Source organism: Oncorhynchus mykiss, unplaced genomic scaffold, assembly GCF_013265735.2.
Source record: "Oncorhynchus mykiss isolate Arlee unplaced genomic scaffold, USDA_OmykA_1.1 un_scaffold_279, whole genome shotgun sequence".
Taxonomy (NCBI): Eukaryota; Metazoa; Chordata; class Actinopteri; order Salmoniformes; family Salmonidae; genus Oncorhynchus; species Oncorhynchus mykiss.
This window is the reverse complement of record NW_023493733.1, coordinates 67,649-211,827: the sequence shown is the minus strand read 5'-3', so window position 1 is coordinate 211,827 and position 144,179 is coordinate 67,649. Positions and strand designations below refer to the sequence as shown.

General features: G+C 46.0%; 2 protein-coding genes across 7 annotated transcripts; both read right to left on the bottom strand.

The window, feature by feature from the left end:
* Positions 1–38,025: 38,025 nt before the first annotated feature.
* On the bottom strand, positions 38,026–91,181 carry LOC110531294 (ubiquitin-like modifier-activating enzyme 1). Of its 5 annotated transcripts, none has more exons than XM_036973635.1 (24): positions 91,137–91,181; positions 80,356–80,472; positions 80,192–80,250; positions 78,828–78,996; positions 77,241–77,375; positions 74,055–74,252; positions 73,664–73,796; positions 71,566–71,663; positions 71,049–71,195; positions 68,087–68,263; positions 64,952–65,062; positions 64,456–64,673; positions 63,986–64,167; positions 59,712–59,908; positions 59,038–59,102; positions 58,471–58,666; positions 57,654–57,728; positions 57,195–57,384; positions 53,895–53,983; positions 46,154–46,246; positions 44,965–45,156; positions 40,049–40,150; positions 38,715–38,815; positions 38,026–38,488 (listed from the first exon to the last, which is right to left on the bottom strand). In XM_036973635.1, the coding sequence occupies exons 1-24, from the start codon at positions 91,164–91,166 to the stop codon at positions 38,353–38,355; spliced, it is 3,210 nt and encodes a 1,069-aa protein (XP_036829530.1). In that variant the 5' UTR covers positions 91,167–91,181; the 3' UTR covers positions 38,026–38,352. The 5 variants fall into 5 exon arrangements, with proteins under 5 accessions (XP_036829530.1, XP_036829533.1, XP_036829534.1 ...); XM_036973638.1 differs by lacking the exon at positions 91,137–91,181 and adding an exon at positions 90,518–90,659; XM_036973639.1 differs by lacking the exon at positions 91,137–91,181 and adding an exon at positions 90,220–90,412.
* Positions 91,182–99,546: 8,365 nt separating this feature from the next.
* LOC110532859 (formin-like protein 8) lies at positions 99,547–125,867 on the bottom strand. Of its 2 annotated transcripts, XM_036973640.1 has the most exons (6): positions 125,531–125,867; positions 120,028–120,106; positions 119,432–119,519; positions 107,494–109,084; positions 100,280–100,362; positions 99,547–99,900 (listed from the first exon to the last, which is right to left on the bottom strand). In XM_036973640.1, the coding sequence occupies exons 2-4, from the start codon at positions 120,081–120,083 to the stop codon at positions 107,495–107,497; spliced, it is 1,734 nt and encodes a 577-aa protein (XP_036829535.1). In that variant the 5' UTR covers positions 120,084–120,106; positions 125,531–125,867; the 3' UTR covers positions 99,547–99,900; positions 100,280–100,362; position 107,494. The 2 variants fall into 2 exon arrangements, with proteins under 2 accessions (XP_036829535.1, XP_036829536.1); XM_036973641.1 differs by lacking the exon at positions 125,531–125,867 and having other exon boundaries at positions 120,028–120,435.
* Positions 125,868–144,179: the final 18,312 nt, after the last annotated feature.

Below are 144,179 nucleotides of genomic sequence, written 5' to 3'. Positions count from 1 at the left end.
GCCCTGGGTGAACAATTAAAACCCTACATCACTAGCCTTGGGTGGACCATTAAAACCCTACATCACTAGCCCTGGGTGAACAATTAAAACCCTACATCACTAGCCTTGGGTGGACCATTAATACCCTACATCACTAGCCCTGGGTGGACCATTAATACCCTACATCACTAGCCCTGGGTGGACCATTAAAACCCTACATCACTAGCCCTGGGTGGACCATTAAAACCCTACATCACTAGCCCTGGGTGGACCATTAAAACCCTACATCACTAGCCCTGGGTGAACAATTAAAACCCTACATCACTAGCCTTGGGTGGACCATTAATACCCTACATCACTAGCCCTGGGTGAACCATTAAAACCCTACATCACTAGCCCTGGGTGGACCATTAAAACCCTACATCACTAGCCCTGGGTGGACCATTAAAACCCTACATCACTAGCCCTGGGTGGACAACTAATACACATCACTAGCCCTGGGTGAACCATTAATACTCTACATCACTAGCCCTGGGTGAACCATTAATAATATACATCACTAGCCCTGGGTGGACCGTTAAAACCCTACATCACTAGCCCTGGGTGAACCATTAATACCCTACATCACTAGCCCTGGGTGAACCATTAAAACCCTACATCACTAGCCCTGGGTGGACCATTAAAACCCTACATCACTAGCCCTGGGTGGACCATTAATACAGATCACTAGCCCTGGGTGAACCATTAATACCCTACATCACTAGCTCTGGGTGGAACATTAATACAGATCACTAGCCCTGGGTGAACCATTAATACCCTACATCACTAGCCCTGGGTGGACCATTAATACAGATCACTAGCCCTGGGTGAACCATTAAAACCCTACATCACTAGCCCTGGGTGGACCATTAATACAGATCACTAGCCCTGGGTGAACCATTAATACCCTACATCACTAGCTCTGGGTGGAACATTAATACAGATCACTAGCCATTGGGTGAACCATTAATACCCTACATCACTAGCCCTGGGTGGACCATTAATACCCTACATCACTAGCCCTGGGTGAACCAATTAACCCCTACATAACTAGCCCTGGGTGGACCATTAATACTCTACATCACTAGCCCTGGGTGGACCATTAAAACCCTAAATCACTAGCCCTGGGTGGACCATTAATACCCTACATCACTAGCCCTGGGTGAACCAATTAACCCCTACATAACTAGCCCTGGGTGGACCATTAATACTCTACATCACTAGCCCTGGGTGGACCATTAAAACCCTAAATCACTAGCCCTGGGTGAACCATTAATACCCTACATCACTAGCCCTGGGTGAACCATTAATACCCTACATCACTAGCCCTGGGTGGACCATTAATACAGATCACTGGCCTTGGGTCGACCATTAATACCCTACATCACTAGCCCTGGGTGAACCATTAATACCCTAGGACACTAGCCCTGGGTGGACCATTAATACCCTACATCACTAGCCCTGGGTGAACCATTAATACCCTACATCACTAGCCCTGTGTGGACCACTAATACCCTACATCACTAGCCCTGGGTGAACCATTAAAACCCTACATCACTAGCCCTGTGTGGACCACTAATACCCTACATCACTAGCCCTGGGTAAACCATTAAAACCCTACATCACTAGCCCTGGGTGGACCATTAAAACCCTACATCACTAGACCTCGGTGAACCATTAATACAGAACACTAGCCATTGGGTGAACCATTAATACCCTACATCACTAGCCCTGGGTGAACCATTAATACCCTACATCACTAGCCCTGGGTGAACCATTAATAACCTACATCACTAGCCCTAGGTGAACCATTAATACCCTACATCACTAGCCCTGGGTGAACCATTAATACACATAACTAGCCATTGGGTGGACCATGAATACCCTACATCACTAGCCCTGGGTGAACCATTAATACACATAACTAGCCATTGGGTAAACAATTAATACCCTACATCACTAGCTCTGGGTGAATAATTAACACCCTTAATCACTAACCCTGGGTGGACCATTAATACCCTACATCACTAGCCCTTGGTAGACCATTAATACCCTACATCACTAGCCCTGGGTGGACCATTAAAACCCTACATCACGAGCCCAGGGTGAACCATTAATACCCTACATCACAAGCCCTCGGTGGACCATTAATACTCTACATCACAAGCCCTGGGTGGACCATTAATACAGATCACTAGCCCTGGGTGAACCATTAATACCCTACATCACAAGCCCTCGGTGGACCATTAATACCCTACATCACAAGCCCTCGGTGGACCATTAATACTCTACATCACTAGCCCTGGGTGGACCATTAATACAGATCACTAGCCCTGGGTGAACCATTAATACCCTACATCACTAGCCCTGGGTGGACCATTAATACACTACATCACTAGCCCTGGGTGGACCATTAATACAGATCACTGGCCCTGGGTGGACCATTAATACCCTACATCACTAGCCCTGGGTGGACCATTAATACTCTACATCACTAGCCCTGGGTGGACCATTAATACAGATCACTAGCCCTGGGTGGACCATTAAAACCCTACATCACTAGCCCTGGGTGGACCATTAAAACCCTACATCACTAGCCCTGGGTGGACCATTAAAACCCTACATCACTAGCCCTGGGTGGACCATTAAAACCCTACATCACTAGCCCTGGGTGGACCATTAATACCCTACATCACTAGCCCTGGGTGGACCATTAATACAGATCACTAGCCTTGGGTCGACCATTAATACCCTACATCACTAGCCCTGGGTGAACCATTAATACCCTAGGACACTAGCCCTGGGTGGACCATTTATACCCTATATCACTAGCCCTGGGTGAACCATTAATACCCTACATCACTAGCCCTGTGTTGACCACTAATACCCTACATCACTAGCCCTGGGTGAACCATTAAAACCCTACATCACTAGCCCTGTGTGGACCACTAATACCCTACATCACTAGCCCTGGGTGAACCATTAAAACCCTACATCACTAGCCCTGGGTGAACCATTAAAACCCTAGGACACTAGCCCTGGGTGGACCATTTATACCCTACATCACTAGCCCTGGGTGAACCATTAATACCCTACATCACTAGCCCTGTGTGGACCACTAATACCCTACATCACTAGCCCTGTGTGGACCACTAATACCCTACATCACTAGCCCTGGGTGAACCATTAAAACCCTACATCACTAGCCCTGGGTGAACCATTAAAACCCTACATCACTAGCCCTGGGTGAACCATTAATACCCTACATCACTAGCCCTCGGTGGACCGTTAATACCCTACATCACTAGCCCTGGGTGGACAATTAAAACCCTACATCACAAGCCCTGGGTGGACCATTAATACACATCACTAGTCCTGGGTGAACCATTAATACACATCACTAGCCCTGGGTGAACCATTAAAACCCTACATCACTAGCCTTGGGTGGACCATTAAAACCCTACATCACTAGCCCTGGGTGAACAATTAAAACCCTACATCACTAGCCTTGGGTGGACCATTAATACCCTACATCACTAGCCCTGGGTGGACCATTAAAACCCTACATCACTAGCCCTGGGTGGACCATTAAAACCCTACATCACTAGCCCTGGGTGGACCATTAAAACCCTACATCACTAGCCCTGGGTGGACAATTATTACACATCACTAGCCCTGGGTGAACCATTAATACTATACATCACTAGCCCTGGGTGGACCGTTAAAACCCTACATCACTAGCCCTGTGTGGACCACTAATACCCTACATCACTAGCCCTGGGTGAACCATTAAAACGCTACATCACTAGCCCTGGGTGGACCATTAAAACCCTACATCACTAGCCCTGGGTGGACCATTAATACAGATCACTAGCCCTGGGTGAACCATTAATACCCTACATCACTAGCTCTGGGTGGAACATTAATACAGATCACTAGCCCTGGGTGGACCATTAAAACCCTACATCACTAGCCCTGGGTGGACCATTAATACAGATCACTAGCCCTGGGTGAACCATTAATACCCTACATCACTAGCTCTGGGTGGAACATTAATACACATAACCAGCCATTGGGTAAACAATTAATACCCTACATCACTAGCTCTGGGTGAATAATTAACACCCTTAATCACTAACCCTGGGTGGACCATTAATACCCTACATCACTAGCCCTTGGTAGACCATTAATACCCTACATCACTAGCCCTGGGTGGACCATTAAAACCCTACATCACGAGCCCAGGGTGAACCATTAATACCCTACATCACAAGCCCTCGGTGGACCATTAATACTCTACATCACAAGCCCTGGGTGGACCATTAATACAGATCACTAGCCCTGGGTGAACCATTAATACCCTACATCACAAGCCCTCGGTGGACCATTAATACCCTACATCACAAGCCCTCGGTGGACCATTAATACTCTACATCACTAGCCCTGGGTGGACCATTAATACAGATCACTAGCCCTGGGTGAACCATTAATACCCTACATCACTAGCCCTGGGTGGACCATTAATACTCTACATCACTAGCCCTGGGTGGACCATTAATACAGATCACTGGCCCTGGGTGGACCATTAATACCCTACATCACTAGCCCTGGGTGGACCATTAATACTCTACATCACTAGCCCTGGGTGGACAATTAATACAGATCACTAGCCCTGGGTGGACCATTAAAACCCTACATCACTAGCCCTGGGTGGACCATTAAAACCCTACATCACTAGCCCTGGGTGGACCATTAAAACCCTACATCACTAGCCCTGGGTGGACCATTAAAACCCTACATCACTAGCCCTGGGTGGACCATTAATACCCTACATCACTAGCCCTGGGTGGACCATTAATACAGATCACTAGCCTTGGGTCGACCATTAATACCCTACATCACTAGCCCTGGGTGACCAATTAATACCCTAGGACACTAGCCCTGGGTGGACCATTTATACCCTATATCACTAGCCCTGGGTGAACCATTAATACCCTACATCACTAGCCCTGTGTTGACCACTAATACCCTACATCACTAGCCCTGGGTGAACCATTAAAACCCTACATCACTAGCCCTGTGTGGACCACTAATACCCTACATCACTAGCCCTGGGTGAACCATTAAAACCCTACATCACTAGCCCTGGGTGAACCATTAAAACCCTAGGACACTAGCCCTGGGTGGACCATTTATACCCTACATCACTAGCCCTGGGTGAACCATTAATACCCTACATCACTAGCCCTGTGTGGACCACTAATACCCTACATCACTAGCCCTGTGTGGACCACTAATACCCTACATCACTAGCCCTGGGTGAACCATTAAAACCCTACATCACTAGCCCTGGGTGAACCATTAAAACCCTACATCACTAGCCCTGGGTGAACCATTAATACCCTACATCACTAGCCCTCGGTGGACCGTTAATACCCTACATCACTAGCCCTGGGTGGACAATTAAAACCCTACATCACAAGCCCTGGGTGGACCATTAATACACATCACTAGTCCTGGGTGAACCATTAATACACATCACTAGCCCTGGGTGAACCATTAAAACCCTACATCACTAGCCTTGGGTGGACCATTAAAACCCTACATCACTAGCCCTGGGTGAACAATTAAAACCCTACATCACTAGCCTTGGGTGGACCATTAATACCCTACATCACTAGCCCTGGGTGGACCATTAAAACCCTACATCACTAGCCCTGGGTGGACCATTAAAACCCTACATCACTAGCCCTGGGTGGACCATTAAAACCCTACATCACTAGCCCTGGGTGGACAATTATTACACATCACTAGCCCTGGGTGAACCATTAATACTATACATCACTAGCCCTGGGTGGACCGTTAAAACCCTACATCACTAGCCCTGTGTGGACCACTAATACCCTACATCACTAGCCCTGGGTGAACCATTAAAACGCTACATCACTAGCCCTGGGTGGACCATTAAAACCCTACATCACTAGCCCTGGGTGGACCATTAATACAGATCACTAGCCCTGGGTGAACCATTAATACCCTACATCACTAGCTCTGGGTGGAACATTAATACACATAACTAGCCATTGGGTAAACAATTAATACCCTACATCACTAGCTCTGGGTGAATAATTAACACCCTTAATCACTAACCCTGGGTGGACCATTAATACCCTACATCACTAGCCCTTGGTAGACCATTAATACCCTACATCACTAGCCCTGGGTGGACCATTAAAACCCTACATCACGAGCCCAGGGTGAACCATTAATACCCTACATCACAAGCCCTCGGTGGACCATTAATACTCTACATCACAAGCCCTGGGTGGACCATTAATACAGATCACTAGCCCTGGGTGAACCATTAATACCCTACATCACAAGCCCTCGGTGGACCATTAATACCCTACATCACAAGCCCTCGGTGGACCATTAATACTCTACATCACTAGCCCTGGGTGGACCATTAATACAGATCACTAGCCCTGGGTGAACCATTAATACCCTACATCACTAGCCCTGGGTGGACCATTAATACTCTACATCACTAGCCCTGGGTGGACCATTAATACAGATCACTGGCCCTGGGTGGACCATTAATACCCTACATCACTAGCCCTGGGTGGACCATTAATACTCTACATCACTAGCCCTGGGTGGACAATTAATACAGATCACTAGCCCTGGGTGGACCATTAAAACCCTACATCACTAGCCCTGGGTGGACCATTAAAACCCTACATCACTAGCCCTGGGTGGACCATTAAAACCCTACATCACTAGCCCTGGGTGGACCATTAAAACCCTACATCACTAGCCCTGGGTGGACCATTAATACCCTACATCACTAGCCCTGGGTGGACCATTAATACAGATCACTAGCCTTGGGTCGACCATTAATACCCTACATCACTAGCCCTGGGTGACCAATTAATACCCTAGGACACTAGCCCTGGGTGGACCATTTATACCCTATATCACTAGCCCTGGGTGAACCATTAATACCCTACATCACTAGCCCTGTGTTGACCACTAATACCCTACATCACTAGCCCTGGGTGAACCATTAAAACCCTACATCACTAGCCCTGTGTGGACCACTAATACCCTACATCACTAGCCCTGGGTGAACCATTAAAACCCTACATCACTAGCCCTGGGTGAACCATTAAAACCCTAGGACACTAGCCCTGGGTGGACCATTTATACCCTACATCACTAGCCCTGGGTGAACCATTAATACCCTACATCACTAGCCCTGTGTGGACCACTAATACCCTACATCACTAGCCCTGTGTGGACCACTAATACCCTACATCACTAGCCCTGGGTGAACCATTAAAACCCTACATCACTAGCCCTGGGTGAACCATTAAAACCCTACATCACTAGCCCTGGGTGAACCATTAATACCCTACATCACTAGCCCTCGGTGGACCGTTAATACCCTACATCACTAGCCCTGGGTGGACAATTAAAACCCTACATCACAAGCCCTGGGTGGACCATTAATACACATCACTAGTCCTGGGTGAACCATTAATACACATCACTAGCCCTGGGTGAACCATTAAAACCCTACATCACTAGCCTTGGGTGGACCATTAAAACCCTACATCACTAGCCCTGGGTGAACAATTAAAACCCTACATCACTAGCCTTGGGTGGACCATTAATACCCTACATCACTAGCCCTGGGTGGACCATTAAAACCCTACATCACTAGCCCTGGGTGGACCATTAAAACCCTACATCACTAGCCCTGGGTGGACCATTAAAACCCTACATCACTAGCCCTGGGTGGACAATTATTACACATCACTAGCCCTGGGTGAACCATTAATACTATACATCACTAGCCCTGGGTGGACCGTTAAAACCCTACATCACTAGCCCTGTGTGGACCACTAATACCCTACATCACTAGCCCTGGGTGAACCATTAAAACGCTACATCACTAGCCCTGGGTGGACCATTAAAACCCTACATCACTAGCCCTGGGTGGACCATTAATACAGATCACTAGCCCTGGGTGAACCATTAATACCCTACATCACTAGCTCTGGGTGGAACATTAATACAGATCACTAGCCCTGGGTGGACCATTAAAACCCTACATCACTAGCCCTGGGTGGACCATTAAAACCCTACATCACTAGCCCTGGGTGGACCATTAATACCCTACATCACTAGCCCTGGGTGGACCATTAATACAGATCACTAGCCTTGGGTCGACCATTAATACCCTACATCACTAGCCCTGGGTGAACCATTAATACCCTAGGACACTAGCCCTGGATGGACCATTTATACCCTACATCACTAGCCCTGGGTGAACCATTAATACCCTACATCACTAGCCCTGTGTGGACCACTAATACCCTACATCACTAGCCCTTGGTGAACCATTAAAACCCTACATCACTAGCCCTGTGTGGACCACTAATACCCTACATCACTAGCCCTGGGTGAACCATTAAAACCCTACATCACTAGCCCTGGGTGAACCATTAAAACCCTAGGACACTAGCCCTGGGTGGACCATTTATACCCTACATCACTAGCCCTGGGTGAACCATTAATACCCTACATCACTAGCCCTGTGTGGACCACTAAAACCCTACATCACTAGCCCTGGGTGAACCATTAAAACCCTACATCACTAGCCCTGGGTGAACCATTAATACCCTACATCACTAGCCCTGGGTGGACCATTAATACAGATCACTAGCCCTGGGTGAACCATTAAAACCCTACATCACTAGCCCTGTGTGGACCACTAATACCCTACATCACTAGCCCTAGGTAAACCATTAAAACCCTACATCACTAGCCCTGGGTGGACCATTAAAACCCTACATCACTAGCCCTCGGTGGACCATTAATACAGATCACTAGCCATTGGGTGAACCATTAATACCCTACATCACTAGCCCAGGGTGGACCATTAATACCCTTCATAACTAGCCCTGGGTGAACCAATTAACCCCTACATCACTATCCCTGGGTGAACCATAAATACCCTACATCACTAGCCCTGGGTGAACCATTAATACCCTACATCACTAGCCCTGGGTGAACCATTAATACCCTACATCACTAGCCCTGGGTGAACCATTAATAACCTACATCACTAGCCCTAGGTGAACCATTAATACCCTACATCACTAGCCCTGGGTGAACCATTAATACACATAACTAGCCATTGGGTGGACCATGAATACCCTACATCACTAGCCCTGGGTGAACCATTAATACACATAACTAGCCATTGGGTAAACCATTAATACCCTACATCACTAGCCATTGGGTGAACCATGAAAACCCTAAATCACTAGCTCTGGGTGAATAATTAACACCCTTAATCACTAACCCTTGGTGGACCACTAATACCCTACATCACTAGCCCTTGGTGGACCATTAATACCCTACATCACTAGCCCTGGGTGGACCATTAAAACCCTACATCACTAGCCCTGGGTGGACCATTAAAACCCTACATCATTAGCCCTGGGTGGACCATTAATACCCTACATCACAAGCCCTCGGTGGACCATTAATACTCTACATCACTAGCCCTGGGTGGACCATTAATACAGATCACTAGCCCTGGGTGAACCATTAATACCCTACATCACTAGCCCTGGGTGGACCATTAATACTCTACATCACTAGCCCTGGGTGGACCATTAATACAGATCACTGGCCCTGGGTGGACCATTAATACCCTACATCACTAGCCCTGGGTGGACCATTAATACTCTACATCATTAGCCCTGGGTGGACCATTAATACAGATCACTAGCCCTGGGTGGACCATTAAAACCCTACATCACTAGCCCTGGGTGGACCATTAAAACCCTACATCACTAGCCCTGGGTGGACCATTAAAACCCTACATCACTAGCCCTGGGTGGACCATTAAAACCCTACATCACTAGCCCTGGGTGGACCATTAATACCCTACATCACTAGCCCTGGGTGGACCATTAATACAGATCACTAGCCTTGGGTCGACCATTAATACCCTACATCACTAGCCCTGGGTGAACCATTAATACCCTAGGACACTAGCCCTGGGTGGACCATTTATACCCTATATCACTAGCCCTGGGTGAACCATTAATACCCTACATCACTAGCCCTGTGTTGACCACTAATACCCTACATCACTAGCCCTGGGTGAACCATTAAAACCCTACATCACTAGCCCTGTGTGGACCACTAATACCCTACATCACTAGCCCTGGGTGAACCATTAAAACCCTACATCACTAGCCCTGGGTGAACCATTAAAACCCTAGGACACTAGCCCTGGGTGGACCATTTATACCCTACATCACTAGCCCTGGGTGAACCATTAATACCCTACATCACTAGCCCTGTGTGGACCACTAATACCCTACATCACTAGCCCTGTGTGGACCACTAATACCCTACATCACTAGCCCTGGGTGAACCATTAAAACCCTACATCACTAGCCCTGGGTGAACCATTAAAACCCTACATCACTAGCCCTGGGTGAACCATTAATACCCTACATCACTAGCCCTCGGTGGACCGTTAATACCCTACATCACTAGCCCTGGGTGGACAATTAAAACCCTACATCACAAGCCCTGGGTGGACCATTAATACACATCACTAGTCCTGGGTGAACCATTAATACACATCACTAGCCCTGGGTGAACCATTAAAACCCTACATCACTAGCCTTGGGTGGACCATTAAAACCCTACATCACTAGCCCTGGGTGAACAATTAAAACCCTACATCACTAGCCTTGGGTGGACCATTAATACCCTACATCACTAGCCCTGGGTGGACCATTAAAACCCTACATCACTAGCCCTGGGTGGACCATTAAAACCCTACATCACTAGCCCTGGGTGGACCATTAAAACCCTACATCACTAGCCCTGGGTGGACAATTATTACACATCACTAGCCCTGGGTGAACCATTAATACTATACATCACTAGCCCTGGGTGGACCGTTAAAACCCTACATCACTAGCCCTGTGTGGACCACTAATACCCTACATCACTAGCCCTGGGTGAACCATTAAAACGCTACATCACTAGCCCTGGGTGGACCATTAAAACCCTACATCACTAGCCCTGGGTGGACCATTAATACAGATCACTAGCCCTGGGTGAACCATTAATACCCTACATCACTAGCTCTGGGTGGAACATTAATACAGATCACTAGCCCTGGGTGGACCATTAAAACCCTACATCACTAGCCCTGGGTGGACCATTAAAACTCTACATCACTAGCCCTGGGTGGACCATTAAAACCCTACATCACTAGCCCTGGGTGGACCATTAAAACCCTACATCACTAGCCCTGGGTGGACCATTAATACCCTACATCACTAGCCCTGGGTGGACCATTAATACAGATCACTAGCCTTGGGTCGACCATTAATACCCTACATCACTAGCCCTGGGTGAACCATTAATACCCTAGGACACTAGCCCTGGATGGACCATTTATACCCTACATCACTAGCCCTGGGTGAACCATTAATACCCTACATCACTAGCCCTGTGTGGACCACTAATACCCTACATCACTAGCCCTTGGTGAACCATTAAAACCCTACATCACTAGCCCTGTGTGGACCACTAATACCCTACATCACTAGCCCTGGGTGAACCATTAAAACCCTACATCACTAGCCCTGGGTGAACCATTAAAACCCTAGGACACTAGCCCTGGGTGGACCATTTATACCCTACATCACTAGCCCTGGGTGAACCATTAATACCCTACATCACTAGCCCTGTGTGGACCACTAAAACCCTACATCACTAGCCCTGGGTGAACCATTAAAACCCTACATCACTAGCCCTGGGTGAACCATTAATACCCTACATCACTAGCCCTGGGTGGACCATTAATACAGATCACTAGCCCTGGGTGAACCATTAAAACCCTACATCACTAGCCCTGTGTGGACCACTAATACCCTACATCACTAGCCCTAGGTAAACCATTAAAACCCTACATCACTAGCCCTGGGTGGACCATTAAAACCCTACATCACTAGCCCTCGGTGGACCATTAATACAGATCACTAGCCATTGGGTGAACCATTAATACCCTACATCACTAGCCCAGGGTGGACCATTAATACCCTTCATAACTAGCCCTGGGTGAACCAATTAACCCCTACATCACTATCCCTGGGTGAACCATAAATACCCTACATCACTAGCCCTGGGTGAACCATTAATACCCTACATCACTAGCCCTGGGTGAACCATTAATACCCTACATCACTAGCCCTGGGTGAACCATTAATAACCTACATCACTAGCCCTAGGTGAACCATTAATACCCTACATCACTAGCCCTGGGTGAACCATTAATACACATAACTAGCCATTGGGTGGACCATGAATACCCTACATCACTAGCCCTGGGTGAACCATTAATACACATAACTAGCCATTGGGTAAACCATTAATACCCTACATCACTAGCCATTGGGTGAACCATGAAAACCCTAAATCACTAGCTCTGGGTGAATAATTAACACCCTTAATCACTAACCCTTGGTGGACCACTAATACCCTACATCACTAGCCCTTGGTGGACCATTAATACCCTACATCACTAGCCCTGGGTGGACCATTAAAACCCTACATCACTAGCCCTGGGTGGACCATTAAAACCCTACATCATTAGCCCTGGGTGGACCATTAATACCCTACATCACAAGCCCTCGGTGGACCATTAATACTCTACATCACAAGCCCTGGGTGGACCATTAATACAGATCACTAGCCCTGGGTGAACCATTAATACCCTACATCACAAGCCCTCGGTGGACCATTAATACCCTACATCACAAGCCCTCGGTGGACCATTAATACTCTACATCACTAGCCCTGGGTGGACCATTAATACAGATCACTAGCCCTGGGTGAACCATTAATACCCTACATCACTAGCCCTGGGTGGACCATTAATACTCTACATCACTAGCCCTGGGTGGACCATTAATACAGATCACTAGCCCTGGGTGGACCATTAATACCCTACATCACTAGCCCTGGGTGGACCATTAATACAGATCACTAGCCCTGGGTGGACCATTAAAACCCTACATCACTAGCCCTGGGTGGACCATTAAAACCCTACATCACTAGCCCTGGGTGGACCATTAAAACCCTACATCACTAGCCCTGGGTGGACCACTACTACCCTACATCACTAGCCCTGGGTGGACCATTAATACAGATCACTAGCCCTGGGTGGACCATTAAAACCCTACATCACTAGCCCTGGGTGGACCATTAAAACCCTACATCACTAGCCCTGGGTGGACAATTAAAACCCTACATCACTAGCCCTCGGTGGACCATTAATACAGATCACTAGCCATTGGGTGAACCATTAATACCCTACATCACTAGCCCAGGGTGGACCATTAATACCCTTCATAACTAGCCCTGGGTGAACCAATTAACCCCTACATCACTATCCCTGGGTGAACCATAAATACCCTACATCACTAGCCCTGGGTGAACCATTAATACCCTACATCACTAGCCCTGGGTGAACCATTAATAACCTACATCACTAGCCCTAGGTGAACCATTAATACCCTACATCACTAGCCCTGGGTGAACCATTAATACACATAACTAGCCATTGGGTGGACCATGAATACCCTACATCACTAGCCCTGGGTGAACCATTAATACATATAACTAGCCATTGGGTAAACCATTAATACCCTATATCACTAGCCATTGGGTGAACCATGAAAACCCTAAATCACTAGCTCTGGGTGAATAATTAACACCCTTAATCACTAACCCTGGGTGGACCATTAATACCCTACATCACTAGCCCTTGGTGGACCATTAATACCCTACATCACTAGCCCTGGGTGGACCATTAATACCCTACATCACTAGCCCTGGGTGGACCATTAAAACCCTACATCATTAGCCCTGGGTGGACCATTAAAAACCTACATCACGAGCCCTGGGTGAACCATTAATACCCTACATCACTAGCCCTGGGTGGACCATTAATACAGATCACTAGCCCTGGGTGGACCATTAAAACCCTACATCACTAGCCCTGGGTGGACCATTAAAACCCTACATCACTAGCCCTGGGTGGACCATTAAAACCCTACATCACTAGCCCTGGGTGGACCACTACTACCCTACATCACTAGCCCTGGGTGGACCATTAATACAGATCACTAGCCCTGGGTGGACCATTAAAACCCTACATCACTAGCCCTGGGTGGACCATTAAAACCCTACATCACTAGCCCTGGGTGGACAATTAAAACCCTACATCACTAGCCCTCGGTGGACCATTAATACAGATCACTAGCCATTGGGTGAACCATTAATACCCTACATCACTAGCCCAGGGTGGACCATTAATACCCTTCATAACTAGCCCTGGGTGAACCAATTAACCCCTACATCACTATCCCTGGGTGAACCATAAATACCCTACATCACTAGCCCTGGGTGAACCATTAATACCCTACATCACTAGCCCTGGGTGAACCATTAATAACCTACATCACTAGCCCTAGGTGAACCATTAATACCCTACATCACTAGCCCTGGGTGAACCATTAATACACATAACTAGCCATTGGGTGGACCATGAATACCCTACATCACTAGCCCTGGGTGAACCATTAATACACATAACTAGCCATTGGGTAAACCATTAATACCCTATATCACTAGCCATTGGGTGAACCATGAAAACCCTAAATCACTAGCTCTGGGTGAATAATTAACACCCTTAATCACTAACCCTGGGTGGACCATTAATACCCTACATCACTAGCCCTTGGTGGACCATTAATACCCTACATCACTAGCCCTGGGTGGACCATTAATACCCTACATCACTAGCCCTGGGTGGACCATTAAAACCCTACATCATTAGCCCTGGGTGGACCATTAAAAACCTACATCACGAGCCCTGGGTGAACCATTAATACCCTACATCACTAGCCCTGGGTGGACCATTAATACAGATCACTAGCCCTGGGTGGACCATTAAAACCCTACATCACTAGCCCTGGGTGGACCATTAAAACCCTACATCACTAGCCCTGGGTGGACCATTAAAACCCTACATCACTAGCCCTGGGTGGACCACTACTACCCTACATCACTAGCCCTGGGTGGACCATTAATACAGATCACTAGCCCTGGGTGGACCATTAAAACCCTACATCACTAGCCCTGGGTGGACCATTAAAACCCTACATCACTAGCCCTGGGTGGACAATTAAAACCCTACATCACTAGCCCTCGGTGGACCATTAATACAGATCACTAGCCATTGGGTGAACCATTAATACCCTACATCACTAGCCCAGGGTGGACCATTAATACCCTTCATAACTAGCCCTGGGTGAACCAATTAACCCCTACATCACTATCCCTGGGTGAACCATAAATACCCTACATCACTAGCCCTGGGTGAACCATTAATACCCTACATCACTAGCCCTGGGTGAACCATTAATAACCTACATCACTAGCCCTAGGTGAACCATTAATACCCTACATCACTAGCCCTGGGTGAACCATTAATACACATAACTAGCCATTGGGTGGACCATGAATACCCTACATCACTAGCCCTGGGTGAACCATTAATACACATAACTAGCCATTGGGTAAACCATTAATACCCTATATCACTAGCCATTGGGTGAACCATGAAAACCCTAAATCACTAGCTCTGGGTGAATAATTAACACCCTTAATCACTAACCCTGGGTGGACCATTAATACCCTACATCACTAGCCCTTGGTGGACCATTAATACCCTACATCACTAGCCCTGGGTGGACCATTAATACCCTACATCACTAGCCCTGGGTGGACCATTAAAACCCTACATCATTAGCCCTGGGTGGACCATTAAAAACCTACATCACGAGCCCTGGGTGAACCATTAATACCCTACATCACAAGCCCTGGGTGGACCATTAATACAGATCACTAGCCCTGGGTGAACCATTAATACCCTACATCACAAGCCCTCGGTGGACCATTAATACCCTACATCAGAAGCCCTCGGTGGACCATTAATACTCTACATCACTAGCCCTGGGTGGACCATTAATACAGATCACTAGCCCTGGGTGAACCATTAATACCCTACATCACTAGCCCTGGGTGGACCATTAATACTCTACATCACTAGCCCTGGGTGGACCATTAATACAGATCACTAGCCCTGGGTGGACCATTAATACCCTACATCACTAGCCCTGGGTGGACCATTAATACTCTACATCACTAGCCCTGGGTGGTCCATTAATACAGATCACTAGCCCTGGGTGGACCATTAAAACCCTACATCACTAGCCCTGGGTGGACCATTAAAACCCTACATCACTAGCCCTGGGTGGACCATTAAAACCCTACATCACTAGCCCTGGGTGAACCAATTAACCCCTACATAACTAGCCCTGGGTGGACCATTATAACCCTACATCACTAGCCCTCGGTGGACCATTAATACAGATCACTAGCCCTGGGTGAACCATTAATACCCTACATCACTAGCTCTGGGTGGAACATTAATACAGATCACTAGCCCTGGGTGGTCCATTAAAACCCTAAATCACTAGCTCTGGATGAACAATTAAAACCCTACATCACTAGCCCTGGGTGAACCATTAATACCCTACATCACTAGCCCTGGGTGGACCATTAATACAGATCACTAGCCTTGGGTCGACCATTAATACCCTACATCACTAGCCCTGGGTGAACCATTAATACCCTAGGACACTAGCCCTGGGTGGACCATTAATACCCTACATCACTAGCCCTGGGTGAACCATTAATACCCTACATCACTAGCCCTGTGTGGACCACTAATACCCTACAACACTAGCCCTGGGTGAACCATTAAAACCCTACATCACTAGCCCTGTGTGGACCACTAATACCCTATATCACTAGCCCTGGGTGAACCATTAAAACCCTACATCACTAGCCCTGGGTGAAACATTAAAACCCTACATCACTAGCCCTGGGTGAACCATTAATACCCTACATCACTAGCCCTCGGTGGACCGTTAATACCCTACATCACTAGCCCTGGGTGAACAATTAAAACCCTACATCACTAGCCTTGGGTGGACCATTAAAACTCTACATCACTAGCCCTGGGTGAACAATTAAAACCCTACATCACTAGCCTTGGGTGGACCATTAATACCCTACATCACTAGCCCTGGGTGGACCATTAATACCCTACATCACTAGCCCTGGGTGGACCATTAAAACCCTACATCACTAGCCCTGGGTGGACCATTAAAACCCTACATCACTAGCCCTGGGTGGACCATTAAAACCCTACATCACTAGCCCTGGGTGAACAATTAAAACCCTACATCACTAGCCTTGGGTGGACCATTAATACCCTACATCACTAGCCCTGGGTGAACCATTAAAACCCTACATCACTAGCCCTGGGTGGACCATTAAAACCCTACATCACTAGCCCTGGGTGGACCATTAAAACCCTACATCACTAGCCCTGGGTGGACAACTAATACACATCACTAGCCCTGGGTGAACCATTAATACTCTACATCACTAGCCCTGGGTGGACCATTAATACCCTACATCACTAGCCCTGGGTGAACCATTAATAATATACATCACTAGCCCTGGGTGGACCGTTAAAACCCTACATCACTAGCCCTGGGTGAACCATTAATACCCTACATCACTAGCCCTGGGTGAACCATTAAAACCCTACATCACTAGCCCTGGGTGGACCATTAAAACCCTACATCACTAGCCCTGGGTGGACCATTAATACAGATCACTAGCCCTGGGTGAACCATTAATACCCTACATCACTAGCTCTGGGTGGAACATTAATACAGATCACTAGCCCTGGGTGAACCATTAATACCCTACATCACTAGCCCTGGGTGGACCATTAATACAGATCACTAGCCCTGGGTGAACCATTAAAACCCTACATCACTAGCCCTGGGTGGACCATTAATACAGATCACTAGCCCTGGGTGAACCATTAATACCCTACATCACTAGCTCTGGGTGGAACATTAATACAGATCACTAGCCATTGGGTGAACCATTAATACCCTACATCACTAGCCCTGGGTGGACCATTAATACCCTACATCACTAGCCCTGGGTGAACCAATTAACCCCTACATAACTAGCCCTGGGTGGACCATTAATACTCTACATCACTAGCCCTGGGTGGACCATTAAAACCCTAAATCACTAGCCCTGGGTGGACCATTAATACCCTACATCACTAGCCCTGGGTGAACCAATTAACCCCTACATAACTAGCCCTGGGTGGACCATTAATACTCTACATCACTAGCCCTGGGTGGACCATTAAAACCCTAAATCACTAGCCCTGGGTGAACCATTAATACCCTACATCACTAGCCCTGGGTGAACCATTAATACCCTACATCACTAGCCCTGGGTGGACCATTAATACAGATCACTAGCCTTGGGTCGACCATTAATACCCTACATCACTAGCCCTGGGTGAACCATTAATACCCTAGGACACTAGCCCTGGGTGGACCATTAATACCCTACATCACTAGCCCTGGGTGAACCATTAATACCCTACATCACTAGCCCTGTGTGGACCACTAATACCCTACATCACTAGCCCTGGGTGAACCATTAAAACCCTACATCACTAGCCCTGTGTGGACCACTAATACCCTACATCACTAGCCCTGGGTAAACCATTAAAACCCTACATCACTAGCCCTGGGTGGACCATTAAAACCCTACATCACTAGACCTCGGTGAACCATTAATACAGAACACTAGCCATTGGGTGAACCATTAATACCCTACATCACTAGCCCTGGGTGAACCATTAATACCCTACATCACTAGCCCTGGGTGAACCATTAATAACCTACATCACTAGCCCTAGGTGAACCATTAATACCCTACATCACTAGCCCTGGGTGAACCATTAATACACATAACTAGCCATTGGGTGGACCATGAATACCCTACATCACTAGCCCTGGGTGAACCATTAATACACATAACTAGCCATTGGGTAAACAATTAATACCCTACATCACTAGCTCTGGGTGAATAATTAACACCCTTAATCACTAACCCTGGGTGGACCATTAATACCCTACATCACTAGCCCTTGGTAGACCATTAATACCCTACATCACTAGCCCTGGGTGGACCATTAAAACCCTACATCACGAGCCCAGGGTGAACCATTAATACCCTACATCACAAGCCCTCGGTGGACCATTAATACTCTACATCACAAGCCCTGGGTGGACCATTAATACAGATCACTAGCCCTGGGTGAACCATTAATACCCTACATCACAAGCCCTCGGTGGACCATTAATACCCTACATCACAAGCCCTCGGTGGACCATTAATACTCTACATCACTAGCCCTGGGTGGACCATTAATACAGATCACTAGCCCTGGGTGAACCATTAATACCCTACATCACTAGCCCTGGGTGGACCATTAATACTCTACATCACTAGCCCTGGGTGAACCATTAATACACATAACTAGACATTGGGTGGACCATGAATACCCTACATCACTAGCCCTGGGTGAACCATTAATACACATAACTAGCCATTGGGTAAACCATTAATACCCTATATCACTAGCCATTGGGTGAACCATGAAAACCCTAAATCACTAGCTCTGGGTGAATAATTAACACCCTTAATCACTAACCCTGGGTGGACCATTAATACCCTACATCACTAGCCCTGGGTGGACCATTAATACAGATCACTAGCCCTGGGTGGACCATTAAAACCCTACATCACTAGCCCTGGGTGGACCATTAAAATCCTACATCACTAGCCCTGGGTGGACCATTAAAACCCTACATCACTAGCCCTGGGTGGACCACTACTACCCTACATCACTAGCCCTGGGTGGACCATTAATACAGATCACTAGCCCTGGGTGGACCATTAAAACCCTACATCACTAGCCCTGGGTGGACCATTAAAACCCTACATCACTAGCCCTGGGTGGACAATTAAAACCCTACATCACTAGCCCTCGGTGGACCATTAATACAGATCACTAGCCATTGGGTGAACCATTAATACCCTACATCACTAGCCCAGGGTGGACCATTAATACCCTTCATAACTAGCCCTGGGTGAACCAATTAACCCCTACATCACTATCCCTGGGTGAACCATAAATACCCTACATCACTAGCCCTGGGTGAACCATTAATACCCTACATCACTAGCCCTGGGTGAACCATTAATAACCTACATCACTAGCCCTAGGTGAACCATTAATACCCTACATCACTAGCCCTGGGTGAACCATTAATACACATAACTAGCCATTGGGTAAACCATTAATACCCTATATCACTAGCCATTGGGTGAACCATGAAAACCCTAAATCACTAGCTCTGGGTGAATAATTAACACCCTTAATCACTAACCCTGGGTGGACCATTAATACCCTACATCACTAGCCCTTGGTGGACCATTAATACCCTACATCACTAGCCCTGGGTGGACCATTAATACCCTACATCACTAGCCCTGGGTGGACCATTAAAACTCTACATCATTAGCCCTGGGTGGACCATTAAAAACCTACATCACTAGCCCTGGGTGGACCATTAATACAGATCACTAGCCTTGGGTCGACCATTAATACCCTACATCACTAGCCCTGGGTGAACCATTAATACCCTAGGACACTAGCCCTGGGTGGACCATTAATACCCTACATCACTAGCCCTGGGTGAACCATTAATACCCTACATCACTAGCCCTGTGTGGACCACTAATACCCTACATCACTAGCCCTGGGTGAACCATTAAAACCCTACATCACTAGCCCTGTGTGGACCACTAATACCCTACATCACTAGCCCTGGGTAAACCATTAAAACCCTACATCACTAGCCCTGGGTGGACCATTAAAACCCTACATCACTAGACCTCGGTGAACCATTAATACAGAACACTAGCCATTGGGTGAACCATTAATACCCTACATCACTAGCCCTGGGTGAACCATTAATACCCTACATCACTAGCCCTGGGTGAACCATTAATAACCTACATCACTAGCCCTAGGTGAACCATTAATACCCTACATCACTAGCCCTGGGTGAACCATTAATACACATAACTAGCCATTGGGTGGACCATGAATACCCTACATCACTAGCCCTGGGTGAACCATTAATACACATAACTAGCCATTGGGTAAACAATTAATACCCTACATCACTAGCTCTGGGTGAATAATTAACACCCTTAATCACTAACCCTGGGTGGACCATTAATACCCTACATCACTAGCCCTTGGTAGACCATTAATACCCTACATCACTAGCCCTGGGTGGACCATTAAAACCCTACATCACGAGCCCAGGGTGAACCATTAATACCCTACATCACAAGCCCTCGGTGGACCATTAATACTCTACATCACAAGCCCTGGGTGGACCATTAATACAGATCACTAGCCCTGGGTGAACCATTAATACCCTACATCACAAGCCCTCGGTGGACCATTAATACCCTACATCACAAGCCCTCGGTGGACCATTAATACTCTACATCACTAGCCCTGGGTGGACCATTAATACAGATCACTAGCCCTGGGTGAACCATTAATACCCTACATCACTAGCCCTGGGTGGACCATTAATACTCTACATCACTAGCCCTGGGTGAACCATTAATACACATAACTAGCCATTGGGTGGACCATGAATACCCTACATCACTAGCCCTGGGTGAACCATTAATACACATAACTAGCCATTGGGTAAACCATTAATACCCTATATCACTAGCCATTGGGTGAACCATGAAAACCCTAAATCACTAGCTCTGGGTGAATAATTAACACCCTTAATCACTAACCCTGGGTGGACCATTAATACCCTACATCACTAGCCCTTGGTGGACCATTAATACCCTACATCACTAGCCCTGGGTGGACCATTAATACCCTACATCACTAGCCCTGGGTGGACCATTAAAACCCTACATCATTAGCCCTGGGTGGACCATTAAAAACCTACATCACGAGCCCTGGGTGAACCATTAATACCCTACATCACTAGCCCTGGGTGGACCATTAATACAGATCACTAGCCCTGGGTGGACCATTAAAACCCTACATCACTAGCCCTGGGTGGACCATTAAAATCCTACATCACTAGCCCTGGGTGGACCATTAAAACCCTACATCACTAGCCCTGGGTGGACCACTACTACCCTACATCACTAGCCCTGGGTGGACCATTAATACAGATCACTAGCCCTGGGTGGACCATTAAAACCCTACATCACTAGCCCTGGGTGGACCATTAAAACCCTACATCACTAGCCCTGGGTGGACAATTAAAACCCTACATCACTAGCCCTCGGTGGACCATTAATACAGATCACTAGCCATTGGGTGAACCATTAATACCCTACATCACTAGCCCAGGGTGGACCATTAATACCCTTCATAACTAGCCCTGGGTGAACCAATTAACCCCTACATCACTATCCCTGGGTGAACCATAAATACCCTACATCACTAGCCCTGGGTGAACCATTAATACCCTACATCACTAGCCCTGGGTGAACCATTAATAACCTACATCACTAGCCCTAGGTGAACCATTAATACCCTACATCACTAGCCCTGGGTGAACCATTAATACACATAACTAGCCATTGGGTAAACCATTAATACCCTATATCACTAGCCATTGGGTGAACCATGAAAACCCTAAATCACTAGCTCTGGGTGAATAATTAACACCCTTAATCACTAACCCTGGGTGGACCATTAATACCCTACATCACTAGCCCTTGGTGGACCATTAATACCCTACATCACTAGCCCTGGGTGGACCATTAATACCCTACATCACTAGCCCTGGGTGGACCATTAAAACCCTACATCATTAGCCCTGGGTGGACCATTAAAAACCTACATCACGAGCCCTGGGTGAACCATTAATACCCTACATCACAAGCCCTGGGTGGACCATTAATACAGATCACTAGCCCTGGGTGAACCATTAATACCCTACATCACAAGCCCTCGGTGGACCATTAATACCCTACATCAGAAGCCCTCGGTGGACCATTAATACTCTACATCACTAGCCCTGGGTGGACCATTAATACAGATCACTAGCCCTGGGTGAACCATTAATACCCTACATCACTAGCCCTGGGTGGACCATTAATACTCTACATCACTAGCCCTGGGTGGACCATTAATACAGATCACTAGCCCTGGGTGGACCATTAATACCCTACATCACTAGCCCTGGGTGGACCATTAATACTCTACATCACTAGCCCTGGGTGGACCATTAATACAGATCACTAGCCCTGGGTGGACCATTAAAACCCTACATCACTAGCCCTGGGTGGACCATTAAAACCCTACATCACTAGCCCTGGGTGGACCATTAAAACCCTACATCACTAGCCCTGGGTGGACCATTAATACCCTACATCACTAGACCTGGGTGGACCATTAATACAGATCACTAGCCTTGGGTCGACCATTAATACCCTACATCACTAGCCCTGGGTGAACCAATTAACCCCTACATAACTAGCCCTGGGTGGACCATTATAACCCTACATCACTAGCCCTCGGTGGACCATTAATACAGATCACTAGCCCTGGGTGAACCATTAATACCCTACATCACTAGCTCTGGGTGGAACATTAATACAGATCACTAGCCCTGGGTGGTCCATTAAAACCCTAAATCACTAGCTCTGGATGAACAATTAAAACCCTACATCACTAGCCCTGGGTGAACCATTAATACCCTACATCACTAGCCCTGGGTGGACCATTAATACAGATCACTAGCCTTGGGTCGACCATTAATACCCTACATCACTAGCCCTGGGTGAACCATTAATACCCTAGGACACTAGCCCTGGGTGGACCATTAATACCCTACATCACTAGCCCTGGGTGAACCATTAATACCCTACATCACTAGCCCTGTGTGGACCACTAATACCCTACAACACTAGCCCTGGGTGAACCATTAAAACCCTACATCACTAGCCCTGTGTGGACCACTAATACCCTATATCACTAGCCCTGGGTGAACCATTAAAACCCTACATCACTAGCCCTGGGTGAACCATTAAAACCCTACATCACTAGCCCTGGGTGAACCATTAATACCCTACATCACTAGCCCTCGGTGGACCGTTAATACCCTACATCACTAGCCCTGGGTGAACAATTAAAACCCTACATCACTAGCCTTGGGTGGACCATTAAAACCCTACATCACTAGCCCTGGGTGAACAATTAAAACCCTACATCACTAGCCTTGGGTGGACCATTAATACCCTACATCACTAGCCCTGGGTGGACCATTAATACCCTACATCACTAGCCCTGGGTGGACCATTAAAACCCTACATCACTAGCCCTGGGTGGACCATTAAAACCCTACATCACTAGCCCTGGGTGGACCATTAAAACCCTACATCACTAGCCCTGGGTGGACAACTAATACACATCACTAGCCCTGGGTGAACCATTAATACTCTACATCACTAGCCCTGGGTGAACCATTAATAATATACATCACTAGCCCTGGGTGGACCGTTAAAACCCTACATCACTAGCCCTGGGTGAACCATTAATACCCTACATCACTAGCCCTGGGTGAACCATTAAAACCCTACATCACTAGCCCTGGGTGGACCATTAAAACCCTACATCACTAGCCCTGGGTGGACCATTAATACAGATCACTAGCCCTGGGTGAACCATTAAAACCCTACATCACTAGCCCTGGGTGGACCATTAATACAGATCACTAGCCCTGGGTGAACCATTAATACCCTACATCACTAGCTCTGGGTGGAACATTAATACAGATCACTAGCCATTGGGTGAACCATTAATACCCTACATCACTAGCCCTGGGTGGACCATTAATACCCTACATCACTAGCCCTGGGTGAACCAATTAACCCCTACATAACTAGCCCTGGGTGGACCATTAATACTCTACATCACTAGCCCTGGGTGGACCATTAAAACCCTAAATCACTAGCCCTGGGTGGACCATTAATACCCTACATCACTAGCCCTGGGTGAACCAATTAACCCCTACATAACTAGCCCTGGGTGGACCATTAATACTCTACATCACTAGCCCTGGGTGGACCATTAAAACCCTAAATCACTAGCCCTGGGTGAACCATTAATACCCTACATCACTAGCCCTGGGTGAACCATTAATACCCTACATCACTAGCCCTGGGTGGACCATTAATACAGATCACTAGCCTTGGGTCGACCATTAATACCCTACATCACTAGCCCTGGGTGAACCATTAATACCCTAGGACACTAGCCCTGGGTGGACCATTAATACCCTACATCACTAGCCCTGGGTGAACCATTAATACCCTACATCACTAGCCCTGTGTGGACCACTAATACCCTACATCACTAGCCCTGGGTGAACCATTAAAACCCTACATCACTAGCCCTGTGTGGACCACTAATACCCTACATCACTAGCCCTGGGTAAACCATTAAAACCCTACATCACTAGCCCTGGGTGGACCATTAAAACCCTACATCACTAGACCTCGGTGAACCATTAATACAGAACACTAGCCATTGGGTGAACCATTAATACCCTACATCACTAGCCCTGGGTGAACCATTAATACCCTACATCACTAGCCCTGGGTGAACCATTAATAACCTACATCACTAGCCCTAGGTGAACCATTAATACCCTACATCACTAGCCCTGGGTGAACCATTAATACACATAACTAGCCATTGGGTGGACCATGAATACCCTACATCACTAGCCCTGGGTGAACCATTAATACACATAACTAGCCATTGGGTAAACAATTAATACCCTACATCACTAGCTCTGGGTGAATAATTAACACCCTTAATCACTAACCCTGGGTGGACCATTAATACCCTACATCACTAGCCCTTGGTAGACCATTAATACCCTACATCACTAGCCCTGGGTGGACCATTAAAACCCTACATCACGAGCCCAGGGTGAACCATTAATACCCTACATCACAAGCCCTCGGTGGACCATTAATACTCTACATCACAAGCCCTGGGTGGACCATTAATACAGATCACTAGCCCTGGGTGAACCATTAATACCCTACATCACAAGCCCTCGGTGGACCATTAATACCCTACATCACAAGCCCTCGGTGGACCATTAATACTCTACATCACTAGCCCTGGGTGGACCATTAATACAGATCACTAGCCCTGGGTGAACCATTAATACCCTACATCACTAGCCCTGGGTGGACCATTAATACTCTACATCACTAGCCCTGGGTGGACCATTAATACAGATCACTGGCCCTGGGTGGACCATCAATACCCTACATCACTAGCCCTGGGTGGACCATTAATACTCTACATCACTAGCCCTGGGTGGACCATTAATACAGATCACTAGCCCTGGGTGGACCATTAAAACCCTACATCACTAGCCCTGGGTGGACCATTAAAACCCTACATCACTAGCCCTGGGTGGACCATTAAAACCCTACATCACTAGCCCTGGGTGGACCATTAAAACCCTACATCACTAGCCCTGGGTGGACCATTAATACCCTACATCACTAGCCCTGGGTGGACCATTAATACAGATCACTAGCCTTGGGTCGACCATTAATACCCTACATCACTAGCCCTGGGTGAACCATTAATACCCTAGGACACTAGCCCTGGGTGGACCATTTATACCCTATATCACTAGCCCTGGGTGAACCATTAATACCCTACATCACTAGCCCTGTGTTGACAACTAATACCCTACATCACTAGCCCTGGGTGAACCATTAAAACCCTACATCACTAGCCCTGTGTGGACCACTAATACCCTACATCACTAGCCCTGGGTGAACCATTAAAACCCTACATCACTAGCCCTGGGTGAACCATTAAAACCCTAGGACACTAGCCCTGGGTGGACCATTTATACCCTACATCACTAGCCCTGGGTGAACCATTAATACCCTACATCACTAGCCCTGTGTGGACCACTAATACCCTACATCACTAGCCCTGTGTGGACCACTAATACCCTACATCACTAGCCCTGGGTGAACCATTAAAACTCTACATCACTAGCCCTGGGTGAACCATTAAAACCCTACATCACTAGCCCTGGGTGAACCATTAATACCCTACATCACTAGCCCTCGGTGGACCGTTAATACCCTACATCACTAGCCCTGGGTGGACAATTAAAACCCTACATCACAAGCCCTGGGTGGACCATTAATACTCTACATCACAAGCCCTGGGTGGACCATTAATACAGATCACTAGCCCTGGGTGAACCATTAATACCCTACATCACAAGCCCTCGGTGGACCATTAATACCCTACATCACAAGCCCTCGGTGGACCATTAATACTCTACATCACTAGCCCTGGGTGGACCATTAATACAGATCACTAGCCCTGGGTGAACCATTAATACCCTACATCACTAGCCCTGGGTGGACCATTAATACTCTACATCACTAGCCCTGGGTGGACCATTAATACAGATCACTGGCCCTGGGTGGACCATTAATACCCTACATCACTAGCCCTGGGTGGACCATTAATACTCTACATCACTAGCCCTGGGTGGACCATTAATACAGATCACTAGCCCTGGGTGGACCATTAAAACCCTACATCACTAGCCCTGGGTGGACCATTAAAACCCTACATCACTAGCCCTGGGTGGACCATTAAAACCCTACATCACTAGCCCTGGGTGGACCATTAAAACCCTACATCACTAGCCCTGGGTGGACCATTAATACCCTACATCACTAGCCCTGGGTGGACCATTAATACAGATCACTAGCCTTGGGTGGACCATTAATACCCTACATCACTAGCCCTGGGTGAACCATTAATACCCTACATCACTAGCCCTGTGTGGACCACTAATACCCTACATCACTAGCCCTGGGTGAACCATTAAAACCCTACATCACTAGCCCTGTGTGGACCACTAATACCCTACATCACTAGCCCTGGGTGAACCATTAAAACCCTACATCACTAGCCCTGGGTGAACCATTAAAACCCTAGGACACTAGCCCTGGGTGGACCATTTATACCCTACATCACTAGCCCTGGGTGAACCATTAATACCCTACATCACTAGCCCTGTGTGGACCACTAATACCCTACATCACTAGCCCTGTGTGGACCACTAATACCCTACATCACTAGCCCTGGGTGAACCATTAAAACCCTACATCACTAGCCCTGGGTGAACCATTAAAACCCTACATCACTAGCCCTGGGTGAACCATTAATACCCTACATCACTAGCCCTCGGTGGACCGTTAATACCCTACATCACTAGCCCTGGGTGGACAATTAAAACCCTACATCACAAGCCCTGGGTGGACCATTAATACACATCACTAGTCCTGGGTGAACCATTAATACACATCACTAGCCCTGGGTGAACCATTAAAACCCTACATCACTAGCCTTGGGTGGACCATTAAAACCCTACATCACTAGCCCTGGGTGAACAATTAAAACCCTACATCACTAGCCTTGGGTGGACCATTAAAACCCTACATCACTAGCCCTGGGTGAACAATTAAAACCCTACATCACTAGCCTTGGGTGGACCATTAATACCCTACATCACTAGCCCTGGGTGGACCATTAAAACCCTACATCACTAGCCCTGGGTGGACCATTAAAACCCTACATCACTAGCCCTGGGTGGACCATTAAAACCCTACATCACTAGCCCTGGGTGGACAATTATTACACATCACTAGCCCTGGGTGAACCATTAATACTATACATCACTAGCCCTGGGTGGACCGTTAAAACCCTACATCACTAGCCCTGTGTGGACCATTAAAACGCTACATCACTAGCCCTGGGTGGACCATTAAAACCCTACATCACTAGCCCTGGGTGGACCATTAATACAGATCACTAGCCCTGGGTGAACCATTAATACCCTACATCACTAGCTCTGGGTGGAACATTAATACAGATCACTAGCCCTGGGTGGACCATTAAAACCCTACATCACTAGCCCTGGGTGGACCATTAAAACTCTACATCACTAGCCCTGGGTGGACCATTAAAACCCTACATCACTAGCCCTGGGTGGACCATTAAAACCCTACATCACTAGCCCTGGGTGGACCATTAATACCCTACATCACTAGCCCTGGGTGGACCATTAATACAGATCACTAGCCTTGGGTCGACCATTAATACCCTACATCACTAGCCCTGGGTGAACCATTAATACCCTAGGACACTAGCCCTGGATGGACCATTTATACCCTACATCACTAGCCCTGGGTGAACCATTAATACCCTACATCACTAGCCCTGTGTGGACCACTAATACCCTACATCACTAGCCCTTGGTGAACCATTAAAACCCTACATCACTAGCCCTGTGTGGACCACTAATACCCTACATCACTAGCCCTGGGTGAACCATTAAAACCCTACATCACTAGCCCTGGGTGAACCATTAAAACCCTAGGACACTAGCCCTGGGTGGACCATTTATACCCTACATCACTAGCCCTGGGTGAACCATTAATACCCTACATCACTAGCCCTGTGTGGACCACTAAAACCCTACATCACTAGCCCTGGGTGAACCATTAAAACCCTACATCACTAGCCCTGGGTGAACCATTAATACCCTACATCACTAGCCCTGGGTGGACCATTAATACAGATCACTAGCCCTGGGTGAACCATTAATACCCTACATCACTAGCCCTGGGTGAACCATTAATACCCTAGGACACTAGCCCTGGGTGGACCATTTATACCCTATATCACTAGCCCTGGGTGAACCATTAATACCCTACATCACTAGCCCTGTGTTGACAACTAATACCCTACATCACTAGCCCTGGGTGAACCATTAAAACCCTACATCACTAGCCCTGTGTGGACCACTAATACCCTACATCACTAGCCCTGGGTGAACCATTAAAACCCTACATCACTAGCCCTGGGTGAACCATTAAAACCCTAGGACACTAGCCCTGGGTGGACCATTTATACCCTACATCACTAGCCCTGGGTGAACCATTAATACCCTACATCACTAGCCCTGTGTGGACCACTAATACCCTACATCACTAGCCCTGTGTGGACCACTAATACCCTACATCACTAGCCCTGGGTGAACCATTAAAACCCTACATCACTAGCCCTGGGTGAACCATTAAAACTCTACATCACTAGCCCTGGGTGAACCATTAATACCCTACATCACTAGCCCTCGGTGGACCGTTAATACCCTACATCACTAGCCCTGGGTGGACAATTAAAACCCTACATCACAAGCCCTGGGTGGACCATTAATACTCTACATCACAAGCCCTGGGTGGACCATTAATACAGATCACTAGCCCTGGGTGAACCATTAATACCCTACATCACTAGCCCTGGGTGGACCATTAATACTCTACATCACTAGCCCTGGGTGGACCATTAATACAGATCACTGGCCCTGGGTGGACCATTAATACCCTACATCACTAGCCCTGGGTGGACCATTAATACTCTACATCACTAGCCCTGGGTGGACCATTAATACAGATCACTAGCCCTGGGTGGACCATTAAAACCCTACATCACTAGCCCTGGGTGGACCATTAAAACTCTACATCACTAGCCCTGGGTGGACCATTAAAACCCTACATCACTAGCCCTGGGTGGACCATTAAAACCCTACATCACTAGCCCTGGGTGGACCATTAATACCCTACATCACTAGCCCTGGGTGGACCATTAATACAGATCACTAGCCTTGGGTGGACCATTAATACCCTACATCACTAGCCCTGGGTGAACCATTAATACCCTACATCACTAGCCCTGTGTGGACCACTAATACCCTACATCACTAGCCCTGGGTGAACCATTAAAACCCTACATCACTAGCCCTGTGTGGACCACTAATACCCTACATCACTAGCCCTGGGTGAACCATTAAAACCCTACATCACTAGCCCTGGGTGAACCATTAAAACCCTAGGACACTAGCCCTGGGTGGACCATTTATACCCTACATCACTAGCCCTGGGTGAACCATTAATACCCTACATCACTAGCCCTGTGTGGACCACTAATACCCTACATCACTAGCCCTGTGTGGACCACTAATACCCTACATCACTAGCCCTGGGTGAACCATTAAAACCCTACATCACTAGCCCTGGGTGAACCATTAAAACCCTACATCACTAGCCCTGGGTGAACCATTAATACCCTACATCACTAGCCCTCGGTGGACCGTTAATACCCTACATCACTAGCCCTGGGTGGACAATTAAAACTCTACATCACAAGCCCTGGGTGGACCATTAATACACATCACTAGTCCTGGGTGAACCATTAATACACATCACTAGCCCTGGGTGAACCATTAAAACCCTACATCACTAGCCTTGGGTGGACCATTAAAACCCTACATCACTAGCCCTGGGTGAACAATTAAAACCCTACATCACTAGCCTTGGGTGGACCATTAATACCCTACATCACTAGCCCTGGGTGGACCATTAAAACCCTACATCACTAGCCCTGGGTGGACCATTAAAACCCTACATCACTAGCCCTGGGTGGACCATTAAAACCCTACATCACTAGCCCTGGGTGGACAATTATTACACATCACTAGCCCTGGGTGAACCATTAATACTATACATCACTAGCCCTGGGTGGACCGTTAAAACCCTACATCACTAGCCCTGTGTGGACCATTAAAACGCTACATCACTAGCCCTGGGTGGACCATTAAAACCCTACATCACTAGCCCTGGGTGGACCATTAATACAGATCACTAGCCCTGGGTGAACCATTAATACCCTACATCACTAGCCCTGGGTGAACCATTAATACCCTACATCACTAGCTCTGGGTGGAACATTAATACAGATCACTAGCCCTGGGTGGACCATTAAAACCCTACATCACTAGCCCTGGGTGGACCATTAAAACTCTACATCACTAGCCCTGGGTGGACCATTAAAACCCTACATCACTAGCCCTGGGTGGACCATTAAAACCCTACATCACTAGCCCTGGGTGGACCATTAATACCCTACATCACTAGCCCTGGGTGGACCATTAATACAGATCACTAGCCTTGGGTCGACCATTAATACCCTACATCACTAGCCCTGGGTGAACCATTAATACCCTAGGACACTAGCCCTGGATGGACCATTTATACCCTACATCACTAGCCCTGGGTGAACCATTAATACCCTACATCACTAGCCCTGTGTGGACCACTAATACCCTACATCACTAGCCCTTGGTGAACCATTAAAACCCTACATCACTAGCCCTGTGTGGACCACTAATACCCTACATCACTAGCCCTGGGTGAACCATTAAAACCCTACATCACTAGCCCTGGGTGAACCATTAAAACCCTAGGACACTAGCCCTGGGTGGACCATTTATACCCTACATCACTAGCCCTGGGTGAACCATTAATACCCTACATCACTAGCCCTGTGTGGACCACTAAAACTCTACATCACTAGCCCTGGGTGAACCATTAAAACCCTACATCACTAGCCCTGGGTGAACCATTAATACCCTACATCACTAGCCCTGGGTGGACCATTAATACAGATCACTAGCCCTGGGTGAACCATTAATACCCTACATCACTAGCCCTGGGTGGACCATTAATACTCTACATCACTAGCCCTGGGTGGACCATTAATACCCTACATCACTAACCGTGGGTGGACCATTAAAACCCTATATCACAAGCTCTGGATGAACAATTAATACACTACATCACTAGCCCTGGGTGAACCATTAATACCCTACATCACTACAAGACAAACAGATCTGGGAACAGGCTAGAGGATGAAGACAGGACAAACAGATCTGGGACCAGGCTAGAGGATGGAGACAGGACAAACAGATCTGGGAACAGGCTAGAGGATGAAGACAGGACAAACAGATCTGGGACCAGGCTAGAGGATGAAGACAGGACAAACAGATCTGGGAACAGGCTAGAGGATGAAGACAGGACAGACAGATCTGGGACCAGGCTAGAGGATGAAGACAGGACAGACAGATCTGGGAACAGGCTAGAGGATGAAGACAGGACAGACAGATCTGGGACCAGGCTAGAGGATGAAGACAGGACAAACAGATCTGGGACCAGGCTAGAGGATGAAGACAGGACAGACAGATCTGGGAACAGGCTAGAGGATGAAGACAGGACAAACAGATCTAGGAAACAGGCTAGAGGATGAAGACAGGACAGACAGATCTGGGAACAGGCTAGAGGATGAAGACAGGACAAACAGATCTGGGAACAGGCTAGAGGATGAAGACAGGACAGACAGATCTGGGAACAGGCTAGAAGATGAAGACAGGACAAACAGATCTGGGAACAGGCTAGAGGATGAAGACAGGACAAACAGATCTGGGAACAGGCTAGAGGATGAAGACAGGACAGACAGATCTGGGAACAGGCTAGAGGATGAAGACAGGACAGACAGATCTGGGAACAGGCTAGAGGATGAAGACAGGACAGACAGATCTGGGAACAGGCTAGAGGATGAAGACAGGACAAACAGATCTGGGAACAGGCTAGAGGATGAAGACAGGACAAACAGATCTGGGAACAGGCTAGAGGATGAAGACAGGACAAACAGATCTGGGAACAGGCTAGAGGATGAAGACAGGACAGACAGATCTGGGAACAGGCTAGCGCTGCAATAGAAACCCAGGACAGGAAGTCCCATATTTGTAGAAGTTGTGTGTGTGTGTGTGTGTGTGTGTGTGTGTGTGTGTGTGTGTGTTAACGAACAGAACAGAGGAGACACACCATGTTTTACATCTTTATTCATCACTACTCATCACACAAAGTGCTCCCATGACAACTATACCAGAACTACTACACCTCCCACTCTGCCACCACTCGAATGGGTCAATGGAGTTCACAAACAAATCAGGAAACAGCGCTGATGATCCTAAAAAGATGCAGACTAGTCCGTCCCGAAAGGAAACAGGAAACAAATGGGAAAAAGAAGCTCAAGTGATGTGACCCCTTTCCCTTAAAGCCCGATAGAAGGCAGTAGAGTCACATAGACCTGTTACAGGACCAACCCTGGGGTGGGGGGGGGTCCATCTCAGGGGTCAGAGGCCAGGACTGGCAGGGGTTCATTCACCACAGATCTGTATTTACAGTCAAACTACAATGCAAGGCAGTGATTTTGATTTGGGAGAAAAATGGTGGTCTTTCTTGTTATACAAATTTGATCATGAAGACCCTGAAATACTTTTTTTTTGGCGTTACTGGGTCATGTCATGACTTGTGTTTTAAAATGCAAAAAGCAACAGGGGAGAAGAGAGAGAGCGGTAGGGTACAGGGAACCAGAGTGGTAGTGTACAGGGAACTAGAGCGGTAGGGTACAGGGAACCAGAGCGGTAGGGTACAGGGAACAAGAGCGGTAGGGTACAGGGAACAAGAGCGGTAGGGTACAGGGAACCAGAGCGGTAGGGTACAGGGAACAAGAGCGGTAGGGTACAGGGAACAAGAGCGGTAGGGTACAGGGAACAAGAGCGGTAGGGTACAGGGAACAAGAGCGGTAGGGTACAGGGAACAAGAGCGGCAGGGTACAGGGAACAAGAGCGGCAGGGTACAGGGAACTAGAGCGGTAGGGTACAGGGAACAAGAGCGGTAGGGTACAGGGAACTAGAGCGGTAGTGTACAGGGAACAAGAGCGGTAGGGTACAGGGAACCAGAGCGGTAGGGTACAGGGAACCAGAGTGGTAGTGTACAGGGAACTAGAGCGGTAGGGTACAGGGAACCAGAGCGGTAGGGTACAGGGAACAAGAGCGGTAGGGTACAGGGAACCAGAGTGGTAGGGTACAGGGAACAAGAGTGGTAGGGTACAGGGAACAAGAGCGGTAGGGTACAGGGAACCAGAGCGGTAGGGTACAGGGAACAAGAGCGGTAGGGTACAGGGAACAAGAGCGGTAGGGTACAGGGAACAAGAGCGGTAGGGTAAAGGGAACCAGAGCGGTAGGGTACAGGGAACAAGAGCGGTAGGGTACAGGGAACAAGAGCGGTAGGGTACAGGGAACCAGAGCGGTAGGGTACAGGGAACCAGAGCGGTAGGGTACAGGGAACAAGAGCGGCAGGGTACAGGGAACAAGAGCGGCAGGGTACAGGGAACAAGAGTGGTAGGGTACAGGGAACAAGAGCGGTAGGGTACAGGGAACAAGAGCGGTAGGGTACAGGGAACAAGAGTGGTAGGGTACAGGGAACAAGAGCGGTAGGGTACAGGGAACCAGAGTGGTAGGGTACAGGGAACAAGAGCGGTAGGGTACAGGGAACAAGAGCGGTAGGGTACAGGGAACCAGAGCGGTAGGGTACAGGTGGAGGGAACTAGAGCGGTAGGGTACAGGTGGAGGGAACTAGAGCGGTAGGGTACAGGGAACCAGAGCGGTAGGGTACAGGGAACCAGAGCGGTAGGGTACAGGGAAATAGAGCGGTAGGGTACAGGTGGAGGGAACTAGAGCGGTAGGGTACAGGTGGAGGGAACTAGAGTGGTAGGGTACAGGTGGAGGGAACCAGAGCGGTAGGGTAAAGGTGGAGGGAACTAGAGCGGTAGGGTACAGGGAACAAGAGCGGTAGGGTACAGGGAACAAGAGCAGTAGGGTACAGGGAGAGGGAACTAGAGCGGTAGGGTACGGGTACAGGAAACCAGAGCGGTAGGGTACAGGGAACAAGAGCGGTAGGGTACAGGAAACAAGAGTGGTAGGGTACAGGAAACCAGAGTGGTAGGGTACAGGAAACCAGAGTGGTAGGGTACAGGAAACCAGAGTGGTAGGGTACAGGAAACCAGAGCGGTAGGGTACAGGAAACCAGAGCGGTAGGGTACAGGGAACAAGAGCGGTAGGGTACAGGGAACAAGAGCGGTAGGGTACAGGGAACAAGAGCGGTAGGGTACAGGGAACAAGAGCGGTAGGGTACAGGGAACCAGAGCGGTAGGGTACAGGGAACAAGAGCGGTAGGGTACAGGGAACAAGAGCGGTAGGGTACAGGGAACCAGAGCGGTAGGGTACAGGGAACTAGAGCGGTAGGGTACAGGGAACCAGAGTGCTGGGTACAGGGAGAGGGAACTAGAGCGGTAGGGTACAGGAAACCAGAGCGGTAGGGTACAGGGAACCAGAGCGGTAGGGTACAGGGAACCAGAGCGACAGGGAACCAGAGTGGTAGGGTACAGGGAACCAGAGTGGTAGGGTACAGGGAACCAGAGCGGTAGGGTACAGGGAACTAGAGCGGTAGGGTACAGGGAACTAGAGCGGTAGGGTACAGGGAACCAGAGTGGTAGGGTACAGGAAACCAGAGTGGTAGGGTACAGGGAACCAGAGTGGTAGGGTACAGGAAACCAGAGTGGTAGGGTACAGGAAACCAGAGTGGTAGGGTACAGGGAACCAGAGCGGTAGGGTACAGGGAACCAGAGTGGTAGGGTACAGGGAACCAGAGTGGTAGGGTACAGGAAACCAGAGTGGTAGGGTACAGGAAACCAGAGTGGTAGGGTACAGGGAACCAGAGCGGTAGGGTACAGGGAACTAGAGTGGTAGGGTACAGGAAACCAGAGTGGTAGGGTACAGGGAACCAGAGCGGTAGGGTACAGGGAACCAGAGCGGTAGGGTACAGGAAACCAGAGTGGTAGGGTACAGGAAACCAGAGTGGTAGGGTACAGGAAACCAGAGCGGTAGGGTACAGGGAACCAGAGCGGTAGGGTACAGGGAACCAGAGTGGTAGGGTACAGGAAACCAGAGTGGTAGGGTACAGGGAACCAGAGTGGTAGGGTACAGGGAACCAGAGCGGTAGGGTACAGGGAACCAGAGTGGTAGGGTACAGGGAACCAGAGTGGTAGGGTACAGGAAACCAGAGTGGTAGGGTACAGGGAACCAGAGTGGTAGGGTACAGGGAACCAGAGCGGTAGGGTACAGGGAACTAGAGCGGTAGGGTACAGGGAACTAGAGCGGTAGGGTACAGGGAACCAGAGCGGTAGGGTACAGGAAACCAGAGAGGTAGGGTACAGGGAACCAGAGTGGTAGGGTACAGGGAACCAGAGTGGTAGGGTACAGGGAACCAGAGCGGTAGGGTACAGGGAACTAGAGCGGTAGGGTACAGGGAACTAGAGCGGTAGGGTACAGGGAACCAGAGCGGTAGGGTACAGGGAACCAGAGTGGTAGGGTACAGGAAACCAGAGAGGTAGGGTACAGGGAACCAGAGTGGTAGGGTACAGGGAACCAGAGTGGTAGGGTACAGGGAACCAGAGCGGTAGGGTACAGGGAACTAGAGCGGTAGGGTACAGGGAACCAGAGCGGTAGGGTACAGGGAACCAGAGTGGTAGGGTACAGGAAACCAGAGAGGTAGGGTACAGGGAACCAGAGTGGTAGGGTACAGGGAACCAGAGTGGTAGGGTACAGGGAACCAGAGCAGTAGGGTACAGGGAACCAGAGTGGTAGGGTACAGGGAACAAGAGTGGTAGGGTACAGGGAACCAGAGTGGTAGGGTACAGGAAACCAGAGAGGTAGGGTACAGGGAACCAGAGCAGTAGGGTACAGGGAACCAGAGTGGTAGGGTACAGGGAACCAGAGCGGTAGGGTACAGGGAACTAGAGCGGTAGGGTACAGGGAACCAGAGTGGTAGGGTACAGGGAACTAGAGTGGTAGGGTACAGGGAACCAGAGCGGTAGGGTACAGGGAACTAGAGTGGTAGGGTACAGGGAACCAGAGTGGTAGGGTACAGGGAACTAGAGCGGTAGGGTACAGGGAACTAGAGTGGTAGGGTACAGGGAACCAGAGTGGTAGGGTACAGGGAACCAGAGCAGTAGGGTACAGGGAGACGGTAGAGACACTAAACCCTTAATAGCATTAAAATAAGCAGATACACAGAAAGTCTAAAAAGTCCAATATACAAACTCCTTCATCCCTCAACACAACACATCACAGCGCCTGGTAACACCAGCCCCAATGACACGCTATACAATACAACACTTTGAGTGGTCAAAAGTCATGTACTATATAGGGAATAGGGTGCCATTTTGGACTCATCCTCTCAACCAATCAGTGCTCCAATAACCATTTAAACCAAGTGACTTATCCAAAGCCTTCTCTCCTCGGTGATTCCCCGGTGTGTGTGTGTGTGTGTGTTGGTTCAGCGGATGGTGTATCTGACGTAGGGAACCTCCACATCTTCGTCAGTCAGGTCGTTGCAGCACAGCTCGAAAACCAGGGCTTTAACATGCTTCCCCAGCTTCTTCTTAGAAACCTTGGTCACAATCTCTGTCATCCTGGAGAGGAGAGAGGAGGAGAGGAGGTGGGAGCAAGGGAGAGAACAGACTCAACATTTTAAACAAGCCATCTCCAGTAAATGGAGAAACTTCAGATTCTCATGTTTTAAGTTCTGCTCCTTCCTGTTGTCAACCGTCAATAAAACATTTGATTCTTCCATTTCAGACATTCATCTCAATCAGGGCAGGAAGTCCCATATTTCTGAACACAAACCACGGAACTCACGGTAACAGCAGCCTCTCCTTGAGTTTAGCTGCAGGCATGAAGAAGGAGTAGAGCATGGAGACTCCCTGAGACAGCATGGTGATCTCCAACTGATGCTCATTCTACAGGGGAGACAGAGAGGAGGAAGAGCACCGAGACAGCAGGGTGAGAGGAGGAAGGGCACCGAGACAGCAGGGTGACAGGAGGAAGAGCACCGAGACAGCAGGGTGAGAGGAGGAAGGGCACCGAGACAGCAGGGTGAGAGGAGGAAGGGCACCGAGACAGCAGGGTGAGAGGAGGAAGGGCATCGAGACAGCAGGGTGACAGGAGGAAGAGCATCGAGACAGCAGGGTGACAGGAGGAAGGGCACCGAGACAGCAGGGTGAGAGGAGGAAGGGCATCGAGACAGCAGGGTGAGAGGAGGAAGGGCACCGAGACAGCAGGGTGAGAGGAGGAAGGGCACCGAGACAGCAGGTTGAGAGGAGGAAGGGCACCGAGACAGCAGGGTGAGAGGAGGAAGAGCATCGAGACAGCAGGGTGACAGGAGGAAGGGCATCGAGACAGCAGGGTGAGAGGAAGAGCATCGAGACAGCAGGGTGACAGGAGGAAGGGCACCGAGACAGCAGGGTGAGAGGAGGAAGAGCATCGAGACAGCAGGGTGACAGGAGGAAGGGCACCGAGACAGCAGGGTGAGAGGAGGAAGAGCACCGAGACAGCAGGGTGACAGGAGGAAGGGCACCGAGACAGCAGGGTGAGAGGAGGAATAGCATCGAGACAGCAGGGTGACAGGAGGAAGGGCACCGAGACAGCAGGGTGAGAGGAGGAAGAGCATCGAGACAGCAGGGTGAGAGGAGGAAGGGCACCGAGACAGCAGGGTGAGAGGAGGAAGGGCACCGAGACAGCAGGGTGAGAGGAGGAAGGGCACCGAGACAGCAGGGTGAGAGGAAGAGCACCGAGACAGCAGGGTGAGAGGAGGAAGAGCACCGAGACAGCAGGGTGAGAGGAGGAAGAGCACCGAGACAGCAGGGTGAGAGGAGGAAGAGCACCGAGACAGCAGGGTGAGAGGAGGAAGAGCACCGAGACAGCAGGGTGAGAGGAGGAAGGGCATCGAGACAGCAGGGTGAGAGGAGGAAGAGCATCGAGACAGCAGGGTGAGAGGAGGAAGAGCATCGAGACAGCAGGGTGAGAGGAGGAAGAGCACCGAGACAGCAGGGTGAGAGGAGGAAGAGCACCGAGACAGCAGGGTGAGAGGAGGAAGAGCACCGAGACAGCAGGGTGAGAGGAGGAAGAGCATCGAGACAGCAGGGTAACAGGAGGAAGAGAAAGTCCACCTAAGCACAGAAAGTCAGGGGTACCTTGAAGTAGTCAAGGAACTGTCGGAGGGTCATCTCCTCTCCATTGGCCTGCAGACCCTTCACCTCAAAACGATCCCACAGAGACCAGTCAATCTCATAGTACTATGGAGGGAGAGGAGAGATGGAGAGGGGAGAGATGGGGGGAGAGATGGAGAGGGGAGAGATGGGGGGAGAGGTGGAGGGAGACATGGAGAGGGGAGAGATGGGGGGAGAGGTGGAGGGAGGGGAGAGATGGGAGGAGACATGGAGAGGGGAGAGATGGAGAGGGGAGAGATGGAGGGGGGAGAGATGGAGGGGGGAGAGATGGAGGGGGGAGAGATGGAGAGGGGAGAGATGGAGAGGGGAGAGATGGAGAGGGGAGAGATGGAGAGGGGAGAGATGGAGGGGGGAGAGATGGAGAGGGGAGAGATGGGGGGAGAGATGGGGGGAGAGATGGAGAGGGGAGAGATGGGGGGAGAGGTGGAGGGAGGGGAGAGATGGGAGGAGACATGGAGAGGGGAGAGATGGAGAGGGGAGAGATGGGAGGAGACATGGAGAGGGGAGAGATGGAGAGGGGAGAGATGGAGAGGGGAGAGATGGAGGGGGGAGAGGTGGAGGGGGGAGAGATGGAGGGGGGAGAGATGGAGGGGGGAGAGATGGAGGGGGGAGAGATGGAGAGGGGAGAGATGGGGGGAGAGGTGGAGGGAGAGGAGAGATGGGGGGAGACGGAGAGGGGAGAGATGGAGGGGGGAGAGATGGAGGGGGGAGAGATGGAGGGAGGAGAGATGGAGGGGGGAGAGATGGAGAGGGGAGAGATGGAGGGAGAGATGGAGAGGGGAGAGATGGAGAGGGGAGAGGTGGAGGGAGGGGAGAGATGGGGGGAGACATGGAGAGGGGAGAGATGGAGAGGGGAGAGATGGAGAGGGGAGAGATGGAGAGGGGAGAGATGGAGAGGGGAGAGATGGAGAGGGGAGAGATGGAGAGGGGAGAGATGGAGAGGGGAGAGATGGAGAGGGGAGAGATGGAGGGGGGAGAGATGGAGAGGGGAGAGATGGAGAGGGGAGAGATGGAGAGGGGAGAGATGGAGAGGGGAGAGATGGAGAGGGGAGAGATGGAGAGGGGAGAGATGGAGGGGGGAGAGATGGAGAGGGGAGAGATGGAGAGGGGAGAGATGGAGGGAGAGATGGAGAGGGGAGAGATGGAGAGGGGAGAGATGGAGGGGGGAGAGATGGAGAGGGGAGAGATGGAGAGGGGAGAGATGGAGAGGGGAGAGATGGAGAGGGGAGAGATGGAGGGGGGAGAGATGGAGAGGGGAGAGATGGAGAGGGGAGAGATGGAGAGGGGAGAGATGGAGAGGGGAGAGATGGAGAGGGGAGAGATGGAGGGGGGAGAGATGGAGAGGGGAGAGATGGAGAGATGGAGAGGGGAGAGAGAGAGATGGGGGAGGGAGAGAGAGGGGAGAATATCTGTTAGTGCTTCAACACTAAATGATTGGCCTGTCTACTACAGCACTACACAGAGAACCATCTACTACAGCACTACACAGAGAACCGTCTACTACAGCACTACACAGAGAACCGTCTACTACAGCACTACACAGAGAACCGTCTACTACAGCACTACACAGAGAACCGTCTACTACAGCACTACACAGAGAACCATCTACTACAGCACTACACAGAGAACCATCTACTACAGCACTACACAGAGAACCGTCTACTACAGCACTACACAGAGAACCGTCTACTACAGCACTACACAGAGAACCGTCTACTACAGCACTACACAGAGAACCGTCTACTACAGCACTACACAGAGAACCGTCTACTACAGCACTACACAGAGAACCGTCTACTACAGCACTACACAGAGAACCGTCTACTACAGCACTACACAGAGAACCGTCTACTACAGCACTACACAGAGAACCGTCTACTACAGCACTACACAGAGAACCGTCTACTACAGCACTACACAGAGAACCGTCTACTACAGCACTACACAGAGAACCGTCTACTACAGCACTACACAGAGAACCGTCTACTACAGCACTACACAGAGAACCGTCTACTACAGCACTACACAGAGAACCGTCTACTACAGCACTACACAGAGAACCGTCTACTACAGCACTACACAGAGAACCGTCTACTACAGCACTACACAGAGAACCGTCTACTACATCACTACACAGAGAACCGTCTACTACAGCACTACACAGAGAACCGTCTACTACAGCACTACACAGAGAACCGTCTACTACAGCACTACACAGAGAACCGTCTACTACAGCACTACACAGAGAACCGTCTACTACAGCACTACACAGAGAACCGTCTACTACAGCACTACACAGAGAACCGTCTACTACAGCACTACACAGAGAACCGTCTACTACAGCACTACACAGAGAACCGTCTACTACAGCACTACACAGAGAACCGTCTACTACAGCACTACACAGAGAACCGTCTACTACAGCACTACACAGAGAACCGTCTACTACAGCACTACACAGAGAACCGTCTACTACAGCACTACACAGAGAACCGTCTACTACAGCACTACACAGAGAACCGTCTACTACAGCACTACACAGAGAACCGTCTACTACAGCACTACACAGAGAACCGTCTACTACAGCACTACACAGAGAACCGTCTACTACAGCACTACACAGAGAACCATCTACTACAGCACTACACAGAGAACCATCTACTACAGCACTACACAGAGAACCGTCTACTACATCACTACACAGAGAACCGTCTACTACAGCACTACACAGAGAACCATCTACTACAGCACTACACAGAGAACCGTCTACTACAGCACTACACAGAGAACCGTCTACTACAGCACTACACAGAGAACCGTCTACTACAGCACTACACAGAGAACCGTCTACTACAGCACTACACAGAGAACCGTCTACTACAGCACTACACAGAGAACCATCTACTACAGCACTACACAGAGAACCGTCTACTACAGCACTACACAGAGAACCGTCTACTACAGCACTACACAGAGAACCGTCTACTACAGCACTACACAGAGAACCGTCTACTACAGCACTACACAGAGAACCGTCTACTACAGCACTACACAGAGAACCGTCTACTACAGCACTACACAGAGAACCGTCTACTACAGCACTACAGAGAACCGTCTACTACAGCACTACACAGAGAACCGTCTACTACAGCACTACACAGAGAACCGTCTACTACAGCACTACACAGAGAACCGTCTACTACAGCACTACACAGAGAACCGTCTACTACAGCACTACACAGAGAACCGTCTACTACAGCACTACACAGAGAACCATCTACTACAGCACTACACAGAGAACCATCTACTACAGCACTACACAGAGAACCATCTACTACAGCACTACACAGAGAACCATCTACTACAGCACTACACAGAGAACCATCTACTACAGCACTACACAGAGAACCGTCTACTACAGCACTACACAGAGAACCGTCTACTACAGCACTACACAGAGAACCGTCTACTACAGCACTACACAGAGAACCATCTAGATATTGATGAAACAGTAGATACTGTCTAGGTATTGATACTGTTTAGATATTGATGAAACAGTGGATCCTGTCTAGGTATTGATGATCCTGTCTAGGTATTGATGATCCTGTCTAGGTATTGATGAAACAGTGGATCCTGTCTAGGTATTGATGATCCTGTCTAGGTATTGATGATCCTGTCTAGGTATTGATGAAACAGTGGATCCTGTCTAGGTATTGATGATCCTGTCTAGGTATTGATGATCCTGTCTAGGTATTGATGAAACAGTGGATCCTGTCTAGGTATTGATGATACTGTCTAGGTATTGATGATCCTGTCTAGGTATTGATGAAACAGTAGATCCTGTCTAGGTATTGATGATCCTGTCTAGGTATTGATGAAACAGTGGATCCTGTCTAGGTATTGATGATCCTGTCTAGGTATTGATGATCCTGTCTAGGTATTGATGATCCTGTTTAGGTATTGAAACAGTAGATACCGTCTAGGTATTGATACTGTCTAGGTATTGATGAAACGGTAGATACCGTCTAGGTATTGATGATCCTGTCTAGGTATTGATGAAACGGTAGATCCTGTCTAGGTATTGGTGAAACAGTGGATCCTGTCTAGGTATTGATGAAACAGTGGATCCTGTCTAGGTATTGATGACACAGTGGATCCTGTCTAGGTATTGATGACACAGTGGATCCTGTCTAGGTATTGATGAAACGGTAGATTCTGTCTAGGTATTGATGATCCTGTCTAGGTATTGATGAAACGGTAGATTCTGTCTAGGTATTGATGAAACAGTAGATCCTGTCTAGGAATTGATGAAACAGTGGATCCTGTCTAGGAATTGATAAAACAAGAGATCCTGTCTAGGTATTGATGATACTGTCTAGGTATTGATGAAGTGGTGGATCCTGTCTAGGAATTGACGAAGTGGTGGATCCTGTCTAGGAATTGATGAAACAGTGGATGCTGTCTAGGAATTGATGAAACAGTAGATCCTGTCTAGGTATTGATGAAACAGTACATCCTGTCTAGGTATTGATACTGTCTAGCTATTGATGAAACAGTAGATCCTGTCTAGGTATTGATACTGTCTAGGTATTGATGAAACAGTGGATCCTGTCTAGGTATTGATGATCCTGTCTAGGTATTGATTAACACTCATCCAACAGTAACCCATGGACTAGAAGGTTCTAGACCATGCTGAGTTTCCACTTTGCAGCACAGGAAAGGTTTTAATTCCCCCTCCCTCCCTAAAGCCCCAGTCTGGAGGATTGTACAGGTCTTATGCCACCGTGTTGCAGTCCAAGACAAAACGTTCACACAGAGGGAAAATGATTGGGTCGTCTGGTCTTGTTCAGGGGGGTGGGAAGGCCTCCCCGGTCCTGTACCTTGTGGCTGGGAGCAGAGATGGGTTCTGAGAAGGTGAAGAACGGCAGCGCCAGATTCATGAAGCCGTTCTTAAAAGACTCCACCTTCTTGTGTCCCTGAACGATCTTGATGAGCTCCAGACAGACCAGACCTACGACCGCTGACGTGGTGGTCGCTATCGCAGGAATGATCTTCCCAGCTATCAGCTTACTCTGGAGAGAGGGGGAGAGAAGAGAGAGAGATGAGAGAGAGAGATAGAGGGAGGAGAGAGATAGAGGAGAGAAGAGAGAAGAGAGAGGGAGGAGAGAGAAGAGAGAGGGAGGAGAGAGAAGAGAGAAGGAGGAGAGAGAAGAGAGAAGGAGGAGAGAGAAGAGAGAAGGAGGAGAGAGAAGAGAGAAGGAGGAGAGAGAAGAGAGAGGGAGGAGAGAGAAGAGAGAAGGAGGAGAGAGAAGAGAGAGGGAGGAGAGAGAAGAGAGAAGGAGGAGAGAGAAGAGAGAGGGAGGAGAGAGAAGAGAGAGGGAGGAGAGAGAAGAGAGAGGGAGGAGAGAGAAGAGAGAAGGAGGAGAGAGAAGAGAGAAGGAGGAGAGAGAAGAGAGAAGGAGGAGAGAGAAGAGAGAGGGAGGAGAGAGGGAGGAGAGAGAAGAGAGAAGAGAGAGGGAGGAGAGAGAGAAGAGAGAGGGAGGAGAGAGAGAAGAGAGAGGGAGGAGAGAGAGAAGAGAGAGGGAGGAGAGAGAGAAGAGAGAGGGAGGAGAGAGAGAAGAGAGAGGGAGGAGAGAGAGAAGAGAGAGGGAGGAGAGAGAGAGAGAGAGAAGAGAGGGAGGAGAGGGAGAGAGAAGAGAGGGAGGAGAGGGAGAGAGAAGAGAGGGAGGAGAGAGAGAGAGAGAGAAGAGAGGGAGGAGAGAGAGAGAGAAGAGAGGGAGGAGAGAGAGAGAGAAGAGAGGGAGGAGAGAGAGAGAGAAGAGAGGGAGGAGAGAGAGAGAGAAGAGAGGGAGGAGAGAGAGGAGAGAGAAGAGACAGACAGTATATGGTGGTTGCCATGGCAGAATGATCTTTCTGGAGAGGAGTCAGATAGACATCTGAACAGCCTTCTTGGGGCTTGTTTTGCTCCAGGCCTTCGGAGGAAACAGAAAAGCCTGCATCTCAAGTCAAAAGTCTGGTGGAAATGTGACATCAATGGCTGTGTGGAGGGACATGTCAGTGTTCACCCACCTTGTGTCTGTCGGCAGGGGGAATGTGATAGTTCTCTGCTCGTAGGTTGGACGCCGCCACGATGAAGTCCATGTGGAAATTAGAGTCATCATCCTGGAACAGTCACACAGTTAATCAAACACACAAATGGAAAGGGTTGAGGATGTAAGTATGACAGGACTCGAAAGGTGAGAGTAGAGAGAGTAAAGGAGAGAGATTAGAGTAGAGAGGGTAGAGTAAAGGAGAGAGATTAGAGTAGAGAGAGTAGAGTAAAGGAGAGAGATTAGAGTAGAGAGTAGAGTAAAGGGAGAGAGATTAGAGTAGAGAGGGTAGAGTAAAGGGAGAGAGATTAGAGTAGAGAGGGTAGAGTAAAGGGAGAGAGATTAGAGTAAAGAGAGAGAGTTGAGTAAAGGGAGAGAGTAGAGAGGGTAGAGTAAAGGGAGAGAGATTAGAGTAGAGAGAGTAGAGTAAAGGAGAGAGATTAGAGTAGAGAGGGTAGAGTAAAGGGAGAGAGATTAGAGTACAGAGTAGAGTAGAGAGGGTAGAGTAAAGGGAGAGAGTTGAGTAGAGGGAGAGAGATTAGAGTAGAGAGAGTAGAGTAAAGGAGAGAGATTAGAGTAGAGGGTAGAGTAAAGGGAGAGAGATTAGAGTAGAGAGGGTAGAGTAAAGGGAGAGAGATTAGAGTAGAGAGGGTAGAGTAAAGGGAGAGAGATTAGAGTAGAGAGGGTAGAGTAAAGGGAGAGAGATTAGAATAGAGAGGGTAGAGTAAAGGGAGAGAGATTAGAGTAGAGAGGGTAGAGTAAAGGGAGAGAGATTAGAGTAGAGAGGGTAGAGTAAAGAGAGAGTTGAGTAAAGGAGAGAGATTAGAGTAGAGAGAGTAGAGTAAAGGAGAGAGATTAGAATAGAGAGGGTAGAGTAAAGGGAGAGAGATTAGAGTAGAGAGGGTAGAGTAAAGGAGAGAGATTAGAGTAGAGAGGGTAGAGTAAAGAGAGAGAGTTGAGTAAAGGGAGAGAGATTAGAGTAGAGAGGGTAGAGTAAAGGAGAGATATTAGAGTAGAGAGGGTAGAGTAAAGGGAGAGAGATTAGAGTAGAGAGGGTATAGTAAAGGGAGAGAGATTAGAGTAGAGAGGGTAGAGTAAAGGGAGAGAGATTAGAGTAGAGAGGGTAGAGTAAAGGGAGAGAGATTAGAGTAGAGAGGGTAGAGTAAAGGAGAGAGATTAGAGTAGAGAGGGTAGAGTAAAGAGAGAGAGTTGAGTAAAGGGAGAGAGATTAGAGTAGAGAGGGTAGAGTAAAGAGAGAGTTGAGTAAAGGAGAGAGATTAGAGTAAAGAGAGAGTAGAGTAAAGGAGAGAGATTAGAATAGAGAGGGTAGAGTAAAGGGAGAGAGATTAGAGTAGAGAGGGTAGAGTAAAGGAGAGAGATTAGAGTAGAGAGGGTAGAGTAAAGAGAGAGTTGAGTAAAGGAGAGAGATTAGAGTAGAGAGAGTAGAGTAAAGGAGAGAGATTAGAATAGAGAGGGTAGAGTAAAGGGAGAGAGATTAGAGTAGAGAGGGTAGAGTAAAGGAGAGAGAATAGAGTAAAGAGAGAGTTGAGTAAAGGAGAGAGATTAGAGTAGAGAGAGTTGAGTAAAGGGAGAGAGATTAGAGTAGAGAGGGTAGAGTAAAGGAGAGAGATTAGAGTAGAGAGGGTAGAGTAAAGGGAGAGAGATTAGAGTACAGAGTAGAGTAGAGAGGGTAGAGTAAAGGGAGAGAGTTGAGTAGAGGGAGAGAGATTAGAGTAGAGAGAGTAGAGTAAAGGAGAGAGATTAGAGTAGAGGGTAGAGTAAAGGGAGAGAGATTAGAGTAGAGAGAGTAGAGTAAAGGAGAGAGATTAGAGTAGAGAGGGTAGAGTAAAGGGAGAGAGATTAGAGTACAGAGTAGAGTAGAGAGGGTAGAGTAAAGGGAGAGAGTTGAGTAGAGGGAGAGAGATTAGAGTAGAGAGAGTAGAGTAAAGGAGAGAGATTAGAGTAGAGGGTAGAGTAAAGGGAGAGAGATTAGAGTAGAGAGAGTAGAGTAAAGGAGAGAGATTAGAGTAGAGAGGGTAGAGTAAAGGGAGAGAGATTATAGAGAGGGTAGAGTAAAGGGAGAGAGATTAGAGTAGAGAGGGTAGAGTAAAGGGAGAGAGTTGAGTAAAGGGAGAGATTAGAGTAGAGAGGGTAGAGTAAAGGGAGAGAGATTAGAGTAGAGAGAGTAGAGTAAAGGAGAGAGATTAGAGTAGAGAGGGTAGAGTAAAGGGAGAGAGATTAGAGTAGAGAGAGTAGAGTAAAGGAGAGAGATTAGAGTAGAGAGGGTAGAGTAAAGGAGAGAGATTAGAGTAGAGAGGGTAGAGTAAAGAGAGAGAGTTGAGTAAAGGGAGAGAGATTAGAGTAGAGAGGGTAGAGTAAAGGAGAGAGATTAGAGTAGAGGGTAGAGTAAAGGGAGAGAGTTGAGAAAAGGGAGAGAGATTAGAGTAGAGAGGGTAGAGTAAAGAGAGAGAGATTAGAGTAGAGAGGGTAGAGTAAAGGGAGAGAGATTAGAGTAGAGGGTAGAGTAAAGGGAGAGAGTTGAGTAAAGGGAGAGAGATTAGAGTAGAGAGGGTAGAGTAAAGGAGAGAGATTAGAGTAGAGAGGGTAGAGTAAAGGGAGAGAGATTAGAGTACAGAGAGTAGAGTAAAGGAGAGAGATTAGAATAGAGAGGGTAGAGTAAAGGGAGAGAGATTAGAGTAGAGAGGGTAGAGTAAAGAGAGAGAGAGTTGAGTAAAGGGAGAGAGATTAGAGTAGAGAGGGTAGAGTAAAGGGAGAGAGATTAGAGTAGAGGGTAGAGTAAAGGGAGAGAGATTATAGTAGAGGGTAGAGTAAAGAGAGAGAGGGTAGAGTAGAGAAGGTAGAGTAAAGGGAGAGAGATTAGAGTAAAGGGTGAGAGATTAGAGTAGAGGGTAGAGTAAAGGGAGAGAGATTAGAGTAGAGAGGGTAGAGTAAAGAGAGAGAGATTAGAGTAGAGAGAGTAGAGTAAAGGAGAGAGATTAGAGTAGAGGGTAGAGTAAAGGAGAGAGATTAGAGTAGAGAGGGTAGAGTAAAGGGAGAGAGATTAGAGTAGAGAGAGTAGAGTAAAGGAGAGAGATTAGAGTAGAGAGGGTAGAGTAAAGGGAGAGAGATTAGAGTAGAGGGTAGAGTAAAGGGAGAGAGATTAGAGTAGAGAGAGGGTAGAGTAAAGGGAGAGAGATTAGAGTAGAGAGAGGGTAGAGTAAAGGGAGAGAGATTAGAGTAGAGAGGGTAGAGTAAAGGGAGAGAGATTAGAGTAGAGGGTAGAGTAAAGGGAGAGAGATTAGAGTAGAGAGGGTAGAGTAAAGGGAGAGAGATTAGAGTAGAGAGAGGGTAGAGTAAAGGGAGAGGGTAGAGTAAAGGGAGAGAGATTAGAGTAGAGAGAGGGTAGAGTAAAGGGAGAGAGATTAGAGTAGAGGGTAGAGTAAAGGGAGAGAGATTAGAGTAGAGAGGGTAGAGTAAAGGGAGAGAGATTAGAGTAGAGGGTAGAGTAAAGGGAGAGGGTAGAGTAAAGGGAGAGAGATTAGAGTAGAGAGGGTAGAGTAAAGAGAGAGATTAGAGTAGAGAGGGTTGAGTAAAGGAGAGAGATTAGAGTAGAGAGGGTAGAGTAAAGGGAGAGGGTAGAGTAGAGAGGGTAGAGTAAAGGGAGAGAGTTGAGTAAAGGGAGAGATTAGAGTAGAGAGAGTAGAGTAAAGGGAGAGAGATTAGAGTAGAGAGAGTAGAGTAAAGGAGAGAGATTAGAGTAGAGAGGGTAGAGTAAAGGGAGAGAGATTATAGAGAGGGTAGAGTAAAGGGAGAGAGATTAGAGTAGAGAGGGTAGAGTAAAGGGAGAGAGTTGAGTAAAGGGAGAGATTAGAGTAGAGAGGGTAGAGTAAAGGGAGAGAGATTAGAGTAGAGAGAGTAGAGTAAAGGAGAGAGATTAGAGTAGATAGGGTAGAGTAAAGGGAGAGAGATTAGAGTAGAGAGAGTAGAGTAAAGGAGAGAGATTAGAGTAGAGAGGGTAGAGTAAAGGAGAGAGATTAGAGTAGAGAGGGTAGAGTAAAGAGAGAGAGTTGAGTAAAGGGAGAGAGATTAGAGTAGAGAGGGTAGAGTAAAGGAGAGAGATTAGAGTAGAGGGTAGAGTAAAGGGAGAGAGTTGAGTAAAGGGAGAGAGATTAGAGTAGAGAGGGTAGAGTAAAGAGAGAGAGATTAGAGTAGAGAGGGTAGAGTAAAGGGAGAGAGATTAGAGTAGAGGGTAGAGTAAAGGGAGAGAGTTGAGTAAAGGGAGAGAGATTAGAGTAGAGAGGGTAGAGTAAAGGAGAGAGATTAGAGTAGAGAGGGTAGAGTAAAGGGAGAGAGATTAGAGTACAGAGAGTAGAGTAAAGGAGAGAGATTAGAGTAGAGAGGGTAGAGTAAAGGGAGAGAGATTAGAGTACAGAGAGTAGAGTAAAGGAGAGAGATTAGAATAGAGAGGGTAGAGTAAAGGGAGAGAGATTAGAGTAGAGAGGGTAGAGTAAAGAGAGAGAGATTAGAGTAGAGGGTAGAGTAAAGGGAGAGAGATTATAGTAGAGGGTAGAGTAAAGAGAGAGAGGGTAGAGTAGAGAAGGTAGAGTAAAGGGAGAGAGATTAGAGTAAAGGGTGAGAGATTAGAGTAGAGGGTAGAGTAAAGGGAGAGAGATTAGAGTAGAGAGGGTAGAGTAAAGAGAGAGAGATTAGAGTAGAGAGAGTAGAGTAAAGGAGAGAGATTAGAGTAGAGGGTAGAGTAAAGGAGAGAGATTAGAGTAGAGAGGGTAGAGTAAAGGGAGAGAGATTAGAGTAGAGAGGGTAGAGTAAAGGAGAGAGATTAGAGTAGAGAGGGTAGAGTAAAGGGAGAGAGATTAGAGTAGAGAGAGTAGAGAGATTAGAGTAGAGAGGGTAGAGTAAAGGGAGAGAGATTAGAGTAGAGGGTAGAGTAAAGGGAGAGGGTAGAGTAAAGGGAGAGAGATTAGAGTAGAGAGGGTAGAGTAAAGGGAGAGAGATTAGAGTAGAGAGAGGGTAGAGTAAAGGGAGAGGGTAGAGTAAAGGGAGAGAGATTAGAGTAGAGAGAGGGTAGAGTAAAGGGAGAGAGATTAGAGTAGAGGGTAGAGTAAAGGGAGAGAGATTAGAGTAGAGAGGGTAGAGTAAAGGGAGAGAGATTAGAGTAGAGGGTAGAGTAAAGGGAGAGGGTAGAGTAAAGGGAGAGAGATTAGAGTAGAGAGGGTAGAGTAAAGAGAGAGATTAGAGTAGAGAGGGTTGAGTAAAGGAGAGAGATTAGAGTAGAGAGGGTAGAGTAAAGGGAGAGGGTAGAGTAGAGAGGGTAGAGTAAAGGGAGAGAGTTGAGTAAAGGGAGAGATTAGAGTAGAGAGAGTAGAGTAAAGGGAGAGAGATTAGAGTAGAGAGAGTAGAGTAAAGGAGAGAGATTAGAGTAGAGAGGGTAGAGTAAAGGGAGAGAGATTAGAGTAGAGAGGGTAGAGTAAAGGGAGAGAGATTAGAGTAGAGAGGGTAGAGTAAAGGGAGAGAGTTGAGTAAAGGGAGAGATTAGAGTAGAGAGGGTAGAGTAAAGGGAGAGAGATTAGAGTAGAGAGAGTAGAGTAAAGGAGAGAGATTAGAGTAGAGAGGGTAGAGTAAAGGGAGAGAGATTAGAGTAGAGAGAGTAGAGTAAAGGAGAGAGATTAGAGTAGAGAGGGTAGAGTAAAGAGAGAGAGTTGAGTAAAGGGAGAGAGATTAGAGTAGAGAGGGTAGAGTAAAGGAGAGAGATTAGAGTAGAGGGTAGAGTAAAGGGAGAGAGTTGAGTAAAGGGAGAGAGATTAGAGTAGAGAGGGTAGAGTAAAGAGAGAGAGATTAGAGTAGAGAGGGTAGAGTAAAGGGAGAGAGATTAGAGTAGAGGGTAGAGTAAAGGGAGAGAGTTGAGTAAAGGGAGAGAGATTAGAGTAGAGAGGGTAGAGTAAAGGAGAGAGATTAGAGTAGAGAGGGTAGAGTAAAGGGAGAGAGATTAGAGTACAGAGAGTAGAGTAAAGGAGAGAGATTAGAGTAGAGAGGGTAGAGTAAAGGGAGAGAGATTAGAGTACAGAGAGTAGAGTAAAGGAGAGAGATTAGAATAGAGAGGGTAGAGTAAAGGGAGAGAGATTAGAGTAGAGAGGGTAGAGTAAAGAGAGAGAGAGTTGAGTAAAGGGAGAGAGATTAGAGTAGAGAGGGTAGAGTAAAGGGAGAGAGATTAGAGTAGAGGGTAGAGTAAAGGGAGAGAGATTATAGTAGAGGGTAGAGTAAAGAGAGAGAGGGTAGAGTAGAGAAGGTAGAGTAAAGGGAGAGAGATTAGAGTAAAGGGTGAGAGATTAGAGTAGAGGGTAGAGTAAAGGGAGAGAGATTAGAGTAGAGAGAGTAGAGTAAAGGAGAGAGATTAGAGTAGAGGGTAGAGTAAAGGAGAGAGATTAGAGTAGAGAGGGTAGAGTAAAGAGAGAGATTAGAGTAGAGAGAGTAGAGTAAAGGAGAGAGATTAGAGTAGAGGGTAGAGTAAAGGAGAGAGATTAGAGTAGAGAGGGTAGAGTAAAGGGAGAGAGATTAGAGTAGAGAGGGTAGAGTAAAGGAGAGAGATTAGAGTAGAGAGGGTAGAGTAAAGGGAGAGAGATTAGAGTAGAGAGAGTAGAGAGATTAGAGTAGAGAGGGTAGAGTAAAGGGAGAGAGATTAGAGTAGAGGGTAGAGTAAAGGGAGAGGGTAGAGTAAAGGGAGAGAGATTAGAGTAGAGAGAGGGTAGAGTAAAGGGAGAGAGATTAGAGTAGAGGGTAGAGTAAAGGGAGAGAGATTAGAGTAGAGAGGGTAGAGTAAAGGAGAGAGATTAGAGTAGAGAGGGTAGAGTAAAGGGAGAGAGATTAGAGTAGAGGGTAGAGTAAAGGGAGAGAGATTAGAGTAGAGAGGGTAGAGTAAAGGGAGAGAGATTAGAGTAGAGAGAGGGTAGAGTAAAGGGAGAGGGTAGAGTAAAGGGAGAGAGATTAGAGTAGAGGGTAGAGTAAAGGGAGAGAGATTAGAGTAGAGAGGGTAGAGTAAAGGGAGAGAGATTAGAGTAGAGGGTAGAGTAAAGGGAGAGGGTAGAGTAAAGGGAGAGAGATTAGAGTAGAGAGGGTAGAGTAAAGAGAGAGATTAGAGTAGAGAGGGTTGAGTAAAGGAGAGAGATTAGAGTAGAGAGGGTAGAGTAAAGGGAGAGGGTAGAGTAAAGGAGAGAGATTAGAGTAGAGAGGGTAGAGTAAAGGGAGAGGGCAGAGTAAAGGAGAGAGATTCGAGTAGAGGGTAGAGTAAAGGGAGAGAGATTCGAGTAGAGGGTAGAGTAAAGGGAGGGAGATGAGAGTAGAGAGGGTAGAGTAAAGAGAGAGGGTAGAGTAAAGGGAGAGAGATGAGAGTAGAGAGGGTAGAGTAAAGAGAGAGAGTAGAGTAAAGGGAGAGAGATGAGAGTAGAGAGGGTAGAGTAAAGAGAGAGAGTTGAGTAGAGGGAGAGAGTAGAGTAGAGGGTAGAGTAAAGGGAGAGAGATGAGAGTAGAGAGGGTAGAGTAAAGGGAGAGAGATGAGAGTAGAGAGGGTAGAGTAAAGAGAGAGAGTTGAGTAGAGGGAGAGAGTAGAGTAGAGGGAGAGAGATGAGAGTAGAGTAAAGAGAGAGGGTAGAGTAGAGGGAGAGAGATGAGGGTAGAGTAAAGGGAGGGGGGTAGAAAGAGATCTGTACCTTCTCAAAGTCGATGGCAGTGAGTTTAAAGTGAGAAGAAGCTTCAGGTCCAGGCAGCAGAGTCTTCAGTTCCTCCAGCCTGTTGTCATCTACACACACACCACGCAGACAGACAGACACACACCACGCAGACAGACACACACACACCACGCAGACAGACACACACACACCACGCAGACAGACAGACACACACCACGCAGACAGACACACACACACCACGCAGACAGACACACACACACCACGCAGACAGACACACACACACCACGCAGACAGACACACACACACCACGCAGACAGACACACACACACCACGCAGACAGACACACACACACACCACGCAGACAGACACACACACACCACGCAGACAGACACACACACACCACGCAGACACACACACACACACCACGCAGACAGACAGACACACACCACGCAGACAGACACACACCACGCAGACAGACACAAACATAGGAAGGTTAGGCCTACACAGACCGTGTCTATTGGTTTACAGACGAGGAAAGTGACCAATGAGATATGTAGTAGGGTCATCTCAGATGGGAGCTGTCTTCCTAACACATAACAGTCAGTGGTTATTATTCCCTCTTAGGAAGACACTTTAAACAACCGTCTTCAGTCAGAAAGTAACCTGGACGTTTCTCATTCAAGCGTTGGGACACAACTTAATTCAGCAGCAAACACATCGACACCTCACGCCTGCGCTCCAACGGGCTCCTACCGGTTCCTACCGGCTCCTACCGGTCCCCCTTCAACTACTGTTTATACATCCCTACAGGGAGAAGGTTGACTGTCACTAGACCTCATTGTGTTTATACATCACTAGACCTCATTGTGTTTATGCATCCCTACAGGGAGAAGGTTGACTGTCACTAGACCCCATTGTGTTTATACATCACTAGACCCTATTGTGTTTATACATCACTAGACCTCATTGAGTTTATACATCACTAAACCTCATTGTGTTTATACATCCCTACAGGGAGAAGGTTGACTGTCACTAGACCCCATTGAGTTTATACATCACTAGACCCCATTGTGTTTATGCATCCCTACAGGGAGACGGTTGACTGTCACTAGACCCCATTGTGTTTATACATCACTAGACCTCATTGTGTTTATACATCACTAGACCCCATTGAGTTTATACATAACTAGACCCCATTGAGTTTATACATCACTAGACCCCATTGTGTTTATACATCACTAGACCCCATTGTGTTTATACATCACTAGACCCCATTGTGTTTATACATCACTAGACCCCATTGTGTTTATACATCCCTACAGGGAGAAGGTTGACTGTCACTAGACCCTATTGTGTTTATACATCACTAGACCCCATTGTGTTTATACATCACTACAGGGAGAAGGTTCACTATAACTAGACCCCATTGTGTTTATACATCACTAGACCTCATTGAGTTTATACATCCCTACAGGGAGAAGGTTGACTGTCACTAGACCCCATTGTGTTTATACATCACTAGACCTCATTGAGTTTATACATCCCTACAGGGAGAAGGTTGACTGTCACTAGACCCTATTGTGTTTATACATCACTAGACCTCATTGAGTTTATACATCACTAGACCTCATTGAGTTTATACATCACTAGACCCCATTGTGTTTATACATCACTAGACCCTATTGTGTTTATACATCACTAGACCCCATTGTGTTTATACATCCCTACAGGGAGAAGGTTCACTATAACTAGACCCCATTGTGTTTATACATCACTAGACCTCATTGAGTTTATACATCACTAGACCCCATTGTGTTTATACATCACTAGACCCCATTGTGTTTATACATCCCTACAGGGAGAAGGTTGACTGTCACTAGACCCTATTGTGTTTATACATCACTAGACCCCATTGTGTTTATACATCCCTACAGGGAGAAGGTTGACTGTCAATAGACCCGATTGTGTTTATACATCACTAGACCCCATTGTGTTTATGCATCCCTACAGGGAGACGGTTGACTGTCACTAGACCCCATTGTGTTTATACATCACTAGACCTCATTGTGTTTATACATCACTAGACCCCATTGTGTTTATACATCACTAGACCCCATTGTGTTTATACATCCCTACAGGGAGAAGGTTCACTATAACTAGACCCCATTGAGTTTATACATCACTAGACCCCATTGTGTTTATACATCACTACAGGGAGAAGGTTGACTGTCAATAGACCCTATTGTGTTTATACATCACTAGACCCCATTGTGTTTATGCATCCATACAGGGAGAAGGTTGACTGTCACTAGACCCCATTGTGTTTATACATCCCTACACGGAGAAGGTTCACTATAACTAGACCCCATTGTGTTTATACATAACTAGACCCCATTGTGTTTATACATAACTAGACCCCATTGTGTTTATACATCACTAGACCCCATTGTGTTTATACATCACTAGACCCCATTGTGTTTATACATCACTAGACACCATTGTGTTTATACATCACTAGACCCCATTGTGTTTATACATCACTAGACCCCATTGTGTTTACACATCACTAGACCCCATTGTGTTTATACATCCCTACAGGGAGAAGGTTCACTATAACTAGACCCCATTGAGTTTATACATCACTAGACCCCATTGTGTTTATACATCACTAGACCTCATTGTGTTTATACATCACTAGACCCCATTGTGTTTATACATCACTAGACCCCATTGTGTTTATACATCACTAGACCCCATTGTGTTTATACATCACTAGACCTCATTGTGTTTATACATCACTAGACCCCATTGTGTTTATACATCCCTACAGAGAGAAGGTTGACTGTCACTAGACCCTATTGTGTTTATACATCACTAGACCCCATTGTGTTTATACATCCCTACAGGGAGAAGGTTGACTGTCAATAGACCCTATTGTGTTTATACATCACTAGACCCCATTGTGTTTATGCATCCATACAGGGAGAAGGTTGACTGTCACTAGACCCCATTGTGTTTATACATCCCTACACGGAGAAGGTTCACTATAACTAGACCCCATTGTGTTTATACATAACTAGACCCCATTGTGTTTATACATAACTAGACCCCATTGTGTTTATACATCACTAGACCCCATTGTGTTTATACATCACTAGACCCCATTGTGTTTATACATCACTAGACCCCATTGTGTTTATACATCACTAGACCTCATTGTGTTTATACATCACTACAGGTAGAAGGTTGACTATCACTAGACCCCATTGTCTGGAGCAGCCTAGACGTTTCCTTTTCAAATAAAATCAATCCCATCCTCACCGACGTTGGCGTTAGCGCTCTGCAGCTCCTGGTCGGAGACGTGGATCTTGACCCCTGACCTGGGGACGAAGGTGGGCACCGATAGGCTGTCCAGGATCTTAGCCACGCCGACACGGTCGGTAGAGCCCTGCATGCCGTACGACTGGGCAAACAAGTTGGCTCCTGACATCACATAGTCCATATGGAGGTGCTAGAGAGAGAGAGAGAGAGGAGACGGTCTCCAACCAGGGACAGGGGGGAAGACGGGGACAGGGGGGACGGGGACAGGAGACGGGGAGAGACGGGGACACGGGAGACGGGGACAGGGGGGGGGGGAGACGGGGACAGGGGGGGGAGAGACGGGGACGGGGGGGGAGACGGGGACACAACGGGGACGGGGGAGAGAGACGGGGACAGGGGGGGGGGGGGACAGGGGGGGGAGGAGACGGGGACAGGGCGGACACGGGGTAAAGGACTCACGTTGCTGGTACTGAACTCTAGAGGGTGAGGACATCTCTTTGGACCGGACCAGAAGGGGGCGCCAGAGCTGGTCAGCTGAGAGAAGAGCATTGATATCAGTACAACAAAACCACATTCAAACAGTGTGTGTGTGTAACGGTGTGTGTGTGTGTGTGTGTAACAGTGTGTGTGTGTGTGTAACAGTGTGTGTGTGTAACAGTGTGTGTGTGTGTGTGTAAGTGTGTGTGTGTGTGTAAGTGTGTGTGTGTGTGTAACAGTGTGTGTGTGTGTGTAACAGTGTGTGTGTGTGTGTAACAGTGTGTGTGTGTGTGTGTAACAGTGTGTGTGTGTAACAGTGTGTGTGTGTAACAGTGTGTGTGTGTAACAGTGTGTGTGTGTGTGTGTGTGTGTGTGTGTGTAACAGTGTGTGTGTGTGTGTAACAGTGTGTGTGTGTGTGTGTGTGTAACAGTGTGTGTAACAGTGTGTGTGTGTGTGTGTGTGTAACAGTGTGTGTGTGTAACAGTGTGTGTGTGTGTGTAACAGTGTGTGTGTGTGTGTGTAACAGTGTGTGTGTGTAACAGTGTGTGTGTGTGTGTGTGTGTGTGTGTGTAACAGTGTGTGTGTGTGTGTAACAGTGTGTGTGTGTGTGTGTGTGTAACAGTGTGTGTAACAGTGTGTGTGTGTGTGTGTAACAGTGTGTGTGTGTGTGTGTGTGTAACAGTGTGTGTGTGTAACAGTGTGTGTGTGTGTGTAACAGTGTGTGTGTGTGTGTGTAACAGTGTGTGTGTGTAACAGTGTGTGTGTGTGTGTGTGTGTGTGTAACAGTGCTCCATGTACCTGTTCTGGGGGGAAGTTGTGCAGTAGTTGACAGATGTTGTTGCTGTACTGACACTGCCAGTGGTGGCGAGCCCAGATGACACAGTCGGCCCAGCTGTGAGGGCAGTCCGTCACCAAGCTCTTATAGACGGCCTCCAACACCTCTAGAGGCTGGGCTCCAGGCAGCTTCAGGGTCCTCTCCAGGAACTTAGCATCACTAGGTCAGGAAACATCAACACAGCCGATACTAAACTGGTCCAGACGACCTCCAACACCTCATATCTGGGTCGAGTATCAGAACCACGAGACTACGACAACTTAGAAATTGTTTCAGACGCCACAGAGAGACGGAGAGTTCATTGGAAAAACCGTATTTATAACTGATGCATTTCTCTTTGCGGTGGCTCCACACAGAATACCGGAATAATTATCACCGTGAGCAACTACTGTTCATGTCTCAATCGATCCCCAAAAAAGGCAATGGGGTTGTCAACTAGTGATTTGACATGAAGATAACATCCGCCTTCATTCAAACTAAAAAAGGTAGATAACACAAACACACGACACAACCACAGCAGGTAGACTTACGTGAGGTACTGCATGGCATTCTCCGAAGGCTGTTTAAACAGACCCTCAAACTCATCACGGGCCCACTGGAGACGAGGGAGAGAGAGAGAGAGTTACCACACACACTGCATATAGAGGACGTCAGTCCCCCAGGGCCCACTGGAGACGAGGGAGAGAGAGAGACGAGAGAGTTACCACACACACTGCATATAGAGGACGTTAGTCCCCCAGGGCCCACTGGAGACGAGGGAGAGAGAGAGACGAGAGAGTTACCACACACACTGCATATAGAGGACGTCAGTCCCCCAGGGCCCACTGGAGACGAGGGAGAGAGAGAGACGAGAGAGTTACCACACACACTGCATATAGAGGACGTTAGTCCCCCAGGTTAGAGAAGGATGGAGCGTGGCCGGTTTGAATCCCAGGTCTGATTAGAAAATATGCCTGCTTTGCTCTTGAGTCACTCAAACCCAAACTGCTATGGGACAATGGACAAGTACTCTTCTCCTGTATTGTGTTACCTGCAGGGAGTGTGTGTTACCTGCAGGGAGTGTGTGTTACCTGCAGGGAGTGCGTGTTACCTGCAGGGAGTGCGTGTTACCTGCAGGGAATGCGTGTTACCTGCAGGGAGTGTGTGTGTGTGTGTGTGTGTGTGTGTGTGTGTGTGTGTTACCTGCAGTGTGTGTGTGTGTTACCTGCAGGGTGTGTTCGATGGCGTTGGGGAAGTTCTTCAGTGTGCAGATGGGGATGGACTTCTCCGGGGGGTCCTGGGAGGAGCTGTATGACTCTGTCAGGAAGGGGATGACCACCTGGACGTTTCCCTTGGTACCCAGAGTCCCAGACTCTAACAGGGGCTTCCTGTAGTAGACACACCTCCGGTCCATATACATACCTACAGGAGAGAGAAGGAATATGACAAACTAAAAGTATGGCCCTGTACAATCAGTCAACTCAAAAATGAGACATTTTGGCAAATAATCTCCGTAACGCAGAAGGAAATCTGACATGTGTCCTATTCATGATATATATATATATTTTTTTTTTTTCTCTAAAAAAAGGTTTGTTGTACAATTAAAAAAATAAACTCTGCATTTAAAACAGTCAGCAATAATTGAATAAATTCAGGGCTTGTGAAGCTCAAGACAAATATAAGCTTTCCACAACCATAAAACACACTGATCATTGAATTATTTTATCAAAAATAGTTGAACCTGATTTATTTGAAATAAATCACTGATCTGGCTTTTAATTATGTTTATAAAAATTCCCCATTTTTGTTGTTGTTATAATGTACATTCACTAATAACGTAGCAGGCATTAGGCTATAGAACATCAACACGGGTCTCATTAATATGGAACGCCGTGTGGGTCTTTACGTGTCAAAAAGAGATAAAACATCAAAATAACACTTTGACGTGTCAAAATAAGCTTGTTGACCAATCAGGACCTGAATATGACGTCACATAATACATTTAACGCGTTCATACAGGTTTTAGTTATTACACATTGATTACAGCGTCACTCGTATTTCAGGGATTCATCGATACGTCTGCTATACTGATAACAAGTTCAAACAGGTGCCATTAATACAGGTAACGAGTGGAGGACAGAGGAGCCTCTTAAAGAAGAAGTTACAGGTCATTTTTTTTATGTAGTTATTACACATTGATTACAGCGTCACTCGTATTTCAGGGATTCATCGATACGTCTGCTATACTGATAACAAGTTCAAACAGGTGCCATTAATACAGGTAACGAGTGGAGGACAGAGGAGCCTCTTAAAGAAGAAGTTACAGGTCATTTTTTTACGTAGTTATTACACATTGATTACAGCGTCACTCGTATTTCATATGTCACAACGATTCATCAATACGTCTGCTATGACGCTGGTAAAGTTGTCTCGCTCACCTACAGTGCTGGTCATTTTAAAAAAGCTAGCTAGCTCATGGAGACAAACAATGTGCTTCCCCAAAAACACAGCAAAACAACATCTGTTTCAGTAGCTATAGTTAGCTAGCTATAGCTAGGTGTCATCATCTAAAATAACCTTAGTTCTTATTTGATTAATGGTGGTCAGGCCCATCTATGTGAAGCTAGCCACAATAAGGATTAGCCACAATAGTGGCCTTTGCTGGTTAGCCTTCAAAATAAAAGTATGTAATTGACAGTGATGCAAATGAATAGAAATATAATATTCCCATAATTAAATAGATCATGCTAAACGAGGTTGGAATGTTATAGAAAAAAAAAACAAGAGATTAATTTGACAAAAATCTGTTGAAATCACACTGGATGTATTAGACTTTAGAATTGCATTGGGGGGCATCCTTAATTCACTGTACAGCCTTACCTATGGATTGTGGATAAAAACATGGGGCATCAGTCTACTCAGTGACACCCAGAGAACATTACAGGACCCTGAAACAACTGAATTGAATTGAGCCACATTTATTGTCAACCGATGTGTATTGAAAACTATCCCCAAGGAAAAACAATACTGTGTGGATGTTTTGGAGTCAGATACCTGATGAGGACATTGGGAAAGCATATCTTGGGTAGACTGATACCCCATTTCAATGCTTCACATTCCAACCTTGTTTGACATTATCTAGTCTAAATATGGCACGATTCCACCAATTGTAACCTTTCGCGTCACTTTCAAAGAGGTATTTTATTTGGACGGCAAACCACAAATTCCACTATTGTGCCTAATTCTTATTGTGTCTAGCTTCACAACACATTACCCGGTCCAGTCGAGCCTCACTAGCCAGATGAAGCTAGCTGGCTGCTTATGTTAGCTTTGGGCAACAGGGTTAAGTAGCTGGCTAACAATTTATTTTAATGAACTGAAGTTCAATTTCAATAGGTGAACAACAGGTGGCAACCTAGCTAATACTTACTCACAAGGATTCCTAAATCATTGCTAAGAATAATGAAAATGACTGCAGTTTCTACTGGTCATTGTTTTCAGGCTGGTTGTATTGGTGCTATCTAGCAACCAAGCTAAAGCCAGCAACCAAGCTAAAGCCAGCAACCAAGCTAAAGCTAGCAACCAAGCTAAAGCTAGCAACCAAGCTAAAGCTAGCAACCAAGCTAAAGCTAGCAACCAAGCTAAAGCTAGCAACCAAGCTAAAGCTAGCAACCAAGCTAAAGCTAGCAACCAAGCTAAAGCTAGCAACCAAGCTAAAGCTAGCAGCCAAGCTAAAGCCAGCTACCCCAGAAGTTGCGGTCAAACAAATAATGCTTTATTACCATTGCGGTACTGTAAACACATCGTTCGTGGCCGGTGTGTGCTTGTTTGCAGACTTTTTTGTACAGCTTTGACAGTGCTACTGATAGTAGTAGCGGCGCTTGTCTTGCACGTGTTAATTCATCACACACACAACATTCTATAATAGAATTGTGTTATTTGACGTGTCGAATTAAAACGCTTATTAAAAAGACCCAAACGGCGTTCCATACATGAACACTCTCTCAAGCCCACGTCCCGGTGAGTAGCTAAAACACGGACTAGACAGCTAGTATAACGGCCTTTGGATAAAATGCTGCTAGCAGTATGTGGTACTGTAACGATGCGCGTAACAGACTGAACATTCATTTCCCAGAACCTATGTTCACACACACACACACGTTTTAGTATGGTCTGTTCAGCACGCAATTTGAGTAGTTAAGACAAACAGGATGCATTTATCCTCTGTTACAGCACATAGGGAGTTGAAACGGCTTGTTTTCAGAGAGGAAATGAGCTCTCATCTTTGCTGTTGTGAGTTGTAGGAGGAGGGGCTTGGGAGAAAGAGGCAAAGCGAGAGGTTTCACTGTCGCCAACATGTGTCAACAATAAGTCCAATGAGTTTCTCTGTGTTTTTTTTGGACCTCAGCTTGTCGCCTGCCCCATCAATCATGTAAACCCCAGAAATATATCACCCTGTTTAATCATGTAAACCCCAGAAATATATCACCCTGTTTTACCATGTAAACCCCAGAAATATATCACCCTGTTTTACCATGTAAACCCCAGAAATATATCACCCTGTTTTACCATGTAAACCCCAGAAATATATCACCCTGTTTTACCATGTAAACCCCAGAAATATATCACCCTGTTTTACCATGTAAACCCCAGAAATATATCACCCTGTTTTACCATGTAAACCCCAGAAATATATCACCCTGTTTTACCATGTAAACCCCAGGAATATATATCTCACCCTGTTTAATCATGTAAACCCCAGAAATATATCACCCTGTTTTACCATGTAAATGCCAGAAATATATATATATATCTCACCCTGTTTAATCATGTAAACCCCCAGAAATATATCACCCTGTTTTACCATGTAAACCCCAGAAATATATCACCCTGTTTTACCATGTAAACCCCAGAAATATATATATATCTCACCCTGTTTAATCATGTAAACCCCCAGAAATATTTCACTCTGTTTTACCATGTAAACCCCAGAAATATATATATATATATATCTCACCCTGTTTAATCATGTAAACCCCAGAAATATATCACCCTGTTTAATCATGTAAACCCCCAGAAATATATCACCCTGTTTTACCATGTAAACCCCCAGAAATATATCACCCTGTTTTACCATGTAAACCCCAGAAATATATATATATATATCTCACCCTGTATAATCATGTAAACCCCCAGAAATATATCACCCTGTTTAATCATGTAAACCCCCAGAAATATATCACCCTGTTTAATCATGTAAACCCCCAGAAATATATCACCCTGTTTTACCATGTGTGGCAACAACTGGTCCTGAAGAAACAGGCCGTCTTTGTTCTACCTCCGTACGTTACACACAGCAACAAATGGGAACAGGAAGTCTATGTTCTACCTCCGTACGTTACACACAGCAACAAATGGGAACAGGAAGTCTATGTTCTACCTCCGTACGTTACACACAGCAACAAATGGGAAACAGGAAGTCTTTAGGGCGCGTCTTACGTGCGTCAACGTTGTCCAGAGCGTTGGCGACTCCGTGGAGGCTCTCGAAGAAGTCGTCATCGTAGACTCGCTCGGTGTCGGGCCCGACGCGGTTCTGGTGTCCCGTGATCCGGATGGACGGGTTCATCTGCTTTACCGCCGCCGCCGCCGTCTCGCTCTTCATCTTCGTCACGTCCCACGGCCTGAATACAAACCAAAACACAACCATTTAAACACGCAACACTTTACAAAATAAGTGACTAAAGATGAATAATTACATGGTATCGTCCTCCCTGTATAGGGCACTATGAAATGACCCCAGATCAGTAGTAGGGCACTATAAAGTAAACAGGGTGTCATTAGGAACACATACAATGTCCATAACAGTCAAAACACTGACTGAAGGCCAAGATAAAAGAGATGGGCTTTTCACACATTATATAAAACCTCCTCATGGTACTAGTCTCCTCCTCCTCCTCCTCCTCTCTCACCTGAAGAGGAACTGTCTGTTGAGGTTGGATTTCTCTATGGTGTCCATGTCCGTCACAATGACCTCACCCTCCCCGCTGGCCAATCCAATCATGGCAAAGTTCTTCAGCAGCTCACAGCCAATAGCGCCAGCCCCAACCAGGAAGTAACGTTGTTTAGCCAACTCCTCTTGCAGCTGGGAGCCAAACACAGCGATCTGGCCGTCATAACGGCTGTTCCTCTGGGGGGCGGGGGGGGTTTAGAGAGGGAGGGGTTTTATACTTCATAAACAACATGTGTTCTGTATCTGCAGGGTCTGGATGTGTGTGTGTGAGTGAGTGAGTGGGTTGTGTTAGTGTGATAAATAAATCATATCGTTAATTAAAAAAAAGGTGTGTCATACAAGACACAACAGAACTAAATATTTACGCATATGATAATCACGACCCAACCAGCTAGTGTGTGGGGTAGGTGTGTATGTGGGTATGTGGGGTAGGTGTGTGTGTGGGGTATACTCACAGGGGCACAGTCCTCCTCAGTGAGCATGGCTCCTCCCTCTTCCTCAGACAGACACTCCAGAGCATCAAAATACAGCCACTGCATTATGGGCATGAACTTCCCTGTACACGCCTAGGACACACACACAGTTATAATACTGTACAGCCACTGCATTATGGGCATGAACTTCCCTGTAGGGAGTTGTAGTTCTCATTAAGCAAATATTCAGCGCACAAACATGGTAATGAACTACAATGGACTTTTTCCAGCTCTGAGACTGATCAGAATCTGTCCAAAATAAGATCAATGAGTTTCTTTGGGATTATTTTGGATCTCAGCTTGTCGCCTAACGTCCTGGCTTTGGGACAACGACTTCCATTGTTAGAGACATGAGCATCTCGTCATTATATACAGACAATCTGGACATACACACGTTTACACCTGCTACTGTCGGTTAGATACACACAGACCACATGAGGAATATCTCTGAACGGATACACGTTTACACCTGCTACAGAGAACAGAGATAACGTGAGGTGGTAGAGATAATACATAGTTTAGTCAGACAGCTCTGCAGCATCCTTAGTCAGGCTAGTTAGATAGGATGACTAGAGACAGTAAAGTACGGGGAGAACAGAGATAACGTGAGGTGGTAGAGATAGTTTAGTCAGACAGCTCTGCAGCATCCTTAGTCAGGCTAGTTAAATAGAATGACTAGAGACAGTAAAGTACAGGAAGAACAGAGATAACGTGAGGTGGTAGAGATAATACATAGTTTAGTCAGACAGCTCTGCAGCATCCTTAGTCAGGCTAGCTAAATAGGAGGACTAGAGACAGTAAAGTACAGGAAGAACAGAGATAACGTGAGGTGGTAGAGATAATACATAGTTTAGTCAGACAGCTCTGCAGCATCCTTAGTCAGGCTAGTTAGATAGGATGACTCCAGACAGTACGGCTGCCCAGTGACACGAGCCTACCAGACGAGCTAAACTACTTTCATGCTAGTTTTGAGGCAAATAACACATATTGAACAGCTATGCGAGAATGCTATTCATTGACTACAGCTCAGCGTTCAACACCATAGTGCCCTCAAAGCTCATCAATAAGCTAAGGACCCTGGGACTAAACACCTCCCTCTGCAACTGGATCCTGGGACTAAACACCTCCCTCTGCAACTGGATCCTGGAACTAAACACCTCCCTCTGCAACTGGATCCCGGAACTAAACACCTCCCTCTGCAACTGGATCCTGGACTTCCTGACGGGCCGCCCCCAGGTGGTGAGGGTAGGTAACACCACATGCGCCACGCTGATCCTCAACACAGGGGCCCCTCAGGGGTGCGTGCTCAGACCCCTCCTGTACTCCCTGTTCACCCATGATTGAGTGGCCAGGCATGACTCCAACACCATCATTAAGTTTGCTGATGACACAACAGTGGTAGGCCTGATCACCGACAACGATGAGATGGCCTATAGGGAGGAGGTCAGAGACCTGACAGTGTGGTGCCAGGACAACAACCTCTCCCTCAATGTGATCAAAACAAAGGAGATGATTGTGGACTACAGGAAAAGGAGGACCGAGAACGCCCCCATTCTCATCGACAGGGCTGTAGTGGAAGCAGGTTGAGAGCTTCAAGTTCCTTGTTGTCCACATCAACAAACTAGCATGGTCCAAACACACCAAGACAGTCGTGAAGAGGGCACGACAAAACCTATTCCCCTTCAGGAGACTGAAAAGATTTGTCATGGGTCCTCAGATCCTCAAAAGGTTCTACAGATGCACCATCGAGAGCATGGTTGCACTGGTTGCATCACTTCCTGGTTTGGCAACTACTCAGCCTCTGACCGCAAGGCACTACAGAGGGTAGTGCGAACAGCCCAGTACATCACTGGGGCCAAGCTTCCTGCCATACAGGACCTCTATACCAGGTGGTGCCCTAAAAATGATCAAAGACTCCAGCCAACAGTGAGACTGTTCTCTCCGGTACCGCACGGCAAGCGGTATCAGAGCGCTAAGTCTAGGTCCAAGAGGCTTCTAAAACAGCTTCTACTCCCAAGCCATAAGACTCCTGAACAGCTGATCAAATGGCTACACAGACTATTTGAACCCCACCCCCCTCTTCTACGCTGCTGCTACTCTGTTATTATCTATGTATAGTCACTTTAATAACTCTACCTACATGTACATATAACTTGTTCTCAACTGGCCTGCCTGGTTAAGTAAATGAGAACTTGTTCAACTGGCCTACCTGGTTAAATAAATGAGAACTTGTTCAACTGGCCTACCTGGTTAAGTAAATGAGAACTTGTTCAACTGGCCTACCTGGTTAAATAAATGAGAACTTGTTCAACTGGCCTACCTGGTTAAATAAATGAGAACTTGTTCAACTGGCCTACCTGGTTAAGTAAATGAGAACTTGTTCAACTGGCCTACCTGGTTAAATAAATGAGAACTTGTTCAACTGGCCTACCTGGTTAAATAAATGAGAACTTGTTCAACTGGCCTGCCTGGTTAAATAAATGAGAACTTGTTCAACTGGCCTACCTGGTTAAATAAATGAGAACTTGTTCAACTGGCCTACCTGGTTAAGTAAATGAGAACTTGTTCAACTGGCCTACCTGGTTAAATAAATGAGAACTTGTTCAACTGGCCTACCTGGTTAAATAAATGAGAACTTGTTCAACTGGCCTACCTGGTTAAATAAATGAGAACTTGTTCAACTGGCCTACCTGGTTAAATAAATGAGAACTTGTTCAACTGGCCTACCTGGTTAAATAAATGAGAACTTGTTCAACTGGCCTGCCTGGTTAAATAAATGAGAACTTGTTCAACTGGCCTACCTGGTTAAATAAATGAGAACTTGTTCAACTGGCCTACCTGGTTAAATAAATGAGAACTTGTTCAACTGGCCTACCTGGTTAAATAAATGAGAACTTGTTCAACTGGCCTACCTGGTTAAATAAATGAGAACTTGTTCAACTGGCCTACCTGGTTAAGTAAATGAGAACTTGTTCAACTGGCCTACCTGGTTAAGTAAATGTGAAATAAACCAAACATGATTCTCTCCCCCACAGTAACAAGGTGTCTGACAACATAAAGAACAGTAGGAACACAGAGAGCAGAAACAGTTCTGACCGGAAGTGAGCGGCTCCTTACCTTCAGAACTTCCTGTGCGGCCAGTCCACCAATGAAAGCGTTGAGTGGTGCCAGGTCGCCGGCGGAGACAAAGGCCAGTTTCTTAATGAGTTTGTCATCCAGCTCGTCCACTTTGGCTGACCCCGTCTGTCCGGAGTTAACCTCTTTAGCCAGGGACACCAACTCCTCTCCATCAGCCTGGAACACACAGAAAAGCAGTACATTAAAAGCACTCAAACTTTTTGAATGGCAGCTAAAAAGCTAGTGGGTGCTACTAAATAACTAGAATAAAGAAGCTAAAACACACTAGGGAAATAGAAAATAAGCTGAACATATTTACTCAGTCACAAGATCCTGCATGAGTTTTCCCACAAATAACCAGTCCAATGGAAATGAATGGGATTATCAGTGTGTGTCAGGTAGGGTTGAGCGCTAACCAGATTTACATATCGCCATTCCTTCTATCGTCCTTGGATTTACAGTATTACCGGCTTCGTACACAAGGGGGTGCCAGAAAACACACAAAAAGCCCATTGGGTGTCTATTACCAGAAAGATAACATTTGCATAAGTAACAGCAAATGTACATGGAGGCTGCTAGCTAAATACGCTAACGTGCACAAACAGAAAAAATATACAAATTGGCAAGACAGGCAGTTCAACTCAGTCATACATAAATAGGTAGGAGCTAACGAAAAACCTAACAGCCATCACAGTGAGGGGCTGCTGCCAACACACAGACTCAAATCTAACAGCCATCACAGTGAGGGGCTGCTGCCAACACACAGACTCAAATCTAACAGCCATCACAGTGAGGGGCTGCTGCCAACACAGACTCAAATCTAACAGCCATCACAGTGAGGGGCTGCTGCCAACACACAGACTCAAATCTAACAGCCATCACAGTGAGGGGCTGCTGCCAACACACAGACTCAAACCTAACAGCCATCACAGTGAGGGGCTGCTGCCAACACACAGACTCAAATCTAACAGCCATCACAGTGAGGGGCTGCTGCCAACACACAGACTCAAATCTAACAGCCATCACAGTGAGGGGCTGCTGCTAACACACAGACTCAAACCTAACAGCCATCACATTGAGGGGCTGCTGCCAACACACAGACTCAAATCTAACAGTCATCACATTGAGGGGCTGCTGCCAACACACAGACTCAAATCTAACAGCCATCACAGTGAGGGGCTGCTGCCAACACACAGACTCAAATCTAACAGCCATCACAGTGAGGGGCTGCTGCCAACACACAGACTCAAATCTAACAGCCATCACAGTGAGGGGCTGCTGCCAACACACAGACTCAAATCTAACAGTCATCACAGTGAGGGGCTGCTGCCAACACACAGACTCAAATCTAAACAGCCATCACAGTGAGGGGCTGCTGCCAACACACAGACTCAAATCTAACAGCCATCACAGTGAGGGGCTGCTGCCAACACACAGACTCAAATCTAACAGCCATCACAGTGAGGGGCTGCTGCCAACACACAGACTCAAATCTAACAGCCATCACAGTGAGGGGCTGCTGCTAACACACAGACTCAAACCTAACAGCCATCACATTGAGGGGCTGCTGCCAACACACAGACTCAAATCTAACAGTCATCACATTGAGGGGCTGCTGCCAACACACAGACTCAAATCTAACAGCCATCACAGTGAGGGGCTGCTGCCAACACACAGACTCAAATCTAACAGCCATCACAGTGAGGGGCTGCTGCCAACACACAGACTCAAATCTAACAGCCATCACAGTGAGGGGCTGCTGCCAACACACAGACTCAAATCTAACAGTCATCACAGTGAGGGGCTGCTGCCAACACACAGACTCAAATCTAAACAGCCATCACAGTGAGGGGCTGCTGCCAACACACAGACTCAAATCTAACAGCCATCACAGTGAGGGGCTGCTGCCAACACAGAGACTCAAATCTAACAGCCATCACAGTGAGGGGCTGCTGCCAACACACAGACTCAAATCTAACAGCCATCACAGTGAGGGGCTGCTGCCAACACACAGACTCAAATCTAACAGCCATCACAGTGAGGGGCTGCTGCCAACACACAGACTCAAATCTAACAGCCATCACAGTGAGGGGCTGCTGCTAACACACAGACTCAAACCTAACAGCCATCACAGTGAGGGGCTGCTACCAACACACAGACTCAAATCTCTAGCCACTTTAATAATTAGATGTAATACATGTATCACTAGTCACTTTAAACTATGCCACTTTATGTTTACATACCCTACATTACTCATCTCATATGTATATACTGTACTCGATACCATCTACTGCATCTTGCCTATGCTGCTCTGTACCATCACTCATTCATATATCCTTATGTACATATTCTTTCATTCCTTTACACTTGTGTGTATAAGACAGTAGTTGTGAAATTGTTAGGTTAGTTTACTTGTTAGATATTACTGCATTGTCAGAACTAGAAGCACAAGCATTTCGCTACACTCACATTAACATCTGCTAACCATGTGTATGTGACAAATAAAATATGAAATGAACAGTACTGTCTCTGGAGCAGCATGTGTACATGCTGTGTGTGTGTGCAAAGAAATCAAGATATTGGCATCTGTACAGGGAACTCATCCAAAGGGCTTTGACTTCCCAAACGCGGCAGACAGCCAACCTTCCCAAACGCGGCAGACAGCCAACCTTCCCAAACGCGGCAGACAGCCAACCTTCTCAAACGCGGCAGACAGCCAACACACTAGGACGCCCAGTCACCTTGTTAATTCAGACACTTAGATAACTAACAGGTTAAACTTACGGGCCGCATTAATGCAGAAGTCTGCGTTTTTTTCCACACAAGGGAAAAAAATAAAGCATAAGAAGTTACTAAGCCTGACGCACCGATGTTTGGGCAGCCTGCTGTTTCCTCTGGTAGCTGTGTAGAACCTGGAAGCCCAGGTACAGGGGTGTGTGTGTGTGTGTGTGTGTGTGTGTACCTGGCACCAGGGCTTGGGCAGCCTGCTGTGTTTCCTCTGGTAGCTGTGTAGAGCCTGGAAGCCCAGGTGAAGCTGTCCTGGTCGCTCAAACTTAGCAAAGTCTGTCAGCACAAACTCTGGCTCTGCCATGGACGCAGTCAGGGGTTTCTACAGAGAGGGGGGAGGAGAGAACGACAGGGATAAGAGCCAGAGGAAGAGCAGCGTCTGGCTAGTAGTTGACAGGATAACTACTTGTGAAGAAGCCATATGCATTCAGATGGGAAATTACAAGAGTCCCAGTAACAGAGGCTGTGTTGCCCTACTCTGTTCGTATTATTTTTTTAACACTAACACTTGGTCTTTTGACCAATCAGATCAACTCTTGTACATAATAAGGGAAAATGATCAGAATTGGACTGCTTGTGTAAACGCAGACAAAAAAAAAATGTTCTAATGAGAACCACCACATGTTCAAAAATGATCCACGAAGTACCTGGCCATCGACACCATGACATGAAGACAATGTGGAGGTACTTACGAAGACCACCTTCTGGGGCATCTTGACCTGAGAGACGATGCCCCCCCTGACGTAGTCGCCGAAACCTGTGGTGTCACAGATACTGAAGGTGTAGGGGCCTGGACGGAGAGAGGGACGGAGAGATGGATGAATGGAAGAGAATGCCTTTAGAAGATGCAGCCCGGTTCCCGGTGACCGCGGCAGCAGCCCGGTTCCCGGTGACCGCGGCAGCAGCCCGGTTCCCGGTGACCGTGGCAGCAGCCCACGACGACACAAACTGAAGGGTATCCTGGGAAGCAGGTTTGAGTAGTTTGCGAGGTAACTTTGGCCATCCGAGTTCAACTCGGGTTAAACGGTCATACGAAAGTGGGTCACCTTTCAGCCGGGAAAGATTCAATGGCAACGCACGCTTCAGATTTAAATCGCTCTGGTGCAGCAGGCAAACTCTCAGCTAACTCCACTATACTGAACGAAAGGTACTAAAAGGACAGCCGCGTGTTGGGGACCAACTAAAGGACAGCCGCGTGTTGGGGACCAACTAAAGGACAGCCGCGTGTTGGGGACCAACTAAAGGACAGCCGCGTGTTGAGGACCAACTAAAGGACAGCCAGCCGCGTGTTGGGGACCAACTAAAGGACAGCCGCGTGTTGGGGACAAACTTAAGGACAGCCGCGTGTTGGGGACCAACTAAAGGACAGCCGCGTGTTGGGGACCAACTAAAGGACAGCCGCGTGTTGGGGACCAACTAAAGGACAGCCGCGTGTTGGGGACCAACTAAAGGACAGCCGCGTGTTGGGGACCAACTAAAGGACAGCCGCGTGTTGGGGACCAACTAAAGGACAGCCGCGTGTTGGGGACCAACTAAAGGACAGCCGCGTGTTGGGGACCAACTAAAGGACAGCCGCGTGTTGGGGACCAACTAAAGGACAGCCGCGTGTTGGGGACCAACTAAAGGACAGCCGCGTGTTGGGGACCAACTAAAGGACAGCCGCGTGTTGGGGACCAACTAAAGGACAGCCGCGTGTTGGGGACCAACTAAAGGACAGCCGCGTGTTGAGGACCAACTAAAGGACAGCCAGCCGCGTGTTGGGGACCAACTAAAGGACAGCCGCGTGTTGAGGACCAACTAAAGGACAGCCAGCCGCGTGTTGGGGACCAACTAAAGGACAGCCGCGTGTTGGGGACCAACTAAAGGACAGCCGCGTGTTGGGGACCAACTAAAGGACAGCCGCGTGTTGAGGACCAACTAAAGGACAGCCAGCCGCGTGTTGGGGACCAACTAAAGGACAGCCGCGTGTTGAGGACCAACTAAAGGACAGCCAGCCGCGTGTTGGGGACCAACTAAAGGACAGCCGCGTGTTGAGGACCAACTAAAGGACAGCCAGCCGCGTGTTGGGGACCAACTAAAGGACAGCCGCGTGTTGGGGACCAACTAAAGGACAGCCGCGTGTTGGGGACCAACTAAAGGACAGCCGCGTGTTGGGGACCAATGAAATCAGATTTCCTTCCTTGCAATGATTGCATCATCATCCCTTCATTAGAGAAAGAGGACTGACTTACATATTGTATTAACCAAAATGTTTGTGTTAAATTGTAATGTTAAAATATGTCATATAAAATAGGACTCACCCAGGGTCTTGATTTCTACTGGCTGGCAGCCGTATAAAATAGGACTCACCCAGGGTCTTGATTTCTACTGGCTGGCAGCCGTATAAAATAGGACTCACCCAGGGTCTTGATTTCTACTGGCTGGCAGCCGTATAAAATAGGACTCACCCAGGGTCTTGATTTCTACTGGCTGGCAGCCGTATAAAATAAGACTCACCCAGGGTCTTGATTTCTACTGGCTGGCAGCCGTATAAAATAGGACTCACCCAGGGTCTTGATTTCTACTGGCTGGCAGCCGTATAAAATAGGACTCACCCAGGGTCTTGATTTCTACTGGCTGGCAGCCGTATAAAATAGGACTCACCCAGGGTCTTGATTTCTACTGGCTGGCAGCCGTATAAAATAGGACTCACCCAGGGTCTTGATTTCTACTGGCTGGCAGCCGTATAAAATAGGACTTACCCAGGGTCTTGATTTCTACTGGCTGGCAGCCGTATAAAATAGGACTTACCCAGGGTCTTGATTTCTACTGGCTGGCAGCCGTTGAGCTCCGTCATGCCCTGGACCTCGGTGAAGGTCACGAAGTCTCCGCTTTCAAACCCGTGGCGAGCCTCGTCTAGACACGTCACCACGCCTGAAGCGTCCTACACACACACACGAGAGATTGAGATGACTAGGGGTGTCTTACACCGACAAGAGAAGAGAGGGGGATTTGATAGGCACAAAATGTCCCCTACAAAGACAAACTACTCTGAAGCAGGTATGAGTCAGCACAACATAGAAAACCTAGATGAGTGGTAATCAGATACGTGTACACCAACCAGATATGATCTATCTAGTAGGATACCAGCTTGGGTGATGACAGCAGTAGGATCTAGGGCGTAGGGATCTAGGGCACTAACCTTGGTGATCATGGAGATCATAGCAGAGAGAGGCTGCTCTCCGTTGGTATCGATCACCAGCATCTCCTCTCCGAAGTCGCAGAAGAGCTGTCCGAAGAGTCCCCGTGTGTCAGCGATCACCAGCTTGATGCCGTTACTGTGACAGAAGTCTCCGACACGCTGCTGCTCTTCTAGAGGGGAGTTGGTCAGGACCACAACCTACAACACAGAGACGCGTTATTACACGCGCTATAGTACACGACATTAAAAGGAACTAATGACTGTGCCCCTGCTCTTCCCTAATGATGGACGGTGTGTTCAGTCTGTCGCGTGTAGAATATCTTAAGCCTATTCAAATGGTGATGGGCCCTGCTTTTCTAAAGTTGCAAGAGATTGACAGGCCTAGCGCACGGTTCTTGACTGTCAGCCTGGTGGCCGACCTGCCAATACCGTTTCCCCTCGCCTCGCTCTAAGTCCCTCGCGATGAAGGATGCGTTTGTGTGTTCTTGGAAGTAACTAAAATCACTGTTCTCCCATTCCCCAAAAATTACTGAATCTTAGAGGAGTTGATTCTTAGCGGAATCTAATCTTGACACTCAGAAATTGTCTCTTCACCGTTAACAGTTGGACAAACAGCAGAGGAAGGCAAGCGCCGGCAGCGAAGTCCTGTACAGGAACACTTTGAGAGGTTAAATGAGAAGGGAATAGCCTTATAGTTGGAGTTGAGGTACAGTAGAGGTCGTGCAGGTCAGTAACGGGCATTGTGAATTCACATGGAATTGTACTTCATTTTATTTATCACACAACACCAGTCAATGATTATAATTTTTTTTCTTTATTTAAAAAAAAAACTATTTTCTACATTGTAGAATAATAGTGAAGACATCAAAACTATGAAATAACACATGGCATCACGTAGTAACCAAAAAAAAGTGTTAAACCAAATCAAAATATGAGTTTCTTCAAAGTAGTCACCCTTTGCCTTGATGAAAGCTTTGCACACTCTAGGCATTCTCTCAACCAGAATCACCTGGAATGCTTATTCAACAGTATTGGAGATCCCACATATGCTGAGTACTTGTTGGCTGCTTTTCCTTCACTCTGCGGTCCAACTCATCTCAAACCATCTCAATTGGGTTGAGGGGTCAGGTGATTGTGGAGGCCAGGTCATCTGATGCAACACTCCATCACTCTCCTTGGTCAAATAGCCCTTACACAGCCTGGAGGTGTGTTGGGTCATTGTCCCGTTGAAAAACTAATGGGAGTCCCACTAAGCACAAACCAGATGGGATGGCATATCGCTGCAGAATTCTGTGGTAGTCATGCCGGTTAAGTGTGCCTAGAATTCTAAATAAATCACTGCCAGTGTCACCAGCAAAGTACCTCCACACCATAACACCTCCTCCTCCATGCTTCACGGTGGGGGAAACACATGCAGAGATCATCCGTTCACCCACACCGCGTCTCAAAGACACAGCGGCTGGAACTAAAAATCTCCAAATTGGACTCATCAGACCAAAGGACAAATTTCCACCGGTCTAATGTCCATTGCTCGTGTTTCTTGGCCCAAGCAAGTCTCTTCTTATTGGTGTCCTTTAGTAGTGTTTTCTTTGCAGCAATTCAACCACAAAGGCCTGATTCACAGCCTCCTCTGAACCGTTGATGTTGAGATGTGTCTGTTACTTGAACTCCGTGAAGCATTTAATTGTGCTGCAATTTCTGAGGCTGGTAACTCTAATGAACTTATCCTCTGCAGCAGAGGTAACTCAGGGTCTTCCTTTCCTGTGGCGGTCCTCATGAGAGCCAGTTTCATCATAGCGCTTGATGGTTTTTGCGACTGCACTTGAAAAAAAACGTTCAAAGTTCTTAATTTTCCATATTGACTGACCTTCATGTCTTAAAGTAATGATGGACTGTCGTTTCTCTTTGCTTATTTGAGCTGTTCTTGCCATAATATGGACTTGGTATTTTACCAAAAAGGGCTATCTTCTGTATACCACCCCTACCTTGTCACAACACAACTGATTGGCTCAAACGCATTAAGGAAAGAAATTCCACAAAGTAACTTTTAACAAGGCACACCTGTTAATTGAAATGCATTCCATGTGACTACCTCATGAAGCTGGTTGAGAGAATGCCAAGAGTGTGCAAAGCTGTCATCAAGGCAAAGGGTGTCTATTTGAAGATTCTCAAATATAAAATATATTTAGATTTGTTAAACACTTTTTTGGTTACTACATGATTCCATGTCTCATTTCATAGCGTTATTATTCTACAATGTAGAAAATAGTAAAAATAGAGAAAAACCCTGGAATGAGTCGATGTGTCCAGACTTTTGACTGGTACTGCACCCGTGCACACACGCACTTATTTAGACCGGTTAAATGGTTAAGAAAAATGGACAATTTGCCACATCCCTCCTCTAGACTACAGCATACACAGTTATTATTTTAGTGGTTCCAGCTCCATCTCTTCTCCATACTTTATATCTAGCTAGCTAGCTACCATTGAACCCAGTTGGTTGGCTTTAGCTACCCGCAGACTCATACTACAGCATTTCATGCTATGACAATCCGTCTGGACTGTAGCTACTCTATGGGATTATGGTTAATTGTTTGGCTAGGTAAGCTACATGTCGAAATAAAAGACACTACTTGGCCAGATGATTACTTGACCAGTTAGCTAACTTGATGGGTGACCAAAAAGCTGGTCACTCACCCACTCTTCCAATGAGACGGCGTCCTCCTAGGTAAAAATTAGGCTCTGTGTTTATAGCTTGATAATTAGCTACATAACGATATGCTAGCCTATTAGCCACGTTATGACTGACTCGTGATCTTTGACCTCGCTAGTTTAACTCTATTGACATTCCCAGCCTTAGTTTACATTCCTCCGTAACCCAAACGGGTGGAGGCAGCAAACCATGTACCAGACCAGCTGGGATTTACAACCCGACAGCAAACATTTTAGGGTCTAGCAAGAAATGTATTGGTGAATCTATTCTACCAGCGATGACTTACTGAACATCATGGAATTTTGAGTCAAATAAAACATATTTTTTAAAAACCTCTTATTAAGTTGGTTTTGTAGCATGAACTGGGAATTGTATATTTTTGACTGATTTAATTATTTCGAATGTGAAAGGTAGTTAAAACGCTGTCAGTTCCACTTTAACTAGGTAAGGGGGTTGATGGGTAACAGTTTTACCTGGAACTGAGTCAGGTAATCGTCGATGAGGACTCCAGTGTAGGCTACAACAGGTACATAGCTGTTGAGTTCAGCCAGGCGAATCCGAGACACCTCAGCCCTGTTCTTCCCCAGGTCCTCCTCACGCAGGTAGAACTGGAGACAGGAGAGAGAGAACGTTACTACAGGAGATGGGTCCTCCTCACGCAGGTAGAACTGGAGACAGGAGAGAGAGAGAACGTTACTACAGAGATGGGTCCTCCTCACGCAGGTAGAACTGGAGACAGGAGAGAGAGAACGTTACTACAGAGATGGGTCCTCCTCACGCAGGTAGAACTGGAGACAGGAGAATGTTACTACAGAGATGGGTCCTCCTCACGCAGGTAGAACTGGAGACAGGAGAGAGAACGTTACTACAGAGATGGGTCCTCCTCACGCAGGTAGAACTGGAGACAGGAGAGAGAGAACGTTACTACAGGAGATGGGTCCTCCTCACGCAGGTAGAACTGGAGACAGGAGAGAGAGAGAACGTTACTACAGAGATGGGTCCTCCTCACGCAGGTAGAACTGGAGACAGGAGAGAGAACGTTACTACAGAGATGGGTCCTCCTCACGCAGGTAGAACTGGAGACAGGAGAGAGAGAACGTTACTACAGAGATGGGTCATCCTCACGCAGGTAGAATTGGAGACAGGAGAGAGAGAATGTTAATACAGAGATGGGTCCTCCTCACGCAGGTAGAACTGGAGACAGGAGAGAGAGAACGTTACTACAGAGATGGGTCATCCTCACGCAGGTAGAATTGGAGACAGGAGAGAGAGAATGTTAATACAGAGATGGGTCCTCCTCACGCAGGTAGAACTGGAGACAGGAGAGAGAGAACATTACTACAGAGATGGGTCCTCCTCACGCAGGTAGAACTGGAGACAGGAGAGAGAGAACGTTACTACAGAGATGGGTCCTCCTCACGCAGGTAGAACTGGAGACAGGAGAGAGAGAGAACGTTACTACAGAGATGGGTCCTCCTCATGCAGGTAGAACTGGAGACAGGAGAGAGAACGTTACTACAGAGATGGGTCCTCCTCACGCAGGTAGAACTGGAGACAGGAGAGAGAGAGAGAACGTTACTACAGAGATGGGTCCTCCTCACGCAGGTAGAACTGGAGACAAGCAAGCATACCCATAACATGATGCAGTCACCATTATGCTTGAAAATACGGAGAGTGGCAACCAGTATTGTGTTGTATTTTTCACAAACATAACACTTTGTGAATTGCTTTGCCACATTGTTTTGCAGAATATCTTTAGTTCCTGGTTGCAAACAGGATGTACATGGAGCTAAATAACAAACAATGTGACTGGACCTGACAACATAGCCAGTGATTAAAACACTCCCATACTGGGACTGAGTCGCGCACGCAGAACGAGAGGAGAGAGAGAGGATGCAGAACGAGAGGAGAGAGAGAGGATGCAGAACGAGAGGAGAGAGAGAGGATGCAGAACGAGAGGAGAGAGAGAGGATGCAGAACGAGAGGAGAGAGAGAGGATGCAGAACGAGAGGAGAGAGAGAGGATGCAGAACGAGAGGAGAGAGAGGCCCCGTAGTGTACCTGTGAGGAGAGGTCTCTCCATTCAGCCTGTCCCTGGTCGTGCAGGGTAACACTCTTCACTCCTCCCAGGATGACGTTCTTAGCGATCTCCACGCCCAGCCCTCTCAGCCCTGAGACCAGGACGTTGGAGCTCTGCATGCGCTTCATAGCATCATGGCCCAACACGTAGCTATGGAGGAGAGAATACAGGCTTTATAAGACTACATAACACCTCTATAACACTACGTCAGCCCTCTCAGCCCTGAGACCAGGACGTTGGAGCTCTGCATGCGTTTCAGAGCATCATGGCCCAACACGTAGCAATGGAGGAGAGAATACAGGCCAGGGTTTTTCCTGGATGACAAAGGGGCTTAGGTGGTGGGCGTGCCCGGCCTGGCTGATTATTATTTTATTTTTAAACAAATTAGAGGAGCCTATCCTGGTGGTGAAGAGAAATGTTTCCATTTTTAAGTACAGTTCCTGGAATTCTACACATTTTCCCCATGTCTAATGCTACAGTGGATTCAGAAAGTATGTACACCCCTTGACTGTTTCCACTTCCCGTTGCATTGTGGGATTAAAATGGATTTCTACAAAATCATGTGAAAGCGATCTACAAAAAAAATACTCTAATGTCAGTGGGGGGGGGGGGGGGGGGGGAATGTAAACATCTGCAGAAATAATTTAATGGAAAATAATCTATATCTCGATTACGTTAAATATTGAACCCCATGAGTCAATACGTTAGAGTCACCTTTGCCAGCGATTAAAGCTGTGAGTGTTTCTGAGTACGTCTCTAAGCTTTCTTTTTAAAATTATTTTAAGTTCTCAAGCTGGTTGCTGATCATTGCTAGACAGACATTTTCAAGTCTCGCAACAGATTTTCCAGCCGATTCAAGTCAAAAACTGTTAACTAGGCCACTCGGGAACATTCAATGTCATCTTGGTAAGTAACTCCAGTGTAGATTTGGCCTTGTGTTTTAGGTTACTGTCCTGCTGAAAGGTGGATTTTGTCTCCCAGTGTGTGGTGGACAGCAGACTGAATAATGGTGCCTGTCAGTGTGTTCAGACATCCCACAGGTCCTACTAACACCCCACACACACACAGGGGGAGTCCCCTGCAGCTGTTTCCTCTTCAGACAGTTGCTATATTTCTGGTCAATTGCACATAAAATCATGATAAAAAAAATGTTAAATAAAATTGCAAACCAAAAGAAACTAAAACGCAACCAATCAAAAATGTGTTGTCGCACTGCCAGCTCAAACGGTCAGACTATTTTGGTCTCAGTATCCAACCTCGTCACAAGTTCTACTGGATGCTCTCACGAGTCTTCCCAAGTACCCCCAGGTTGACTGTGTTATTGGGCTATAGATACGGTACTTACAGCTGTCTGGAGTACAGGCCTTCGTCGATCTCAGCATCATTGCCATTCTTAGCCATGCCCTGGGGAAAACAACAGGAGTGAGTCCCACACACACACACACACACACGACTGCCAGACAGATCAGTGAAAACAGACAGAGGAGCAGTGTGTGTGTGTGTACGTACGTTGGTGGGTGTGTGAGACAGTTCAGTTCTGACAGAGTTAGAGGAGGAGCAGTGAGATCCCGTCTTCGTCTCGGAGTCTGACACGCGACGCTTCTTGGACAGCGGCGAGCTGGACATCTGAAAACACACACACACACAGCTGAGTATACGCCACACACACAGCTGAGTATACGCCACACACATAGCTGAGTATACGCCACACACACAGCTGAGTATAGAGCACACACAAAATCAAATCAAATGTATTTATTAAGCCCTTCGTACATCAGCTGATATATCAAAGTGCTGTACAGAAACCCAGCCTAAAACCACAAACAGCAAGCAATGCAGGTGTAGAAGTGAGTATACAGCACACACAGCTGAGCATATGCCACACACACACACACACAGCTGAGTATACAGCTCACACAGCTGAGTATACAGCACACACAGCTGAGTATACAGCACACACAGCTGAGTATACAGCACACACAGCTGAGTATACAGCACACACAGCTGAGTATACAGCTCACACAGCTGAGTACACAGCTGAGTACACAGCTCACACAGCTGCGCTGGTAAAACAGCTGACATAACAGTGGTCCTAACAGGACTGACACTGACACGCTGCAGCACTGGACAGTTCCACTGACACGATCTAGCAAATCTTTTTTTTAAATAACAACACTCAAAAATACTTGACCATGGTGTGTACACCGATTTAGTAGATGACACCTTGTTGTGCAATGAGCCTGTCTGGCTAAGAACTCAACAAGCCCTTGTCTGACCAGGTAATGTCAATGGGTAGGAGTAATGGAGGCCTGTAGGGCTGATGTAAAACCAGAACAAGTAACTGAAAACAGTCTGTGCCTACAGAACAAGAAACTGACAACAGTCTGTGCCTACAGAACAAGAAACTGAAAACAGTCTGTGCCTACAGAACAAGTAACTGAAAACAGTCTGTGCCTACAGAACAAGTAACTGAAAACAGTCTGTGCCTACAGAACAACTGAAAATAGTCTGTACCAACAGAACAAGGACTGATGGTGTCTGTCTACACATCTATACTTCTCGAGTACAACACCCTCCAACTACCCCCCCCTCCCTCCATCTATCCCTCTTGATCTATCACTCACTCCCTCCCTCGCTCATCCATCTATCACTCACTCCCTCCCTCCCTCCCTCCCTCATCCATCTATCACTCCCTCATCCATCTATCACTCCCTCCCTCCCTCCCTCAACCATCTATCACTCCCTCCCTCCCTCCCATCCTCATCCATCTATCACTCCCTCCCTCCCTCATCCATCTATCACTCACTCACTCCCTCATCCATCTATAACTCACTCCCTCCCTCATCCATCTATAACTCACTCCCTCATCCATCTATAACTCACTCCCTCATCCATCTATCACTCACTCACTCACTCATCCATCCATCCCTCCCTCTATCCTTCCATCTACTAGAGGTCATTGAATCCTTCTCGTCCAGAGGGGGGAGAGAGTTTTCTAGGCGAGCAGCTACACTGGCCTCTAGCCAATCCCAATGTGGTAAAACACGGACAAGCCTGGCCCTGGGAACGGATATGAATAACGGCATTATCAGTTCCTTCCAGACGCAGTGAGAGAGAGTAACAGCAAGGCGTGTTGTTTATGTTACGGTATTGTTTACTATACTATAGGAAATGGCTGCCCTGACTTTTCCAGTATTGTTTATCATCTGTAAGACCACACCCCATCTCTGCCTCAAACACTGTAAAAACGCTGATTCATTAACCTTTTGCTGCAGTGAACTATAGGGGTGCAACACTTCACAATGCCTCATGGTTGGGGGGGGGGGGCTGTAACCATGACCGTATAGAGCAACAGGATACAAACATAAAACGCTATTTAACTCTAGCATGTCAGGTTATTGATGACAGTGTAGCCATCACACCAGGAAACGAAACCTAAAGAGAATGGTTAAAGTTTGTTTACAAAGAAAATCACAGTCCATTATTATTTCTAGAAGTAGAGACGTAATAAAATGTCATAGCTACACATTCCAAAACAGGTTACCAGCCCATACAAAAAACGTCTAAAAACGATGAATGAGTGTACCGGTAAATGGCGATCAAGCAATTAGATACCACTCATTCCGGGACAGCGGCAGTAACTTCTAGAATCATGACAACCAGCCAACAACAGTCGGAAATATTGCCTCCACTGAGGCCGTCTAGCACTGTACTTAGAATTATGATCACACAAACAACGACTGATGTAGAATGACAACTATTAAACTCAACAAATTAGGGCAAGAGAGATTCAATCGTCAAAATGTGGACACGTGTAGCTAAATCAATGCCTGTCAATCTAAAGCTAAAAAAATATCACAATGATACAGCAATGCCCAAGTCTAAAACTCAAGTCATTATACGTGACTTGTTAACGGTGTTAACTCCAGTGAATATGCACTGTCTTACAACAAAGTAAACACTTGACCAACGAATCTGTCTAGTTGTGAACAAACAGCCCAGACAACAAGGACGTAAAATATTAAGCCAACAGCAACAGGTCAAAGGTAAATCACTTAGACCGTGTGCAGGCTAATAACAAGTGATTTGGCGAGCCGCTCCCGGTGGGACTCGGTCGGAACATAATGAACTAACGATCTAGCACCGGACTGCCTCCCTGTCGGTGACCGGAGAGCAGCGTTTCAGCCGCTGGACTGCGGCCTAGCACACGAAGTGCGGAACTGAACTTATGGCTATGGTGCTAACGTTTTATATATATAGTATTTTTAAAAAGCCTCTCAGTAGTAACGTTAGCTAGAAAATATCACAACCCTCCGAGAGTAATGTATTGGCTATGACTAAGCACCTGACATAAAAAGAATAATAAAATCGACCTGAACCGTCTGCTACATAAACGAGTGGCTACTGTAACGTTAGCTAGGAGAAGTAGCTAACACTAGTGTCCATTGATTTGCCTGCCTTACCAATAATCCTTCTCGGTCCCTTCTCAGTGCAAACCGCTCCTCTAGTACCGGATCGGTCTAAAACGTCAAAATAACAACGATGATTGTAGTTCTATGGTTGTAGAAAAGGTGTTGTGTGCGGGGTTGAAAAGGCTTCGGGCTATAATGTCGAGTCACTGGATGAGTCCTTGTGTGTGACTGTAACACGGGTGAACAAAACCAAAATGGCAGAGCGGAGGGCTCGACACTAGTTACCACAGACACAAAGTCAGACACCCTGCCTTTCCTTTTTTTAATTAAAATCACATTTTAAAAACCTTAGGTTGAAAAAAATACATATTAGATTTTAATAACAGAAACCACATTGCTAACCTTAAATTAAGACCAAAAAGCTAAATAGTTTTGTTTTCATTCATTTTAACGATATAGACAAATTTGACTGTAGCTGTGGTAACTAGTGGAAACCGGTGCGGAAGGCGGTTGTAAATGTAACAGGAAAGCGAGGCCTCGGTACCCGTTGTTATTATACCCTCCGTGCCGCAACACGCTCCGTCTGCCCACTCCGTCCCTCATTGGCTAAGGCAGACTCAACTTTGTCTAGATCTCATCCACCTGTCAGGGAAAGTGCGTGGCTGTGTCGTTCCCTAACATACTGTATATAATGAATAGTCCCCCCCCATTTGACTCGGGAAGAGATTTCATTCATGCATCTTTACTCTGGACATATGGTCGTAGTAAACTCACATCGGTGATGGAGATGTTAAAATACTAGTTGAGAGGATGTAGATCATTTCATAAACTTGGAAAGATTTGAGTGACAACAGAGCAACCATTTACTGGCATCTGCCTCTAAATATTTTGGTGTGGTTTTCATTTAGGAGCAGCGGTGTGCGCCTAGAAACAATTTAAGGATTCTAGCTTTATTTACCTCTCATTTTTCACTGTTACTCCTACATTTATTTGTGTACTGAGGCGCACATGTCCTCCTCGTAAAAATGTTTTAAGAAAAGGTTAGCTTTGAGCCCTGGACAACACTAGTATATGGAGCAAAAAGCTGTGTGGGAAAACAAAGAGTGACAAACAGTTCATCATTGAGTTCGTCATGCCTTAAATATAGTGTGTGCTCCGTCTACCTCATAACAGTAGTTATGAACAACAGCTTCACAACTATTCATTTGACTGAGTCAATACACCAAATCATTAATGTTGATGAATCTAATTCTAGACTCGCATAGTTCAACCTTAGAAAAGCACTGACTGAAATGAATCAACTATTACCTCAATTTAAAAAAACGGCCATTTACAAATTGCAAACTGAGAAAAAAAATCTATGACTCTTTTGACTGACTCGGACCTTTGACTAGTTCAGTAAAAAATAACTCATCTTTTGAATAATTTAGTTCATTCGAGTCATTAATGCACAGTGCGCACAGGACACTTAGCAATTGAAAAGCAAAGCAGCAACATGTGAACAGAGATCGAAAGACCGTACATTCCCAAAACGTGGACTGCTTGAAAAAAAAACCCCAGTATGTATCTAAACTAGTAGATTGAATGAAACAAATCAAAATATATTGATTAGGAAGCTGACAAATGAAAACAGGATTCTTACTCCGCTATGAACATTCAAATGGGATATTTAATTCATGCACCAGAGCACTAATGAAGTTGAATTGACCCGGATGAGCCAGAGGAAAGTATCAATCCTGCTGTGGGACTCATTGCGGTCAGCACTAGCAGGTCAAATGAATGACAAAATGAAGGTGTCAACTCAGAAAAATGAGTCATAACTGGTCAGTAAAAAAAAAAAAGTTGCTTAAAAAGAACTGCTCGTATACAAACTCCACATCACTAATAGGCAGATATACAAACTCCACATCACTAATAGGCAGATATACAAACTCCACATCACTAATAGGCAGAAGTGGCGGGACTGCACAAAAGAAGAGTGGTTATGTGTGACAGACGAAGGACTGAAAGTCAATCTGATAGGATACAAAAGGAAAGTACCGTTAAGACGGTCACTTGAAAGATTCTACCGGTAGGTTGCAGTGCTTGCTCACTAGTACGGGTTCAGGGATGTGCATGCTTGTGAAAGACCACATCACTGGGTCGAAATGAGTTGATACGGTACTTGATTTTCTGGAATGGTCAAATGTTTTTCTACATTCTATTGCAAACAATAGCCGGCTATGATATATTTTGCTCACAAGCCAAGTGAATATGGAAGTACTTAGCCATATTTTAGGGTTATGGGGGTGAGCATCCTTAGTATAATAGAGGCAAATTAATGTTAGGGGGGGAGGGGGTGGTTGGCAAATGACACAAAGGCCCAAGTGGGCCGCTTCTTCTCGGGTGCAGAGGAGGAGGAGGAGAGGAGGGGGAGAGGAGGAGGAGAGGGGGGGAGGAGGGGGAGAGGAGAGGGAGGAGAGGAGGAGGGGGGGGGGAGAGGGAGAGGAGGGAAGGGAGAGGAGGGGGAGGAGAGGGGGGAGAGGGAGAGGAGAGGGGGGAGAGGGAGAGGAGAGGGGGGGAGAGGGGAGGAGAGGGGGGGGGGAGAGGGGAGGAGAGGGGGGGGGGAGAGGGGAGGAGAGGGGGGGGGAGAGGGGAGGAGAGGGGGGGGGGGGAGAGGGGAGGAGAGGGGGGGGAGAGGGGAGGAGAGGGGGGGGGGGGGGAGAGGGGAGGAGAGGGGGGGGGGGGGGAGGGGAGGAGAGGGGGGGAGAGGGAGAGGAGAGGGGGAAGAGGGGGAGGAGAGAGGCCGTGGCAAAGGGTTCGGATCTCTGTCGCAGTAGAAATTCAAATGGACCCCTTTTATGTTAGTTTAGACTAATCACCCCCAACAACCAAAAAATAATAATTATACAAGCGTTAAAACACATTCATTACACACACACGACTTGTGAATGCTCCTGTAACGTTTACCACACGAGTTGGTCAATAACGTTAAATTAACGACATGGGTATAGCTAACTGCTCCTGGCTTCATGTTCTAACAAAGCCGACGATTGTAACACAAGCTAACCAATTTCAATCTTGCTATCTAGTGAACTGAATCCGTCAATTCCGAGCTGGATAGCTGGCAATGGATTCAAGTTAGCATCGTGCTAGCTAACCAAGCCAACAGTAACGTAGATTACCGTTGGCTAGCCAGTGGTTTGCTAACGACGTTAGCTATACTAAAGTTGGCCCAAGTAGTTGCCGTTAACCTGTTTAATGTATGTAGCGATCAGGCTGTCAAAGAAAGGACTGTCGCCATGGCTAAAAATGTAGTACATTTATAGTGTTTTTTTGTTGTTGGTCTAAGTAACTAACGTTAATTGACCGGTTAACGTTGATACATTGGACTTGTGTCGTTAGCAAGTAGCTACATCTAGCTAACTAAATTAGCACCACTGTTAACTAGCATTAGCGACATAGTATGAATAACTCACCACATCCGATATTATTCAGGCCTGATCCGTAGTATCAAAAACAAACAAAACCTTGTCTAGGTAAAAAAACAACAAACGTAACAATTAATCTCAACGATTAAAAAAAAAAAGATCAATGTCTGTCAAAGTTGTGGGATCTGAGTGAGTTTTTCACACTGCTGGACGGTTGCCTGGCCGGCTATTCCCATAGACATTAGGGCTTTTTCCAGCACCGCTTAGTTCTTCAGATGAAAAGCAAAGCAGCAACATGTGCACGGTAGAATGAACGACCGCTCATGTCCAAAACGTGGTAGTGCATGAACAAAATAAAAATGTAGGTATCTTAGCTAGTAAATTTAATTAAACGAATTGAAATATATTGATTAGAACACTGACAAAATCAACTATTTTTTTAAATTTTTTATTCCGCTATGAACATTCAAAATTGTATTTTTTGTGTGAAAATGTCTTAGAAAATATTTTACCACCCCCCGTACTTTTGGCATACATTAGTCTGGCCCAGAAGTGTCATGACGCAATGACTGCCTGATGGGACATGTAGGCACAAGAAAGACTGGAATTTAGTTGAGACATCGGGCTTGTTTGAGTGGTAAGGCAGAGGAGGCACATCTGCGACAGCCGAAAGTCGGACACTGATGAGGTTTTCCAACAGCAATGCTCAATGCAACATAAGTGTGTTTTATAATGTCGCAATAAACACCTCTCCAACCAACATATCACTCACTCAAACTGAAAATATGTGTACAATCAAATTGGTGATAGAGACTCGTCACATTCATTCGTAAGTTTCCACTGTATAGACCTACATAAATTGTTGCTAAATTAGTTTCTGTTTCGGTCACATTCGCATGGGTCAAACAAAAACACTTTACTGATTGGTTGACAATAGAGCCTCCCACAATGCAGGCGAAGGATGAAGTTGGTGAAGCAACTTCAGAAACTTGCAGTCAAATCTTCATGACCTTTGATCACTAAAGTTCACGCAGTGAACATGCAAAGTCGGACAATTTTTATCCCCATAATGTAACACACTCTGAAAGGACTTGACAAAAGTGATCTGGTCTTGACCAATGATGGTCACCGTCTTGACAAAAGTGATCTGGTCTTGCCCAATGATGGTCACCGTCTTGACAAAAGTGATCTGGTCTTGACCAATGATGGTCACCGTCTTGACAAAAGCGATCTGGTCTTGACCAATGATGGCCACCGACTTGACAAAAGCGATCTGGTCTTGACCAATGATGGTCACCGTCTTGACAAAAGTGATCTGGTCTTGACCAATGATGGTCACCGTCTTGACAAAAGCGATCTGGTCTTGACCAATGATGGTCACCGACTTGACAAAAGCGATCTGGTCTTGACCAATGATGGCCACCGACTTGACAAAAGCGATCTGGTCTTGACCAATGATGGTCACCGTCTTGACAAAAGCGATCTGGTCTTGACCAATGATGGTCACCGTCTTGACAAAAGTGATCTGGTCTTGACCAATGATGGCCACCGACTTGACAAAAGTGATCTGGTCTCCTCTGCTCCACTGCAAAGTCATAAACCCATTCCAGCAATTTATCTTCTTAACGGGTAACTCTCAACCCCAATTTCTGCTTTTTCCCAACCCCTTAAAAAGAAAGCAATGCATTCAGGTGAGAAGTTGTGGGTGGGGATAATTCCTCGTAAATATACATTTTGGGGGTGGATAAATGTAGATGTACCTGATCCCAACACTTTCTCACTACATATCTTTTTAAAACTCTTATAATAAACAACATTTATAAAAAGTTATTTAATATATTTTTTGACCCCCCAATTTCGTGATATCCAAATTGGTAGTTAGTCTTGTCTCATCGCTGCAACTCCCATACGGACTCGGGACAGGCGAAGGTCGAGGGCAATGTGTCCTCCAAAACACGACCATGCCAAGCCGCACTGCTTCTTGACACACTGCTCGCTTGACCCGTTAGCCAGCCGCAGGAAACACCATCCAACTGGCGTCCGGCCCGCCACAGGAATCGCTAGAGCGCGATGGGACAAGGCCAACCCGGCCGGCCTAACCCGGACGACGCTGGGCTAATTGTGTGCTGCCTCATGGGTCTCGTGGCCAGCTGCGACACAGCCCGGGATTGAGCATGGATCTGTAGTGGTGCCTCTAGCGCTGCAATGCAGTGCCGTAGACCACTGCGCCACTCGGGAGGCCCCCACTAAAGCATACTTACCAGAAGTCCACTGGCACGCTCTAATAATACACTTATGTACATCGCAAGCAAATACACAAGTGTCCAACTACAGCCCACGATTCAGGGTTCCTGCATGACCCCCCCCCTCTTGAGCATCCCATTGGTTCCTGCATGACCCCCCCCCCCTCGAGCACGACATCTTCATGCTTGTGACTGTGGGTCAAAAGTGAAATAAAAGTATTGAATTTTCACCCCGTCTGCTGTTTACCGGAGTCCTCTTTTCTAGCTAGAAGAAGACGCAAGACAGTGTCCTTCGTGCCCGTCTGCCAAACATCTGCCCTCACAGTCTTTAACAGAACTGTGGGAAAACAGTCCTCGACAGGCGAAGGACACCGTCTATCGGTGTCGCCCCCGCCTACCTCTAGCTATTCCGGTACACAGCAGGTGTGAGGCGGGGGCAACACCGTGTGCTAGCGACACTATGTGCTAGCTAGCTAGCAGCACACAGTGTCGCCTCCCTCCTGCTGTGTACCTGAGTGCTCCTAAGGACTAGCTAGCACACAGTGTACTTCACTCACGCTTGCCGAACGCCTGCCCTCGCCGTCGTTAACAGAAAAGCGGGAAAACATTGCCTGACGGGTGGGGTGAATGACACTACCCCCACCAATAGGGCGGTGCACAATTGGCCCAGCATCGTTCAGGTTAGGGTTTGGCTGGTGTAGGCTGGTGTAGGCCGTCATTGTAAATAAGAACTTGTTTTTAACTGACTTTCCTAGTTAAATAAAGGTTAATATATGGAGCCCTTATTGTATGGATCTTCCTTGCATCTCATATCGCTCAAATAAACAACAAACCTGGTTTCAAAAAACAGATAAAGCAACACCTCACGGCACAACGTCTCTCCCCTATTTGACCTAGATAGTGTGTGCCTTCAATTTTTTTTTTATGTAGTTCTGTCCTTGTCTAATGATGTTCTGTATTATGTTTCATGTTTTGTGTGGACCCCAGGAAGAGTAGCTACTACTTTTGCAACAGCTAATGGGGATCCTAATAAAATACCAAAACCAAATAAATATCGGCGGGTGGCATCCAACGTTATGGTGCATTACCGCCATCTACTGTACTGGAGCGCCCCTGACTATGTTTTAATTGAACAAGGCAAGTCAGTTAAGAACAGATTCTTATCTACAATGACAGCCTAGGAACAGTGGGTTAACTGCCTTGTTCAGGGGATCAGTGGGTTAACTGGTCTAGGAACAGTGTGTTAACTGGTCTAGGAACAGTGGGTTAACTGCCTTGTTCAGAGTCAGAACGACAGATTTGTTTTACCTTGTCGGGTCGGGGGATTCGATCTAGCAACCTTTCGGTTACTAGTCCAACGCTGTGTGGTGGAGTCGTAGCTTAAAAATGGACCCAAAAAGTATAGAGATTCGTGCAGATGCGGGAACGTCCCTTCTCAAATCACACGGAGACGCCCGTCAAAGGCGTGACATTATCTTGCGAGAGTCAATTCAGATGAACTGCATAGAGTATGCCAACGTAAATGGTCATACATCCATAATAAACATGTGTATTTGTTAGCTATTTATCCCCGGGGAGTTCTTGTTGCGAGTTCCTTTTGACTCACCTTAAATGTCCCACGGGAGCCACCGTTCCTGTGTTAAAGTGTTGTTACTTTGCTGGCTCAAGAGGATGCTAATAAACCCGAGTCGTTTCTAAAACAACCAAGTCTCGTACTTCTACATGAACAGTACTGGACTTGCCGTTGCCTGCCTAGGCTTTATGCCCATGATGGAAATCAACATACGTAGGCTGAAAATGTTTTGAAATATGTAACCTATTTGACTGATAAACTTTCGCTTACAGCCCAATACATGTTTGAATACATATTTAAGTCTACTTAGCTCAGGGAAGATCATTACAATTCATTTTCTACAAAAGAGTCACGTCATTTATTCGCTTATTTTTACCAGCATTGCTCCGCGCAGGCGCGAGAAAAATAATATCGCTATGACGCAGTTCATGCTCGCGGCCCGTCTCTTCTTCGAGGAGGTTAAACGGCGGTTGGCATCTAATAAATGCTGCATTACCGCCGCCTACTATTTTTTCTTTATTTAACCTTTATTTAACCTTTATTTAACTAGGGAAGTCAGATAAGAACAAATTCTGTAACTCTGATGTCAAGTCTAGTACACCCAAATACTTCTCTGCAGCTGCCACCACAACCTCACTTTTCTGCGACTTACCTTCCATCCCTGCAGGACAGTTGATAACATTGCTATAAATGCTATAAATCCAATCTTACTGAAACATATATCACTTGTTGGTTTATCTTTTCTGGTACCGATCTACTACACCAGTCCTCTCAGGATCCCTCCCTCTGTTCTTGTACAGATCTACTACACCCCTCCTCTCAGGATCCCTCCCTCTGTTCTGGTACAGATCTACTACACCAGTCCTCTCAGGATCCCTCCCTCTGTTCTGGTACAGATCTACTACACCAGTCCTCTCAGGATCCCTCCCTCTGTTCTGGTACAGATCTACTACTACACCCCTCCTCTCAGGATCACTCCCTCTGTTCTGGGTCAGATCTACTACTACACCCCTCCTCTCAGGATCCCTCCCTCTGTTCTTGTACAGATCTACTACACCCCTCCTCTCAGGATCCCTCCCTCTGTTCTTGTACAGATCTACTACACCCCTCCTCTCAGGATCCCTCCCTCTGTTCTGGTACAGATCTACTACACCAGTCCTCTCAGGATCCCTCCCTCTGTTCTGGTACAGATCTACTACACCACTCCTCTCAGGATCCCTCCCTCTTTCTGGTACAGATCTACTACACCCCTCCTCTCAGGATCCCTCCCCTTGACCCATCTTCCTCTACTTTCTTCACTGCCTCAACATAGGTCAACTTCTGCACTACTCTAACCCTGGAAACCTCATCCTGCCTCTCTCACACAGGACATTTCTGATCCCCAGCCACATGAGCACCCCTACAATTAATACTGTTTCTTTCCACAATGCTACATATTCCTTTGTCTCATGCCCTTCTGCACACTTCTCACACCTAGGAACCGTCCTCCTACACACTGCTGCCACATGCCCACAAACTTGACACCTGTAACAACATGATATATTCGGCACAAAAGCTCATACGGGATAACTGAAATAGAGTCTTTGTCGGGCAAAGACTCAACATCAAAACTCAAAAGAACAGACAACAACTCTTCTGTTTCATCACTCACAATGACTCTTCTGAACAGACAATGACTCTTCTGAACAGACAATGACTCTTCTGTTTCATCACTCACAATGACTCTTCTGAACAGACAATGACTCTTCTGAACAGACAATGACTCTTCTGTTTCATCACTCACAATGACTCTTCTGAACAGACAATGACTCTTCTGTTTCATCACTCACAATGACTCTTCTGAACAGACAATGACTCTTCTGAACAGACAATGACTCTTTTGAACAGACAATGACTCTTCTGTTTCATCACTCACAATGACTCTTCTGAACAGACAATGACTCTTCTGTTTCATCACTCACAATGACTCTTCTGAACAGACAATGACTCTTCTGTTTCATCACTCACAATGACTCTTCTGTTTCATCACTCACAATGACTCTTCTGAACAGACAATGCCTCCACTCTCGCCAACCTGTCTGCGTCGCACCAAACGACGAGTATCACAAACACAGGGAATATTCTCCTTCAGTTGGTCAACTTTCACATTTACAGCTACCCCAGTAATCACTCCTTTCAATGGTGCCCTTTTCTTGAGATCAAAACAATTCACATATCTTGTCCCCATTCATTTGATGCGGAGCGTCTGCTCCTGCTGATCAGCAGAAACAACTAACAATTATAACAAGACCACTTCTGGTTACCGTCACCGCTTCCCCAGCAACCAACTCTGTTTTCACCCACCCTGAAACCACAAATGGATCCGTCAAAAGTCAAGGGTCCACTTTTTTCCCCAAACATTTCCAAAAATGTCACTCCTACCGTCACAGACTCATCTTTATCCTGACCCTCGGAGCAAGCCCCGGGCTCTGAAAACTTCCGCACACCTGTCACCTCTGATAATTAGCCCTCTCCTCCTGTCTTTGATCAGGTGTTCAGCTCACTCTGCTTTCACGTTCTACCGTTCTCCTTTAACAAACCATCTCCCTTTTTCCCGCCATTTCTAACCCTGATTCAAACTGACCCTCTTCCTCCCTCTCTCTCTTCGACCTCCTCTACCTCTCTTTTTCCTTCCGTTTCTCCAAGTATCCGTCTCCTTATGATACTATTGTACTTCCCCTGACAGACATCTCATTCTTGCCCTCGCAAGGGACGTCGTTCCCCTTGGTACTTGGGGAACCTATGACAGTGTAACAGTATAGCTTCCGTCCCTCTCCTCGCCCCTACTTGGGGAACCCATGATAGCCCATCGGAGGAGATTAAATGCAGTTGGCATCCAATGTGTTGCATTACTCAACTGAACTATAGTATGAATCCACTACACTTTGTGATACAAATGGAGAAATGGGAAGATGTTTTTTTCATGATATCCAATTGGTAGTTAGTCTTGTCCCATCGCTGTAACTGCTATACGGACTCGGGAGAGGCGAAGGTCAAGATCCATGTGTCCTCCGAAACACGACCCTGCCAAGATGCACTGCTTCTTGACACATTGCTCACTTAACCCGGAAGCCAGCCGCACCAATGTGTCGGAGGAAACACGTAAAATGGCGACCAAAGTAAGCTTGCAGGCGCCCGGCTTACCACAAGGAGTCGCTAGGAAATCCCGGCCAGCCAAACCCTCCCCTAAACTGGATGACGCTTGGCCAATTGTGCACCGCCTCATGGGTCTCACGGTCCCGGCATGGGTCTCCCGGTCACGACACAGCCTGGGATCAAACCCGGGTCTGTAGTGACGACTCAATCACTGCGATGCAGTGCCTTAGACCACTGCGGCACTCGGGAGGCCTAAAAATATATTTTGAATTACCCTACCCACTACCCTGACCCTATCTGCTCCTGCACCATGTCAACGGCCTGAGAGGATGGGACGCCACCACTCAACACACCCTGTACATCTCCTGAAGTCTCCATATAGCCAAATACTTCTCTGCAGCTGCCTCTACAACATCAATTTAATGTGATTCATGTTCCATTTCTGTGGTACAGTTGATAACCATTGCTATGGACGCTAAGAAGCCAACCTTACTGAAGCACAGTGTGCCATCACAGCAGCAAGATTTGTGACCTGATGCCACAAGAAAAGGTCAACCAGTGAAGAACAAACAGTATTGTAAATACAACCCATATTTATGTTTATTTATTTTCCCTTTTGTACTTTAACCATTTTCACATCATTACAACACTGTAAATATACAGTTGAAGTCGGAAGTTTACATACACCTTAGTCAAATACATTTAAACTCAGTTTTTCACAATTCCTGACATTTAATCCTAGTAAAAATTCTTATGAAATGTGAAATATGCAAACTCTGACCCACTGGGAATGTGAAATGTCAGAATAATAGTAGAAAGAATTATTTATTTCAGCTTTTATTTCTTTCATCACATCCCCAGTGGGTCAGAAGTTTACATACACTGAATTAGTATTTGGTAGCATTGCCTTTAAATTGTTTAACTTGGGTCAAACGTTTCAGGTAGCCTTCCACAAGCTTCCCACGATAAGTTGGGTGAATTTTGGCCCATTCCTCCTGACAGAGCTGGTGTAACTGAGTCAGGTTTGTAGGCCTCCTTGCTCGCACACGCTTTTTCAGTTCTGCCCACAAAGTTTCTATAGGTTTGAGGTCAGGGCTTTGTGATGGCCACTCCAATACCTTGACTTTGTTGTCTTTAAGCCATTTTGACACAACTTTGGAAGTATGCTTGGGGTCATCGTCCATTTGGAAGACCCATTTGGCTAGCTGCTACACCAAGCAGCCCCTCAGACCCGGGCTTGGTCGGCAGGATCACGGGATAGATAGTAGCGGTCCCAGCAACTGATGCCAACCGTCTCACGGTATCCAAACTCAAAAGGTAGCTAGCTAGCAACCAAACCTTTTCAAGAGACTTTATAAACTTCCCAAAACAACAAACCGCGCTCTCCCTCGTTTTACATTCAACAGGTGTATCAATACATCCAGTCACTACAAAGATACCGGGGTTCTTCTTAACTCAGTTGCTGGAGAAGAAGGAAACCACTCAGGGATTTCACTAATGGTAACTTTAAAATAGTTGCGTAGTTTAATGACTGTGATAGGAGAAAACGAGGGATTGATCAACAACATTTTACACTGAACAAAAATAGAAAACACAACAATTTCTAATATTTTACTGTTACAGTTTTATATGAGGAAATCAGTCATCTGAAATAAATTCATTAGGCCCTACCTAATCTATGGATTTCACGTGCCTGGGAATGCTAATATGCAAATCGCATAAGATCTCCTAAGCCTGTGTTTACCTCAGAAGTTATTTTAAATGTTTATCCCAAAACCCTCACATTTTTTTTTGGGGGGGGGGGTTTTGACCTCGGGTTACTGTGACCTTTTCTCGGGTTACTGTGACCTTTTCTCGGGTTACTGTGACCTTTTCTCGGGTTACTGTGACCTTTTCTCGGGTTACTGTGACCTTTTCTCGGGTTACTGTGACCTTTTCTCGGGTTACTGTGACCTTTTCCCGGTTACTGTGACCTTTTCTCGGTTACTGCAGTCTTGCAATGATCCATAAGTACTATAGCTGTCAAATGATCTATTGTTTAGCGTGTGTGTGTGTGTGTGTGTGTGTGTGTGTGTGTGTGTGTGTGTGTACATACAGTCGTTTTAAGGGTAAATATTGGCTATCTCTGACACATCTCACGAGATGCAGAGAGCACCGGCATGCATATAAGAATCAGAGAGCACCATGCATATCAGAATCAGAGAGCACCATGCATATCAGAATCAGAGAGCACCGGCATGCATATCAGAATCAGAGAGCACCATGCATATAAGAATCAGAGAGCACCATGCATATCAGAATCAGAGAGCACCGGCATGCATATCAGAATCAGAGAGCACCATGCATATCAGAATCAGAGAGCACCATGCATATCAGAATCAGAGAGCACCACCATGCATATCAGAATCAGAGAGCACCATGCATATCAGAATCAGAGAGCACCATGCATATCAGAATCAGAGAGCACCATGCATATCAGAATCAGAGAGCACCATGCATATCAGAATCAGAGAGCACCATGCATATAAGAATCAGAGAGCACCGGCATGCATATCAGAATCAGAGAGCACCATGCATATCAGAATCAGAGAGCACCATGCATATCAGAATCAGAGAGCACCATGCATATCAGAATCAGAGAGCACCATGCATATAAGAATCAGAGAGCACCGGCATGCATATCAGAATCAGAGAGCCACAGCACCTAAAACAAGTGTTTTAGACTTTTTATTGAAAGACTTGCAGCCAGACATCTGAAAATAGTAACAGTAATCTAGAGGAGAGAAACACAAAACCCAGTCTTACTCGGTCACACGGATACACAACTCAGAGACTACGTTCGAAATGGTACTCTATTCCCTATTTAGTGCACTACGTTGTGACCAAAAGGTCCTGGTAGTGCACAGAACAGGCAATAGGGTGCCAGACAGGGAGGGAGGGACCACACACAGTCTCCAGAAAGAAAACAAAGAGAGTATTCACATCAGAAAGAGAGGATCAATAGACAGTAGAATCAACACCAATTCAACAAATCAAGAGAAAAGGAACAAAGTGTGTAAAATAAGTATTTGGGACCGTACCCGTCAGAGTATACGGACAGAGTATACAGAGTATACGGACAGAGTATACAGAGTATACAGAGTATACAGAGTATACAGACAGAGTATACAGAGTATACAGAGTATACAGAGTATACGGACAGAGTATACAGAGTATACGGACAGAGTATACAGAGTATACGGACAGAGTATACAGAGTATACGGACAGAGTATACAGAGTATACGGACAGAGTATACAGAGTATACGGACAGAGTATACAGAGTATACGGACAGAGTATACAGTACATACCTACAAAGGTCAGTCAGTGAATTTAAATACCAGTAGTGTAAAGTACTTAAGTAGTACTTTCAAATATTTTTTACTTAAGTCATTTTTTTTTAGGGGGGGGGGGGGGGGGTGTATCTAAATAACAAACACTCCCAACATGCTTTTCTCAAGATCAATCCCCACTCTGCCAGTTAACATGTAAAACTATTCTGTACCCGTGTACATGCTATAGATGTCCCAACTGGTCATGACACAGGGAACACCGTTTAAATAGTAGTTAAATATACTGTACGTATACTGAGTTTACAAAACATTAAGAACACCGTCTCTTTCCATGATATAGACTATAGACCATGTGAATCCAGGTGAAAGCTATGAGCTGTTGGTATTAACCTTCCTGTGGACCCCCCTTCCCAGGAAGAGTAGCTTTTGCAACAGCTAACGGGGATCCTAAGAAAGAACTAAGATACCAAAAGTTCAATCAGAGTAGATGAAGAGGAGACGGGTTCATTAAAGAAGGATTTTTAAGCGACATGGATTGTGTATGTGTGCCATTCAGAGGGTGAATGGGCAAGACAAAATATTTAAGTGTCTTTGAACGAGGTATGGTAGTAGGTGCCAGGGACACCGGTTTGTGTAAAGAACTGCAACACTGCTGGGTTTTTTCCCACGCTCAACAGTTTCCCCATATATATCAAGAATGGTCCACCACCCAAAGGACATCCAGCCAACTTGACACAACTGTGGGCAGCGTTGGAGCACCCCTGTGGAACACTTGACACCTTGTAGAGTCCATGACCCAATTTTTTTAATTAGGCAGTTAAGAACAAATTCTTATTTTCAATGACGGCCTAGGAACAGTGAGTTCACTTCCTTGTTCAGGGGCAGAACAACAGATGTTTACCTTGTCAGGGGATGCAACTCAATATTATAAAAGTGTTCTTTATGTTTTGTCCACTCGGTGTAGTCTTTCTATCGGGGACAGGTGTTGGTTGAAAACCCTTTCAGGAGGACAAGGAGGAGTGGAGCAGGAATCCAGTCCGTTTCTTTTATTGACACTTTGGAAAAGGGACAACACCACAAATGTGTTCTGTTCAAGTTCTCCCACTTAAAAAGATGAGAGAGGCCTGTAATTTTCATCATAGGTACACTTTGGAAAAAGGAAATGTGTTTTGTATGTGTGTAGGGAATCATCTTATCATCATCCGGTCACTTTGAATCTCTCTTGGACAGACTACAGATGTTGGATCTTAATTTGAGCCATTTTGTCGAAAGGAGGAAAATAATCCTGCTGCTGGAGGATTTGAATTAATATTTAATATTTAGAATCGCTGCCAGGGGGAAGCTGGAAGGGGTGGTTGCAGGCTATACAAAGCAGTACCGTACCCAGGGGGAAGCTGGAAGGGATGGTTGCAGGCTATACAATGCAGTACCGTACCTAGGGTGAAGCTGGAAGAGGTGGTTGCAGGCTATACAATGCAGTACCGTACCTAGGGGGAAGCTAGAAGAGGTGGTTGCAGGCTATACAATGCAGTACCGTACCTAGGGGGCTATGGTTGGGGGAAGACTCTGCAAACCAACCGACCTCAGACCATCAAGTATAATCAAGTATTCTAAGGGCTTGCTAGAGCATTGTGAACTGCCATAGCGCAGTGGTCTGAGCAGCTCGCTTCGGCTTCGAGCATCACAAGTTCGTGCTCAGTGCTGGGAAATCGTTTTGACACTTTCTATGAACGGAAACTAACGTTGGTGTGGCCTACTGTTATTATTGAACAATCCCAAAGACTGCCGTCTCCCTGTCTACCTCCAAAGACTGCCGTCTCCCTGTCTACCTCCACAGGCTGCCGTCTCCCTGTCTACCTCCAAAGGCTGCCATCTCCCTGTCTACCTCCAAAGACTGCCGTCTCCCTGTCTACCTCCACAGGCTGCCGTCTCCCTGTCTCCAAATGCTGCCGTCTCCCTTTCTACCTCCACAGGCTGCCCTCTCCATGTCTGCCTCCAAAGGCTGCCGTCTCCCTGCCTCCAAAGGCTGCCGTCTCCCTGTCTACCTCCAAAGGCTGCCGTCTCCCTGCCTCCAAAGGCTGCCGTCTCCCTGCCTCCAAAGGCTGCCGTCTCCCTGCCTCCAAAGGCTGCCGTCTCCCTGTCTACCTCCAAAGGCTGCCGTCTCCCTGCCTCCAAAGGCTGCCGTCTCCCTGCCTCCAAAGGCTGCCGTCTCCCTGTCTACCTCCAAAGGCTGCCGTCTCCCTGCCTCCAAAGGCTGCCGTCTCCCTGTCTACCTCCAAAGACTGCCGTCTCCCTGCCTCAGGGGTTTGAACTTGCAACCTTCCGGTTACTGCAGACCCCAGATGACCCCGCCTTTCAATGCCAGCCTAGGAACAGTGGGTTAACTGCCTCAGAACCAGAAACACGTGGAGACATCAACACTTGGCATTTTCAATAAAAAATTGTTTTATTGGTTTTCCTGTATGTGTGCAGGAGTCCTTTAAACACAGTCCATTGTATAAAATAATTCCCAAGTGAGGGACATCTCAAGGAAATGAACTTCCAACATTCATAAACTTGTTCAGTACATGAGTGCAAATGTAGTTATGACAGCCATTTTTTTTTTGACGGGACAGGAGTTTCACAGGTTTTTGTACCAGCTCTTGACTAACACCTAACTCAACTAATTGTGGTCTAAATTGAAGACTTGAACACAGTACAAATCCCCTGGGACAGAAATCACATCTATGTGATATATATATACATATACATGTATTTTAGAATGAGCTTCATAAGTTACTATGTCCTGACAAATCTGCACGATAAAAAATAACATGGGTGCATCTATTTCTCTCTAACATTGTGACGTTACACGCTCCTGAATGATACCCTGGTGATTAACCTTGTGGCCGGGTGGTTCACAACAAGTTGTTTACATCTACAGAGTGACAGGGCGGGATATCCTTCAACCTGGAACAAGCAGAGACGAGGGGAGAAATTAACCTCACATTTTAGTGCTGGTTCAAGTTGCTGAAGCCACAACTGCATTTATTAGTGTGCAATCATCATGTTAACTGTTTTGCATATTTTAGACTTGGTCAAGTTGTATACAGTAAGAGTAGAATAACTTAGTCTATAATTTTGTTAACTAGTAGCACGAACCCCAATGGTCCAACACAATAAGGAAAGAGACATTTAGCTAGGTGAACAGATACTGCATGCAGCTCCCTAGCAAAACAGACTCCTCAACAGAAAACATAACTTGGCTGGCTAGCAGGTCTAGATTGAACACAGCTGGCTGCATTTTCTACGTTGAGTTTTTTCTCCATCAGATGTTAAAATGTCTTACCTCCAAATGAGTCGGGCAGGACTGTTTTCTCCTTCCAAACCAATGCAATGAAGTGAAATGCAATCAGGTGCCCACTTTAGTCCCTGAAAACAAATGGGGGGGAAAAAATGATTTGCTACATGTCTTTAGCTGGGTAGCAAGTTACCAATTCATCATTTAAAAACTGTCCGGGTTTTCACAATTGACACATCGCTGAATCTACGATTAGATAGTTTAGTTGTTCATCTCTAAACAGCCGATAAGCAGGTATGAGATCGGCCTGCTAGCGAATAGCTATCACATCCCACATTTTAACATCATTTTGTAAATAAAATAAACTTTATATTTACATTTCGGGAAGTTATTCGTCTGGAAAATGTTATCCCAAGCGGGGACTTCTGTCTGCCAATGAATCAGATTAAAACACCGTTAAGGTGTAACGGGATAGCCTCCCCGGTGAAGGACACGTGGGAAGGAAACATCCCGATGTAGACGCTGTATCGCATTAGTGGAAAACAAGACTGCTCTCAGAAGTGTCTTCTTGTATTTTGTCCCCCTACACCAAACGCGATCACGACACGCAGGTTAAAATATCAAAACAAACTCTGAACCAATTACATTAATTTGGGGACAGGTCGAAAAGCATTAAACCTTTGTGGCAATTTAGCTAGCTAGCTTGCACTTGCTAACTAATTTGTCCTATTTAGCTAGCTTGCTGTTGCTAGCTAATTTGTCCTGGAATATAAACATTGAGTTGTTATTTTACCTGAAATGCACAAGGTCCTCTACTCCGACAATTAATCCACACATAAAACACACATCAAATTCCAGGCTTTTTCTTCTCTGGACTTTATATTGCGATTGGCAACTTTCATAAATTAGCTGCATTACCGCCACCGACCTCGTTTGTCTTTCAGTCACCCACGTGGGTATAACCAATGAGGAGATGGCACGTGGGTACCTGCTTCTATAAACCAATGAGGAGATGGGAGAGGCAGGACTTACAGCGCGAACCGCGTCAGAAATAGAACTGACTTCTATTTTAGCCCTTGGCAACACAGCAGTGTGGGTGCAATAATTGAATAATATAGATTTCTAAATATATTTTGCAATGCTCGCACACGCGACCGGTGTAGTCAGCCTGTTATAAGGCAGGATTCTTATTATCGTCATGTGATGTCTTGTTAAACCATCAATACGGCGCTAAATTCACCCACACTTGCAACCAGTTTTGGTTTACAGCTCCCTAAAAGATGATATCTGTGTCTGGACTACTTTCATAGGGAGGTTCCCACGACGACGAGCAGTTCTCATTTGGTTTAGTGTCAAAGACTCCAGGCAGAGGTTTATGGAGACCGGACGGGTTGGGAGTCGAGGTCACCAGAACTCGGAGGAAGGAAGGATGTGGAATATGAATCGGATGGCGGTGGAAGTAAGGAAGAATGGACCTCTGTCCAAAATAATGGGGAAATAAGCAAAGTTGGGATGGGAAGGAAGACTCCTACCTAGTGTGGAGAATACCTGGTGTCTGGCTGGAGTCCAGTTTCTGGGACAATTGGATTGCCATATCTGTTGGAAGTATCCAAGATAGTGGAGAGAGATGTCGGTAAAGTGGAGTCGATGAGGGTCACGAGGAGTGAGTTGATCTTGATTTCTTTGTGTTTCCACTGAACAGAGGAGGAGTCTGTTGGGTGTCAGGCGAATTGATGACCATGCTGTATCATGCTTTAAGCTAAGGAGAAGAGCACCTGTCAAGGGAGTAATTGCTGGTGTCTCAGAGAAAGTGGATATTGAGGAGCGGAGGAGTATTCTTGGAGTGGAGCTTGTGTCTATTCTTATGTTTCTTGATGTGGAGTCCCTCCGTACCCGAGTGAAGCTGGCGAGGAAGGCACCGGAAGAAATGGCAGCAGTGTTACGGGCATCCAACCAATTGTGCTATTATGTGTTTGTTTTTTTTGTGTTATTTGTAACTTATTTTGTACATAATGTTTCTGCAAAAATATTTTACGGCAAAAAAAGAGCTTCTGGATATCAGGACAGCGATCACTCACCTCGGATTAAACAAAGATTTTTTTGGTCAACAAGCAAGACTCACAGGACATTCTCTTAACACCCGACAGGGCCAACATCCCCTTTATTTGCAAGAGGATGAAACGCAGGTACAGAGGACACAGAGCGGGCTGCCTCGTGAGGACCCGCCAATGGCGAGTGGGAAAGATGCCGTTAACCTCAATACTACTCACCAACGTGCATTCATTGGAAAATAAACTAGATGAGGTACGATCACGAATATCCTACCAACGGGACATCAACAACTGTAATATCTTATGTTTCACTGAATCGTGGCTGAATGATGACATGGATATTCAGCCAGTGGGATACACGCTGCACCGGCAGGACAGGACAGCACACACAGGACAGTAAGACGACAGGGGGTGGTCTGTGCATATTTGTAAACAACAGCTGGGGCACGAAATCTGAGGAAGTCTCTAGATTTTGCTCACCTGAAGTAGAGTATATTGTGATAAATTGCAGGCCACACTACTTGCCCAGAGAGTTTTCAGCTATACCTCTCTACTGTATATAACCTCTCTACTGTTTATAGCCTCCCTACTGTTATAGCCTGTCAACTGTTTATAGCCTCTACTGTATATAGCCTCTCTACTGTATATAACCTCTCTACTGTATATAGCCTCTCTACTGTATATAGCCTCTCTACTGTATATAGCCTGTCTACTGTATATAGCCTGTCTACTGTATATAGCCTCTCTACTCTATATAGCCTCTCTACTGTATATAGCCTCTCTGCTGTATATAGCCTCTCTACTCTATATAGCCTCTCTACTGTATATAGCCTCTCTACTGTATATAGCCTCTCTACTCTATATAGCCTCTCTACTGTATATAGCCTCTCTATTGTATATAGCCTCTCTACTGTATATAGCCTGTCTACTGTATATAGCCTGTCTACTGTATATAGCCTCTCTACTGTATATAGCCTCTACTCTATATAGCCTCTCTACTGTATATAGCCTCTCTGCTGTATATAGCCTCTCTACTCTATATAGCCTCTCTACTGTATATAGCCTCTCTACTGTATATAGCCTCTCTACTGTATATAGCCCCTCTACTGTATATAGCCTCTCTACTCTATATAGCCTCTACTGTATATAGCCTCTCTACTGTATATAGCCTGTCTACTGTATATAGCCTCTCTACTGTATATAGCCTCTCTACTGTATATAGCCTCTCTACTCTATATAGCCTCTCTACTGTATATAGCCTCTCTGCTGTATATAGCCTCGCTACTCTATATAGCTTCTCTACTGTATATAGCCTCTCTACTGTATATAGCCTCTCTACTCTATATAGCCTCTCTACTGTATATAGCCTCTCTACTGTATATAGCCTCTCTACTCTATATAGCCTCTCTACTGTATATAGCCTCTCTACTGTATAGAGCCTCTCTACTGTATATAGCCTCTCTACTGTATATAGACTCTACTGTATAGAGCCTCTCTACTGTATATAGCCTCTACTGTATATAGCCTCTCTACTGTATATAGCCTCTACTGTATATAGTCTCTCTACTGTATATAGCCTCTCCACTATATATAGCCTCTCTACTGTATATAGCCTCTCCACTGTATATAGCCTCTCTACTGTATATAGCCTCTCTACTGTATATAGCCTCTCTACTGTATATAGCCTCTACTGTATATAGCCTCTCTACTGTGTATAGCCTGTCTACTGTATATAGCCTCTCTGCTGTATATAGCCTCTCTACTCTATATAGCTTCTCTACTGTATATAGCCTCTCTACTGTATATAGCCTCTCTACTGTATATAGCCTCTACTGTATATAGCCTCTACTGTATATAGCCTCTACTGTATATAGCCTCTACTGTATAGAGCCTCTCTACTGTATATAGCCTCTCTGCTGTATATAGCCTCTCTACTCTATATAGCTTCTCTACTGTATATAGCCTCTACTGTATATAGCCTCTCTACTGTATATAGCCTCTACTGTATATAGCCTCTACTGTATAGAGCCTCTCTACTGTATATAGCCTCTACCGTATATAGCCTCTCTACTGTATATAGCCTCTACTGTATATAGCCTCTACTGTATAGAGCCTCTCTACTGTATATAGCCTCTCTACTGTATAGAGCCTCTCTACTGTATATAGCCTCTCTACTGTATATAGCCTCTCTACTGTATATAGCCTCTCTACTGTATAGAGCCTCTCTACTGTATACAGCCTGTCTACTGTATATAGCCTCTACTGTATATAGCCTCTACTGTATATAGCCTCTCTACTGTATATTGCCTCTCTACTGTATATTGCCTCGCTACTGTATATAGCCTCTACTGTATATAGCCTCTACTGTATATAGCCTCTCTACTGTATATTGCCTCTCTACTGTATATAGCCTCTCTACTGTATATAGCCTCTATTGTATATTGCCTCTCTACTGTATATAGCCTCTCTACTGTATATAGCCTCTACTGTATATAGCCTCTCTACTGTATATAGCCTCTACTGTATATAGCCTCTACTGTATATAGCCTCTCTACTGTATATAGCCTCTACTGTATATAGCCTCTCTACTGTATATAGCCTCTACTGTATATAGCCTCTACTGTATATAGCCTCTCTACTGTATATAGCCTCTACTGTATATAGCCTCTCTACTATATATAGCCTCTACTGTATAGAGCCTCTCTACTGTTATTTTTCACTGTCTTTTTACTGTAGTTTTATTTCTTTACTTACCTATTCAAATCAAATCAAATCAAATGTTATTTGTCACATACACATGGTTAGCAGATGTTAGTGATATATTTTACATAATTTCCCATCAATTCCCATTATTAAAGTGGCTGGAGTTGACAACACCTAATACCTTTTTTGCACTGTTGGTGAGAGCCTGTAAGTCAACATTTCACCTGTTGTATTTGGCGCACGTGACATGCATACTTTACTGTAAGAAATTGTATTTCCAGGCCGTTGCAGTGTAAACGGTGTAGAGTATTTGGACATTTAGAGAGAGACTGCAGGCGGAGGAATCCCAGATGGAGAAGTTGTGGAAAAGAAAGTCACGGTGTATGTTATGAAGAAGCCGTGAAGTGTCGAAAGAGAATGAGGTTTGCCAAAGTCAGGGCCGTCCAGAACGTTTCACATGCAGAGGTTGTCGAGAAGAGTGGAGGAAATGAAAAGGTACTCTTTAAGGACTCCATGGTGTTGGGAAGGTCTTCAATGGAGGCTGTAGAGTTGGCTTCCCTCCAGCAGGATTCATGGATGTTACGCGTAAAGAAAGTGGGCTGGAAAGTCCAGGAAGATGGACTGTGGATGCCGCAGAGCAGTTCCTGGGACAGCGCTGTCATGAGCAGTGATACCCTATAAAGCCGCAGAGCAGTTCCTGGGACTAAAAGATTTCTCAGGGAAGGAGTTACATGAGGCGCTGTCATGAGCAGTGATACCCTCTAAAGCCGCAGAGCGGTTCCTGGGACTAAAAGATTTCTCAGGGAAGGAGTTACATGAGGCGCTGTCATGAGCAGTGATACCCTCTAAAGCCGCAGAGCGGTTCCTGGGACTAAAAGATTTCTCAGGGAAGGAGTTACATGAGGCGCTGTCATGAGCAGTGATACCCTCTAAAGCCGCAGCGCCTGGGAGCTGTGGAAGTCTGAAGAAATGAGGGATATAGGTTTTGTTAAGTTATTTTTGTTGTGTTATAAAGCTATATCAAACCGCGGTTGTTGTTGATGTGTATGGTTGCATTCAGATACATTGTTGTACATTTGAATGTTTCAGTAGTAAGACATTTGAGTGAGCGAGAGAGAACATTATTTTGATGGCAGGCCCCGATCCCAAAGACTAGACTGCCCCCCGATGGAGAGAAAGAGAACTACTCATTTTCAACCACTCACGAGTAAGGTTGAAAAATTCTGTGAACTTTCAATAAATTCCCTGGTTTTCCTGAAATCCTGGTTGGAGGATTCTGGATTTCCTGCTTATTTCCCTCCTGATTCTGTGAATCCTCCAACCAGGATTTCTGGAAAATCAGGGAATTTATTGAAAGTTCACAGAATTTTGCGATCCTACTCACAAGGCTCATTTGAATTTCCTGATGCATCAGGAAAATACTCTGCGACGAGAGATCAAGTTAAGATCCAACATCTTTACGTAAACAAACTGCACCGTAGATCTGTCATGACGATACAACAGGATGTGTGAAATAATGAGAAGCATTCGTTATGGTGCTTTGGACAAATCTTTAGCAGGTGTTAGCATCTTTCAAATGTCATAAGAGAAAGGTACGTACAGGGACATAGACTCACCCGTAAGAGGAGGGTACATACAGGGACATAGACTCACCCGTAAGAGGAAGGTACATACAGGGACATAGACTCACCCGTAAGAGGAAGGTACATACAGGGACATAGACTCACCCGTAAGAGGAGGGTACATACAGGGACATAGACTCACCCGTAAGAGGAGGGTACATACAGGGACATAGACTCACCCGTAAGAGGAAGGTACATACAGGGACATAGACTTACCCGTAAGAGGAAGGTACATACAGGGACATAGACTCACCCGTAAGAGGAGGGTACATACAGGGACATAGACTCGCCCGTAAGACGAAGGTACATACAGGGACATCTCTTTGTGCCGATCTCTTAACACTTATGGACCCAGAATTACATGGAGCATCTGACCAATTACGCAAGACTTTAGTCTGAGATTACTGAACTATGAGAGAGGGAAGATTTAGTTGTCTGAGATTACTGAACTATGAGAGAGGGAAGATTTAGTTGTCTGAGATTACTGAACTATGAGAAAGGGAAGATTTAGTTGTCTGAGATTACTGAACTAAGAGAGAGGGAAGATTTAGTTGTCTGAGATTACTGAACTATGAGAGAGGGAATCAGGGGTGGGATCAATTGCATTTAAATCCAATCAATACAGGAGATTCATTTCAATTAAATATCATTTCTGATTCTTCAATTTAATTGAACAATCTGTATCTCGTGTTTCTGGTGTAGTGTGTCTGGTATGAACGCTCGTTCGATTGGAAAAACCCATCTGTTGCTCTGTTCCAATATCCACTGGCATACAACTTAGAATGCAGCAATGTATTAGACAATGTATTAGACATTCTAGAATCCAAGAGGTGTTCTAGTGTGGATATTGGAACGTCATAACAACCCCAAGCACCCTCCTGCCCACCTCATAGGCCCTTCCCTGGCCTCATGGATGGGGATTGGCTGGAATGGACTGCTCCCCTCTGTCCGTCTCTCTCCTTGTGCTCGCCGACTGGCTCACCAGGGGACCGGGTGGGCAGGGAAGGAGGCGGGTAGGATGGAGGGGGGATGGTGAGGTGGGGGAGGGAGGGAAGAGGTGGTCTGGGAGATGTGGGGAGGGGTGGGGGTGTAGCAGTGGAGGTGAGGGAGGAGGTGAAGGAGTGAGATGGTTGGTGTTGGGAGGAGCGGGAGCGTGAGGAGGGGGAGGTGTGTGTGCTGCGGGAGGGTTCGGGTGGCGGGGGGCAGTCACTGATCTGTTCCAGGAGTGAGGGCATGTCCCCCTCGATCTTCTCCAGCACCGCCGCCATTTGCTTCTCGATCTGTTCGATCACGCTGTCCATCTGCCAATCAGCAGTGCTACTACCATGACCTCTGACCCCAACACCCCCGTGTTCCAGGCCCCCATACATCCTCCCTCCACCCCCGCTGCCGTACAGAGAGGAGCAGTAGGAACCCCCGTACCCACCCAGCTCTACCTCCTGGCCGTATAGGGTGGTGTGTCGGCCTAGACAACGGGAGCTTCCCAGGGCCCCTATGGTATAACTGTAGCCCCCCTCGGACGGTTCGGGTTCCCCCCTGGACTCTACACTGTGCCTGTCTGCTCTCTGGTCTCTACCAATGGGGCTCGCGTCACCTCTTGGGCCCATCCCAGTTCTCACTGTTGATCCTGTTCCAAGTACCCCTGACCCTGCTCCAGATGCCCCTCCCCCTCCCATCTCAATCCCAGTTCCTCCCCCTACTCCCCCAACTCCAGCAGGCCTCTCAGCTACAGCCTCAGGGAGCTGGGTCTGACACCAGCTACTGTCACCCAGCTTCTTCTCCTCTACTGGAGCCTGCACTGCCGGCCTCCCGTCAGCAGGTGGGGCTATGGCTGCAGCAGTAGTAGTAGTAGCAGCAGCAGGGCCTGGGCCCATGTTGGGGAGTTGGGCGTCCATCTTGTGTCGTTGAGTCGTTGGAGTCTCAGGAGTGACATAGGTTGGTTGCTTCTTCTTGGCATTGCTAGGCAACGATGGTGCTGCTGTGTCGTGGTCAGAGACAGTGACGGGGTCCTGGGGCTTGGTGAGGTCAGGGGTTACGATGGGGGTAGGAGGTGTTTTGGGCTCTGTTGTTGTTTTGGTTTGACCCAATGCGGCGGCCATTTTGCCTGACGACTTCTTCACGGCTGGCTTCTTTGTCTCGTCCCCCAGAGGTTTGGAGCTGGCATTTGATTGGTTGGGAGGCTGGGACAGCGGTTCATTATTGGTGGAAGGAGAGATCCCTACAGAGGGACTCAAAGGGTTTCTCCCCCCTCCTCCCCTCTCCTCTCCCCACCTCCTCACCCCGACTCCCCCGTTCCTCTCCTCACGCTCCGGATTAGTTCCAACCGTCACCTCTGGTGTCACCCCTCCTCCCTCACTCTGCCCTCCTCCTCCCTGGTCCTCACCCCTTCCTTCCCCCTGTCCTCCTGCCTCCACTTCAGCTGCAGCAGTCTCAGACGCACGAAGACGCTGCATGAAGGTGGTGACTCGGATCGCTTTCTGTGAGAGAGAGAGGGGGGTAGAGAGAGAGGGGGGGGAGAGAGAGAGAGAGAGAGGTGGGGAGAGAGAGAGGGGGGGGGGGGGGGGGGGGTGGGAGAGAGGGGGGGGAGAGAGAGGTGGGGAGAGAGGGGGGTAGGGGGGTAGGAGGGAGGGTTGGAGGGAGGGTGACCAGGGAGGGTGGGGGAGAAAGATGTAATCAGGCAATACATCCCAGAACCGGACTGTAGATTTGACACATTTTTGGGGGGAAGAAAAACATGGGTCTTATATGGAGAAACTGTGTGTTTAAGACCAAATATTGATCAGTGAAACACTGATGTCACTGAAGTAAAGCAGTTATAAACACTGCAGACACAGAGTCACCTTTCTCTAACTTTTAGACCTGTGGGATTCTGTGTGACTTCTTCTTCAAGCACCACATGTATGGGTCAATGAACCAGGAGCCACCATAGAGGAATGAGACGGGGCCGGAGACTGCATCTCAATAGTCAAATGTTGCTTCCTTCTTTTCCTCAGCTCCTTTCCTTGTCTAGTCGACAGATTTTTCACTTTGTCGCTCTAACCGCTAGACTACCTACCGTTCTCCTTTCCTTTGTCTGAGCCGTAGAGATCCGCAAGGCTGTAACTACACTATATATATACACAGAAGTATGTGGACACCCCTTAAAATTAGTGGATTCTGCTATTTTAACCACACCATTGCTGACAGGTGTATAAAATCGAGCACAAAGCCATTTAATCTCCATAGACAAACATTCACAGTAGAATGGCCCTTACTGAAGAGCTCAGTGACTTTCAACGTGGCACCGTCATAGGATGTCACCTTTCCAACAACTCAGTTTCTGCCCTGCTAGAGCTGCTCCCCGGTCAACTCTAAGTGCTGTTATTGTGAAGTGGAAACGTCTAGGAGCAACAACGGCTTAGCCGTGAAGTGGTAGACCACACAAGCTCACAGAACGGGACCGCTGAAGCTTGTAGCGTGTAAAAAGCATCTGTCCTCAGGTGCAACCTACCGAGTTCCTAACTACCTCTGGAAGCAATGTCAGCACAAGAACTGTTTGTTCGAGAGCTTCATGAAATGGGTTTCCATGGCCGAGCAGCCACACACAAGTCTAAGATCACCATGCTCAATGCCAAGCGTCGGATGGAGTGGTGTAAAGCTCGCTGCCATTGGACTCTGGAACAATGGGAAGGCGATCTCTGGAGTCATGAATTACGCCTCGCTATCTGGCAGTCCGACAGACGAATCTGGGTTTGGCTGATACCAGGAGAACTCTACCTGCCCGAATGCATAGTGCCAACTGCAAAGTTTGGTGGAGGAGGAATAATGGTATAGGGCTGTTTTTCAATGTTTGGGCTTGGCCCCTTATTTCCAGTGAAGGGAAATCTTAACACTATAGCATAGAATGACATTCTAGACAATTCTATGCTTCCAACTTTGTGGCAACAGTTTGGGGAAGGCCCTTTCCTGTTTCAGCATGACAATGCCCTGGCCACAAAGCGAGATCCATACAGAAATTTTTAGTCGAGATCAGTGTGGAAGAACTTGACTGGCCTGCACAGAGCCCTGACCTCAACCCCATCGAACACCTTTGGGATGAATTGGAATGCAGACTGCAAGCCAGACCTATTCGCCCAACATCAGTGCCCGACCTCACTAACGCTCTTGTGGCTGAATGGAAGCAAGTACCCGCAGCAATGTTCCAACATCTAGGGGGAAGCCTTCCCAGAAGAATGGAGGCTGTTATAGCAGCAATGTTCCAACATCTAGTGGAAAGCCTTCCCAGAAGAATGGAGGCTGTTATAGCAGCAATGTTCCAACATCTAGTGGAAAGCCTTCCCAGAAGAATGGAGGCTGTTATAGCAGCAATGTTCCAACATCTAGTGGAAAGCCTTCCCAGAAGAGTGGAGGCTGTTATAGCAGCAATGTACCAACATCTAGTGGAAAGTCTTCCCAGATGAGTGGAGGCTGTTTATAGCAGCAAAGGGGGGACCAATTCCATATTAATGCCCATGATGTTGGAATGAGATGTTTGATGAGCAGGTGTCCATATACTTTTGCAGTGTACAGTTGAAGTCGGAAGTTTACATACACTTTCAACCACTCCTTACATTTCTTGTTAGTTAAAATTTATTTGGGACTGGGGGGCTGTATTGAGTAGCTTGGATGAATAAGGTGCCCAAAGTAAACTGCCTCCTAATCCCAGATGCTAATATATGCATATTATTAGTAGATGTGGATGGAAAACACTGAAGTTTCTAAAACTGTTTGAATGATGTCTGTGAGTATAACAGAACTCATATGGCAGGCAAAAACCTGAGAAAAAAATCCAACCAGGAAGTGGGAAATCTGAGGTTTGTAGTTTTTCAACTCATTGCCTATCGAATACACAGTGTCTATGGGGTCATATTGCACTTCCTAAGGCTTCCACTAGATGTCAACAGTCTTTAGAACCTTGTTTGGTGCTTCTACTGTGAAGTGGGGGCTCATAAGGGCTCTTTGAGTCAGAGGTCTGGCAGAGTGCCATGAGCTTGTGACGCGCATTCACGTGAGAGTTTGCTTGCGTTCCATTGCAATTATACAGACAAAGGAATTCTCCGGTTGGAATACTATTGAAGATTTATGATAAAAACGTCCTAAACATTGATTCTATACTTCGTTTGACATGTTTCTGCGAACTGTAATCTGACATTTCGTCTGAAATTTCGCCTGGACCCGCGCGTCGTGAGTTTGGATTGTGTACTAAACGCGCAAAAAAAAGGAGGTATTTGGACATAAATGAGGGACTTTACCGAACAAATCAAACATTTATTGTGGAACTAGGATTCCTGGGAGTGCATTCTGATGAAGATCATCAAATGTAAGTGAATATTTATAATGCTATTTCTGACTTCTGTTGACTACACAACATAGCGGATATCTGTTTGGCTGTTTTCTTGTCTTAGTACTCAGATTATAGCATGGTGTGCATTTTCCATAACGCTTTTTTGAAATCTGACACAGTGGTCAGGTTCAAGGTTCATCCTTGGGAGCAATTTCCAAACGCCTGAAGGGACCACAATCATCTGTACAAACAATAGTATAAACACCATGGGATCACGCAGCCGTCATACCACTCAGGAAGGAGACACGTTCTGTCTCCTAGAGATGAATGTAATTTGGTGTGAAAAGTGCAAATCAGTCCCAGAACAACAGCAAAGGATCTTGTGAAGATGCTGGAGGAAACAGGTACAAAAGTATCTATATCCACAGTAAAACGAGTCCTATATTGACATAACCTGAAAGGCTGCTCAGCAAGTAAGAAGCCACTGCTCCAAAAATCACCATAAAAAAGCCAGACTACGGTTTGCAACAGAGAGAGAGACCCCCAAACTTGGGTTTGGGACCTGAGAAAATCTATACTATACTAAAACTCAAACCCTGGCCCTGCCCTCTAAGTAAAGATCACTTGGCTACATAGCTGATGCATGCTGGACTGTCCATTAATTCACGGTAATCCATTCTGCTTGTTTATGTTTTATCTGTCGGCCCCAGCCGCATTTAGGCTCTGTGTGTAGTTAATCCGACCCTCTCTGCCTAATCAATCGCCATTCTACCTGCTGTTGTTGTGCTAGCTGATTAGCTGTTGTTGTCTCACCTACTGTTTTAGCTAGCTCTCCCAATTCAACACCTGTGATTACTGTATGCCTTGCTGTATGTCTCTCTCAAATGTCAATATGCCTTGTATACTGTTGTGCAGGTTAGTTATCATTGTTTTAGTTTACAATGGAGCCCCTAGTTCCACTCTTTATACCCCTGATACCTCCTTTGTCCCACCCCCCACACATGCGGTGACCTCACCCATTACAACCAGCATGTCCAGAGATACAACCTCTCTCATCATCACCCAGTGCCTGGGCTTACCTCCGCTGTACCCGCACCCCACCATACCCCTGTCTGCGCATTATGCCCTGAATATATTCTACCATGCCCAGAAACCTGCTCCTCTTATTCTCTGTCCCCAACGCCCTAGGCGACCAGTTTTGATAGCCTTCAGCCGCACCCTCATACTACTCCTTCTCTGTTCCGCGGGTGATGTGGAGGTAAACCCAGGCCCTGCATGTCCCCAGGCACCCTCATTTGTTGACTTCTGTGATCGAAAAAGCCTTGGTTTCATGCATGTCAACATCAGAAGCCTCCTCCCTAAGTGTGTCTTACTCACTGCTCTAGCACACTCTGCTAACCCTGATGTCCTTGCCGTGTCTGAATCCTGGCTCAGGAAGGCCACCAAAAATTCTGAGATTTCCATACCCAACTATAACATCTTCCGTCAAGATAGAACTGCCAAAGGGGGAGGAGTTGCAGTCTACTGCAGAGATAGCCTGCAAAGTAATGTCATACTCTCCAGGTCCATACCCAAACAGTTCGAACTACTAATTTTGAAAATTACTCTCTCCAGAAATAAGTCTCTCACTGTTGCCGCCTGCTACCGACCCCCCTCAGCTCCCAGCTGTGCCCTGGACACCATTTGTGAATTGATCGCCCCCCATCTAGCTTCAGAGTTTGTTCTGTTAGGTGACCTAAACTGGGATATGCTTAACACCCCGGCAGTCCTACAATCTAAGCTAGATGCCCTCAATCTCACTCAAATCATCAAGGAACCCACCAGGTACAACCCTAACTCTGTAAACAAGGGCACCCTCATTGACGTCATCCTGACCAACTGGCCCTCCAAATACACCTCCGCTGTCTACAACCAGGATCTCAGCGATCACTGCCTCATTGCCTGTATCCGCTACGGAGCCGCAGTCAAACGACCACCCCTCATCACTGTCAAACGCTCCCTAAAACACTTCTGTGAGCAGGCCTTTCTAATCGACCTGGCCCGGGTATCCTGGAAGGACATTGACCTCATCCCGTCAGTTGAGGATGCCTGGTCTTTCTTTAAAAGTAACTTCCTCACCATTTTAGATAAGCATGCTCCGTTCAAAAAATGCAGAACTAAGAACAGATATAGCCCCTGGTTCACTCCAGACCTGACTGCCCTCGACCAGCACAAAAACATCCTGTGGCGGACTGCGCTAACATCGAATAGTCCCCGCGATATGCAACTGTTCAGGGAAGTCAGGAACCAATACACACAGTCAGTCAGGAAAGCTAAAGCCAACTTCTTCAGGCAGAAGTTTGCATCCTGTAGCTCCAACTCCAAAAAGTTCTGGGACACTGTGAAGTCCATGGAGAACAAGAGCACCTCCTCCCAGCTGCCCACTGCACTGAGACTAGGTAACATGGTCACCACCGATAAATCCATGATTATCGAAAACTTCAACAAGCATTTCTCAACGGCTGGCCATGCCTTCCGCCTGGCTACTCCAACCTCGGACAACAGCTCCCCCCCCCCCGCAGCTACTCGCCCAAGCCTCTCCAGGTTCTCCTTTACCCAAATCCAGATAGCAGATGTCCTGAAAGAGCTGCAAAACCTGGACCCGTACAAATCAGCTGGGCTGGACAATCTGGACCCTCTATTCCTGAAACTATCCGCCGCCATTGTCGCAACCCCTATTACCAGCCTGTTCAACCTCTCTTTCATATCGTCTGAGATCCCCAAGGATTGGAAAGCTGCCGCAGTCATCCCCCTCTTCAAAGGGGGCGACACCCTGGACCCAAACTGTTACAGACCTATATCCATCCTGCCCTGCCTATCTAAGGTCTTCGAAAGCCAAGTCAACAAACAGGTCACTGACCATCTTGAATCCCACCGTACCTTCTCCGCTGTGCAATCTGGTTTCCGAGCCGGTCACGGGTGTACCTCAGCCACGCTCAAGGTACTAAACGATATCATAACCGCCATCGATAAAAGACAGTACTGTGCAGCCGTCTTCATAGACCTTGCCAAGGCTTTCGACTCTGTCAATCACCGTATTCTTATCGGCAGACTCAGTAGCCTCGGTTTTTCGGATGACTGCCTTGCCTGGTTCACCAATTACTTTGCAGACAGAGTTCAGTGTGTCAAATCGGAGGGCATGCTGTCCGGTCCTCTGGCAGTCTCTATGGGGGTGCCACAGGGTTCAATTCTCGGGCCGACTCTTTTCTCTGTATATATCAATGATGTTTCTCATGCTGCGGGCGATTCCCTGATCCACCTCTACGCAGACGACACCATTCTATATACTTCCGGCCCGTCCTTGGACACTGTGCTATCTAACCTCCAAACGAGCTTCAATGCCATACAGCACTCCTTCCGTGGCCTCCAACTGCTCTTAAACGCTAGTAAAACCAAATGCATGCTTTTCAACCGTTCGCTGCCTGCACCCGCACGCCTGACCAGCATCACCACCCTGGATGGTTCCGACCTTGAATATGTGGACATCTATAAGTACCTAGGTGTCTGGCTAGACTCTAAACTCTCCTTCCAGACCCATATCAAACATCTCCAATCGAAAATCAAATCAAGAGTCGGCTTTCTATTCCGCAACAAAGCCTCCTTCACTCACGCCGCCAAACTTACCCTAGTAAAACTGACTATCCTACCGATCCTCGACTTCGGCGACGTCATCTACAAAATTGCTTCCAACACTCTACTCAGCAAACTGGATGCAGTTTATCACAGTGCCATCCGTTTTGTCACTAAAGCACCTTATACCACCCACCACTGCGACTTGTATGCTCTAGTCGGCTGGCCCTCGCTACATATTCGTCGCCAGACCCACTGGCTCCAGGTCATCTACAAGTCCATGCTAGGTAAAGCTCCGCCTTATCTCAGTTCACTGGTTACGATGGCAACACCCATCCGTAGCACGCGCTCCAGCAGGTGTATCTCACTGATCATCCCTAAAGCCAACACCTCATTTGGCCGCCTTTCGTTCCAGTTCTCTGCTGCCTGTGACTGGAACGAATTGCAAAAATCGCTGAAGTTGGAGACTTTTATCTCCCTCACCAACTTCAAACATCTGCTATCTGAGCAGCTAACCGATCGCTGCAGCTGTACATAGTCTATTGGTAAATAGCCCACCCATTTTCACCTACCTCATCCCCATACTGTTTTTATTTATTTATTTTTATTTTTCTGCTCTTTTGCACACCAATATCTCTACCTGTACATAACCATCTGATCATTTATCACTCCAGTGTTAATCTGCATAATTGTAATTATTTGCCTACCTCATGCCTTTTGCACACAATGTATATATAGACTCCCCTTTTTTTCTACTGTGTTATTGACTTGTTAATTGTTTACTCCATGTGTAACTCTGTGTTGTCTGTTCACACTGCTATGCCTTATCTTGGCCAGGTCGCAGTTGCAAATGAGAACTTGTTCTCAACTAGCCTACCTGGTTAAATAAAGGTGAAATAAAAAAAAAAAAAAAAAAAAATCCCCATCATAGTCTCCAGCCGTTCATCTAATCTGTGTTCCCTAGATCAGTGCAGATGGAGGAAAGGAAACAAGGGAAGGATTCAAGGAAAGGAAGTCACTTGAGATGCACCCGAAGAAGAGGAGTGGGGCAGAGCAGATGGAACTCTTCGGGGATTGGCTGAGTGACGTTGGGCTGGATCAGAGTGGGATGGGTTTAGGGATGGGAGTCTTCATCTCACCAATCAGCCATTATCAACACATTTCCTCTCTGTGTTCCTCTCTCTCTCTGTGTTCCTCTCTCTCTCTCTCTCTCTCTCTCTCTCTCTCTCTCTCTCTCTCTCTCTCTCTCTCTCAGTTCCTCTCTTTTTCTTTCTCGCTTGCTGTTTCTCTCTCTCTCTGTGTGTTCCTTTCTCTATCTCCCTGTTTCTCTCTCTCTCTCTCTCTCTCTCTCTCTTTCTGTTTCTCTCTCTCTGTTCCTCTCTCTTTCTCTCTCTGTTTCTCTCTCTCTCTGTGTGTTCCTTTCTCTCTCTCTCTCTCTCTCTCTCTCTCTCTCTCTCTCTCTCTCTCTCTCTCTCTCAGTTCCTCTCTCTCTCTCTCGCTCGCTCTCCCTCTCTGAATCTCCTTTGAGACTCCTAGGGATGCGCCCCAAATGGCACCCTATTCCCTATATAGTGCACTACCTTTGTCTAGGCCCTATAGTGCTCTGGTCAAAACCAGTGCAAGCGAATGCAGCACTATCGTCTTCAGCTGGTGTTTAGCCAGGTGATTCTGAACACTTTTACAATAATGACATGATTTGCCGTGTAGATTAGGAGTGAGATTAGCCGTGAGATTAGCAGGCCATCAGAAATGAGTGAAGGTTGATTTGGTGTGTGTGACTCTCTCTCTATCTCTACAGATACATAGAGAACTAACTACTACCGTACCTTCAGTTCCTGGGAACCACATGCAGGGGAGACAAGAGGGTTAAGGGGGGTTAATCATGCTGCTACTACAGTACATCACTACATCCTCCTGGATATCCTTCATCATAATCATCATCACCATCATCATCCTTGGAAACAACAAAAGGAGGCTGGTGGGCAGCAATCTGGGAGGACAGGCTCATTGTAATGTGTAATCTGGGAGGACAGGCTCATTGTAACGCGTAATCTGGGAGGATAGGCTCATTGTAATGTGTAATCTGGGAGGACAGGCTCATTGTAATGTGTAATCTGGGAGGACAGGCTCATTGTATCGTGTAATCTGGGAGGACAGGCTCATTGTAATGTGTAATCTGGGAGGACAGGCTCATTGTACTGTGTAATCTGGGAGGACAGGCTCATTGTACTGTGTAATCTGGGAGGACAGGCTCATTGTTCTGTGTAATCTGGGAGGACAGGCTCATTGTAACGTGTAATCTGGGAGGACAGGCTCATTGTAACGTGTAATCTGGGAGGACAGGCTCATTGTAACGTGTAATCTGGGAGGACAGGCTCATTGTAACGTGTAATCTGGGAGGATAGGCTCATTGTAACGTGTAATCTGGGAGGACAGGCTCATTGTAACGTGTAATCTGGGAGGACAGGCTCATTGTAACGTGTAATCTGGGAGAACAGGCTCATTGTAAAGCGTAATCTGGGAGGATAGGCTCATTGTAACGTGTAATCTGGGAGGACAGGTTTATTGTAATGTGTAATCTGGGAGGACAGGCTCATTGTAACGTGTAATCTGGGAGGATAGGCTCATCGTGTTTGATACCTTTCCGTTCTTTCCATTCCAGCAAGGAGCACGTCCTCCTAAACGTTTGCCCACCAGCCTTCTCTGGAAACAACAATTTAATAATCTGAATAATCATCACCATCATCAATTAAACCAGGTAAATCATTTCAAATATTTTTCTCATGAGGGTAATATGTTATGAGCAGTAGTACCAGTTCGAGGACTGGAGTTGAGGATAAAACCTGGAACAGCAGAGGACATACATTGGGACTAATGCTGCATTCAAGACCAGTGGGAACTGGGGGAAAAAACAAGTTCCGACTTGGAAAAATCTTTCTGAACGATCATCCCAGAGCTCTGACTTTCCAACCTGAAGATCACTGACATCATGATTTGACCTTGTTCCTTAGAGATCCCAGTGGGGTCATGATTTGACCTTGTTCCTTAGAGATCCCAGTGGGGTCATGATTTGACCTTGTTTCTTAGAGATCCCAGTGTGGTCATGATTTGACCCTGTTCCTTAGAGATCCCAGTGGGGTCATGATTTGACCTCGTTCCTTAGAGATCCCAGTGGGGTCATGATTTGACCCTGTTCCTTAGAGATCCCAGTGGGGTCATGATTTGACCCTGTTCCTTAGAGATCCCAGTGGGGTCATGATTTGACCTTGTTTCTTAGAGATCCCAGTGGGGTCATGATTTGACCCTGTTCCTTAGAGATCCCAGTGGGGTCATGATTTGACCTTGTTTCTTAGAGATCCCAGTGGGGTCATGATTTGACCCTGTTCCTTAGAGATCCCAGTGGGGTCATGATTTGACCTTGTTTCTTAGAGATCTCAGTGGGGTCATGATTTGACCTTGTTTCTTAGAGATCCCAGTGGGGTCATGATTTGACCCTGTTCCTTAGAGATCTCAGTGGGGTCATGATTTGACCTTGTTTCTTAGAGATCTCAGTGGGGTCATGATTTGACCTTGTTTCTTAGAGATCCCAGTGGGGTCATGATTTGACCCTGTTCCTTAGAGATCCCAGTGGGGTCATGATTTGACCTCGTTCCTTAGAGATCCCAGTGGGGTCATGATTTGACCCTGTTCCTTAGAGATCCCAGTGGGGTCATGATTTGACCCTGTTTCTTAGAGATCTCAGTGGGGTCATGATTTGACCTTGTTTCTTAGAGATCCCAGTGGGGTCATGATTTGACCCTGTTCCTTAGAGATCTCAGTGGGGTCATGATTTGACCTTGTTTCTTAGAGTTACCAGTTGTCTTGAAAGCACCAATAGAGATAAAACATGTATGAATGCTAGGAGGATTCTTACCCTCCATTTGGCCTTAGCAAAGTTCTTCTCAAACTGGGCACACACTCCCTCCTTCAGGTTCTTCTCTGAGGCCCCGTTACCAGCAATCCTGACCGACAGAAAAAAACGTTAATTGAGTTAGTGTGTGTGTGGGAAGCAGAGTGTCTTATGTTTTCATGACGAGACTCTGTCTACTAAATAGTGTGTGTGTGTGTGTGTCTGTGTTAGAGTGTGTGTGTTAGCGTGTGTGTGTGTGTGTGTCTCTGTTTGTGTGTGTGTGTCTGTGTTAGTGTGTGTGTCTGTGTTAGTGTGTGTGTGTGTGTGTGTGTCTCTGTTAGTGTGTGTGTGTGTCTCTGTTAGAGTGTGTGTGTTAGCGTGTGTATGTGTGTGTCTCTGTTAGTGTGTCTCTGTTAGTGTGTGTGTCTCTGTTAGTGTGTGTGTGTGTCTCTGTTAGTGTGTGTGTGTGTTAGTGTGTGTCTGTGTGTCTCTGTTAGTGTGTGAGTGTGTGTTAGTGTGTGTGTTAGTGTGTGTGTGTCTCTGTTAGTGTGTGAGTGTGTGTTAGTGTGTGTGTTAGTGTGTGTGTGTGTGTGTGTGTGTTAGTGTGTGTGTGTGCTCACCACTTGTGTACGAGAGCATCTGTAGCTGTGATTCTCAGCATCTGGTCCACCTCCATCAGTCTACACACCAACTCCTTAGCTGAGAGGGGGAGAGAGAGAGGATGTGCAGTACAGTAAGTCGTTGTTATGTACCTGCACTACATTACGCCCCTCTAGTGGACCTGCACTACATTACCCCCTCTCTAGTGGACCTGCACTACATTACCCCCCTCTAGTGGACCTGCACTACATTACGCCCCTCTAGTGGACCTGCACTACATTACGCCCCTCTAGTGGACATGCACTACATTACCCCCCTCTAGTGGACCTGCACTACATTACCCCCTCTAGTGGACCTGCACTACATTACGCCCCTCTAGTGGACATGCACTACATTGCCCCCCTCTAGTGGACCTGCACTACATTACCCCCTCTAGTGGACCTGCACTACATTACCCCCTCTAGTGGACCTGCACTACATTACGCCCCTCTAGTGGACATGCACTACATTACCCCCCTCTAGTGGACCTGCACTACATTACCCCCTCTAGTGGACCTGCACTACATTACGCCCCTCTAGTGGACATGCACTACATTACCCCCCTCTAGTGGACCTGCACTACATTACCCCCTCTAGTGGACCTGCACTACATTACGCCCCTCTAGTGGACATACACTACATTACCCCCCTCTAGTGGACCTGCACTACATTACCCCCTCTAGTGGACCTGCACTACATTACGCCCCTCTAGTGGACATGCACTACATTACCCCCTCTAGTGGACCTGCACTACATTACCCCCGTCTAGTGGACCTGCACTGCATTACCCCTTCTAGTGGACATGCATTACATTACCCCCTCTAGTGGACATGCACTACATTACCCCCTCTAGTGGACATGCACTACATTACCCCTTCTAGTGGACCTGCACTACATTACCCCCCTCTAGTGGACCTGCACTACATTACCCCCCTCTAGTGGACCTGCACTACATTACGCCCCTCTAGTGGACATGCACTACATTACCCCCCTCTAGTGGACCTGCACTACATTACCCCCTCTAGTGGACCTGCACTACATTACGCCCCTCTAGTGGACATGCACTACATTACCCCCCTCTAGTGGACCTGCACTACATTACCCCCTCTAGTGGACCTGCACTACATTACGCCCCTCTAGTGGACATGCACTACATTACCCCCTCTAGTGGACCTGCACTACATTACCCCCTCTAGTGGACATGCACTACATTACCCCCTCTAGTGGACCTGCACTACATTACCCCCCCTCTAGTGGACCTGCACTACATTACCCCCTCTAGTGGACCTCCACCTCATTACCCCCTCTAGTGGACATGCACTACATTACCCCCCTCTAGTGGACCTGCACTACATTACCCCGTCTAGTGTACCTGCACTGCATTACACCCTCTAGTGGACCTGCACCACATTACCCCCCTCTAGTGGACCTGCACTACATTACCCCCTCTAGTGGACCTGCACTACATTACGCCCCTCTAGTGGACATGCACTACATTACCCCCCTCTAGTGGACCTGCACTACATTACCCCCTCTAGTGGACCTGCACTACATTACGCCCCTCTAGTGGACATGCACTACATTACCCCCCTCTAGTGGACCTGCACTACATTACCCCCTCTAGTGGACCTGCACTACATTACGCCCCTCTAGTGGACATGCACTACATTACCCCCCTCTAGTGGACCTGCACTACATTACCCCCTCTAGTGGACCTGCACTACATTACGCCCCTCTAGTGGACATGCACTACATTACCCCCTCTAGTGGACCTGCACTACATTACCCCCTCTAGTGGACATGCACTACATTACCCCCTCTAGTGGACCTGCACTACATTACCCCCCCTCTAGTGGACCTGCACTACATTACCCCCTCTAGTGGACCTCCACCTCATTACCCCCTCTAGTGGACATGCACTACATTACCCCCCTCTAGTGGACCTGCACTACATTACCCCGTCTAGTGTACCTGCACTGCATTACACCCTCTAGTGGACCTGCACCACATTACCCCCCTCTAGTGGACCTGCACCTCATTACCCCCCTCTAGTGGACCTGCACTACATTACACCCTCTAGTGGACCTGCACCACATTACCCCCCTCTAGTGGACCTGCACCTCATTACCCCCCTCTAGTGGACCTGCACCTCATTACCCCCTGTAGTGAACCTGCATTACATTACCCCCTCTAGAGGACCTGCACCACATTACCCCCCTCTAGTGGACCTGCACCTCATTATCCCCCTCTAGTGGACCTGCACTATATTACCCCCTCTAGTGGACCTGCACTACATTACCCCCCTCTAGTGGATCTGCACTGCATTGCCCCCCTCTAGTGGACCTGCACTAAATTTCCCCCCTCTAGTGGACCTGCACTACATTACCCCCTCTAGTGGACATGCACTACATTACCCCCTCTAGTGGACATGCACTACATTACCCCTTCTAGTGGACCTGCACTACATTACCCCCCTCTAGTGGACCTGCACTACATTACCCCCCTCTAGTGGACCTGCACTACATTACGCCCCTCTAGTGGACATGCACTACATTACCCCCCTCTAGTGGACCTGCACTACATTACCCCCTCAAGTGGACCTGCACTACATTACCCCCTCTAGTGGACCTGCACTGCATTACCCCCTCTAGCGGACCTGCACCTCATTACCCCCCTCTAGTGGACCTGCACTGCATTACCCCCTCTAGTGGACCTGCACTACATTACCCCCCTCTATGGACATAAATTACATTACCCCCCTCTAGTGGACCAGCACTACATTACCCCTTCTAGTGGACCTACACTACATTACCCCCCTCTAGTGGACCTGCACTACATTACCCCCTCTAGTGACATGCACTACATTACCCCATCTAGTGGTTGTCTCTACATTACCCCCTCTAGTGGTTGTCTCTACATTACCCCCTCTAGTGGTTTTTCTACATTACCCCCTCTAGTGGTTGTCTCTACACTACCCCCTCTAGTGATTGTCTCTACACTACCCCCTCTGGTGGTTGTTTCTACATTACCCTCTCTAGTGGTTGTCTCTACATTACCCCCTCTAGTGGTTGTCTCTACATTACCCCCTCTAGTGGCTGTCTCTAGTGGCTGTCTCCAACCCTGGTCCTCCGGAGTTGGGCTGTTGGGGGTACCGGAGTTGGGCTGTTGGGGGTACTGGAGTTGGGCTGTTGGGGGTACTGGAGTTGGGCTGTTGGGGGTACTGGATGACTGGAGTTGGGCTGTTGGGGGTACTGGAGTTGGGCTGTTGGGGGTACTGGAGGACTGGAGTTGGGCTGTTGGGGGTACTGGAGGACTGGAGTTGGGCTGTTGGGGGTACTGGAGTACCGGAGTTGGGCTGTTGGGGTACTGGAGTTGGGCTGTTGGGGGTACTGGAGGACCGGAGTTGGGCTGTTGGGGGTACTGGAGGACCGGAGTTGGGCTGTTGGGGGTACTGGATGACCGGAGTTGGGCTGTTGGGGGTACTGGAGGAGGGCTGTTGGGGGGACTGGAGTACTGGAGTTGGGCTGTTGGGGGGACTGGAGGACCGGAGTTGGGCTGTTGGGGGTACTGGAGGACCGGAGTTGCTGATTTAGCAGACACTCGTCTCATCCAGAGCGACTAATTGTGGAACTAAGGAACACAGCGAAGACAACCTGTACATCACAGTCAGTTCTGGCAGGTAAACACCTCTGTCAAAACAAGCAGCTATCACAGTCAGTTCTGGCAGGTAAACACCTCTGTCAAAACAAGCAGCTATCACAGTCAGTTCTGGCAGGTAAACACCTCTGTCAAAACAAGCAGCTATCACAGTCAGTTCTGGCAGGTAAACACCTCTGTCAAAACAAGCAGCTATCACAGTCAGTTCTGGCAGGTAAACACCTCTGTCAAAACAAGCAGCTATCACAGTCAGTTCTGGCAGGTAAACACCTCTGTCAAAACAAGCAGCTATCACAGTCAGTTCTGGCAGGTAAACACCTCTGTCAAAACAAGCAGCTATCACAGTCAGTTCTGGCAGGTAAACACCTCTGTCAAAACAAGCAGCTATCACAATCAGTTCTGGCAGGTAAACACCTCTGTCAAAACAAGCAGCTATCACAGTCAGTTCTGGCAGGTAAACACCTCTGTCAAAACAAGCAGCTATCACAGTCAGTTCTGGCAGGTAAACACCTCTGTCAAAACAAGCAGCTATCACAGTCAGTTCTGGCAGGTAAACACCTCTGTCAAAACAAGCAGCTATCACAGTCAGTTCTGGCAGGTAAACACCTCTGTCAAAACAAGCAGCTATCACAGTCAGTTCTGGCAGGTAAACACCTCTGTCAAAACAAGCAGCTATCACAGTCAGTTCTGGCAGGTAAACACCTCTGTCAAAACAAGCAGCTATCACAGTCAGTTCTGGCAGGTAAACACCTCTGTCAAAACAAGCAGCTATCACAGTCAGTTCTGGCAGGTAAACACCTCTGTCAAAACAAGCAGCTATCACAGTCAGTTCTGGCAGGTAAACACCTCTGTCAAAACAAGCAGCTATCACAGTCAGTTCTGGCAGGTAAACACCTCTGTCAAAACAAGCAGCTATCACAGTCAGTTCTGGCAGGTAAACACCTCTGTCAAAACAAGCAGCTATCACAGTCAGTTCTGGCAGGTAAACACCTCTGTCAAAACAAGCAGCTATCACAGTCAGTTCTGGCAGGTAAACACCTCTGTCAAAACAAGCAGCTATCACAGTCAGGTCTGGCAGGTAAACACCTCTGTCAAAACAAGCAGCTATCACAGTCAGTTCTGGCAGGTAAACACCTCTGTCAAAACAAGCAGCTATCACAGTCAGTTCTGGCAGGTAAACACCTCTGTCAAAACAAGCAGCTATCACAGTCAGTTCTGGCAGGTAAACACCTCTGTCAAAACAAGCAGCTATCACAGTCAGTTCTGGCAGGTAAACACCTCTGTCAAAACAAGCAGCTATCACAGTCAGTTCTGGCAGGTAAACACCTCTGTCAAAACAAGCAGCTATCACAGTCAGTTCTGGCAGGTAAACACCTCTGTCAAAACAAGCAGCTATCACAGTCAGTTCTGGCAGGTAAACACCTCTGTCAAAACAAGCAGCTATCACAGTCAGTTCTGGCAGGTAAACACCTCTGTCAAAACAAGCAGCTATCACAGTCAGTTCTGGCAGGTAAACACCTCTGTCAAAACAAGCAGCTATCACAGTCAGTTCTGGCAGGTAAACACCTCTGTCAAAACAAGCAGCTATCACAGTCAGTTCTGGCAGGTAAACACCTCTGTCAAAACAAGCAGCTATCACAGTCAGTTCTGGCAGGTAAACACCTCTGTCAAAACAAGCAGCTATCACAGTCAGTTCTGGCAGGTAAACACCTCTGTCAAAACAAGCAGCTATCACAGTCAGTTCTGGCAGGTAAACACCTCTCCGTGCTGGTGCATTAAAGACAGGTACCACAGTAAGAAGTAATTTCTTTCTTCAGAGTTGTGTACCTGGAACAGAGATGTCGTCCCAGTAAGGAGCGTCAAACTCAAACTCCCCGGCTATGATACGACAGAAGATGATCCGGTTGTGAAGGTCTGTGTCCTCTTCTTCTGTCTCGTCGTAGAACGGAGGATTCCCCGACAGACTGAGAGAGATTGAGAACGGAGACTAAACATGAAATACAAAGATCATTTCCATCAGACACATTTACAGAAGTCATTCTCAAACTGTCATTAACATTTAAAAAACCAATATTTTAACTAATAATGATGAGTTATTACTGGGGACAGGACTAGTCATTATGATGTTATTACTGGGGACAGGACTAGTCATTATGATGTTATTATTGGGACAGGACTAGTCATTATGATGTTACTACTGGGGACAGGACTAGTCATTATGATGTTATTACTGGGGACAGGACTAGTCATTATGATGTTATTACTGGGGACAGGACTAGTCATTATGATGTTATTACTGGGGACAGGACTAGTCATTATGATGTTACTACTGGGGACAGGACTAGTCATTATGATGAGTTACTACTGGGGACAGGACTTTTCATTATGATGAGTTACTACTGGGGACAGGACTAGTCATTATGATGAGTTACTACTGGGGACAGGACTAGTCATTATGATGTTACTACTGGGGACAAGACTAGTCATTATGATGAGTTACTACTGGGGACAAGACTAGTCATTATGATGAGTTACTACTGGGGACAAGACTAGTCATTATGATGAGTTACTACTGGGGACAAGACTAGTCATTATGATGAGTTACTACTGGGGACAGGACTAGTCATTATGATGTTACTACTGGGGACAAGACTAGTCATTATGATGAGTTACTACTGGGGACAGGACTAGTCATTATGATGAGTTACTACTGGGGACAAGACTAGTCATTATGATGAGTTACTACTGGGGACAGGACTAGTCATTATGATGAGTTACTACTGGGGACAGGACTAGTCATTATGATGAGTTACTACTGGGGACAGGACTAGTCATTATGATGAGTTACTACTGGGGACAGGACTAGTCATTATGATGAGTTACTACTGGGGACAGGACTAGTCATTATGATGTTACTACTGGGGACAGGACTAGTCATTATGATGAGTTACTACTGGGGACAGGACTAGTCATTATGATGAGTTACTACTGGGGACAGGACTAGTCATTATGATGAGTTACTACTGGGGACAGGACTAGTCATTATGATGAGTTACTACTGGGGACAGGACTAGTCATTATGATGAGTTACTACTGGGGACAGGACTAGTCATTATGATGAGTTACTACTGGGGACAGGACTAGTCATTATGATGAGTTACTACTGGGGACAGGACTAGTCATTATGATGAGTTACTACTGGGGACAGGACTAGTCATTATGATGAGTTACTACTGGGGACAGGACTAGTCATTATGGTGAGTTACTACTGGGGACAGGACTAGTCATTATGATGTTATTACTGGGGACAGGACTAGTCATTATGATGTTATTACTGGGGACAGGACTAGTCATTATGATGTTATTACTGGGGACAGGACTAGTCATTATGATGTTATTACTGGGGACAGGACTAGTCATTATGATGTTATTACTGGGGACAGGACTAGTCATTATGATGTTATTACTGGGGACAGGACTAGTCATTATGATGTTATTACTGGGGACAGGACTAGTCATTATGATGTTATTACTGGGGACAGGACTAGTCATTATGATGTTATTACTGGGGACAGGACTAGTCATTATGATGTTATTACTGGGGACAAGACTAGTCATTATGATGTTATTACTGGGGACAGGACTAGTCATTATGATGTTATTACTGGGGACAGGACTAGTCATTATGATGTTATTACTGGGGACAGGACTAGTCATTATGATGTTATTACTGGGGACAGGACTAGTCATTATGATGTTATTACTGGGGACAGGACTAGTCATTATGATGTTATTACTGGGGACAGGACTAGTCATTATGATGTTATTACTGGGGACAAGACTAGTCATTATGATGTTATTACTGGGGACAGGACTAGTCATTATAATGTTACTACTGGGGACAGGACTAGTCATGATGTTGTTATTACTGGGGACAGGACTAGTCATTATGATGTTATTACTGGGGACAGGACTAGTCATTATGATGTTACTACTGGGGACAGGACTAGTCATTATGATGAGTTACTACTGGGGACAGGACTAGTCATTATGATGAGTTACTACTGGGGACAGGACTAGTCATTATGATGAGTTACTACTGGGGACAGGACTAGTCATTATGATGAGTTACTACTGGGGACAGGACTAGTCATTATGATGAGTTACTACTGGGGACAGGACTAGTCATTATGATGAGTTACTACTGGGGACAGGACTAGTCATTATGATTAGTTACTACTGGGGACAGGACTAGTCATTATGGTGAGTTACTACTGGGGACAGGACTAGTCATTATGATGTTATTACTGGGGACAGGACTAGTCATTATGATGTTATTACTGGGGACAGGACTAGTCATTATGATGTTATTACTGGGGACAGGACTAGTCATTATGATGTTATTACTGGGGACAGGACTAGTCATTATGATGTTATTACTGGGGACAGGACTAGTCATTATGATGTTATTACTGGGGACAAGACTAGTCATTATGATGTTATTACTGGGGACAGGACTAGTCATTATGATGTTACTACTGGGGACAGGACTAGTCATGATGTTGTTATTACTGGGGACAGGACTAGTCATTATGATGTTATTACTGGGGACAGGACTAGTCATTATGATGTTACTACTGGGGACAGGACTAGTCATTATGATGAGTTACTACTGGGGACAGGACTAGTCATTATGATGAGTTACTACTGGGGACAGGACTAGTCATTATGATGAGTTACTACTGGGGACAGGACTAGTCATTATGATGAGTTACTACTGGGGACAGGACTAGTCATTATGATGAGTTACTACTGGGGACAGGACTAGTCATTATGATGAGTTACTACTGGGGACAGGACTAGTCATTATGATGAGTTACTACTGGGGACAGGACTAGTCATTATGGTGAGTTACTACTGGGGACAGGACTAGTCATTATGATGTTATTACTGGGGACAGGACTAGTCATTATGATGTTATTACTGGGGACAGGACTAGTCATTATGATGTTATTACTGGGGACAGGACAAGTCATTATGATGTTATTACTGGGGACAGGACTAGTCATTATGATGTTATTACTGGGGACAGGACTAGTCATTATGATGTTATTACTGGGGACAAGACTAGTCATTATGATGTTATTACTGGGGACAGGACTAGTCATTATGATGTTATTACTGGGGACAGGACTAGTCATTATGATGTTATTACTGGGGACAGGACTAGTCATTATGATGTTATTACTGGGGACAGGACTAGTCATTATGATGTTATTACTGGGGACAGGACTAGTCATTATGATGTTATTACTGGGGACAGGACTAGTCATTATGATGTTATTACTGGGGACAGGACTAGTCATTATGATGTTATTACTGGGGACAGGACTAGTCATTATGATGTTATTACTGGGGACAGGACTAGTCATTATGATGTTATTACTGGGGACAAGACTAGTCATTATGATGTTATTACTGGGGACAGGACTAGTAATTATGATGTTATTACTGGGGACAGGACTAGTCATTATGATGTTACTATTGGGGACAGGACTAGTCATTATGATGTTATTACTGGGGACAGGACTAGTCATTATGATGTTACTATTGGGGACAGGACTAGTCATTATGATGTTATTACTGGGGACAGGACTAGTCATTATGATGTTATTACTGGGGACAGGACTAGTCATTATGATGTTATTACTGGGGACAGGACTAGTCATTATGATGTTACTACTGGGGACAGGACTAGTCATTATGATGTTATTACTGGGGACAGGACTAGTCATTATGATGTTATTACTGGGGACAGGACTAGTCATTATGATGTTATTACTGGGGACAGGACTAGTCATTATGATGTTACTACTGGGGACAGGACTAGTCATTATGATGAGTTACTACTGGGGACAGGACTTTTCATTATGATGAGTTACTACTGGGGACAGGACTAGTCATTATGATGAGTTACTAATGGGGACAGGACTAGTCATTATGATGTTACTACTGGGGACAAGACTAGTCATTATGATGAGTTACTACTGGGGACAAGACTAGTCATTATGATGAGTTACTACTGGGGACAAGACTAGTCATTATGATGAGTTACTACTGGGGACAAGACTAGTCATTATGATGAGTTACTACTGGGGACAGGACTAGTCATTATGATGTTACTACTGGGGACAGGACTAGTCATTATGGTGAGTTACTACTGGGGACAGGACTAGTCATTATGATGTTATTACTGGGGACAGGACTAGTCATTATGATGTTATTACTGGGGACAGGACTAGTCATTATGATGTTATTACTGGGGACAGGACTAGTCATTATGATGTTATTACTGGGGACAGGACTAGTCATTATGATGTTATTACTGGGGACAGGACTAGTCATTATGATGTTATTACTGGGGACAAGACTAGTCATTATGATGTTATTACTGGGGACAGGACTAGTCATTATGATGTTATTACTGGGGACAGGACTAGTCATTATGATGTTATTACTGGGGACAGGACTAGTCATTATGATGTTATTACTGGGGACAAGACTAGTCATTATGATGTTAGTACGGGGGACAGGACTAGTCATTATGATGTTATTACTGGGGACAGGACTAGTCATTATGATGTTATTACTGGGGACAGGACTAGTCATTATGATGTTATTACTGGGGACAGGACTAGTCATTATGATGTTATTACTGGGGACAGGACTAGTCATTATGATGTTATTACTGGGGACAGGACTAGTCATTATGATGTTATTACTGGGGACAAGACTAGTCATTATGATGTTATTACTGGGGACAGGACTAGTAATTATGATGTTATTACTGGGGACAGGACTAGTCATTATGATGTTACTATTGGGGACAGGACTAGTCATTATGATGTTATTACTGGGGACAGGACTAGTCATTATGATGTTACTATTGGGGACAGGACTAGTCATTATGATGTTATTACTGGGGACAGGACTAGTCATTATGATGTTATTACTGGGGACAGGACTAGTCATTATGATGTTATTACTGGGGACAGGACTAGTCATTATGATGTTACTACTGGGGACAGGACTAGTCATTATGATGTTATTACTGGGGACAGGACTAGTCATTATGATGTTATTACTGGGGACAGGACTAGTCATTATGATGTTATTACTGGGGACAGGACTAGTCATTATGATGTTACTACTGGGGACAGGACTAGTCATTATGATGAGTTACTACTGGGGACAGGACTTTTCATTATGATGAGTTACTACTGGGGACAGGACTAGTCATTATGATGAGTTACTACTGGGGACAGGACTAGTCATTATGATGTTACTACTGGGGACAAGACTAGTCATTATGATGAGTTACTACTGGGGACAAGACTAGTCATTATGATGAGTTACTACTGGGGACAAGACTAGTCATTATGATGAGTTACTACTGGGGACAAGACTAGTCATTATGATGAGTTACTACTGGGGACAGGACTAGTCATTATGATGTTACTACTGGGGACAAGACTAGTCATTATGATGAGTTACTACTGGGGACAGGACTAGTCATTATGATGAGTTACTACTGGGGACAGGACTAGTCATTATGATGAGTTACTACTGGGGACAGGACTAGTCATTATGATGAGTTACTACTGGGGACAGGACTAGTCATTATGATGAGTTACTACTGGGGACAGGACTAGTCATTATGATGAGTTACTACTGGGGACAGGACTAGTCATTATGATGAGTTACTACTGGGGACAGGACTAGTAATTATGATGTTACTACTGGGGACAGGACTAGTCATTATGATGAGTTACTACTGGGGACAGGACTAGTCATTATGATGAGTTACTACTGGGGACAGGACTAGTCATTATGATGAGTTACTACTGGGGACAGGACTAGTCATTATGATGAGTTACTACTGGGGACAGGACTAGTCATTATGATGTTATTACAGGGGACAGGACTAGTCATTATGATGTTACTACTGGGGACAGGACTAGTCATTATGATGTTATTACTGGGGACAGGACTAGTCATTATGATGTTATTACTGGGGACAGGACTAGTCATTATGATGTTACTATTGGGGACAGGACTAGTAATTATGATGTTATTACTGGGGACAGGACTAGTCATTATGATGTTACTATTGGGGACAGGACTAGTCATTATGATGTTATTACTGGGGACAGGACTAGTCATTATGATGTTACTATTGGGGACAGGACTAGTCATTATGATGTTATTACTGGGGACAGGACTAGTCATTATGATGTTATTACTGGGGACAGGACTAGTCATTATGATGTTATTACTGGGGACAGGACTAGTCATTATGATGTTACTACTGGGGACAGGACTAGTCATTATGATGTTATTACTGGGGACAGGACTAGTCATTATGATGTTATTACTGGGGACAGGACTAGTCATTATGATGTTATTACTGGGGACAGGACTAGTCATTATGATGTTACTACTGGGGACAGGACTAGTCATTATGATGAGTCACTACTGGGGACAGGACTTTTCATTATGATGAGTTACTACTGGGGACAGGACTAGTCATTATGATGAGTTACTACTGGGGACAGGACTAGTCATTATGATGTTACTACTGGGGACAAGACTAGTCATTATGATGAGTTACTACTGGGGACAAGACTAGTCATTATGATGAGTTACTACTGGGGACAAGACTAGTCATTATGATGAGTTACTACTGGGGACAAGACTAGTCATTATGATGAGTTACTACTGGGGACAGGACTAGTCATTATGATGTTACTACTGGGGACAAGACTAGTCATTATGATGAGTTACTACTGGGGACAGGACTAGTCATTATGATGAGTTACTACTGGGGACAGGACTAGTCATTATGATGAGTTACTACTGGGGACAGGACTAGTCATTATGATGAGTTACTACTGGGGACAGGACTAGTCATTATGATGAGTTACTACTGGGGACAGGACTAGTCATTATGATGAGTTACTACTGGGGACAGGACTAGTCATTATGATGAGTTACTACTGGGGACAGGACTAGTCATTATGATGTTACTACTGGGGACAGGACTAGTCATTATGATGAGTTACTACTGGGGACAGGACTAGTCATTATGATGAGTTACTACTGGGGACAGGACTAGTCATTATGATGAGTTACTACTGGGGACAGGACTAGTCATTATGATGAGTTACTACTGGGGACAGGACTAGTCATTATGATGAGTTACTACTGGGGACAGGACTAGTCATTATGATGAGTTACTCCTGGGGACAGGACTAGTCATTATGATGAGTTACTACTGGGGACAGGACTAGTCATTTTGATGAGTTACTACTGGGGACAGGACTAGTCATTATGATGAGTTACTACTGGGGACAGGACTAGTCATTATGATGAGTTACTACTGGGGACAGGACTAGTCATTATGGTGAGTTACTACTGGGGACAGGACTAGTCATTATGATGTTATTACTGGGGACAGGACTAGTCATTATGATGTTATTACTGGGGACAGGACTAGTCATTATGATGTTATTACTGGGGACAGGACTAGTCATTATGATGTTATTACTGGGGACAGGACTAGTCATTATGATGTTATTACTGGGGACAAGACTAGTCATTATGATGTTATTACTGGGGACAGGACTAGTCATTATGATGTTATTACTGGGGACAGGACTAGTCATTATGATGTTATTACTGGGGACAGGACTAGTCATTATGATGTTATTACTGGGGACAAGACTAGTCATTATGATGTTATTACTGGGGACAGGACTAGTCATTATGATGTTATTACTGGGGACAGGACTAGTCATTATGATGTTATTACTGGGGACAGGACTAGTCATTATGATGTTATTACTGGGGACAAGACTAGTCATTATGATGTTAGTACGGGGGACAGGACTAGTCATTATGATGTTATTACTGGGGACAGGACTAGTCATTATGATGTTATTACTGGGGACAGGACTAGTCATTATGATGTTATTACTGGGGACAGGACTAGTCATTATGATGTTATTACTGGGGACAGGACTAGTCATTATGATGTTATTACTGGGGACAGGACTAGTCATTATGATGTTATTACTGGGGACAAGACTAGTCATTATGATGTTATTACTGGGGACAGGACTAGTAATTATGATGTTATTACTGGGGACAGGACTAGTCATTATGATGTTACTATTGGGGACAGGACTAGTCATTATGATGTTATTACTGGGGACAGGACTAGTCATTATGATGTTACTATTGGGGACAGGACTAGTCATTATGATGTTATTACTGGGGACAGGACTAGTCATTATGATGTTATTACTGGGGACAGGACTAGTCATTATGATGTTATTACTGGGGACAGGACTAGTCATTATGATGTTACTACTGGGGACAGGACTAGTCATTATGATGTTATTACTGGGGACAGGACTAGTCATTATGATGTTATTACTGGGGACAGGACTAGTCATTATGATGTTATTACTGGGGACAGGACTAGTCATTATGATGTTACTACTGGGGACAGGACTAGTCATTATGATGAGTTACTACTGGGGACAGGACTTTTCATTATGATGAGTTACTACTGGGGACAGGACTAGTCATTATGATGAGTTACTACTGGGGACAGGACTAGTCATTATGATGTTACTACTGGGGACAAGACTAGTCATTATGATGAGTTACTACTGGGGACAAGACTAGTCATTATGATGAGTTACTACTGGGGACAAGACTAGTCATTATGATGAGTTACTACTGGGGACAAGACTAGTCATTATGATGAGTTACTACTGGGGACAGGACTAGTCATTATGATGTTACTACTGGGGACAAGACTAGTCATTATGATGAGTTACTACTGGGGACAGGACTAGTCATTATGATGAGTTACTACTGGGGACAGGACTAGTCATTATGATGAGTTACTACTGGGGACAGGACTAGTCATTATGATGAGTTACTACTGGGGACAGGACTAGTCATTATGATGAGTTACTACTGGGGACAGGACTAGTCATTATGATGAGTTACTACTGGGGACAGGACTAGTCATTATGATGAGTTACTACTGGGGACAGGACTAGTAATTATGATGTTACTACTGGGGACAGGACTAGTCATTATGATGAGTTACTACTGGGGACAGGACTAGTCATTATGATGAGTTACTACTGGGGACAGGACTAGTCATTATGATGAGTTACTACTGGGGACAGGACTAGTCATTATGATGAGTTACTACTGGGGACAGGACTAGTCATTATGATGTTATTACAGGGGACAGGACTAGTCATTATGATGTTACTACTGGGGACAGGACTAGTCATTATGATGTTATTACTGGGGACAGGACTAGTCATTATGATGTTATTACTGGGGACAGGACTAGTCATTATGATGTTACTATTGGGGACAGGACTAGTAATTATGATGTTATTACTGGGGACAGGACTAGTCATTATGATGTTACTATTGGGGACAGGACTAGTCATTATGATGTTATTACTGGGGACAGGACTAGTCATTATGATGTTACTATTGGGGACAGGACTAGTCATTATGATGTTATTACTGGGGACAGGACTAGTCATTATGATGTTATTACTGGGGACAGGACTAGTCATTATGATGTTATTACTGGGGACAGGACTAGTCATTATGATGTTACTACTGGGGACAGGACTAGTCATTATGATGTTATTACTGGGGACAGGACTAGTCATTATGATGTTATTACTGGGGACAGGACTAGTCATTATGATGTTATTACTGGGGACAGGACTAGTCATTATGATGTTACTACTGGGGACAGGACTAGTCATTATGATGAGTCACTACTGGGGACAGGACTTTTCATTATGATGAGTTACTACTGGGGACAGGACTAGTCATTATGATGAGTTACTACTGGGGACAGGACTAGTCATTATGATGTTACTACTGGGGACAAGACTAGTCATTATGATGAGTTACTACTGGGGACAAGACTAGTCATTATGATGAGTTACTACTGGGGACAAGACTAGTCATTATGATGAGTTACTACTGGGGACAAGACTAGTCATTATGATGAGTTACTACTGGGGACAGGACTAGTCATTATGATGTTACTACTGGGGACAAGACTAGTCATTATGATGAGTTACTACTGGGGACAGGACTAGTCATTATGATGAGTTACTACTGGGGACAGGACTAGTCATTATGATGAGTTACTACTGGGGACAGGACTAGTCATTATGATGAGTTACTACTGGGGACAGGACTAGTCATTATGATGAGTTACTACTGGGGACAGGACTAGTCATTATGATGAGTTACTACTGGGGACAGGACTAGTCATTATGATGAGTTACTACTGGGGACAGGACTAGTCATTATGATGTTACTACTGGGGACAGGACTAGTCATTATGATGAGTTACTACTGGGGACAGGACTAGTCATTATGATGAGTTACTACTGGGGACAGGACTAGTCATTATGATGAGTTACTACTGGGGACAGGACTAGTCATTATGATGAGTTACTACTGGGGACAGGACTAGTCATTATGATGAGTTACTACTGGGGACAGGACTAGTCATTATGATGAGTTACTCCTGGGGACAGGACTAGTCATTATGATGAGTTACTACTGGGGACAGGACTAGTCATTTTGATGAGTTACTACTGGGGACAGGACTAGTCATTATGATGAGTTACTACTGGGGACAGGACTAGTCATTATGATGAGTTACTACTGGGGACAGGACTAGTCATTATGGTGAGTTACTACTGGGGACAGGACTAGTCATTATGATGTTATTACTGGGGACAGGACTAGTCATTATGATGTTATTACTGGGGACAGGACTAGTCATTATGATGTTATTACTGGGGACAGGACTAGTCATTATGATGTTATTACTGGGGACAGGACTAGTCATTATGATGTTATTACTGGGGACAAGACTAGTCATTATGATGTTATTACTGGGGACAGGACTAGTCATTATGATGTTATTACTGGGGACAGGACTAGTCATTATGATGTTATTACTGGGGACAGGACTAGTCATTATGATGTTATTACTGGGGACAAGACTAGTCATTATGATGTTATTACTGGGGACAGGACTAGTCATTATGATGTTATTACTGGGGACAGGACTAGTCATTATGATGTTATTACTGGGGACAGGACTAGTCATTATGATGTTATTACTGGGGACAGGACTAGTCATTATGATGTTATTACTGGGGACAGGACTAGTCATTATGATGTTATTACTGGGGACAGGACTAGTCATTAGGATGTTATTACTGGGGACAAGACTAGTCATTATGATGTTATTACTGGGGACAGGACTAGTCATTATGATGTTACTACTGGTGACAGGACTAGTCATTATGATGTTATTACTGGGGACAGGACTAGTCATTATGATGTTATTACTGGGAACAGGACTAGTCATTATGATGTTACTATTGGGGACAGGACTAGTAATTATGATGTTATTACTGGGGACAGGACTAGTCATTATGATGTTACTATTGGGGACAGGACTAGTCATTATGATGTTATTACTGGGGACAGGACTAGTCATTATGATGTTACTATTGGGGACAGGACTAGTCATTATGATGTTATTACTGGGGACAGGACTAGTCATTATGATGTTATTACTGGGGACAGGACTAGTCATTATGATGTTATTACTGGGGACAGGACTAGTCATTATGATGTTACTACTGGGGACAGGACTAGTCATTATGATGTTATTACTGGGGACAGGACTAGTCATTATGATGTTATTACTGGGGACAGGACTAGTCATTATGATGTTATTACTGGGGACAGGACTAGTCATTATGATGTTATTACTGGGGACAGGACTAGTCATTATGATGTTACTACTGGGGACAGGACTAGTCATTATGATGTTATTACTGGGGACAGGACTAGTCATTATGATGTTATTACTGGGGACAGGACTAGTCATTATGATGTTATTACTGGGGACAGGACTAGTCATTATGATGTTACTACTGGGGACAGGACTAGTCATTATGATGAGTTACTACTGGGGACAGGACTAGTCATTATGATGAGTTACTACTGGGGACAGGACTAGTCATTATGATGAGTTACTACTGGGGACAGGACTAGTCATTATGATGTTACTACTGGGGACAAGACTAGTCATTATGATGAGTTACTACTGGGGACAAGACTAGTCATTATGATGAGTTACTACTGGGGACAAGACTAGTCATTATGATGAGTTACTACTGGGGACAAGACTAATCATTATGATGAGTTACTACTGGGGACAGGACTAGTCATTATGATGAGTTACTACTGGGGACAGGACTAGTCATTATGATGAGTTACTACTGGGGACAGGACTAGTCATTATGATGAGTTACTACTGGGGACAGGACTAGTCATTATGATGAGTTACTACTGGGGACAGGACTAGTCATTATGATGAGTTACTACTGGGGACAGGACTAGTCATTATGATGTTACTACTGGGGACAGGACTAGTCATTATGATGAGTTACTACTGGGGACAGGACTAGTCATTATGATGAGTTACTACTGGGGACAGGACTAGTCATTATGATGAGTTACTACTGGGGACAGGACTAGTCATTATGATGAGTTACTACTGGGGACAGGACTAGTCATTATGATGAGTTACTACTGGGGACAGGACTAGTCATTATGATGAGTTACTCCTGGGGACAGGACTAGTCATTATGATGAGTTACTACTGGGGACAGGACTAGTCATTATGATGAGTTACTACTGGGGACAGGACTAGTCATTATGATGAGTTACTACTGGGGACAGGACTAGTCATTATGATGAGTTACTACTGGGGACAGGACTAGTCATTATGGTGAGTTACTACTGGGGACAGGACTAGTCATTATGATGTTATTACTGGGGACAGGACTAGTCATTATGATGTTATTACTGGGGACAGGACTAGTCATTATGATGTTATTACTGGGGACAGGACTAGTCATTATGATGTTATTACTGGGGACAGGACTAGTCATTATGATGTTATTACTGGGGACAAGACTATTCATTATGATGTTATTACTGGTGACAGGACTAGTCATTATGATGTTATTACTGGGGACAGGACTAGTCATTATGATGTTATTACTGGGGACAGGACTAGTCATTATGATGTTATTACTGGGGACAAGACTAGTCATTATGATGTTATTACTGGGGACAGGACTAGTCATTATGATGTTATTACTGGGGACAGGACTAGTCATTATGATGTTATTACTGGGGACAGGACTAGTCATTATGATGTTATTACTGGGGACAGGACTAGTCATTATGATGTTATTACTGGGGACAGGACTAGTCATTATGATGTTATTACTGGGGACAGGACTAGTCATTATGATGTTATTACTGGGGACAAGACTAGTCATTATGATGTTATTACTGGGGACAGGACTAGTCATTATGATGTTACTACTGGTGACAGGACTAGTCATTATGATGTTATTACTGGGGACAGGACTAGTCATTATGATGTTATTACTGGGGACAGGACTAGTCATTATGATGTTACTATTGGGGACAGGACTAGTAATTATGATGTTATTACTGGGGACAGGACTAGTCATTATGATGTTACTATTGGGGACAGGACTAGTCATTATGATGTTATTACTGGGGACAGGACTAGTCATTATGATGTTACTATTGGGGACAGGACTAGTCATTATGATGTTATTACTGGGGACAGGACTAGTCATTATGATGTTATTACTGGGGACAGGACTAGTCATTATGATGTTATTACTGGGGACAGGACTAGTCATTATGATGAGTTACTACTGGGGACAGGACTAGTCATTATGATGTTATTACTGGGGACAGGACTAGTCATTATGATGTTATTACTGGGGACAGGACTAGTCATTATGATGTTATTACTGGGGACAGGACTAGTCATTATGATGTTATTACTGGGGACAGGACTAGTCATTATGATGTTACTACTGGGGACAGGACTAGTCATTATGATGTTATTACTGGGGACAGGACTAGTCATTATGATGTTATTACTGGGGACAGGACTAGTCATTATGATGTTATTACTGGGGACAGGACTAGTCATTATGATGTTACTACTGGGGACAGGACTAGTCATTATGATGAGTTACTACTGGGGACAGGACTTTTCATTATGATGAGTTACTACTGGGGACAGGACTAGTCATTATGATGAGTTACTACTGGGGACAGGACTAGTCATTATGATGTTACTACTGGGGACAAGACTAGTCATTATGATGAGTTACTACTGGGGACAAGACTAGTCATTATGATGAGTTACTACTGGGGACAAGACTAGTCATTATGATGAGTTACTACTGGGGACAAGACTAGTCATTATGATGAGTTACTACTGGGGACAGGACTAGTCATTATGATGTTACTACTGGGGACAAGACTAGTCATTATGATGAGTTACTACTGGGGACAGGACTAGTCATTATGATGAGTTACTACTGGGGACAGGACTAGTCATTATGATGAGTTACTACTGGGGACAGGACTAGTCATTATGATGAGTTACTACTGGGGACAGGACTAGTCATTATGATGAGTTACTACTGGGGACAGGACTAGTCATTATGATGAGTTACTACTGGGGACAGGACTAGTCATTATGATGAGTTACTACTGGGGACAGGACTAGTCATTATGATGTTACTACTGGGGACAGGACTAGTCATTATGATGAGTTACTACTGGGGACAGGACTAGTCATTATGATGAGTTACTACTGGGGACAGGACTAGTCATTATGATGAGTTACTACTGGGGACAGGACTAGTCATTATGATGAGTTACTACTGGGGACAGGACTAGTCATTATGATGTTATTACTGGGGACAGGACTAGTCATTATGATGAGTTACTACTGGGGACAGGACTAGTCATTATGATGTTATTACTGGGGACAGGACTAGTCATTATGATGTTATTACTGGGGACAGGACTAGTCATTATGATGTTATTACTGGGGACAGGACTAGTCATTATGATGTTATTACTGGGGACAGGACTAGTCATTATGATGTTATTACTGGGGACAAGACTAGTCATTATGATGTTATTACTGGGGACAGGACTAGTCATTATGATGTTATTACTGGGGACAGGACTAGTCATTATGATGTTATTACTGGGGACAGGACTAGTCATTATGATGTTATTACTGGGGACAAGACTAGTCATTATGATGTTATTACTGGGGACAGGACTAGTCATTATGATGTTATTACTGGGGACAGGACTAGTCATTATGATGTTATTACTGGGGACAGGACTAGTCATTATGATGTTATTACTGGGGACAGGACTAGTCATTATGATGTTATTACTGGGGACAGGACTAGTCATTATGATGTTATTACTGGGGACAGGACTAGTCATTATGATGTTATTACTGGGGACAAGTCTAGTCATTATGATGTTATTACTGGGGACAGGACTAGTCATTATGATGTTACTACTGGTGACAGGACTAGTCATTATGATGTTATTACTGGGGACAGGACTAGTCATTATGATGTTATTACTGGGGACAGGACTAGTCATTATGATGTTACTATTGGGGACAGGACTAGTCATTATGATGTTATTACTGGGGACAGGACTAGTCATTATGATGTTATTACTGGGGACAGGACTAGTCATTATGATGTTATTACTGGGGACAGGACTAGTCATTATGATGTTACTACTGGGGACAGGACTAGTCATTATGATGTTATTAATGGGGACAGGACTAGTCATTATGATGTTATTACTGGGGACAGGACTAGTCATTATGATGTTATTACTGGGGACAGGACTAGTCATTATGATGTTATTACTGGGGACAGGACTAGTCATTATGATGTTACTACTGGGGACAGGACTAGTCATTATGATGTTATTACTGGGGACAGGACTAGTCATTATGATGTTATTACTGGGGACAGGACTAGTCATTATGATGTTATTACTGGGGACAGGACTAGTCATTATGATGTTACTACTGGGGACAGGACTAGTCATTATGATGAGTTACTACTGGGGACAGGACTTTTCATTATGATGAGTTACTACTGGGGACAGGACTAGTCATTATGATGAGTTACTACTGGGGACAGGACTAGTCATTATGATGTTACTACTGGGGACAAGACTAGTCATTATGATGAGTTACTACTGGGGACAAGACTAGTCATTATGATGAGTTACTACTGGGGACAAGACTAGTCATTATGATGAGTTACTACTGGGGACAAGACTAGTCATTATGATGAGTTACTACTGGGGACAGGACTAGTCATTATGATGTTACTACTGGGGACAAGACTAGTCATTATGATGAGTTACTACTGGGGACAGGACTAGTCATTATGATGAGTTACTACTGGGGACAGGACTAGTCATTATGATGAGTTACTACTGGGGACAGGACTAGTCATTATGATGAGTTACTACTGGGGACAGGACTAGTCATTATGATGAGTTACTACTGGGGACAGGACTAGTCATTATGATGAGTTACTACTGGGGAAAGGACTAGTCATTATGATGTTACTACTGGGGACAGGACTAGTCATTATGATGAGTTACTACTGGGGACAGGACTAGTCATTATGATGAGTTACTACTGGGGACAGGACTAGTCATTATGATGAGTTACTACTGGGGACAGGACTAGTCATTATGATGAGTTACTACTGGGGACAGGACTAGTCATTATGATGTTATTACTGGGGACAGGACTAGTCATTATGATGTTACTACTGGGGACAGGACTAGTCATTATGATGTTATTACTGGGGACAGGACTAGTCATTATGATGTTATTACTGGGGACAGGACTAGTCATTATGATGTTACTATTGGGAACAGGACTAGTAATTATGATGTTATTACTGGGGACAGGACTAGTCATTATGATGTTACTATTGGGGACAGGACTAGTCATTATGATGTTATTACTGGGGACAGGACTAGTCATTATGATGTTATTACTGGGGACAGGACTAGTCATTATGATGTTACTACTGGGGACAGGACTAGTCATTATGATGTTATTACTGGGGACAGGACTAGTCATTATGATGTTATTACTGGGGACAGGACTAGTCATTATGATGTTACTACTGGGGACAAGACTAGTCATTATGATGAGTTACTACTGGGGACAAGACTAGTCATTATGATGAGTTACTACTGGGGACAAGACTAGTCATTATGATGAGTTACTACTGGGGACAAGACTAGTCATTATGATGAGTTACTACTGGGGACAGGACTAGTCATTATGATGTTACTACTGGGGACAAGACTAGTCATTATGATGAGTTACTACTGGGGACAGGACTAGTCATTATGATGAGTTACTACTGGGGACAGGACTAGTCATTATGATGAGTTACTACTGGGGACAGGACTAGTCATTATGATGAGTTACTACTGGGGACAGGACTAGTCATTATGATGAGTTACTACTGGGGACAGGACTAGTCATTATGATGAGTTACTACTGGGGAAAGGACTAGTCATTATGATGTTACTACTGGGGACAGGACTAGTCATTATGATGAGTTACTACTGGGGACAGGACTAGTCATTATGATGAGTTACTACTGGGGACAGGACTAGTCATTATGATGAGTTACTACTGGGGACAGGACTAGTCATTATGATGAGTTACTACTGGGGACAGGACTAGTCATTATGATGTTATTACTGGGGACAGGACTAGTCATTATGATGTTACTACTGGGGACAGGACTAGTCATTATGATGTTATTACTGGGGACAGGACTAGTCATTATGATGTTATTACTGGGGACAGGACTAGTCATTATGATGTTACTATTGGGAACAGGACTAGTAATTATGATGTTATTACTGGGGACAGGACTAGTCATTATGATGTTACTATTGGGGACAGGACTAGTCATTATGATGTTATTACTGGGGACAGGACTAGTCATTATGATGTTATTACTGGGGACAGGACTAGTCATTATGATGTTACTACTGGGGACAGGACTAGTCATTATGATGTTATTACTGGGGACAGGACTAGTCATTATGATGTTATTACTGGGGACAGGACTAGTCATTATGATGTTATTACTGGGGACAGGACTAGTCATTATGATGTTACTACTGGGGACAGGACTAGTCATTATGATGAGTTACTACTGGGGACAGGACTTTTCATTATGATGAGTTACTACTGGGGACAGGACTAGTCATTATGATGAGTTACTACTGGGGACAGGACTAGTCATTATGATGTTACTACTGGGGACAAGACTAGTCATTATGATGAGTTACTACTGGGGACAAGACTAGTCATTATGATGAGTTACTA

What these genes read in the sequence shown, in the direction of transcription:
- LOC110532859 (XM_036973640.1), bottom strand. Translation starts at nt 120,083, where the DNA reads ATGGAGGTGGACCAGATGCTGAGAATCACAGCTACAGATGCTCTCGTA. An exon ending in GATGCTCTCGTACACAAGTG is followed by an intron (nt 119,520 to 120,027) that starts GTGAGCACACAC and finishes TCTGTCGGTCAG; the next exon opens with GATTGCTGGTAACGGGGCCT. An exon ending in TTGCTAAGGCCAAATGGAGG is followed by an intron (nt 109,085 to 119,431) that starts GTAAGAATCCTC and finishes TCTCTCTCACAG; the next exon opens with AAAGCGATCCGAGTCACCAC.
- LOC110531294 (XM_036973635.1), bottom strand. Translation starts at nt 91,166, where the DNA reads ATGTTATCAACTGTCCTGCAGGGATGGAAG. An exon ending in ATTACCTGACTCAGTTCCAG is followed by an intron (nt 74,253 to 77,240) that starts GTAAAACTGTTA and finishes TCTGTGTTGTAG; the next exon opens with GTTGTGGTCCTGACCAACTC. An exon ending in TCTCTGCTCCCAGCCACAAG is followed by an intron (nt 40,151 to 44,964) that starts GTACAGGACCGG and finishes CTCCCTCCATAG; the next exon opens with TACTATGAGATTGACTGGTC.